This window comes from Pectinophora gossypiella, chromosome 3 (genome assembly GCF_024362695.1).
Source record: "Pectinophora gossypiella chromosome 3, ilPecGoss1.1, whole genome shotgun sequence".
Classification (NCBI taxonomy): domain Eukaryota; kingdom Metazoa; phylum Arthropoda; class Insecta; order Lepidoptera; family Gelechiidae; genus Pectinophora; species Pectinophora gossypiella.
Window position 1 is genome coordinate 10,255,967 of NC_065406.1, and position 117,372 is coordinate 10,373,338.

The 117,372-nt window shown below is 39.9% G+C and overlaps 11 protein-coding genes across 32 annotated transcripts; 6 read left to right on the forward strand and 5 right to left on the reverse strand.

Moving 5' to 3' along the window:
- The first annotated feature begins 1,554 nt into the window (after positions 1–1,554).
- LOC126381988 (methionine-R-sulfoxide reductase B1) lies at positions 1,555–5,548 on the forward strand. 5 transcript variants are annotated; one of them, XM_050031640.1, is made up of 4 exons: positions 1,555–1,771; positions 1,892–1,996; positions 2,195–2,356; positions 4,396–5,548. In XM_050031640.1, exons 1-4 carry the CDS (start codon positions 1,672–1,674, stop codon positions 4,575–4,577), a joined length of 549 nt encoding a protein of 182 aa, XP_049887597.1. In that variant the 5' UTR covers positions 1,555–1,671; the 3' UTR covers positions 4,578–5,548. The 5 variants fall into 5 exon arrangements, with proteins under 5 accessions (XP_049887597.1, XP_049887599.1, XP_049887598.1 ...); XM_050031642.1 differs by having other exon boundaries at positions 4,432–5,548; XM_050031641.1 differs by having other exon boundaries at positions 1,555–1,759.
- Positions 5,549–5,677: 129 nt separating this feature from the next.
- LOC126381987 (serine/threonine-protein kinase Pak) lies at positions 5,678–19,099 on the reverse strand. The gene is made up of 13 exons (XM_050031638.1): positions 18,926–19,099; positions 18,439–18,570; positions 18,101–18,261; positions 14,737–14,908; positions 14,355–14,470; positions 12,699–12,800; positions 12,069–12,238; positions 11,477–11,605; positions 11,146–11,323; positions 10,860–11,061; positions 10,374–10,489; positions 9,994–10,212; positions 5,678–9,768 (listed from the first exon to the last, which is right to left on the reverse strand). Exons 2-13 carry the CDS (start codon positions 18,548–18,550, stop codon positions 9,685–9,687), a joined length of 1,761 nt encoding a protein of 586 aa, XP_049887595.1. The 5' UTR covers positions 18,551–18,570; positions 18,926–19,099; the 3' UTR covers positions 5,678–9,684.
- A 2,791-nt stretch (positions 19,100–21,890) lies between these two features.
- LOC126381997 (GRIP and coiled-coil domain-containing protein 2) lies at positions 21,891–43,790 on the forward strand. The gene is made up of 15 exons (XM_050031670.1): positions 21,891–22,102; positions 22,393–22,507; positions 22,734–23,177; positions 23,621–25,399; positions 25,671–25,761; positions 25,969–26,270; positions 29,023–29,213; positions 29,325–29,741; positions 29,818–29,945; positions 30,676–30,841; positions 31,088–31,330; positions 39,652–39,851; positions 40,337–40,490; positions 41,202–41,310; positions 41,774–43,790. The coding sequence occupies exons 1-15, from the start codon at positions 22,079–22,081 to the stop codon at positions 41,845–41,847; spliced, it is 4,437 nt and encodes a 1,478-aa protein (XP_049887627.1). The 5' UTR covers positions 21,891–22,078; the 3' UTR covers positions 41,848–43,790.
- LOC126381998 (uncharacterized) lies at positions 31,867–38,316 on the reverse strand. Of its 6 annotated transcripts, none has more exons than XR_007569006.1 (5): positions 37,129–37,175; positions 36,645–36,887; positions 35,864–36,047; positions 32,523–32,608; positions 31,867–32,002 (listed from the first exon to the last, which is right to left on the reverse strand). XR_007569006.1 is itself a non-coding variant. In XM_050031672.1 (5 exons), the coding sequence occupies exons 1-5, from the start codon at positions 37,090–37,092 to the stop codon at positions 31,995–31,997; spliced, it is 633 nt and encodes a 210-aa protein (XP_049887629.1). In that variant the 5' UTR covers positions 37,093–37,120; the 3' UTR covers positions 31,867–31,994. The 6 variants fall into 6 exon arrangements, 3 of the variants coding, with proteins under 3 accessions (XP_049887629.1, XP_049887630.1, XP_049887628.1); XM_050031672.1 differs by lacking the exon at positions 37,129–37,175 and adding an exon at positions 37,010–37,120 and having other exon boundaries at positions 36,645–36,916; XM_050031673.1 differs by lacking the exon at positions 37,129–37,175 and adding an exon at positions 37,010–37,120 and having other exon boundaries at positions 31,898–32,002; positions 32,584–32,608; positions 36,645–36,916.
- A 756-nt stretch (positions 43,791–44,546) lies between the features above and the next one.
- On the forward strand, positions 44,547–53,434 carry LOC126382203 (elongation factor 1-alpha 2). Of its 2 annotated transcripts, none has more exons than XM_050031971.1 (11): positions 44,547–44,643; positions 46,879–47,102; positions 47,641–47,790; positions 48,404–48,623; positions 48,930–49,075; positions 49,496–49,628; positions 50,304–50,419; positions 50,829–50,918; positions 51,331–51,451; positions 51,797–51,963; positions 52,196–53,434. In XM_050031971.1, the coding sequence occupies exons 2-11, from the start codon at positions 46,929–46,931 to the stop codon at positions 52,265–52,267; spliced, it is 1,389 nt and encodes a 462-aa protein (XP_049887928.1). In that variant the 5' UTR covers positions 44,547–44,643; positions 46,879–46,928; the 3' UTR covers positions 52,268–53,434. The 2 variants fall into 2 exon arrangements, with proteins under 2 accessions (XP_049887928.1, XP_049887929.1); XM_050031972.1 differs by having other exon boundaries at positions 44,639–44,710.
- An 832-nt stretch (positions 53,435–54,266) lies between these two features.
- On the forward strand, positions 54,267–58,540 carry LOC126382025 (glutamine--fructose-6-phosphate aminotransferase [isomerizing] 1-like). Its single transcript, XM_050031711.1, has one exon. It carries the CDS (start codon positions 54,502–54,504, stop codon positions 56,524–56,526), a length of 2,025 nt encoding a protein of 674 aa, XP_049887668.1. The 5' UTR covers positions 54,267–54,501; the 3' UTR covers positions 56,527–58,540.
- An 11,629-nt stretch (positions 58,541–70,169) lies between these two features.
- On the forward strand, positions 70,170–73,046 carry LOC126382011 (TAR DNA-binding protein 43-like). 3 transcript variants are annotated; one of them, XR_007569011.1, is made up of 4 exons: positions 70,170–71,743; positions 72,457–72,547; positions 72,623–72,713; positions 72,925–73,046. XR_007569011.1 is itself a non-coding variant. In XM_050031694.1 (2 exons), the coding sequence occupies exon 1, from the start codon at positions 70,384–70,386 to the stop codon at positions 71,740–71,742; it is 1,359 nt and encodes a 452-aa protein (XP_049887651.1). In that variant the 5' UTR covers positions 70,170–70,383; the 3' UTR covers position 71,743; positions 72,457–72,614. The 3 variants fall into 3 exon arrangements, 1 of the variants encoding a protein (XP_049887651.1); XR_007569010.1 differs by lacking the exon at positions 72,457–72,547; XM_050031694.1 differs by lacking the exons at positions 72,623–72,713; positions 72,925–73,046 and having other exon boundaries at positions 72,457–72,614.
- Positions 73,007–79,497, reverse strand: LOC126382010 (E3 ubiquitin-protein ligase rnf168-like). 2 transcript variants are annotated; one of them, XM_050031693.1, is made up of 8 exons: positions 79,152–79,497; positions 78,946–79,075; positions 78,582–78,794; positions 78,115–78,345; positions 76,617–76,809; positions 76,159–76,385; positions 75,703–75,901; positions 73,007–75,607 (listed from the first exon to the last, which is right to left on the reverse strand). In XM_050031693.1, exons 1-8 carry the CDS (start codon positions 79,492–79,494, stop codon positions 75,032–75,034), a joined length of 2,112 nt encoding a protein of 703 aa, XP_049887650.1. In that variant the 5' UTR covers positions 79,495–79,497; the 3' UTR covers positions 73,007–75,031. The 2 variants fall into 2 exon arrangements, with proteins under 2 accessions (XP_049887650.1, XP_049887649.1); XM_050031692.1 differs by having other exon boundaries at positions 78,946–79,084; positions 79,152–79,495.
- Positions 79,498–79,719: 222 nt separating this feature from the next.
- LOC126381890 (E3 ubiquitin-protein ligase UBR5) lies at positions 79,720–111,013 on the forward strand. Of its 8 annotated transcripts, none has more exons than XM_050031445.1 (50): positions 79,720–80,015; positions 86,304–86,659; positions 86,816–86,970; positions 87,082–87,305; positions 87,616–87,788; positions 88,098–88,303; positions 88,579–88,723; positions 89,306–89,441; positions 89,811–89,971; positions 90,385–90,527; positions 91,003–91,165; positions 91,291–91,673; positions 91,932–92,105; positions 92,506–92,694; positions 93,070–93,181; positions 93,268–93,375; positions 93,619–93,766; positions 94,017–94,160; positions 94,433–94,658; positions 95,176–95,241; positions 95,583–95,755; positions 96,135–96,325; positions 96,623–96,771; positions 96,951–97,117; positions 97,265–97,510; positions 97,806–98,033; positions 98,225–98,403; positions 98,663–98,864; positions 99,375–99,553; positions 99,826–100,009; positions 100,271–100,425; positions 100,799–101,001; positions 101,355–101,520; positions 101,736–101,885; positions 102,429–102,547; positions 102,727–102,842; positions 103,292–103,425; positions 103,782–103,861; positions 104,644–104,765; positions 105,211–105,433; positions 105,649–105,837; positions 106,285–106,418; positions 106,708–106,837; positions 107,450–107,557; positions 107,688–107,850; positions 108,270–108,468; positions 108,841–109,047; positions 109,277–109,424; positions 109,731–109,961; positions 110,072–111,013. In XM_050031445.1, the coding sequence occupies exons 1-50, from the start codon at positions 79,954–79,956 to the stop codon at positions 110,282–110,284; spliced, it is 8,562 nt and encodes a 2,853-aa protein (XP_049887402.1). In that variant the 5' UTR covers positions 79,720–79,953; the 3' UTR covers positions 110,285–111,013. The 8 variants fall into 8 exon arrangements, with proteins under 8 accessions (XP_049887402.1, XP_049887405.1, XP_049887404.1 ...); XM_050031448.1 differs by having other exon boundaries at positions 108,285–108,468; XM_050031447.1 differs by having other exon boundaries at positions 103,782–103,852.
- Positions 111,014–111,640: 627 nt separating this feature from the next.
- On the reverse strand, positions 111,641–113,447 carry LOC126381894 (lethal(2)neighbour of tid protein 2). Its single transcript, XM_050031457.1, has one exon. It carries the CDS (start codon positions 113,257–113,259, stop codon positions 111,760–111,762), a length of 1,500 nt encoding a protein of 499 aa, XP_049887414.1. The 5' UTR covers positions 113,260–113,447; the 3' UTR covers positions 111,641–111,759.
- Positions 113,448–114,134: 687 nt separating this feature from the next.
- Positions 114,135–117,067, reverse strand: LOC126381900 (uncharacterized). Of its 2 annotated transcripts, none has more exons than XM_050031462.1 (6): positions 116,958–117,067; positions 116,615–116,831; positions 116,038–116,180; positions 115,346–115,406; positions 114,759–114,879; positions 114,135–114,510 (listed from the first exon to the last, which is right to left on the reverse strand). In XM_050031462.1, the coding sequence occupies exons 1-6, from the start codon at positions 117,007–117,009 to the stop codon at positions 114,271–114,273; spliced, it is 834 nt and encodes a 277-aa protein (XP_049887419.1). In that variant the 5' UTR covers positions 117,010–117,067; the 3' UTR covers positions 114,135–114,270. The 2 variants fall into 2 exon arrangements, with proteins under 2 accessions (XP_049887419.1, XP_049887420.1); XM_050031463.1 differs by having other exon boundaries at positions 116,615–116,853; positions 116,958–116,982.
- Positions 117,068–117,372: the final 305 nt, after the last annotated feature.

Genomic DNA, 117,372 nt, shown 5'->3' on the forward strand with positions numbered 1-117,372 from the left:
CATCAGGGAGACACCCTACAGTCTGGCGAAACTATCGCACCTGGAACGATTCTTTTTTCACAAAACCTATTTAATTCTTGGTCAAATTCAATCACCGTTGAAAAAAAATCAAAATGGCGGAAAAACAAGATGGCCGCCATACAAAATTTCTTTTTTCTAGAAAATGTCTCGGAGGTAAAAATGATGTATGGGAGGTGTGATCGAAACGTCAAGCTGAGTATGGAAAAACTGTTCGATCTTGAAAAACTGCTCCGCATCAGGGAGACACCCTACAGCCTGGCAAAACTATAAAACCTGGAGCAATTTTTTTTTCGCATAACATATTTAAATCTTGGTCGAATCCAATCGCCGGTGAAAAAAAATCAAAATGGCGGAAAAACAAGATGGCCACCATACAAAATTTTGTTTTTCCAGAAAAAAGCTTCAGAGGTAAAATTTATGTATAAGAATGTGATCAGAACGTCATGCCGAGTATGAAAATACGTCTGGGTTTTCGATAGCTGCTCCGCATCAGGGAGACACCCTACGGCCTGGCAAAACTATGGCACCTAGAACTTTTTTGTTTTCACGAGACCTATTTAAGTCTCGGTCAAATTCTATAGCCGATGAAAAAAATGGCGGAAAAACAAGATGGCCGCCATACAAATTTTTCGTTTTTCCTGAAAATGTCTCAGAGGTAAAATTGATGATCGGAACGTCATCTTGGAAAACTGCTCCGCATCAGGGAGACACCCTACGGCCTGGCAAAACTATTGCACCTAGAACTTTTTTGATTTCACGAGACCTATTTTAGTCTTGGTCAAATTCTATCGCGGTAAAAAAATGGCGGGAAAACAAGACACGCGAGCAGCTTGCTGCGAGCGAACCACGCGACATCTAGTTTTTATTAATATTTAAAAGACCCCGATTTTGACACTCACTGACATACATACTCACTAACGATCATCATAATTATAAGGTACTTCCAGATGTCTTAGAATTGCGTCTCACTCACTATAGAGCCAAACATAGAACAACACGGACCTCCGCCTTTAAAAGAAAGGAAGAATTGGCTCAAAAGACAAGCATCCAAGCCAAAAATTACAGCAATGACATTTCACGAAAAAAAAAAAAACACTTGACAGCTGGCCGAGTGGAATACTGGAGGGCTTTTTGGCGGGAGGCGGGAACGGGACAGTTGCTTTCTTCATTGAATAATCTAAATAATTAATACGAAGTGGTGTTTTGTGGTTAATGATCGCATTAAGTTAGTCGGAAGACATTCGCGAGTGTTATTATATTGGAGTATTCAATAAACAAAGTGTATCTGCCTATTTTCGCTTCGTGTCAGGAAGCCGCTTCATAACTCAAAAGTTTATGCGGACTTTTGAGTTAATTCGTTTGGGGTTCGGAGTAGGAGTCTACTCCGAGGGTGGGGGCTTAGGTTTCATCATCATCACCTTTCATCATTTCATTAATCATCAAGAAAAAAAATACGTCAGACATGGCTGTATGGGCATAGTTCCCTTTGCCTTACCCTTCGGGGAAAACCAAACCAAAAAAAAAAAATGGAATACTGGAGAATTTGATAGCGTCGACTTTTTTCCTGTTTCCTATCTTATCTTACGTCAGTATTATTAGAAACCCATCCAGTTGTGTAACCTCGTGTTTACAAATCGGGCAATGTGAGTTATGCGTGCTCTATTCAGGCCGCTCGTTGCGTTTCGGAAGGTACTGCAGCCGAACGCGACTGTTCAGTTTAGGCACCCGTTTACAACAGGTAGGACGCCTGGTTTGTACACGGAATTACATAAAAATAATACGGAAGAACCTTGCTCTAAGTATATATTGGCCGCTTGCCAATTTTAGATGCTTACAGAATTATTTAATATATATACCGTTTATTCTTTAGCACTAGTGTGGAGAGCAATGGAAGATAAAGAAGCTTTGAAGAAAAAGTTGACGCCGTTGCAATATCATGTTACTCAAGAAGCCGGTACTGAACGACCCTTTACAGGTAAAATATATATAGTGTGTATATTGTTTTTGTATTAGCTTTTTTGATAATTATCTGAAATAACCTAATAATTTAATTATAGAATATAAAACAATTACTTGTTTCCTCATAAACTTGATGGTAACTGAATTAGTGAGCTATACAGTTTTCAATTGTATTTTCTCATAACATGGGTAATATAGAATGTTTTTATTTCAGGATGTTATAATAAGTTTTATGAAGAAGGGCTGTATGTATGTGTTGTGTGTAGACAACCATTATTCAGTTCAAAAACAAAGTATGACTCGGGCTGTGGTTGGCCTGCATTCAATGATGTGCTAGCCAAGGAGAAGGTCACTCTACACCAGGATACTAGTGCAGGTATGTGCTAACATGTAACTCGTAATTTTCTGAGTGGTTTCCTCTTGTGACTTAAAATTGAATACCTAAAACTAACTTGTGGAAACAATGTTAAAATTTGTGATGAATATTGTATATTTTAATAGCATGGGTGATGAACTACGACTTATAAAAGTGTATATATTAACAAACCTGAATAGGATATAATATAATTTTCTACATTACAATTTGTAACACCATCAATACTTTTGTAAAACATTGCTATTCTAATCTTGCAGTTAGTCTATAGTTCTCAATACAGAACCAAACCATGCAGAACACATTTTCAATGCCATTGAATAATAGTCTATTCATAGAGAGACTGGGCATTAATGTACACAAGGTCTCAATTGATGGCCTCTCACCTGATTCCTTCTACTGTCAACATCCCTTGCCCCCATTCTGATAGTGACTATTGAAGTGTGGCTGAGAAATTTAAGTTGCAATATATTATTCATATACCTATCTGGATGTGGATAATACTTTTTATGATTGGATTGTATAACATTATGTCTTATCTGCATATTTATCTTTGGGGCTAAGTTCTCATCTCAACTGTATTTCAAAAGTCAATTCATTATCATTCAAGTGGGCTCTTACCATGCAAATCATGTACCTACTACTTACAACTGTGAGCCTCAAGTTAATGATAAGGTGAAACTAAACAGAATTATATCTTTTGCCATTAACATACTTTTTAAATCTTCATAAGATAGTAATTAAAAACACTTGTTGCTTGTGGCTCATAGTTATTCATTATTTCACCATGTGTTCATTATTCATTGCCCTTGATTTGTTACTTCATATGGAAGCACAATGCTACCCCCAAGTTGGCCATTATAAGCATTTTATTACACAGTAGTGACCTTCAACTTGATTCTTGAACATGAACCAGTTAGTGTTATACACAGTAATATTTTTATGTAGTGCATTGTAATAAGACACTGATTGCATGCTGCTTTGCTGATCGTAAAATTGTGGTTTTATATTGCATAGTTGTTAGACGACCATACCTAATGTAGTTTATATCTTTGTTATTATTCTACTTTAAAACTGAAACTACTTAATTTCTATAATTTCCTAATAGAAATACCTGTCACATTTGAAGTACACTAAATAATAGTACTTGAATACTATAAGCAGCTGCTTATTTGCGTATGTCTGCATGAGCTTGCCAGTTTGTGAATATTTAATTCATTTAATCATTTAAAGAAAAAGATTCGGATAAAAGTTATTATTTAGAGATTATTTTTATCCCATCTTACTACCCTTAAAAAGATTTATTTGTAAATTGTGATGTATATGTTATTTTGTAAAACCCTGTTTAACCAGTTCTGCATTACTTTTTATGCAGTAGATCCACTTTTAAAATCTTGGTGTCGGGATTTTGGTGCTAATGTATTTTTTTATCTTTTTCTGTCTGTCTTTCCTGTACCTTTGACCATCCTCCGATTCAATCCTGACTCTCCACGAAACGTAAGTCGGCCGTTGATTGGTAAAATTATATTTATTTATATGTTTAAATGCTGTTCTTTATGCTTTATTTATTCACTTTATGATGTGTCACTTGTTTTTGTGTGATGCTATTCACATGATATTCACCGCGCACTTTATGTTTATTACGCTATTTTACGAAATATTTATGATGTTCAATATTCTGGTTGGACGGTCACAAACAATACACTTTGTAACAAATAATGTTTTTTATCGTGTATCGTATCATTCGCTAACTCTACTTACACGCCTTTAACATGATGTCACTTTAACCATTGTGGAATGCGCATGAAAATAATTTGCATTTGTCCTCACTCCCTGATCTGCCCTGTCCGCCTTGACCTGTCCCGCTCCTTCTGGATGCTGCCGGCGGTGACGACGCCGCGGGTCTACGAAAACGGGTCTGCGCGGGTCTCATCCAACAATCTACGAAAATCATTTCGGAAAACGCTCACGGCATCACCCATTTTTATGTGATATATGTAAATAAATTGCTTATTTGGTGAATGGACATGGTGTGTCAAAAGTTGGAGCAAATATATTACTGGTTTTAACACGGCCAGGTTTGGTGCGAACTGAGGTGCGATGCTCCAAGTGCACGGCTCACCTCGGACATGTGTTCGATGACGGGCCGGCGCCCACCAAGAAACGTTTTTGCATTAATTCCGCGTCGATGGACTTCATACCGGCAGAAGAAAGGAATGACTAACGGGTCTCTGTAATAAACTTTGTTGTCGACTAGTTTAAGTGCAAAAATCTAATTAATTGAGGGGATTACATGAGAATTGGATGTGGTAGCTGCAAATGGAGTATTAAAGGAGTTGTGAATTCATAAATGAATAAATAGTAATTTGTCGGAGAGTCTAACAAAAATTTTGATTTTCTTGTATTTTTATCAGCTATATTATATTAACGACTAAGGCAGATGTGGCTGTGTATCCATAATCAGAAATTAAGTGTGTATCTGAATGGCGGGTGTAATGTTACGACTCAGTATGAAATAACAATGGGTCTAATCTTCACCTTAAAAATTGCTAGACAACGTGAGCCGCGAACCAGAGGTCTTGATGTTTTTGTTTCAAAATTACTCATTATCCATTTCTTAGATTAAAGTTCTGTTTGTGGAGCTAAGTATAATAACTACGGTAGTGTATCCAAATGTAAACAATTCGTACTTCGTTGTCTTAGTTCAGAAACAGAAATTCACCTGGGGTTCTTACGTCGTTGGCGGTTTATGCTGATTCATAATATTACATTCTCCATTCTGATCTAAATTAATCTTTGCTGATACAGCCTAGACTGTTTGCATACAATTAATTATAAATTTTGGCATAAGCAGTATTGTTTCAGAACTTTCAAGATACCTATAGAAAAGAAAAAATTAAATTAACTTAATCTCATAATTATGTGAGTAGTTCTTCTAATAATGTTACTGTTCATGTGGCCTTAATAACAAGATAGCTTGTGTAGAAGCGTTTGCATTTTTATGTATAATTAACTAGAGTAAATAACGCTAGCTAGACTTAACTTACAGTTACCAAACCGAGTCATTGTTGTTTATTTTTAATTTGTTTAATTTATTTAAATTGTAATATTTTTTGTAATAGTCAACACATGCAGTACAAACATTGTAAGTTTGAACATCTTGTAGCTTGATATTAAATATAAATATTTTGTGTACATATGTTTTAAATTTTCTGACCCTTTTTACATTACGGAAGGGTGGGTGATAACACCCTATCCGCCCGCACCCTGTCCGCGCTTTATAGTGCGGACTACAGATAAAAAATTCGCAATAAAACCATAAAATACTGATGGTGAGTCTTTTATTATAGTATGGTTGTAATTTACATGCACAAGTTGCTCATACATGGCACTGGTGGTTTACAACTGTCAAAAAATCATGAAAAAATGTTCTAACCGTTTTAAATGTCTTGTACAATAACCTATTACATTTATTAATACAGTTTCAACTTACACTACATACATAATTACAGTTACTTTCTCAACATATTCTAATGCATATTCAAATTCATGATCACATAGTTAATACACTTCTTACAATATTTTAGTTTGTAGATACTGAATAAGTTTGTTCAAGCTCTCTTGAAGATTTGGCTACTTTTTTACATATTTTCTACAATATTGCACGATTATTTTTGTAATGGTTGGTGCAGATTCGAATGTTAGTGCACTAATATTGTATAGGCCAGTGATTTTAGATAGGAAAACAAAATTATTAGGCCGTTTCTAGAATATATTTCTTTGTAAGAACGATGTATTTTATAAATTATAGATAACACATTCTTTCAAGTCTCGTCTTTGTTATCTCGACAGTTGCTGGTTATCCAAATACACGTTATCTACATACTTTGCGTATAAATCCAGGACTAAGGTGACATAGTTAATTATACTGTTTTGTCGATAGTCTATCGAGACTACAGCTTCATTACATCATCAATAGTTTCTTATAGTTGCTTGCAATAGTATTTCGATATAATAAACTGTTTCAAAGATGATGACACTCAAAATTCTGACTTCAATTGCAGTGGTAAATAAATCTTTATAAGTACAGCAAAATCGGAAACAGTTAACAGAGATATTTTACGAGGGGAGGTCAAAAAGTTCGCGGAATGGAGGGGTTGGAGGGGGTTGGTTTGCTCGTACAGGTAGCCGCTAGTTGCACACCTCATTAACAGTATATGTACCAAGTTTGAAGCAAATCGGGTCATTAACGTTTGAACTATCGACCAGCAAACAAGTGAATCGGGAAGAACTCAGCGAATATGGAGAAAATTGAACACCGCGCCGTCATTAAGTTCCTCACCAAGCAAGGAAAATCCGCTCAGACGATTTTTCAAGAGCTGTTAGCAGTTTACGCGGACTCTGCCCCTGGTAAAACCATGGTTTACAAGTGGCATAGTCTTTTCAAGCAAGGAAGAGAGTCGATTGAAGATGACCCCCGCTCCGGACGGCCCATTGAGGCCACCACACCGGAAATCATCGAAAAAGTAGAGAAACTTGTATTAGAAGATACCCGCTTGAAGAAGAAGCAGCTTGCAGCAATGGTCGGTGTATCCGAAACAAGTATTTTAAATATCCTACATCAACATCTTGGGATGACTAAGGTCAGCGCAAGATGGGTTCCAAGAATGCTCACGCCACTTCAAAAAAGCGAGCGTGTCGAGTGTTCTCGCCAGTTTTTAGAGCTCTGTGGAGAGAATAAGGAAGAAGTTATGGCCCGGATTGTTACTGGAGATGAAACCTGGGTTCACCACTATGAACCTGAGTCGAAGCAAGAGTCGATGCAGTGGCATAAAAAAGGCACACCTCCTCCAAAGAAGTTTAAGGTGTCACAATCGGCCGGAAAGATCATGGCCACTATTTTTTGGGATACAGAAGGCATTTTGCTGATTGATTATAAAGATCGTGGTGTGACTATAACGGGACATTACTACGCTTCTTTACTGGATAGATTGAAAGAGGCTGTCAAGGAAAAAAGAAGAGGAAAGCTGTCAAGAGGTGTGCTCCTTTTGCACGACAACGCACCCGTCCACACGTGCCATGTTGCGACGGCTGCCATTCACCGATGCGGGTTCGAAAAATTAAACCACCCGCCTTACAGTCCAGACTTGGCCCCCAGCGATTATTATTTGTTCCCAAAAATTAAAAAGGAACTGCGTGGACGAAAATTTGGCGATGATGAAGAAGTCAAGTCTGCAATTTCGGCCTATTTTGACAGCAAAGAGAAATCTTTTTTTTTATGATGGAATAAACAAATTATTTGATAGATCCGGAAAATGTGTTAAGGTTAAGGGAGAATATATTGAAAAGGAAAAATAGTTTCGTGTTTAATTTCGACCCCCTTCCCCCTCATTCCGCGAACTTTTTGACCTCCCCTCGTACACTGGTTTGCTGCCTCAACTAAATCATGTCCCAACATTATATTTGTATGAATAAATACATAACAAGACAACATTGCACCAACCTGGAACAACTGCACGGCGTACATAGCTTTAATTGGTCACTTCATATTGTCAAAGAGTAAACTACACGTTTCTAACTTGTGTCTGTACAATATATAGCAGGCGAGCCTCTACCATATCGTCACGTCGTCACCATGTCATATCACCCTCATATACCACTAAACATTCACTCCCGCACTCACGCGATAAAATAATAGTGAATACATGTCATCAAATACAAATAAACCATATTTAACAGCGTCTGTCGGCACAACCTACACATTAAAAGCAGAGAGACAATAAATCAAATCTTAAATATAAAATACTTTTGTATTTAATAAAAATAACCGAAGTAACACCAGTTAAAGTACTGAGCTCTAGCTACATTCTAATATTGTCGATATTGTAATGCGAGATGATTATTATCATATAACTATTGTTATTATAAAATAATGTAATTATTTAACACAAAAACTTATTTGTATTTTTGTGCTATATATTTTATGATAATTATTTTCTTCTATTTCGAAATATAATTAATCCAATAGACTTTGTAAACTTAATACTAAGTAAATGCTTCACTTTCATGACTAACAATAAAATAATGGTATAATTAAAATAAGTAATTTTCATAATGCATTATTGCTATCAACACAAGAAATATCGAAACAACAAAAATGAGTCAAAATACAATGAAATATAACTGAATAAAAATGACTAAATTCTGAAATAATGAACTCGATTAATAATAATAAATAATCTCATAATCAAAATACATAATCCAATCATAAGCATTAAGCGATTTTTTAATAAATTAACAGTTAAATACATAAAACTATCACTAACTACGTAGTAACTATCGTAAGCAAGTAAGCAGTAAAAGCCAACTGTCACAAATTAATACGTAATTTAAATTAATACACAATGACAATATCGACTGATCAACTATTCAGTCATTTTTGTAATCGTAATTCTTAATAAACTTGTTTCATGTAATCATGATTCAAATAATTAAAATCCTCAAGCACTCTTTCATCTGTCATAAACTGATCGTTCGCATCAACCGTTATTGCTAGACCCACGAGCACGCCGCCGCCCCGGCCAGCCAGCGCGCGGCTCGAGCCTCTCTATTGATGTGTTTCTGGCTACCTCCTGCCGGTCAGCTACCGTATCTACTACCATCACAGTCACAGTGAATAAGCTTGAACTGGTACTAACGTAACAGAACTACGGTATTCTACTATTTATACTTTACAAGATCTCCTAATTAACTGCCAGTCTTCGTTTGCAGCTAGATTATTTCGTAACTTCATTATTCGTACCTAAAGTCTACTATCTACATCCTATCCTCCTTAAGGCGCTACAGTAGAACGAAACACGTCAATAAGAGATTACGTTACTATTAAGAATAAATAACGCTATTACACGACACTACACGATTTACAATTACTGGACTGGACTGCACTTTAACCAATCTTTTGTAAAAATATGATCACATCTTTTGTTCCTTCGGCTGCCTTTCTCGTCAATATATATAATTATGTCAATATTATTCTGTGTAACTTTACACAAGTCATCTCTCATTAGTTGTTTCCTAAAGTATGTGCTCTTTACATGAGTGTACATATTTTAATAGCAGGTAAAGCACTTCAATCACACCAAGTCAGGAGCACTTGAACGTATAGGAGAACCGAGAGAGAACACGTAGCTTAAATTGGAAGTAGTCATGTCGTGGTAGTAATAGTAATGTAGTGTACGAGTAAAATGGAGTGTATGTACGTACTCGCGTACGTGTAGTAGGCACTGAGCACGCTAGTCGCGCGCGGGCGCCACCGGCGCCGGTGGCCTGCGCTAATGTCCTTTAGCCGCCTCTTTCGCTGCCATGATCAGGGGAGTCAGCGACGCTAATGGCCGCGCCATCTTGAGGAACGGATGCTGTAACAAAGACACGTCAAATCAAGTAACAGTTATGTCGTCGTAAATGTTAAGATGGTTGATCGCGCATTTCCTAAAAGTATCTCTAGTTATAATTGCGCTCTTTTACTTATTTTTAGTCCCGATTCATGGAGCCCCATGAGCTGACAAGTTGTTGTTCAAGTTGGTCGGGACTTGTTAGACCGGTTATTATTGTCATAGTGTTCGTAACCATAATAATAGTACCTTGAGGAGATCAAGCGCAGTGGCGCGTCTCTCGACGTCCACTTCGAGGCACTGGTCGAGGAAATCCTGGAAGACGGTGCTGAGCTTCTCCTTGTCCTTGATGTCGGGCTTGCCATTCGTTGCGATCAAGTACAGCGCTCTTAGGGGATTCTCGTTTAAGTACGGCGGCTCGCCTTCTATCATTTCTATCGCCATTATGCCTAGTGACCATACATCCACCTGCAAGAAAGACATTTATGAGAAATTCGAATGAAGACTTCCAACTTTCTTTTCTCGCTTACAATATAAAACAAATAGGTACCGACCGCCAGTCAGTCTTATAAGCCATTTCGTCTGATGAGTATTTTAGCCAAAAATATAATTATCTCTTGTTAGCTTACCTTTGGACCATATTGCTTTCTCGTAACTACTTCAGGTGCCATCCAATAAGGCGTGCCTACCATCGTCGTCCGTTTATTCTGCTCGGGAGATATTTGCGCACAGAAGCCAAAGTCAGCTGCAAATAAAAATAATTTGTTATATCCTTATTATAATTCAGAAAACGTTTTCTAAAGAAAAAATACAATAGCCTAAAAATTATTACTTCAAAGGCTCTAAAGCCATTTCAAGGATGTAATTCACTCTCCTAGTCTTGGCTAAGATGCAATTTGGTGGGTATTCCTGACGTAATTCTGATCCACTTAAATAAGATAGCAAGTGAAACTACTAGAGAAATACGCGATTTCGTTGCAGAATGTCGCTTTCGCAAAATGCAAAAGTACGTTTATGTAATTATGTATACAGATTGGAATATATATACCTACTTTTTATGTAAGGGTCATTAAATGAAAGAATAGTCTACGTACGCTAGAATGCAAAAAACTCACTAAGTTTGACTTGTCCGTCGAGTCCGAGCAAGATGTTGTCGGACTTGATGTCGCGGTGTATGACATGGTTGGTGTGCAGGAAGTGCAGCGCCTGCAGCACCTCGCGGCACACGGCGGCGATCTGCCCCTCGTCCATGCACGTCTCCGTCACCACGTCCGTCAGCGACCCGCCCGCTAGGTACTCCATCACCACCCATAGCTCCTGGACATTTAAGTTCATTTTTCATACACTAGCGAAGATCACTGATACTCTCGTGAGAAAGCTGCTAGTCGCATTTCGACTTACCTCATTGACAAGGTAGCTGTCGAGGTAATTGACGACGTTGTTGTGCTTGTTCTCCCGCATGACGAGGATCTCGTTAATGATCAACTCCTTCTTGGGCTGCTGGCTCAGGTTCATCTGCTTGATCGCCACCTCCATGCCCGTGGAGGTTTCGATCGCCGTATACACTGTTCCTGATGCACTGCACACACAAGTAATATATTAATATTGTTTTATAGAGCAATGCTCGGAGTACAGTGTATTAAATATAAACAAGAAACACACTTCACCATAGTTATGTAGCTAAAGATTTTGCTTTGATATATCTAAGTAATATTTAGTGGATGTGGCTTACCCTTGACCAATTTTCTCCATTTTAGTATATTTTCTATTAGGGTCACCAACGCTTACAATAGTCCTTAATTTTTCTAAGATTTCTTCGTCAGTCATCTTTTTCTTTCTTTGTTGTTGACCCGTTGCTCTCCTAAAAGAAACAAGTTTTAATGTAAATCTAACTTAAAACCATTTAAAAATGGTTGCAGATGGTATTTATTTGACTTTTAAAACGTCAGAACCAAATTTTGTAATGTAAGGTTGATTTGGTAATTCTGGTGGTTGCTACCAGATGTCAAGGTACAAGCCGTACAAGGCCTCTGACATGGGTCATGAAAAGATATAAGTTATATGTGGGATATATGAAAGTGTAGGTAAGAGAAAGTTGAACGCGTAAGACAGGTACGCGAGACAAAGATGCAGGATCCGTGTGTGAAAGAGAAAAGAAACGCGTGAAGACAGATACGATTGAACAGAGTAGAAGAGCGAGAGGTATGAGTGACGGAGACAGAAGATAAGGTAACGATGACGTATTTTTCTAATTAGAATATTTAAGTGATATTTCTGTGCTACTTATATAAAGACAATATAATAATTAAATGCTAGTTAGGTACCCGGTTTCGGTGTTGGTGTTTGCGCCGTTAGCCGGCGGCACGTGCGGCGCGTGCTGTACGTGCGGCGCGTGCGGCGCGAGGGGCGCGTGCGGCGGCGGCGTGTGCGGCGGCGCGGGGTTCTTGTTGCGGTCCAGCACGGCCGCGCCCGGCGCCTCCGCGCGGCTGCATATCTGGGACACTCATATTGGGTTAATCACATTTGTTACCAAACATAAGGTGTAATAAAAATATGTACGATGTCACATTCTAACTAATCTTGTTTATCAATTATGTTACAGTATTTGCTTTGAAAGGAGGCATCTTACACGTGTTTAAAATGCGATAGCTAGTCAATTATGTAGGTACACATAATAAGTAAATGTTACTTCTGTATCAATTTCTCAACACAAAGTGATATTATGACAATATCACACTTCTGTAACTGTAAAAATTCACACTTTCTAGTTACATTTTGTCCAATTATGTAAGCACAAGTATTGTGCTTACACAATGACCGATCAGCTTCGAGTGGTTAGAGTGGTTCAAACTGTATGTAGTTGAGGGCTAATTTGTTAATATTGTACAGTATGGTCTCCGTTCGGTGCAATTGATGAAATTAACCATTAAGAGCTTTGTAATAGTTTAATTTACCGAATGTGTGGTGAGCGCTGGGTGAGGCACATGTGGCGGGGACGCGGGCGCAGGCGCCGGCCGCGGCGGCGGCGCCTCTTCCTCTTCTATTGGTTTCGTATACTGCAATAAAGAAAGCTAATGAAACAATACACAAACAGTTTTCTCCTGCATGCAGTTTCGATTTTTTTTAATAATATTATTTCGTTTTAAGTTTACGCGGTTATTATCATAATTAAAGCACATAGTAACGGTTCTACCTACTCCACTCCAATCTCATCAGTCATCCCGTGATCATGGCACTTGCAACAGTGTCGAAATATCGGGAGTCTCATATCTCCATTTAAACGCGCTCCGTGGTCCAGTGGTTGAGCGTTGTGCTCACGATCTGGAGGTCCTGGGTTCGATTCCCAGTGGGGACATATCACAAAAATTACTTTGTGGTCCCTAGTTTGGTTAGGACATTACAGGCTGATCACCTGATTGTCCGAAAGTAAGACGATCCGTGCTTCGGAAGGCACGTTAAGCCGTTGGTCCCGGTTACTACTTACTGTGTAAGTACGTAGTCGTTATAAATGAGTCATGTCAGGGGCCTTTGGCGGCTCAATAGTAACCCTGACACCAGGGTTGATGAGGTTGGTAATTCGCCTCACAACCCACACGATAGAAGAAGAAGAATTTAAACGCGGTAAGAACCCGTTACTATGTGCTTTAATTATATTATTTCGTGTTTGACCGCAATCTCAGCTGATGGTAAGTGACGATGTGGTCTAGGGTGGATCCCGCTTACCTAACAAATGCTTATTCACTCTAGCCTTAAAGGCTCCCAGATTATAACGAGTTGGAAAAACGGACGACGGCAGAAAGTTAAAAGTCCTTCGCTGTTCGCATTGTTCGGACCACGAACAAAATATAAAAATATCTATGGTTTTGTTACTATTAAAAAGGTAGTGTCATAGACAAATAGTTGACTTCCTTCTTAGCATCAAAAATGGATGCATACATATTTCATATTTTCTTGTGTTAAATTAATTAATTCAACGAATATTAAAAACATGTTGATTTATAAAACATTAATAATAAAAGTGTAAAATGTGAATTAGTGAAAAACCAATAAACTTTAAAATATTTCTTTATGTGGTCGTTTAATTACCAGCACACCACTCAACCAACACATCTAGAACGCCACACGCATCAAAAAGGAAGAGGAGAAACATTTCGTGCGGATTGGTGGTATATCCACAACACAAGAATGAATGAATTAACTGAAGTTGTATAAAAGACCGACAGACAAGCTACCCTTCGTCTGCGGTGTAAACTATGCGATTATCCTAAAAAGCAGGATTTGTGAATATTCATATTTAATTGTCATATAAACACTAAATATCTCCCTAGCGTTATCCTGTTTTCACGGGATCCGCCTGAAAATATTCAGGTTAGGTAAACCTTGACAGGTCTGGTGTTTTACAGAAACGACTGCATGTGTGACCTTCCAACCAGCGACGGGAAATCGGCCCAACACAGTTGTTTAATTGAGGCCCGCACTAGATTCGAACGAGCATCCTCGCAGTGAGAGTCCAGCGTTCTTCCAACTGGGCTACCACAGATCTCACATTATATACTATACATTATAAATACTATATGACTTTTGTACGGACAATCAGATTTGTAACTTACAATACTCTTGGTACGGTCGGGACGTGACGGTGGCGGCGGAGGGGGCTCGGGGTGCTCTGTATCCGTGGGCGTCGATGATGAAGGACTACTGGAGGACACTCGTGACACGGATGACCCTGTTTCACAATACAGTTATTCTTATATTCATTACTCAATTAACACTAACAATGGGTTATAAAATTTGTAAAACAAAGTTTGAAAGACATAATAAGTAGACTTTTATCATGTAAGGAGATTTTTGAAGATCGCCACATTGAAGAAATTCCCCTAAAAAAGCAATATTGCTTTTCAGATATGTTGGTTTGATGTGGGTTTTCTAGATCCCAAGTAGACTTAAACATCAAGTTCATATTTTTGCAGACTTTATAAAAGAACAACTTACCTGAATGCGTAGTGTGCATCTGCGCGGAGGTCATATACTTAGAGGGCGGGGGCTGCGTGGCTGAAGCGTCGTACCACTTGAGCACGTCGAGCACGGCCTGCGGGTTGCTTTTCTGCTCCTGCTTGCTGATGTTGGACGCCATCAGCAGCCGCGCCCACGCCTCTGGCATGCCCTGCACGGACACAGCGCGTTAACAGCCACACAGTTCCCAAAGTTTGTATAGCGTAGTAAGTATAAGTGCGCGACGGCGTTATAATCTATTCAATGTTTATCGCTTTTAGAATATTATTATTTACCTCATTTATACAGAACTTGTTACGGTGGTTTTTTATATTGAGTAAAGAATATAATAATGAATAAACCTCAATGGTAATGTAGTCTGTACATGTTGAAATGAATATTTGGCAAGTATTTAATTTTATCTTAAATAAAGGAAAATCAGCCAGCATAAAAATAAACCAGCAGCAACACCTGATCAGTAATTAAATCAAGGATTATCAGCAATATTTGGTCAGCTTTATAAAATATGCATTAACAAAATAATGCAAAATTATTATTCATTCAGCAGGATTATACAATCAGTGAGCATAATAACAGAAATAGAGAAAGCTGTAATGGGAGACAGCAAGAGAGATAAGTAGTAAGATGGAAGGAGAAATACTAAAAGAGGAGAGACTAAAATGTCTGAAAAGATGAAATGGGGTGACATTAAATGACACTAAATTGACTAAAATGTCAGCCATATTATTCTCTCTTTTTCCTGGTAACTCTCTATCCATCTCTTTTTCTATCTAAGTGTGGGCCGACCTATATCATGTTCCTTGCTAATTTACTTATTTTAGAAACAGCTCATGTTGGGTGTTATTTAAACAGACATCGATTTTAATAGCGTTATTTTTGTCGTCTAAAAATCTACCTTGGACTTTAAATTAATAATTCAGTCAGCGTATCTATAAAAACACTATATTAGTCGCTATATATGTTCAATTACTGTAATTACATCTCAGCATGGCAGTTATTATTATTTCATATATAACTGGAGAATTCTTCTTACATATTTGTAACATAGATTCAAACAGTAACCCTCTAAAAATTTTATGTACAACACCTAAAACGTGATTGTTTACACATGTAATTTAATAACTCGGCATGTGTTTGTAGTGAAGGGAAAATAGAGATGTTGGTGAGTTGTAAAATTCGTAATTAAGTGGTGATGTGTTAATCAGTAAGAGAAGACTAGTTTAAATAATTCTTATGATTTACTTGATACTGTCTTTGGAACATTTAGGTGGAGTTTTAAAGAAGACAAATTAATATAATGGAAGCTTCCTCATTTTCCCATTGCGTAGTTATAAAATCAGAGGTTGGATTGGATTCCATGGCCGAAAAATGTATTATATCAATATTTATTTAATTTGCTCACAGAGTATTTTTTTGGATCTGTCCAAAGCATGTGTCTTGCTGACCAATTTAAATATTTTGCTCACCACTTGAGGCAGCTCAATTTACATATTGCAAAATACATTTTTATTTTGCTGACAGTTGAAATGATAATCCTTTGTACCCATACTACATATAAAAAAAATGTTTTCACTAATACTTAGGAGAAACTAAATTATGATAAATTCATGCAGGAAGCTATTACAATTGTTATTTTTTGTTTCTTAGTGTTCCTAATCAGTTTTTAAAGGAAAATTTGCAATGTCAAATTGTATTTATGTAACAGTAATTTTTTTCTGCCAATCACATTTCAGCCCATGAACTGCTAAAGCTTATAACATTAATTGCAAATTAGTATTATCAAACGGCCAACAAATATTATATAGTCTAAAATCAAAATGTTTCAATTCAATTCAATTTTTTGAAGTATGGATGTCATCTTTGACAAAAAATGTTTCAAAAGTTTAGGATATTATTATAACATGAAATTCTGCGCTCGCGCCATGAGTTCCGCGACGCGTATTATATTGAGCAATTCAACCAGCCATTCGACGTTTAGACACATAGATAGCATTCGTTAAGTACATTGATACCTATGCCGCCTGTGCTGTGACTTAAATTCAATACAGATACATAATATTTATAATACAACTAGGCATGCCAACGTGGATCAGTACTTTTATAGGAAATTTAAGTAATGAAACAAAATTTGTAAAAAAGTAAACAAATAGGGAAGCCACAAAGTTAAATAGGAGATATTATAGTATGTTTCCATATTATGAAAACGAGTTATCTTTTATAATATGAAAACATATGGAACAAATATTGTAAGCTATTACTTACTGTCATAGGCAGCTTGAAACAAAAGCGGTAATACATGGAACTCAATCACATGGTTAATAATTACAACTGTAATGACTAGTCATTGTCAAGTTAACAATTCATTAAACATGAACCACTACATCTAAACAATTTCGCCACAGTATCTTACATGACGATTCCTAAAGGATATGGAGCTATTTCCATCAACATTCCATAAATACCTTTCTCATTACCCGACTGTGTTTTATTCAGTAAAAGTATGAGTTATTATTATATCTAAATTTACATTCACTAAAAGTAAACATGCTTCCATTATACTCGTCATTTAGCTAAATATAGACGATGTAAGAATCTGTGTAAGTTATGAAGTTTATTCATTGCCATGTAGCCAAAAAATAGAAGTCTCATCTTCTACAGTTATGTTCAACTTTGCAATGAATTTATAAATTCAATAGGTACCACAACATGCTACACCATTACATATTTTTTTTTGTTTAAACTAAGTTATATAAGTTAAATAGTTTTAAAAATAAACATTAATTTAAAAAAAATGTCTCAAAACAGAATCAGTGATACTTGTGTTCTTCTCTGCTTAATATAAAGCAAACTATAAGCTGTAAGGCATTGTGTAGGCAGGAAGCTAGTGTAAATAAGCAGCTTAACAGATTTGACTGCTTCATGGTCACAACACATACAGCAATAAAAAAATATTTTTGTAGGTTGTTTGCCAGTGTTAAATAAAATTGATCCGCAAAGATATTATTATTGTAAACAACAAATTGAAATTCTGAGTTATAAAGTCATATAGGTGTAATCTAGGCTTTAATAAACATAGTAGTACCTACTAACACCTAACTAAATATACCTCCTTCAAAAATACAGTAGAGAACTGGTCTTGAGGTATTCCATTATTATCCAGAATATGCTCTACTATGGGTGTAGGTATACAAGGGTTGAAACAGTGATATTCAAGCAAGTGAAATGTGTCATGGGTTTTCCCAGTACAAAACATTGCTCTTTTTTAGTAATTCTACTGAAATTAATGGATTCACTGGTCAAACTGCCCAAAATACAAATTACTGTTTAAAATAATACAACTTACTGTAAATTCTCCTGTCACTGCATCAAATCCCACATGCACAGTATGTTCAAAATTTGTTGGATAGCTAATGTTGGGCTTGTTGTCATTATGTGCAGTACTTTTAGAACCTTTTATTTTAGCCTTTAAAGTCTTTTTCTTTCTGTCACCACCATCGTCAGGTTCTGTAAAATAATCATACTACATAAAAAAAGCATTCACCCATTGTTACAACTAATGAAAATATCAACACAACATTATTATGATTCTACTATTGTTCATAAGCTTATTAGAATATTCAGTTTTCAAATATGGGTACATGTCTATAAATGCTGTGAGTCTAAATATAAGCAGTATGTTACCTTTAGGTAGTGGCCTCATGTCCACCGACGCTACGGAGTCCCCGCGGTCAGTGGCACGGTTGCTGGTCAGGCGCACCGGCGGTGCAGGCGGTTTGTCCTCGTCGCTTGACATCCTGACGCTTTATATCCGTTCTAAATAAACACCAATATCCATTATTAACGAATATTCTACAACGCACACAAATACGTTTAAACAATGTAAACATAAAACTTGGAAAGCTAAAATTGGACATACTTCTCTAATAGCACTTCATATCCAAGTCCCATAGAGACGATTGTCAGTCGCTAATGAAAGGATTTCAGTTGGGTACTACTCGTTAGATCGAATAGCACGTATAGTAGTCCATTGTTACATGAAATGCCCTCATAGTAAGCCTATCAATGTTTGACAAAACGTAAAAGTAAACCACAATATTACTCATGGACGCGCCCCGCAAAGGTTTGCGTTTACGAGAAAGATACTCCTTAGAGGAACTTTTTCCCTTACCTGGATAGTTATAGATCTGGATGCTGTAAATAAGCAACAATAATGAAACTGATATCACATTTCAATTAATGTTAACACTTAAAATCAACAGAATTTTACAGAAATTATTAATTTAATCATTCACACACATGAAAGGAAAGCAGCGATGACTAGAGCCGCCATTACACTATGATTTAGTGATGTCTCCGTAAATTTTAAAAATCGATTACGAATTTAAGGTTAATTTATGACTGCTTTTCTGTTTTATCTAAAATAAAATCAAAAATATTATTTTAGATTCTATTCTATTCATAGTGAGAATACTACGAGAACAATGACAATACAGTCAATAGTTATATTTCTTCATATATTTTTTTCAGTATTTTCTCGATTGTAATGTGGACTTGTGGATCAATCGAAAGTACAACACTAATCTTTCTATCCGCAACTATTTCTATTGCAACCAGGCCAAAAATTAAAAAAAAGTAGTATCTTGTTTCTATCCACAGACCAAGTAGAGATGCTACGCATTAGACGGAAATGTTCCATAGTAAAAAAATTGCTCTGTGGAAACTGCTCTTATACAACATGACAGCTCTTTTTTTTTAAATTGAATTATTTGCCTTGGAATTTAATAGGTTTGGGTGGTAGAAATTTTAGCCTTTTTAAGCCTAAATTGCCTCCCCTTTTCACCCTCGTGATAAGATCTAATTATTTTCATTTGGAATGGGAATTTGAAATGAAATAGGTAGTGCTATTTATTAATTATTTTATTTTTTAATGGTTATGTTTTCTGGATCTCATGTACTCAGAGTAAATTCTTGCACAAATTTATGTCAGAGATTTTTTCGTAACAATCACATGCCTTCTTCGTCTAGGGCGTCGAGGAGTCGAGTAAATGGGTGCATCTGAAATAAGAAACACAAAATAAAAAAATAATAATAACCTCACAACAGCTCTAAATCGACAGAAACAAATAAACATCCTACTACGCCACACCCATACCTAGTCCATTCTGTCGATGGCATTTTTTATGGTGTGCTATCTGTAGATAAATATGAAAAGTAAAACAATATCAAAATAATTGCCCGTAACTGGATATTTGTGTATATCGTACATATTAATCATTGATTCAAGATGTGTAAAACTTACCACTTTCGACTCTTGTACGTTTCTCTGGAACTTCAACTTTGCTGTAGGAATGGTCTTCATGCAGTCTCCTCTTGCAAAAATTGTGCTCATGAGAGACATTTTTTGAAAAGTAATAAATGTTTCAGTGAGTTGCATTCTCAGACTTCTGCCACTGTTCTTTTCACTACCAACTGTCCCAAACAGACCAACTTATCTAAGCAGAACAACAAACAGAGCATCAATTGTCAATAGAATAGCCACTTAATAATAAATAATGTGATACATTATTTTAAATAACTCTGAGGATACTTACTGGTTCCATCGGCGTCGTGGTGTAAGCCTTGGGGCATATCAGTAGTGATCATCAGCACTAAATAATGTTGGATAGGCGTCGACGCGGAGGCAAGATCTCACGCGTAGCGATGAGAAAAACCTTTTCTGCTTTCGTAAGTTCAGGACACTTCGCAATCTTTCAGAATAGTGTTGCCGCTCGATAGTGCCCTATCGATAGTTTTCGATCGAACTATCGATAGTTTACCAAAAAACGATAGTATCGATAGTATCGATAGTATCGATAGTATCGATAGCTCTTTTTTGGCGATACTATTGATAAGCAACGATAGTATCGATACTATCGATAGTATCGATAGTTAAAAGATGAAAAACTATCGATAGTATCGATACTATCGATAGTATCGATAGTTGAAAAACAAAAAACTATCAATACTATCGATAGTATCGCTCTTCGATATTACGCAAGCTATCGATACTATCGATAGTATCGATACTATCGATAGTTTTGTATGATCGATAGTGACCTTAATTTCGATAGTATTGTAAAAAAAATCCTATCCACTCCACTTAACAGTGTTTTTTTAAGTTTAGAGAATTGCCTACTTCAAAACCAAATATCCACTGCAAAAACACCCACGAAATATAAAATATATTAAATACGAGCTTTAAATGGTGTGAATTGTTCCACACAATGCTACATTCAATACTATCGAAATTAAGGTCACTATCGATCGTACAAAACTATAGATAGTATCGATACTATCGATAGTATCGATAGCTTGCGCAATATCGAAGAGCGATACTATCGATAGTATCGATAGTATTGATAGTTTTTTGTTTTTCAACTATCGATACTATCGATAATATCGATACTATCGTTGCTTATCAATAGTATTGCCAAAAAAGAGCTATCGATACTATCGATACTATCGATAGGCCTATCGATTGGGTACATGATTTTGGCTGTTTACTATCGATAGTAAAACTATCGATTTTTCGGCAACACTATTTCAGAACCAATGCGCACTCTACCCATTTTTGGAGTTCTATCTCAGATTTCGGAAATCTATAAAAAAAATACGTCCTTTCGTCTACTATCACAACTCACAACACTACACTTATGGTACATGGTGAAAGTTAGATAATACAGCTACAAAAATTGAGAGGATAAGTTACGGAATTAAATGTTGTGGAGGAACTTTGAAAATGTCAAGTCGAACAATATGGCGACTGGTCTTTGCACTCTGGCATGGTAGGCGAAATAGGACAGAAGTATGAAGGAGGGGCGGGGTGGAACTGTCATCTTCAATATGAGCGCACCATAGACGTAATGCGAGAATGATATGTATGAAGATAACCGCCTTTGGTCTGTTTGGTTTTACCAATTTACCCATTGGTCTTTCTTTATTCAAACAGCATACGATCAAACAGCATATAAATAAGTTAGAATAAAAAGTCGAATGATTGGTGGATAGCAAGTGGATAGATGCATTATAGTTTCCCTAACTTTGATGATTGGCTAAATACGATGGCGAAACCATTACAAAAAAAAAAAAAAACTTATTGACACTGACATTTCGTAGACGGTATACCTACAACATCATACTGTGATCATACTTTTATTTGATATACGATGATGTGATCATCGTTCATTAGATAAATAAGTAATTTTACTACTTTTCCTTTCAAACCACTTGTTTGAATTATTACAACATGAAATAAGTTTCCTGGCATCTCGTGTCAATAAACATGGACAGCAACACGGATACTGCGGTATGTTTTACTACATGATACTTTTATTGCCACGATCGTATTTGTTAATATTGCAACAAAGTTCCATTTATTATAATTTAGTAAAAGTTCCATTTAGTTTTGTTATTGTTTCATTAATTTCATTTCTAACATTAAAAATCGTGAACAAGAAGAAGTTTATCAATCAAAACTTAAGTCCCCATTGAACTTAGACGTGATTGGTAAATTATTTTTTTTACATATACTTATCCATATAAGTTTTAAATAAAATTATTAATGTTGGATGTAGGTAATTTATGATATAATTTTAGGCCCCAGACGGTGGTGGTAAAAAATCGGTTTTGGAAGACCTCAATAAGGATGAACTTATCAGTAAATGCAAGGGCTTCCTGGCGATAGCACAGAAGGCCAAACAAGCGAAAATTGGTAATTATTTTTAATTGCATTAATTCTAAGTTTTGCTTACTGTCATTGTATTTCATAATTTATGATAACATAACAGATACTTTATTGCACACATAGGAAATACAAAATTATAAACAAAAGAGAAATAGAAGAGTGTAATAAGTGGTCTTATTGCTAAGTAGCAAACTCTTCCAGGAAACCTTAACTATATTCATTATCACTAAAATGTGTTTCAATGTTTTTATAGAACTACAAAATCAAGTTGAAAGCTACAAACTTCAACTGGAGAAATGTGAAACAGAGAAAAAAGTGTGTCTGGAAAATGTCCGGACATTGCAGGAACTTGTAGACTCACTCACAGAACAGAAGTTGAATTATATCACAGATTTAGATGCTGCACAAAATAAAATAAAAACTTATAAAACAAAGTGTGATAGTTATGAAGAGGAAATTAAAAAGTATGAAAGTAATTTAATTTTGAAAGAGAAGCAAAATATTGGAATTGCTCAGCAACTATCTGATTTGGATAGTGAGATTATCTCATTGAAAAGACAGAACAACCGTCTTGAGGATGAGAACGAGCAACTCATAAACCAACTGTCTGACCTGGAAACAAGAGTTGCTGAGTTCAATAACATAGGCCTAGAGCAACGAGAGCAACTTAAAATATTAGAAGAAAAGGTGCAATCAGGTAAAGTTAAATTTCTGTGGATATATGCAACCTACTTTTTCTTACACTCACTATAACATGTGATATGGAATTTGAGATTGAAACTATAAACAAAGATGTAGCCATCAGAAATAAAAACCTACCACATGGTAGTAACTGACTATTGTCAGCCAACATTATAAATAAATCTAAAAAATATACACATGTATTAGCTGGAAACAACAAAGCTTAAAAAATATTTATTGGTCATTTTGTTATCATTATGGATAAAAATTGATTCAATTAAACCGTTTTCATAATAGAAAATAATTTCTTCTATTGGTGTTTAGAAAAGGTTTTAAACATTTGGCTCTTTTAAATAAAAAATGGTGTAGTTGTGGCTTTTTATATTTGTTTATAGTTTTGATGTCCAATTCCATACATATATTAATAAATGATTTGAAATAAATTATATATTATTTCAGATGAAGCATATAAAATTAAAATTGATGAATTGTATAAAACAATTGAGAAATTAGAAAATGAATTGAAAACTGCTAAACCTGCAGACAATAAAGAGGCTGATGAATATGAAAATAAAATCAAGGAACTAACACACAAATGTGAATCAGAAAAAGTTAAAAATGAGAAAGCCAATATCAAACTTAGAAGTTACAAAGACAAAATATTAAAATGTGCTGCTTGTATAAATCAGTTGAAAAACTCCAGATTTATTCTCACTAAGACAGTGAAGGAATATTCAGAAAATATACCTAAATGGCGAAATGACATCATAAAAGCATCTAAAGTACTTGAAGATGAGATTAATACATTGAATAATGAGAATAAAGCCCTTAAAGAGAAACTTCAAAATTTAGAAAAGCAAGCTGACCAAAAAACTTCTGCAGAAGTATCTAATGCTCAAATCACAGAACTAACAAGTGAGAATTGCTCACTGAAAAAAGAGATTCTAACTTTAAAGAAAGAATTGCAAGAGGTTATTTCGAATAATGCCACTCTAAATAATGACAATGGCACATTGAGAAATGAACTATCAAATTCACAAAAACATCTTCAAGATAATGCAGAAATTATTACTGCACTTCACAGTGAATTGGCTGGTCTGAAATATAGCTTAAAGCAGTTGACAGACACTCAACTCACTGCACAAGTAGATGAAATAATATCATTGAAGACACAACTAAATGAATCGATTAAAAAGAACAATGATTTAACTTCAAGTAACTGTGAGCTTAATGCATTAATAACAGATTTGAAGTCCAAAAATAAAAAACTTAATCAATGTTTAGAAACTAAAAATCTAAGTAATACCAATATCGAGAGCCTTAACTTGCAAATCAAAGCTTTGGAGAGTGAAAAAGCTACACTAGTAAAAGAAAAACTAAATGCTAGAGATAACATTATCGAATTAGAAAATCAAAACAAAATACTTTCAGAACAGATAAAGACTGTTAGATCAGAAGTTCATACATTAAAAACAAAATTGGAAAATCTAACTCTAGAAAAATCAGCAATGGAAGGAAGTAATAAAAAAGAAAAAGAGGGAGAAATAAGTAATCTTAAAAGTAGAATAAAACTATTGCAAGAACAATTCGATTTATTAAAGAATGAGCATGACAATTTACAAGATTTGAATGGACTGCTGAAAGAAGAAGTTGAAACCCTTAAGTTATCATTAGAACAGCCGAGAGACGATGCGGGAAACTTATCTGATTTAAATGATTCTCTACAGGCTGACATAGTGAAACTAGAAACTAAATTATCAGCTTATAAACAAGAAAACGCTTCTTTACTTGCTGAAGTAAAGGAAACGCGTGTCAAAGTTAAAGAGTTTGATAATCTTGTATCAGAATATGAGGAAATGAAATCTAAAGTGACGGGATATAAAACAGAAAACGCAGAATTACTAAATGAGATGAAAGAAATTAATCAGGTACTTAAGGAGCGTGGAGAGGCTATATCCAAATTACAGAAAGCTGTTACTGAAATGGAGAGACTTATAGAAACGTTAGAAAAAGACAGAGATAATATAAATCAAGAGAAAGATGACTTAAACAAAAAGATTGGATCTCTAGAAAGTGAATTGAAGAATGCACAGCAACAAACTGACCAAAGTAGTGTGGTTACTAAGAAAATTGTTGAAGAAAGGGACAAAGCAGCTAAAGTGATAGCTGAAAAAGATGAACTTATTGCTAATCTTAAAGATGAAATAGACAAATATAAACAACAGCAAACTTCATCAGGTAAGATAAAACTTAGAAAATGGATCCATTTATCCTATTTTATCATAACAAAAATATATACATACATGTCTCGAGCCATCCTGTGTTGTAATGTTTAAAGGACTAGATCATAAAAATTTTGATCGGTTAAACAAAAAAAAATATGCAGACTGGAAGCTGGCATATTGAAAATAAATTTTAATTTCCTTTTGCTCATTTCTTTTTCTTTATTAAGGAAACAAACAGCTTGTACAATATTTAGGTATTTAAAAATAATTCATTTTTCCTTCAGAATTGCCAAATGAGGATATGTCCACATCAACAATATCTAAAGCAGATGAGCATTCTCGTATGAAAGATTTAGATGAAACATTTGAAGAAAAGTAAGTTTGTTTTTAATATATTACACTGTTTCTTGTTATGGTCGCTACGCTATTCTTTTAATATTACTGCCCACTATGTTACATTTAAATTGTTCTACCGTCGATTTCACGAAGATCTTGCGCAATGAAATATGGCCAGCTTTTTAATACATTTATAAATATATTTTTACTATAGACAGATATTTTATAGTTTGTAAACTATTTCAGATACACTAAATTAAGGATATTTGCTTTGAAATTGAAAAAGAAACTAAATGAAACCACAGCACAATTACAAAATGCTGAACAAGACAAAGCTAGGCTTGAGAAATTACTCAATGAGCAAGAACGAACAGATATCAAAGCAGCTGTTACTACTGGTACTGACCAAGTTGACAGTGCACCTAAAGTTGGCGACGGAGATGGTATAAAGAGCGACAAAGTCACAGAACTTGAACTGAAAGTGAAGACCTTGCAAGCTGCTGTAGATGCATCAGAAAAGATTGCCGTTGAATTAGGCAAAGTAAAATGTAAGTTATATAGTTATGTAATATTCACCAACTGAAATATTATTCATTGTAACTGTAGTGATGAATAACTTAATTATATATGTTAGAGTACGAATATTATACTCTGATCCCAAGGTAACAGTGACCTTTGTGGAGGACGCATAGCGCCAGTTAAACAATGGCTCACTGTCACGGATTACTTTTATTGGATGTTCTCTGTACGGAGTTCGACACAAGAATGGTACAACCGTCGGGTTTCTTCACGTCGCGGGCGAAGCCCGCGACGGGGAGACGTTCTCGGGGCGTGGCCCCTTTAACGTGGCGGCGCTCGCCGCCCGCAAAAACGGGCGTGGCTCGGGGGTGGGACACGGTGGGCGATGATCGCCCCTCCGTGAGCCCGATGGAGTGTCAGTCCGAGGTGCCGCTAGCGAGGTCGAGCCCACCGGGTGATTCCCCGTTGGGGGAGGCCCAGTGAGCGCCCGTCAGCTAGCGGTGGTGTCTGGTCCGGTGAAGCTGCTCCGTCGCCGGGGCAGCTGGTGTCGAGTCGGCTGGAGAGGGGGAGAGGACTGCTTCCACTGCCACTGGAAGCGTCGACTCATCCCCCGGGGGGGTGGCCACAATCCTAACTACTCGACGGGGAGTAGTGGATGTGGGCAGCCCCGGTCCAGTCCGGTGTTGGTAGTCAGTGCCCACCGGTGAGTTGGCCCAGCAACGATGCCAGGCCTCCCACGATGATGGGCACTGGGTCAGTCTGCGTGCGAATGGCTGCCAGGATGTTGTGCAGCAGCTGCATGGTCTCCTCCAGGACTTCCAGCTTCTCACTGGAGGGAGCTGGGGGAGCCTCCGCTCGGGGCCTCGCCTTCTTCCCCTTGGGAGGGGCGGCGGCTGCTGTCTCTGATGTAGAGGGCTGCTGGGGGACTGGTTCCACGGCGATGGGCTCGGCAGTGGTGGTAGCGTTGGGAGCAGGGTTCGCTCTCCTGCGGTGTCGTGGGCGTTTCGGCTTGGGCCCATCTGGGCCATTTGCCGCGGCCATAAGTGAGCCCTGCGCAGACGGCTCACTACCGGGGTCCACGATGGAGACTGCTGGTGGCATCGGTCTTCTCACGGTCGTGGGAGCGGTGCCCGCCCTGGTGTTGCGCAGCTCACGCATCTTCACCGGGCAGGAGGGGCTGTTTGCTGGGTGTGGTCCCCCGCAGTTGCAGCATGTTGCCGGGTCGTCCCGGGGGCGCGGACACTCTTTCGCCGTGTGGCTCTCGCCACAACGAACGCAGACAGCGGGACGGTGGCAATTGTGGCTGCTATGCCTGAATTGCTGGCAGCGGTGGCACTGAGCTGCACCTCTCCTTCCCCTCCACGCCTCGACTTTAACGCCGGGCATGCAGAGGAGCTCGGAGATTTCGTAGACTCGCTGGAATCCCAGCGTTCTACGAATCTCCGTGAAGAAGATGCAGCCCGGTCTCCCCTCTCGAGCCTGGATGGGCCGGATGAAGGTCGGCTCGTAGCCGCGGTTACGCAGCTCCTCTTCTAGGGCGGCTACGTCGGTGTCTACTGGCAGGCCCTTAATGGCCAGCTTCAAGGCGCGCTCCGCCGGGGGGGCATAGGCGAACCAAGAGAGTCCCGACGCTCTCTCCAGGCTGGCAAGGTAGCGCTGGTAGAGCCGGTACTCCTCTTCGGTCTTCGCCAGGAAGCGAATACCCTTCCCGTACGGGCGCGCGTTGGGGACGTGGCCCAGCATTTCCCGCAGTTGGCGGAGATGGTGCGGCCAATTGGGTAGCTGGTCTACCACTATCGGCGGCAGCTTCTTGCTCGCAGGGGCGAGCGGCGGCTGAGGGCGTGCAGGCTTCGGTGGGGTCGGCGTCGTCCTGAGGATCGAGCGCGGAGGCGCATGCGGAGGCGCATGCGGAGGCGCGTGCGGTGGCGAAGTTGGATTAGTGTTCAACACCGCCGCGTATGAACGCGGGGGTGTTGTCTCCATGTCCAGTGAGGGCATGGAGAGTGCGACGGGCGGCGAGGTCCTCACCGCGGGCTGCGGCGGGTGTCGTTGATGATGGTGTTCAGGCGGCGTGGTGGTCCTCCTTGCAGTAATTCCTGCTCCCGGTAACAGCGGGAAGGGGGACATTCGAGTGCCTAGGCCGGTGAGGCGCGGCGGAGGCGGCGGTAGGTAGGGGGCTGCTGGTGTGGTGGTGACGCGCGAGGGCAAGAAGGTGCGCGCCCTGCGCTTCGTCACTCCGGCGGTGGTTGGGGGAGCCATTCTTGCCCTGCTCACCCCGTTTGGGTATGGATGGATGCGAAGTGTGGCTATGTGGCTGTCCACTGGTGCGGAGCTTGGCGGTCCGCCTGGCAGAGCACACGTTGACACACCCTCCCCGGTGAGACCCGCTGGTGGGAGGCCGGGGGTGGTAGGTGCGACAACGGTGGTGCCGTTTGGAGCGCGGAAATCCGGAGGGTATTTTAAGATAAAAATACCCCCCCCTGCTTCTGTTTCGTCAACGGCTTCAGTGTGTGGGTAGACGAAGATTTGTGGCTCCCGAACACGGACGAGTGGACAGAGCGATCAGACGACGCTCAACGGGCGAATGGCAATGGTACAACTCGTGCGGCTCGCCTTCTTATAAGGGTTGTCCCCACTACCGTACCTTGCACGTGTGTCGTAAACAAGTGCAGGTGTTGTTTGTTTGCTAGCCGCACGTGTTGTTTACAGTTAACATAATATTTAGATTTTCAATATTTCGCTGTCGCGCTATCATATATGTATAATATTATGACATTACAGCTGAACTGCATACCAAAACTGAAGAACTAGCCAGTGAAGTAGAGGCTCATAAAGCAACTAAGGAAAGTTTGGAGAGAGCTCGTCGTGACGTAAAGAAAAAGAATGTTCTGAGTCTTGAAATGGAAGACTATGAAAGGTCCATGAAGGAACTGACAGCTAAGATGGAGGAGAGTAAGAAGAAAATGGTGCAGGTTAGTATAATTATACAAATAAATAGTGCTATAGATAAAGATTAAACATTTACACTGCACATACAAACATACATATTCTTTAGAAATATAGAGATCTAATGGATTTTTCAGATGGAATCCACCATTGACACACAAGAAGGAACAATCACAGCTATGAAAACGCAAATAAAACTTCTTGAAGAACAAATCAAAACAGAAGAAACTCAGAATAGACTCATAAAAGAAGAGCTACAACACGTAATAGAGGAAGGGCAAGAAAAAGATAATGTTATACAACTGAAAAACGGCATCATAGCAAAACTAGAACAGGACCTTGAGGATGAAAAACGGAAAAATGAGGAAGCAGATTTAGAAATGACATCAATATTAAGTGAAAAAGAGAAAATTATAATGAACATAGGGGAAGAGAAAACTGAATTGCATAATAAGCTAAAAAGGTTGGAGTTTAGGTGCGCGGAACTTAATGAAACCTTACGTATCACAAATATTGAGTTAGCTGATTTGAAAACTGAATATACAAGTTACAAGGTACCTTTAACAATTGGCATTAAAACATGGAATGATTTTGTAGAACTTTTCGTAATAACTTGATTCTTTGTATTAGGTAAGAGCTCAGGCAGTGTTGCGTCAAAACCAAACAGTGGATCATAGTCAGGAGGAACAGTTAAAAGAAGAAGCCGCTGCTCTGAGAACACAAATAGAAACTATAACTGCGAAACTTGCGACAGCACAGTAAGTGTATTTTTATTTATTTCCTTTTACAGGTCTAGGAATAGCCTGCAGTTTGGCGGCGAGGGTGTGCTGCCGCCAAAGAATTGTTTTTTTTTTGACGTGACTTATTGTAGATTTGCCGCAGATGGCATTAACTACATGGCCGGTCAAATGGTACAACGTTTAAGACAAGAGGCCTAAGGGTGCCTAGTTGGGCGCGAACCTCGGCTCATGACGTCGTTTGAGAGGAAAAATATTTGAAAGAATTAATCGACCCTAGTGGGTCGATAGCAATAAGCGCTGATAGAGGGAAATCGTCGACCATGCCGGTGGGGTCGGTATCGGGGTCCTGAAGTGTTTGATGTCGCGAGCTGATTGGCCGCCTCTATGGCTAAAGTAATCGGGTCGTCGGGATCGTATATTACGTCCTTCGGACGTCCATACATTTCAGTACCGTCCCTAAGCGGGATGTATTCTTAAGCCGCAACTACGAAAAAACATTTTGAAGCTAATTTGTGCCGCAGAGCCAAAGAATAGTGTGAATTGGAAAATTATATTAAAAATTACGTTACATTTGTTTATTACATTAATTCTGTCTATGTATTATAGCCTGTTTAGTTTACGTTAAGCCGGGCTACTAGCCCAAATAGATGAGCAGCGTGGACTATGCCCTATACCCTCTCTGGTGGATCGTATATAGGTTATTTATGATTGTGTATGTCAGTCTATATCTAAAATCCGTCATATTCAGGGAGCAGTTATCCGAACAATCATCGGAAATAGAGGCGAGTCGACGTCGCGAAACTGAGGCTTTGGGCGAAGCGGCCCGAGCGCAGCAACGAACTACGCGCTTGCAGGCAGACCTCACGCGACTCGGTCAGCAGCTCGAGTCAGAACGTGCGCAGCATAAGCTACAGGTATGATTTCAAAACTGGGATGGATTTCCTAGACCTAAGGCTGTTATGAACCGAAGCGCTGCAATTCTACGCTGTTTCTGGTATACATTTGGAAAAATTAAGAGGTTACTCATCAACAATTAAAGCGGCGATCAAAACTCGTAACTCGCTAAGGCTCAGTGTATTAAATGTCGTACTACTTACTGACTTGTTTTAAAATAGGGTCGATTTTCTTTCTGTGTAAACAAATACGTATTTGTCTTACAGGTTTCCACTCTAACCCAGTGCTACAAAACTCAAATCACGGAATTAGAAACTAAACTCCAGAAAGACACGGAAGCGCTGCGGAAGCAGTTGGTAGCGGCTCAGGAGAATGCGAAGAGTGTTAAAGTGGGATCTCTGGACGAAGAAAATCATAACCCGTACATGCTACCAGTTATTCCTAAGGAAGAGGGGAGCGATGGCGAGATGGATATCAATGTCTCTATGATACCAAGAGAAGAAGGAGAGGTAAGAATGTCTTAAGAATATATTTTTACATTTCATCCAATTTGCGATTGGCAATTACAGGAGATAACGTTATAATGCCGGACTTTTAATGGTTGTAAATTGCAATCATACTTTTATCGTTATGTGGCTGGGCGTTTTGTAGTGTTGTTATCATACAGCTGTAATGATTACTTCGCTGTATACCTACACACAAACGTATGTTGACTAGTGAACGCGCTGGTTGGCGGTTCATGTACTTCATGTATGAATTTTCAATAAAATATTTATTCACTTGGATATAAATCGTTTAATGCTTGAATATAATATTAATTACAAGGTCGTTGTTAGGTTAAAATCGCGTAATGGTTCGAGAGCGTCGTTGCGGTCGGGCGTGGCGCGGTGGAGAGAGCGTTGTAGCGCGGGGCGCGAACATCCGCTGGTCGGGGGGGGAGGGGCGGAAGCAGTGTTGCCTAGCGTATGGCGCTAACATCGTCGCCCCCGTTGGAAGCGTCCGCTTTCAACAAGCAGATCTTCGATAGAGCTCGTCGCACGATGCCCCTGGCGGTAGCCACGTCAGCGACGCGCGGAATGCCGTCTGCGCCCGGGAAGAGTTGTTGTACACGACCCAAGCGCCACTGGAGTGGTGACGTGTTGTCCTCCTTGATGAGCACCAAGTCACCAGGTCTCAGATCTCTGCAACGAATACGCCATTTAAGCCTTTGTTGCAGCTCGGAGATATATTCGGATTGCCACCGGCGCCAAAAATGTTCTCTAGCTTGCTCGATGCGCTGGTAGCGGTTCAGGCGGGATGCATTTTCGTCTTCTAGAGAAGGCGATAGCAGTGACATTAGTGGTCTGCCTATCAGAAAGTGTCCCGGAGTAAGGGGGGTATAGTCGTTAGGGGATGATGACAAGGGACACAGGGGTCTGCTATTAAGGATTGACTCGACTTGTGCAAAAAGAGTAGACATCTCTTCAAACGTTAAATGAGAATTGCCTAGTATGCGCTTTAAATGGAATTTAGCAGATTTTATTCCGGCCTCTGCAAGTCCATTAAAATTAGGTGCGTAAGCAGGGGAGAAGTGAAAATTTATGTTATGAGTGCTGGCGTCATGCGCAATGAGGTCAGAATTGTTAGATAAAAACGTACCTAGCTCCCTAGCAGTAGCAACAAAATTCCTCCCATTATCACAAAAAATATCATTCGGCTTACCCCTGCGAGCGATAAACCTACGCAGTGTTAACATGAATGCGTCTCTCGACAATTCACTCACCGCCTCGAGATGGACACACTTGGACCTGAAACATATAAATAGGCATAGATACGCCTTTGTTATCTTACAGCCTCGGCCCTTCCTGTCTGTAATCATAAAAGGACCCGCGAAATCAACGGCGACTGTACTAAAAGGGTAGTCAGGTGTGATTCGCTGCGCCGGTAAGTTACCCATAATGTTGTGTAGAGGTTGAGCGCTGATACGCCGACACTTGATACAGCTTCTCGCTGTGCGACGAGCCAACTCTCTACCACCTAGCGGCCAGATGCGTTCTCGTATGGACGCGAGCAACAATTGTGGTCCCGCGTGCAGCAGCCTGTGGTGTTCTTGTGTAAATAAGAGCTTAGTGAGGTGGTGTTTCGCGTGCAATAAAACTGGGTGCTTCTTCTCGTACTCGTACTGTGAATTGCACAGTCTTCCACCAACTCTGAGCAAGCCCTGGGAATCTAGAAATGGGTTTAATGATACGATACTAGACTTGAGCTTGAGATTGTCTTGTCTTTGTAAAGTCTGTAATTCGTGAGGGAAAGAGTCTTGTTGTGACATTCTAACTAGACATGTGAATGCACCCTCTAACTCATCGACAGTTAGCGAGCCAGTGTGCTTATCATGGGGGTTCTTGCAATTATGTATGAATCGATAAATGTAAGCAATGACTCGTTGTAAGAATTGCAATTTTGAATACCTAGATATATCGATACTAGCCTTGATAGAGTCCGTAACTAGAGTAGTGTGTACCTTTAACTCTGGAAGGTTGTCACACTTGTGGGAATAGAGAGTAGGCCACTCGGATTCAGGCCTAGACAAAAATGATGGACCTTGCCACCATAAGGTGGAGTCTTGAACTTGATGTGGGTCTACGCCGCGGGATGCTAGATCGGCTGGATTGTGAGCGGTAGGGACGTACCGCCACGATGAAGTACTTGTCATTTCTTGAACCTGCCTAACCCTATTGGAAACCCAGACTTTAAGTCTCGAGGGTTCGGTGGCGATCCACCCTAGCACGACGCTGGAGTCCGTCCATAGGTAAGACTTGCTTATCTGTCGGCGGAGGGCGCTCTTTACAGCGCACAGCAGGCGGGCCGCGAGTAGCGCGCCGCACAGCTCCAGGCGCGGGATGGTGAGAGCCGCCTTAGACGGTGCTACGCGTGCCTTAGCACAGTAGAGAAGAATGCTCGTGTTTCCTGCTTGATCGATAGACTTGACGTAGATGCAAGCACCGTAGGCAGCCTGGGAAGCGTCACTGAAGGCGTGAAGCTCGACTGAAACAGGTAAGTCTCTAATTACATTTCTTGGAACAGTAATGTGTGAAATAAATGATAGGTTATCAATGAATCGTTTCCATGACCTTTGTATGTCGGAAGGAACAACTGAATCCCATTCAATCTTGCTAGCCCAAAGTCTTTGCATTAAGATCTTTGGTTTTATAGTACATAGACTAACTAGACCTAGAGGATCAAAAATTTGAAATGTTTGAGACAATATAGAGCGTTTGGTTGTAACATTGGATTCTCGACCTTGTACAGACATTGGAAATTGTAGAGTGTCTGTATCAGGGTTCCAGTTAAGTCCCAAGGTGTCATATGTCTGGCTGAGAGTTAAATTGTCATGAGAACTAGCTAGCGTATTTTGCAACACACCCCTAGAATTCGATCTGAACTTGCGTAAGTTAAAACAACCCGATGACAGGGCTCGGACCACAGAATCTTGTATGTAGAGCAGTTCTTGTTCAGTTTGAGCCCCTGTAATCAGATCATCAACATAGAAATCATTTTGTAAAATAGTTTTAATTAATGGATCATAACTCTCTTCGCCCAACTGCCATATGCACCTTGTACTCAAGTAACTTGCACTAGCGAAGCCATAGGTTACTGTATTTAACCTATATGTTTTCAATGGACTAGAAGGGTCGCTTCTCCACAGTATCAACTGTAAGTCGCGATCACAATCATCTACTTGTACCTGTCTATACATTTTTTCAATGTCGCCCGTCATGACGTAATTGTATTCCCTGAATCGAACTAGAATATTAAAGAGGGAATCTTGAATATTAGGACCGATCATTTGAAGGTCATTGATGGAAAAGCCTGACGACGTACGACATGAGGCGTCATAGACAACTCGCAGCTTGGTGGACTCGGATTTCTCTCGCATCACAGCGTGATGAGGAATAAAATAAGAAACTGGTGGCTTGACTAGACTGGATTCGGACATGTGTCCTAAGTCTTCATATTCCTTCATAAAGTCGGAATACATAGACTTTAACTGGGCGTGGCGTTCAAAACGCTTTTCTAGATTGAGAAATCGCTTCTTAGCGACACTGTAAGAGTCTCCGAGACAGTCGGGAGTGGTTACTAGTGGTAATCGGACAGAGAACCTACCATCTTCTAAACGGGTGGTGTGTGTCATGAAATGTGTCTCGCATGGGTTCCCTGCATCGACTCCCGCCTCCGAAGCCTTCTGCGACGTCGGAAGCTCCTCTAGCTCCCAGAACCTGCTCAGTTTGGTGTGCAGACTCTCCAGTGCTGAAAAATTACATTGAATACTTGTGTTAGAATTGTCCACTTGTAAATTGCTTGTTTGTTTGTCACGTATATGACCTGCTAAGAACCAGCCTAACTTGGACTCTCGCAGAGTGGGTAAATTAGCACCCAACGACTGCTGTCGTGGGCCTATAAGATCCCAAAATAGATCCGCGCCTATAAGCATGTCCACCTTGCTTGGGACATTGAAACTGGGATCAGCTAAGCTGATGTTACTAGGGAAGCTAAATTGTTTCATGTTTATAGGGCGCCTAGGTAATGTGGCTGTGATCTCAGGCAATACGAGACATGACAATGTGACACTAAATGGATTGCATCTAGACTTGACAGTAACAGTGCCCCTCTCCGGAGCAAAGTTAAGAGAAGAGTTACCAATACCTACTATAGTAGTGGCATCTAGCACTTGTGTATCTAGTTGAAGCCGTTGCTTCAAATCACTTGTAATAAATGAAGACATGCTTCCGCAGTCTAACAGTGCCTTTACTGTTTCCACTTGATTATTATCTGGATTGACAATGTCCACTAGTGCTGTAGAAAGAACAACCTGGCTAGTGGAAGTGACAGACATAGAAATAGAACTTGTACTTGCATCACTTGTGACTGAATTGGGAGTACTTGTACTTGTGGTACTTGTAGGGATGACATTGTCAATACTAGGAGTGGCTGTGATGGTCTGTGTGTGTGGCTTATGAAGCATTGTGTTGTGACGTGCATTGCAAATACGACAGCTACTTAACCTGCAAGCGCCTGCAATATGGCCGCTCCGCAGACAGTTCAGACAGAGCTTCAGTGAACTAGCCTTTTGTATCCGCTCCTCGATGCTCATGGACAGGAACGCTGGACAGTCGTATATTCTATGCTTGCCCTTGCAGACGAAACAATGCAGACCTCGATTGACTTGTTCGAAATTTACTGGATTAGCTGAAATGACATTCACAGATTTGTTAGCTCTTTGATACTTGTTATGTGTATTATTGTTGCCACTCGAGACTTGTTTATCTTGTTTAGATCTTTGTACTGACTCTAGAACATCTGCTCGACCCTTGAGGAACTTGAAGAAATCATCAAGAGACGGCATTTCCTTACTAGAACTTGACCTATGCTCCTCCCATTTCAAACTTGTAACATTATCTAGTTTAGAGGACATAATATGGATGATTAATGTGTCCCACTGATCTGTGGGCTGTCCAAGGTTATTTAAAGCACGTAAATTTTTAGTTACGTGGTCCACTAGAAACCTGAGTGACTTGTCAGATTCGCGTGAGATAGGATCAATTTTAAACAAGGAATTTAAGTGATTAGTTGTCAATTGGCGTTTGTTGTTATATCGCTCGCAAAGTAAGTCCCATGCTTCACTATAATTCTTATCAGAAACTTCTAGATTTGAAATGACACGCGCAGCTTCCCCTTGCAGATACGAGCATAAGTAATGAAACTTGTTGATCGGTTTAATTCGCGTATTGTTATGAATTAACGACTCGAATGTGTCACGAAATTCAAGCCATTTGAAATACGTACCATCAAAGTTTGAGATTTGAATGACTGGAAGGCGGAAACCAAGATCTTGCTGACCTCCGCAGCTATGAGCGCATTGTGAATCATTGGGAGTGTATGTTGCACTCTCACGCTCTGCCTGTCCACTCGTTTCGGCAAGGGAAATTGTGCCTAACTTGACCTTAGCGAATGCTATGTTGCTATGAAAACTGTCCTCTATTTCCTCACGTTCTTGCAACTCGTCATCCAAATTATCCTCGTTATAGACTTCAATACGTGATTGTAAGTCGTCAAAACTATCAAACATCACAGTAAACTTCTCGAGCCTTGTGCATAACTGGCTGCGATCCTGAACTGATAGGTCTCCAGCCGGTAAAGAATTTAAATACTTGCTAAACTTCGTAATTCTGCCCTTTACAGAGCGACGCTTCACTGTTAACTCGTTTAACTCTTTGTTTACTTCGACACTCATGATTATAAAATTGTAATAACTAGCTACAAATATCACCTTTTAACTTCACTACACGTTATGCACAAAACTCTGTAGAAAATCACTGTAGTTTCAATAATATTTCACTCGAAAATACGAAACGAACTATCGTTTACTAGAACTAGAAGAAAAAATAAGGTAATGACAAAATGGCCGCCGGCGTGGACGCCGGTATATCTAGACTCGTCACACTCGTGGGGTTAACTATAGTTTCCTTTCACTCACTCTTACTATATCATTCGATTGTTCGTTCGTTCACTCGCTCGCTAGACTTGAAAATGGAAGTCAATTGAATTATTCAATTATAAAACCTCGATTGTTTTATGACACTTGTATAGCTTGAAAATAGTTATTTGGATTATTTGGAATCCCTACGTAGTTTAAACTCGTAAAAACTTACGTAAAACTTGAACTTGTATGACAATCCTTATCAGATAAGCGTATGTACGCACCTAATTTCACTAGACTTGCCTAGGATCACGTACTTAACTAGACTTGTAATAAGGATGCACTAGAACTAGACTTGTGATTAATTAATAATTACCTAGATAGGCATATAAGCACTTGTATTGCATACTCGACAATAACAAGAGAAACTAGACTTGAAAATTAGAAATATTTGGTCACTTGTATTGCATACTAGACAATAATAAGAGAACCTAACTAGAACTAGGAATACTAGCTTGTGCCTACTGCATAACTAGACAGTAGGCTTATACTTGATCTTGTTTATACTGTATAGCTTGACAGTAATAAACGAAACTTGGTCTAAAACACTGGATTGCCCTGCATGACTAGACAGTGGCAATTGAACCTGAGCTGCATACTAGACAGTAGGTATTCAATAGAAATAATTGGCCCTAATCAATGAGCGTGCGAAATCGAAACTAGACTTGCAATGATAAAATGATTACGCACAACTTTTGATAGGGAATACTAGACTTGACTTGTTAATAAAAAGAAAAGAAATAGAAAACTAGAGATATTAGTTTGAACGATAGGGACACTAGAAATGCCTATTCTGTTCGCACAAGTAAAGACGGAAACTAGGATAGAAAGATAGGAAATAAAAGGATGGGCTCACGTTCCTTGGCATTCCACTATGTACCACGGCGCCTCCTCCCGACGTTCTTCGCCTTCGCTCGCTCGCTCGCTGTTCCTTGTCTCGACGCCCGTGTAGGCCGCGACGTGCTGAGCCGAGCTGGATGTGATGAACTGCCACCGACGTGGCGCTCCGCTGCCGATGACCTGGGACCTGGTATCTTGTACTGGTTGATGCTAGACGTATGTAGACCGACTGGGAAGGCGTCTAGACACGTGGTTTTCTTCTTGAAGTGGAATCTAATTGTGCCTCTGGCGCAGCTGCATACAATTTCTTGCAGATGCGTGGCTCTCGCGTGGCGTCCTCTTCTTGTAACACGTGGCGCCGCTATGTGTGCGTCCACGTGGCTTCTGCTCTCCACCGCTTACTTGTGAAACTCGAATTGCTGGATATCTTGACTTGCCCGCGACCAACTGCTTGACGCTCGTGGCTTGTAATATGTAGCCTTCCGAAGATTGCCCTCTTGGCGTGACTCGTGCAGGTCTCGTCCTGTCACGGTCGCCAACATGAACGCGCTGGTTGGCGGTTCATGTACTTCATGTATGAATTTTCAATAAAATATTTATTCACTTGGATATAAATCGTTTAATGCTTGAATATAATATTAATTACAAGGTCGTTGTTAGGTTAAAATCGCGTAATGGTTCGAGAGCGTCGTTGCGGTCGGGCGTGGCGCGGTGGAGAGAGCGTTGTAGCGCGGGGCGCGAACATCCGCTGGTCGGGGGGGGAGGGGCGGAAGCAGTGTTGCCTAGCGTATGGCGCTAACATCCCCGCGACCAACTGCTTGACGCTCGTGGCTTGTAATATGTAGCCTTCCGAAGATTGCCCTCTTGGCGTGACTCGTGCAGGTCTCGTGCAGTTTACGGTCGCCAACATGAACGCGCTGGTTGGCGGTTCATGTACTTCATGTATGAATTTTCAATAAAATATTTATTCACTTGGATATAAATCGTTTAATGCTTGAATATAATATTAATTACAAGGTCGTTGTTAGGTTAAAATCGCGTAATGGTTCGAGAGCGTCGTTGCGGTCGGGCGTGGCGCGGTGGAGAGAGCGTTGTAGCGCGGGGCGCGAACATCCGCTGGTCGGGGGGGGAGGGGCGGAAGCAGTGTTGCCTAGCGTATGGCGCTAACAACTAGCATTATTATATCATTAGGTACTTACTTCTTGCATCTTTTAAATCGAGACCTGGTATGGGCTTCTTTCCAAATATTTTTTTAATGAATATAGTTTTTTTTTTTAACATAGAAACATAAACTTGGTTTATGTTGCAACAATTTCTGGGAAAATCGGTGACATGTTATACACTCGTAACATGATTTGCTGAAGTTTGCTATCTATTTACTAAATAGTTTCCCTTTGAAAGGAAAACAAATATTCGCTGCAAGATGCCTGCCGCGGAGGTAATAAAAATGATGACTCAAATCTATCGCTCCAGGGCTCGGAGTCAGCTCCATCGCCTCCGTTATCGAAGCCGTACCTCACGAGCGCCGGGAGCGGGAGATCGCCAGTACCTCTGGAGAGGCTACTTGAGGAGGGGGTGCCAGAAGACGAGGCCCTTGATGCCACGTCTCTCGGACTCACACCTGAGCAAGAAATCTGTGATCTTCGTCGAAAACTACAGGCTCAACAGCAAAGGTACCAAGAGTTGTTTACATCATAGTTTATACACCATAATGATGCGGTAGTTGTTGGAGCGCAAAGAGCGGAAAGTCACTGTCAAAAAGTACACATTTTTCTAGATAAAAGCTATTCGGATCATGTCTGAGATGTTATTCAGGGCTAATATGGGCAACGTGATAAAATTATCGATCGATACAATCAATTTTGTCGAAACCGATAAGCTTGTTATTGTCCCCAACATGCGTGCCACGTGATTTTGTTCGTATTTTGGCAGAACGACAAACACATATTAGCACCAATCGACAAAACGACAAAATGACCGTGACAAAATTTTATCACGTTGCGCATGTTAGCCCTACTGGTGCGTACGTGTATTTATCTCGTCCATACATACATAGCGGTCAAGCACAACCGTCCTTTCTGCTTTGCTGTAGTTGGATAAAAATGAGTGTTTTTTTATCATTCTAAATTTTGTCTTTAAAACGAGTTTTTTGATACAGGGTAAAGCACGTGACGGTGCTGCTCTCAGAGTCGGAACGCGAGTGCGCACGTATGGCGCAGTTGAGCGAGCTCCTCAAAGCGGAGCTGCGGCGCGTGCGCGGCACCACTGCCAACGCGCACAACACCGAGTACATGAAGAACGTCACGCTTAAAGTAACACATTTTTACGAATACTTTGACGGTTTAAACTCTAAATTTATGTATGGCAGTTTCTAATTCTTAGTTGCAGTAGAAATTATTTGAGAGCAATCGAACTGCTCTTTTGTACCCCAATATATTCTTTGTTTGTATACTATGATGGTGTACAAGTTCCCATTTGTGACACGTGTAAGTACAATGATCTATTATTGTGCATAAAGATATTTGATATGATGTATAGCAAATTGATAATTGTATATAGAAAACGTTCATCAAACATTCGAGCTGACGACACACGCAACTTGTAGTATTTAGGAAATATTCGTCGCCGCCCTGGTGTCAGGGTTATTAAAATATTCAATACTCGTAATAGTTACCGGGCCAACCTCCTCAGTCATTTCCTCCCGGACGAAAAGTAAGGTCGTTCGGATAGCTGGGAACGTCAGCGGCAGCCTCCAAAAGTACCAGAAAAAAAATAGTTCCCCATCTAAAAATGACATCAAATTATAGCTAAATATCTATAAATGAAATATCATCTAGCTGGAAAATACGTCAGCTGGTCACACGAAGGCAGTTTTTATTCTGTGACGAAGGTGGGAAATAAAAACGAATGTAGGTAGATCTCAATCATGGCACATTCTATAGTTGTTCTATTGCTTGTTTATAAAATTACAAAACACTAGTTTTATAGTATTTTTTATTTTATTCATTATTGTATGTGTGTAGTTCCTGACACTGCCGTCGGGTGACGAGCGCAGTCGACTGGTGCCAGTGCTGCAGAAAATCCTCACTTTGACTCCCGAGGAGACTCATAAAATACAGGCCATCGCTAAAGGTAACATTTTATATGTTTTAGATTGCTTCTATGTACTCATTGCTTCTTTAATTTTATGATTTGATAATATAATATTGCGAGTCAGATCTCAGTTTAGCATTTACGCGATGGTCGTGTAAAAAACTGAGTAATTCTATAGTAATGATCCAAATGATTACGCAATATAGTTCCGTACAGGTGCATATTTATGTTAGATATGCTATTATTCTATTATTTAATATTTATGTTAGATATCATTTAATTTGATGATCACGAAACTCTTTTGTATGAAATAACTTGAACGAGGGACTTTCCAGGCTGTGTTCCCCAAAAACAGTATAGATGGCGCTTTTTAAATTTAACGTGATGATTACCTATTTTCTCATTGCTCGAAGTTCATAATTATACAAAGGTTAAACAAAGGTTTTTTGGGGAACGTAGCCTGGAAAGACACACTTGACTTGAATGAATATTTTTTTTACAGGTTTAGATCCAAATCCAAGCAAAGGCTGGGGAAGTTACTTACCGTGGCCTGGAGGGAGTAAAACACAAAAGTAAACAATTCGTTACAAAGGGTCTGTGATTGAAATACATTTTTTTCCCACGAATCCTATAAAGCGATTTAATAGCGTTTAACTTGCTTTCTATTTAAATTGTATACATATTTTCCAGCATTTTTGATTCCTGTTTATGGTAATGGAAATATTTATCCAGCTTATATTTATAACATTCCATTACTTTATTTTATCGTGAAAGATAAGAAACTTATAAAGATTTTGAAAATGTGCAAAACGAAGAGTTTGGAGTAAGGAGAAAGGAGTTATTGCTAGTTTTATATTTAAATAGAATGTTTATGTTAAGAAAACCATGTATATTTACAACCATATTAAAAATAATGTTAAGTTTTCGTGAAATAAACTAATACTGATAATTGTATCGAAGTAATGAGGGACCTTCCAATCGACGTTCTCCAAACTCACGATAGATGGCGTTGTTCACTTTAACGTGATAATTATCTATTTTCTGATTGCTGGGGTACATGTGACATCGTAACGAAAACTGAGGGGTGATTGAGGCCATGATTCAGCGTTGATATCAAGTGGAATTTTCCGTCGCAAAAGTTATTATTATTATTAATAGCCCTCAATGTCCCACTGCAGGGCAAAGGCCTCTCTTCCCTTCTTCCACTCCTCCCTGTCCCCAGCTTGCTCGCGCCACCGTTTCGAGAAGCGGTCTAACTCGTCGCGCCATCTTTTCCGTGGCCTTCCCCGACGTCTAACAGCACTTGCAGGAACCCACTCTGTAGCTTTTTTGGCCCAGAGGTCATCGGGCATTCGGGCAACATGTCCAGCCCAGTCCCATTTCAAGTAGGCAGCCTTTCTCGCTACGTCTGCTATTTTTGTTTTGGAACGCAGCGTGGTGTTTCGGATCCGATCGATCAATTTAACACCAAGGATGCTGCGTTCCATACCTCTCTGGCAAACCTTGAGTTTGGACTTTTGGATGTCAGTCAAAGACCAAGTGTGAGCGCTGTAGGTGAGAATGGGAAGAGTGCACACGTCCATGAGTTTGCGCTTTAAGGATAGCGGAAGATCACAAGAGTATGGAACTGAAAATAATTTAACAAAAACAAAAAATATCATGAATATTCAGACTGAAAATTCCACTTGATATCAATTCAGAATCATGGTCAGAATCATCCCAGTATTCGTCACGGTGTCACTAACACCCATACCTACTTGTATGGCTACCGTATGTACCTGTGCAGGGTGTAAGTGACATCGTAACGAATACTGAGGGGGATGATTCAGCTGATAGTGAGTTAATATCAAGTGGAATTTTCCATCTCAAAAGTATAGAATTGAAAATAATTTAAAAAAACTAAAAAAGAATCATGAACTTTGCGACGAAAAATTCCACTTGATAATAACTCAGAATCATGGTCTGAATCATCTCCCTGGGTATTCGTTACGATGTCACTAACACCTTGTATAAAACTAATTGTTGTCTGATATTTGGATCACATTATGTATAGAATGATGTTGCTTCCTATATTGCTTCTCTTTATTTTGACCAGAATAATAATGGGTGGAAGTTGTAGTTGTACCTTGATGTAATAAAAAGGGTCATCATTTATACCCAAAAACAAGGATGAAAGATGCATATCCATGATAATAACAATTAGAAGTTTAAAGGAAGAAAAACTTAACAACGCCATCTATCGTGTTTTTAGGAAACGCCGATTGGAAAGTCTCTCATTTTATCAAAAAATATGCAGAACTCCTTTTCAATTAAACACTTTATTGCTTATTTCTTAGTCTACATTTTTACTATTATATAGTTGTACTATAACTGGAAATTAAAATATTTATAGTTAAATCAGTTAAGATATTTATGGGATATTTTACGTAGATGTAAATTTGAAATGATTATTAAGAAAATAGTTTGCAAATTGTAATACAGTGATATACTTTGATTTGAATAAATGTAACGAAATTTAAGTTTTATGATTCTTTTCCTATCGCTTTTGTACCAAGTACTTAGTATAATGTAATACATAAACTCTCGCCTATTTTCCACCGGAGTAAGCTATAATCTAATCTAACCTATAAGATCGCACTGTTGGACAAAGGTCTGTATTAACATGATTATATTATTATACATCAATGGGAAAAGCCTGCCTTTCTTTCCATTTTTGACTAAAGAGAAAGTCATCACTACGTTTATTTTTGACGGTCTTGTGCGTATTCTAGACAGTCCCTACGCTACGGAAAGCGTCGATAATAATAAAATTTAATATTCTCTTGGTAATAACGTATTACATAGAAAACTTATACAGTTTTGAAAATAGCTTATTGTAAGCAAACATAGAGCGACAAGAGCCTACGGCGGCAAGCGGGCTGCGGGAATGAAAGTTTGATCGAATGAAAGTAACGTAACAGAAATACGCAAATAAAAAAGAATTGCAAAATCTGTGTTATAATCAATTCAAACATCGATCCAAAGAGATTCATTATAAAATAGTTTCTTTTATTTCAATACTGGCTGTAGAGTGTGCTAATCGTTGATTGGAAAACGTTTTGACTGAAAAACATAAACGTATCCGGTTTTCCAAACCATTCCAAACTCCAAAATAAGACTTCGTAATAGAATAATAAACATTTTCAAAAAAATAATCCCCAAAAAAACTAGTATATATTGAAATATCAAAAATATTTTGTATGATGCGAGATATTCGTTAACTACATTTAAAAGGAGAACAATTTGATTTTATTGATTGCATTTCCCGGGCGAAGCGTCTACAGCGCATGCTCGAGAAAATCGCTCGGAAAATTCGTGTCTGCGGCTGCAAAGGTGAGGTTTCTATTAGATTTTATGTTTTCTCTGTTTTGCGTTCAAATAAAGTGTTATTGTTACAAAGGTGAGTACAATTTCCCGGATTACTTTAGAATCTCGTGGTAATTTATGGTGAAAAGGATATTATTTTGAAACGATTATCCACTTCCCATGTGCTTGAGTTTTGCCGGCACCTAACACATTTTCAAATTACGCAATTTTATTCATGATTTGCAGAAAAATATTGATATGATTTGACTACATAATCAAATTTTCTTATAATTTTTCCGGAATGTACTCTGCTATTTCAATATTTCTCCATTGATTCAAAGTAAGAACTAGCGAATCATTTTCATTTCAAAATTGGTCAGTTGCCATTTTTAATTTCTATTGTATTTTCTTGAGAAAAATCACATTTCCAAATTTAAATTTCGTTATTCGTTGACATAACACGTCAGTAAAGTTGATTGCATTTGTAAATACTACGTCATTTTGTCGTCATTGTGGCGCTGAAAATCGTTATTCACATGAAATGCACTTGAAATAAGTACTTAGTATCTTGTGCGTATCACTATTGGTCGAATCGCATCCGAATGCAAACCATGTGCACTGCAGATATGCACAAGATGGACGCGGCCACGGGAAACCCATGTGCGTCGCCGCGCCGGTTCCGTATGTCTCTATGTAGAGCGATATGCGATTATTCTAATTTAGAAACATGCCATTGCAAATACATCTGCTTACAAGTATAGATCTACGGCTACTAATTATAGTCGATGCACTCTCGCACTAAATTGTCATCATTGGCATGATCATGCACTTTCCCTTGGAGCGGTAGGTAGGTACCTATTGCAGGTAAATGTAGAACAAATTTTATAAGAGCGCGATTTTCGGATTTTCTGATTATAAAGTAATTTTAGATGAGCGAAAGTTTCTTCTGACGAAAAATGCCATAGTACTTTTTGAATTGATATTTTCGTGATTTATATATAACAGTGATTTATTTAATGACTAAAGTATCTATACCTAATGAAAAAGGCAGTAACAACTATGATATTACATACATCATCGTTCATTATTACTAGGCATGATACTTAATAACAATGAAAGTAATTTCCTCGTTTACGTCCATTTCGATACCAGTAGGTATATGGGCGTTGTTTTCATCAGACACTTTTGTCGATAATTTATTTGATAACAGTAGAGGAGGTGATGAACAGAGTGTGTTATGTTGTGAAGGCGAGCATTCACATTTATCTATATTTGGAAGCGTGGCTAGCTGTATCGATGCGCGCGGGGTGCGCACACTCGGAACCGAAGACTTCCCGATGTTGTGATTGCGACTTAATTGAATGTTGCCCTGATGTAGTACCTATACTCTCAAACGATTAAATACCTGTTGATACTTAATAAGCATTAATAAATACAGGCCATTACCTTTAGATTACAATCTGGTTCCGCAAGCGTACCTACCCAATGCGAAATTAATTTGTTTCTGCTACACTGTTGCACTTTTGACATTGCCCCAAATATTGATTTTGATGTCTACGTCGAAGAGCGTTCCCTTTGACCTTTTCATATTTCTGATCTCGATTAAACCGTATATTTTGTTGAAATATAAGTAGATGCAAATGAAGCGACCTAAACACGTATTCTTAATAAAGGTTTCGAATTATATCATGTAATGATAAACAACACACGTTACGTTAGCTATGTTAAGTATAAAAACGGTCTTTCGGCCTTAACGACCTCCGTGGTCCAGTCGTTGAGCGTAGGGCTCATGATACTGGAGGTCCTGGATCCGAATCCCGGTGGGGGAATACGTAACAAAACTTGTGAGCACTGGTTTAGGTAGGACATTACAGGCTGATCACCCGAATATCCGGAAGTAAGATGATCCCTGCTTCGGAAGGCACGTTAAGCCGTATTGGTCCCGCGGTTACTACTAAAGACGGTTACTCATGTAAAGTACGTACCTAGTCGTCACATGAGTCATGTCGGAACCGTTGGCAGCTCAGCAACCCTGACACCAGAGGGTTGCTGGGGTTAGTAATCTATCTCACAATTCACACGGTAGAAGAAGGTACCTACCTACTTTATTATAATTATATAGTACAATTTCTTGTTTTCCGCATACTAGGATCTATGTACTTCTCGTTTCTGGTCACAACAGAAGCGAGCTAAGTACTATTTCTTTATTTGAATAGCAATGAGTATGATGAACTGAAACGATTATTATTGTCCTTTGGCTAGGTTTGCACTGTTGAGATCGCGTTTTCTGTGAGTATCGACAACAAGTTACGATGGGTAAAGAAAAGACTCACATCAACATCGTGGTGATCGGCCACGTGGACTCAGGCAAGTCCACCACCACCGGTCATCTCATCTACAAATGTGGAGGCATCGACAAACGTACCATTGAGAAGTTTGAGAAGGAGGCCCAGGAAATGGGCAAGGGCTCCTTCAAATACGCATGGGTATGTCGCTGTTTATTATTTATACTTACTTATAGGTAATTTATAAAAATCATCAATCACCAATAAGTACTAAGTATGTTATGTTACCTAATACCATAAGAGTCGGGAGGAGTGCCTTCTCTTGTTATATGCGCTGTTAAGTACCTAAACGTCGGTCCATTACGGGGTTGATTTCAACCTTCATGACCATGAAAGTTTAAATTATACTTAACATAGTATTATAAGCTCTCGGCTATATCCCAATTGGGGAGCAGTAAGTACATATCGCAAGATGAACTAAGTACCCGCACCTCACCGAGCTTTCTATATGTACAGGTACTTAATTGGTTATTTTTCCAATACGTCTTAAACAACTTTGAGTTACATAAGAATTTAAAAAATACGTCTTTGGTTACGACGTTAGAGAAAATTTCTGAGAATTTGCCTAAAACTAGCTTTATTAGAACAAATAAAACAGTGAACTTCTTTGTTTGGAATGTCTTAAAGCTACAAGTAAATGTAGAATAGGTAAGCAACAAGTACTTCTTTGTTCTCTTAGGTACTTGACAAACTGAAAGCAGAACGCGAGCGCGGTATTACAATTGACATCGCCCTGTGGAAGTTCGAAACCGCCAAGTACTATGTTACCATCATCGACGCCCCCGGCCACAGGGACTTCATCAAGAACATGATCACTGGTACTTCTCAGGTAAAAAATGTTAATGCCTTTCTGTGGAGTCTTTTGTTTTAAGTATTTATTGGTCTTATAGAATCGCGAGGATTTCAACTTCGAAAAGTAAGTAGGTAAGGTTAAGATTAGAAGACAGAATATGAACATTAACACTGAAGATCATCGCAGTTTTGTTTATCGTCTTTAGGTATCACACCCGATTTTAGGAGTATTAATTTAGCTAAGTTGTAGACAAGAGAGGACATAAGTAGTTATTATGAAGGTGGGAAGACAATTAGGCAAACGGGCATTTCCACAGAAAACCTCCCTTTCACCTTTACTCCCACGCCAGGAATACCCCTACCTACGCGTTACGACATACTCAGTACTTAGAATATGTCAAAACCTTTACAAGGCTTTAATATTCAGCTGTAAGAATTTTATTTATGAAACGTCCAAATAAATTTATTGCGGATTCCGATTTCTCACTGATATAACTACGGAATCTTGTCCTGTACTTATATACCTCAGATAGAGATCAATGGCATAGGTCCTGCTCAATCGTGGATCAACCTATAGTAGATATATCTAGAACTTCAAATATCCAGCGGTAGATTTAAAGATTTCTGATGCTGAACATTCATATAAATAGGCCGACTGCGCTGTATTGATCGTGGCAGCGGGCACTGGAGAGTTCGAAGCGGGTATTTCGAAGAACGGGCAAACTCGCGAGCACGCCCTCCTCGCGTTCACTCTCGGCGTCAAGCAGCTGATCGTAGGCGTCAACAAAATGGATTCCACCGAGCCGCCCTACCACGAGGCACGCTATGAAGAAATCAAGAAGGAAGTGTCCTCTTACATCAAGAAAATTGGTAAGCGCAGTTGTCATTCCTTTATTTGCAACCATATTAAACGTAAGCCCTTGAACCCTAAAGAGACACGACAGAAAAAGGACAACCTGTACCCACTTTTTGCTGCTACTACACTATAAACTGTTTGAAAACTTTTAGAGTGGACATTATTAGTATTCCTTTAACATAAATGTAAACCATTAGAACATTTAGCATATGGTATTTAACAAATCCAGTTTGCAAATCTACATAATTTTCCGATCGACTAGTAATAAAGTAATAATTCGGATAATGCGGTATAATATTAAAATGGGCAACTGATGACAGGTTACAACCCGGCGACGGTGGCGTTCGTACCGATCTCGGGCTGGCACGGCGACAACATGTTGGAGCCGTCCGACAAAATGCCCTGGTTCAAGGGGTGGACCATCGACCGCAAGGAGGGCAAGGTCGAGGGCAAGACCCTTATTGAAGTAAGTCCTTTTGTGCCAACAGCATATTTCAAATACATACCTTCGTCTTCAGGATCCATGTAGGTAATGCAGTCTGGAGAGTCACAAGCCAGAAAACAACTTTCCATCACTCTTGGTTTCGAGTCCAAGTGTTACATTGATCTAATGGTTTCAAAACTTGTCAGACTGATCCAATAGTAGCGCAACGGCGATTCTTATCTTCGAATGCTTTTTTTTACAATTACTATAACCTATACCGATGTCAGAAAGGCTGTTTTACAAAAATCAACCTAGCTTCCAGCAGTGTTTGAGCTTACGTAGAATGAAAATATGTAGCTGAACGAAGAGAGAAATGGAAATAAAGTTCTAATGTCAAGTAGTGGGGTATACTTCTTACCGATTTGGCTAAAAGCTACAGCTAAAGTACTAAATTTTCTTTAGGCTTTGGACGCGATCCAGCCGCCGTCCCGGCCCACGGAGAAACCACTACGTCTGCCTCTACAGGACGTGTACAAGATAGGTGGCATCGGCACTGTGCCCGTGGGACGCGTCGAGACCGGCATTCTCAAGCCCGGTGAGTTTTGTTCTTCAAAATAACAGAGGAGCGTAGCATATTCAGCGTCAGGATGCAAGTATTATCGAGGCGCTCTTAGCTGGCCTGGAGCTAAGTAATATGGGAAACCAATGCTGGGAAGTCAGTTTTGTAGTTAGTTTTGGTGATACTGCTGAATTTTCCTTAGACTCGCTCTCTTAGGTTCTTATTTGAAAAAGTAAAATTCGGTAGATATCCAAATGGTGTCTGGAAGAGATTCTTAATTGTTATGACTTTGCTGTATGGATGGTTGTATGTCATGGATGGGTATGTCACTGTCTACCTGTCTTTTTGTGATGTTTTACTTTTGATATGTTTTCCCTTTCGCTACGGACCAAAGTCATCGTACTTAAAAATATTTGCTTACTTACGTACTGCATTCGATATTCGTCATTATTTTCTACTATGCATCAATTCATTGATTTGGATCGAATTCTGATTGGATGTAGTGTGAAAACGCCTTTAGGCAGAAAATTAATCACTTCGAACGACATATTTTTAATTTTTTTATGCCTACATAACTCCAGAAGGCGTCTCACGCAACAAATAATTGGTAAAATACCTACCTACTGGACAGTGGACTAATGTCAATACAAAGCATATTGTACTCCACCACGGGGTCTTCATGAATAGGCATAAATAAAGATAAATGTTTAGGTATGGTGGTGGTGTTCGCCCCCGTTGCCATTACCACAGAGGTGAAGTCTGTGGAGATGCACCACGAGGCTCTACAAGAGGCAATGCCTGGCGATAACGTCGGTTTCAACGTCAAGGTATTTATATATATACTTACACACACGTAACCCCTAACAGAGTGAGACATAAGGTACCTAATCAGAAGACAACTATTGCAGTCACTTTTGACATGAAGTCCTAAAAGGATATGACGAATGGTTACATGTAAATAAGTTCGTAGTAAGTAATCGTTAAATAAGTGGTTATAATCCCGTAGTTCTGGAAGCGCCAGGACACGTGTGCCTCGGTGCTTTTATCAGTAGGAGCACGAGACCGGAAGGAGTTTTAAGCCCACTTCTTGTTTTTGCGTTAGTGAAATAAATGTTTTAGGAGCGAACCTTTGTTAGGTACAATCTAAAGGTTTAATTTTGTTTCACGCATTATTTAAAGTGGATGTTGACTAACAGTGAAACAAACAAACTTAGGTCGTAATTTATGCGTTTACAGAACGTATCGGTGAAGGAGCTGCGTCGTGGCTATGTCGCTGGAGACTCCAAGAACGCTCCGCCTAAGGGAGCTGCCGACTTCACTGCTCAGGTACTTATTGTACACATATTATGAAGTTCCTCGTAGACCGTACTTCTTGGACACACTTCCTCTCAATCAAATGGAGATGGTATGCAGCATACTTCGTCACGCTATCCAATGCAAAGCAACTAATTGTAACATTGCGAAACGACGACAAATTATATCTCACATTATAATCAAGTATTAAGGCTAATACTTGCGAAACTCGTCCGTTAGCAATGCTATAACAAGGTCGTTAGTGAGCTATTCATATTTTAAACAAATATTATTGAACAAATTAACGCCTTAATTAGCCTACGAATTGAAACCCTGTTATGAATTGTTATTTTGTTAATCTATTATTTCCAGTTAGCAATTAATTATTTTTTATTATGGCTTTTGAACAATCAAGTAGCCTACTAAGATGCATTTTATTGTGTAGGTGATCGTACTAAACCACCCGGGCCAGATCAGCAATGGCTACACGCCCGTGTTGGATTGCCACACCGCTCACATCGCCTGCAAGTTCGCCGAGATAAAGGAGAAGTGCGACCGTCGTACTGGTGCGTTAGATTATATTTAGAACATTGTTGGTCGGCTATTAACTCCATTATTTCCTCAGTTAAGTTTCCAAAAAAAAAACTAAACTTGACGTAACAAAAATAAACAGAAAACTCCACTTCTTCTTCTTCTTCTAACTTTTGTAAAACTTGACTTGACGGCGCAATAATTTCGCTAAAGAGAAGAATGATATGATATTAACTATGATTTGATAAAATACCTACCTACTGGACCGTGGACTAATTTATTGATTTCTTAAGTCCTACTTGTAATTATTTTTTATCAAATGCTGCCCCAGTTTCATCCTCGTTCAGAATATTATAATAGTGTTTGTTTTGTTATAACAGGCAAGACAACTGAGCTAGAACCGAAGTCTATAAAATCTGGCGACGCGGCCATCGTGATGCTGGTGCCGACCAAGGCGCTGTGCGTGGAGTCGTTCCAGGAGTTCCCACCGCTCGGCCGCTTCGCCGTGCGCGACATGCGCCAGACCGTCGCCGTCGGTGTCATCAAGGTACAAAACATACAATACTAGATTTACCTAACACTAATTTATTCAACATTTCATAAACATAATTCATAAATACTTTATGCTAAACGTGTTTTTAACGAAATGGTAAGCGGACCCTGTGAAAAAGGAAGAACGCAAGTGAGGAGGTGGTGTTTTGAATAAAATAGATTCCTCTTAGTTACGTCACGTTTGCACAGGTGTATCACTTAATTAATTAACAAAAACTTTGTTCCAGAGCGTTACTTTCAAGGAGGTTACAACGGGCAAAATCACCAAGGCTGCCGAGAAGGCCCAGAAGAAGAAATAACTATCGGGCACCTTGAATAAAGAACAGCAGCCTGTAACCATCGTCTGTGGCGCTGAATCACCCACTCGTGCATGTTTCCCCGAATCTCATTCATTTCGGTCGTTGGCCTCGTCATCCTCCATCGTTAACACTTCAGTCCTGGCCCCGCCCCCGGCGTCAACGCGGCTATCAGACGATGGTTACGATGCGTCAAGCATTAGTAAACAGTACCCACTATCACTGTCAAATCCCCGTCGAGTGCGACCCTCCCTAGCGCCCCCTCAAGATCGGAGCTTCTTCACTGGTGACATCATGCTCGCCCCTAACAAATGCATTTATCATAGCTCGATATTTTTAAAGTTAGTTCGTTTTAGTTACGCTTATGTATTAAGTTTATGTCTTCGTGATTATGTTAGTCGTAAGTTACTTGCCAAGCTTGAGTTTCCGTATTTGAAAGCTCGTTACCTCTTATTTTTCCATCGCAAGGAGTTCAGGAGGAAAAGCAATGGAGACATGATTGAATTTTTAAATCATTTCACTGCACTATATTTTGTTATCTTTAAGTACAAACTTATTTAAATATGTTTAACTTTTTCATAAGCTCATTGTACTCTTTAATAGTTACTACTCATTCTAAATGGCAGTTAGGATACTTATCTAGAATCAGTATTTTTTCAACGTACTTAATTTTTATTTAACTTGACTACATTTTTTTTCGAAACATTTCTTTATTCAAAATATTTTTGTTCACTTTAATGAATATTAAACATTCAATAACGTTATGATTATGGAGTTAGGAATGTTAGCGGTTTAAAAGTTTGTAAGTATTGAAGCTTGTAAGCATCAGAGTGTAGAAATTGAGGGTGTTTGGTTGTAAACCAACACTCTATAGTTGAATTAGGCAGTATGAAAAAGCGTTTAAAACGTTGATAGAATTGAAGCTTTGTAAAGAGTAGGTAGTGATTTTGTTCCTAGTTAAAAACAGAGTAACGTGTTAAGATTTAAATATTCAATAACCAATCCATGCCATTTCCTTGAAAAATGACTGTTTTAAAGTTCTTATTACATACGGAATAACAAACTCAAGACAAGAACTCATTTTAAGCTAAATGTAACTTTGTAATTTTTTCAATAATTTTGTAAAGACCTTTGATCCTGATAAACCAATAAAGAAGCTACTGGTATGTATGTTTGCGTTTTAGTTTTATTGATTATGTAGATAGATCCGTAGAGAAGTTATTTTTACCCCAATTGTGCCCGGCCAAGTTACCGGGTGAGTGCCCTAAGCTCTCCGAAGGCTCCTCATTAGCTAATGCCATACGAGGCATCCGCTATTTCTGTGATCGTGGTACGGAGTTTTACGTCCAGTTGATACGGCGTGGTCTGACTGCTTTGTCCTACGTATAGGACAATGTGAACTTTTTTCCTCCTGGTTGCCCGATTATTCGGAGGAAACACTGGCCTGCTTCCAGGGGATGGAACGCGTGAAGCCATAGCGTTATTTCGCGGCGCAGTACGGAGTGTTTACGTATGAATTTACCACTAACACGTTTCTATAATCTAAGAAATTGATAGAGTATTTAATTTGAAAATAACATAGCCTAAATCAACCGGAGGGGGTATGGAGAGCATACCTTCACCACGCTGCTCCACTGCGAGTTAGTGAGGAAAATAAAAAATGATAGCGCCTGGCAAATAGATAGTAACAAAGTTATATGCCGCCGATTGCTATTAGGTACCTATTGGACCAACCCTTTTGTATTTATGGGAGGGTAGGGTGAAGTAGCTTGGCACCGGGGCAGGGGGTGGGGAGTGTCCGTTCTATTCTTAGTATTAATTTTTTATTCTATATCTCTATTCTCATACGATGCCCTTAATTTTTTCTAAACGAAAGTACACCATAGAGATAAGAAAAGTACACTACCGTTTCTGCAGACAAAATATTATTTATTTTGAACGCATCGATATTGAAAAAGAAAAACATCCACGTGAAATGTCATTTTGACAGTAATGACTGATAGCAAGTTTGTGTGGGTTGGACTGGTTCGCCGCTGTATATTTACGATACTAACAAGCCGTATCTGCGATAACGAAACACGATGACGTGTGCTTTGCCGTAAGTGAAAGTAACTTATTTAGTGGTATGAGCAATACGCGTAGGCCTTCAGTATCGTTTGTGTGTTGCGCCGGTCACAGTCTCTCGCGGGTTGTGGTGTCGTTCACTCAGGTCCACATTACGTTCTACTCCGCTTACGATGTGCGGAATTTTTGCATACATTAACCATTTGACGCCGAAAACCCGGCGAGAAATATTAGAGCTACTTGTAAATGGATTGAAACGGTTGGAGTACCGCGGTTACGACTCGGCGGGCGTCGCAGTTGATACCGCTGATCAGAAAGACATTGCTGTTGTGAAACGAAGCGGCAAGGTTGCTGCGCTCGAGGAGTTGCTGCAGGAGCGCAGTGTAGAGCTAGGTGTGGAGGAATGCGTGGACTCGCACTGCGGCATCGCTCACACCCGCTGGGCTACCCATGGCGAACCCAGCGCCGTCAACTCGCACCCTCAGAGGTCCGATGAGGACAATACCTTCGTCGTCATCCACAATGGCATTATCACCAACTACAAGGAAGTCAAGACTTTCCTGGAAAACAAGGGTTATGCCTTTGAATCCCAAACTGATACAGAGATCATTGCGAAGCTGGTTCATCACATTTACAATCAACATAAGGATTATAGTTTCCAGGAGTTAGTTGAACAGGTTATTCAACAACTTGAGGGTGCTTTTGCTTTGTGCTTCAAATCACGTCATTTCCCCAATGAATGTGTAGCAACTCGCCGTGGTAGCCCACTGCTAGTTGGTATCAAAACTCGTCGCCGGTTGTCAAGTGACCATGTCCCCATTATGTACACCAACAATAAAGCTACACGTGGAGTGGTTCCATCTGTGCCCAGAGTCAATAGCCACTCTCACTTCCAGCCAGAAGAAGAAAGGGATGTTGAATATTTCTTTGCATCTGATGCCTCAGCAGTTATTGAACACACAAACAGAGTTCTTTACTTTGAAGATGATGATGTTGCTCATATTAAGGATGGTATTCTCAGCATTCATCGTTTGTCAGGAAGTAACACTGACCCACATCAGCGTGAAATTTTTACCCTCAAACTGGAGATTCAGCAAATAATGAAGGGTAATTATGACTATTTTATGCAAAAAGAAATTTTTGAGCAACCTGAATCCATTGTCAACACAATGAGAGGTCGTCTGAATTTTGCTGATGGTACTGTAACCCTGGGAGGTATCAAGGACTATATTCCTGAGATTAAACGTTGCAGGAGGTTGATGTTAATTGGGTGTGGTACCAGCTACCATAGCGCCGTAGCTACTCGCCAATTGTTAGAGGAATTAACTGAACTACCAGTTATGGTAGAATTGGCTTCTGATTTCCTGGACCGAAACACGCCTGTTTTCCGTGATGATGTCTGCTTCTTTATTTCACAATCGGGGGAGACCGCAGATACGCTCATGGCTCTACGATATTGCAAACGTCACGGCGCCCTCATCATCGGTATCACCAACACAGTAGGCAGCTCCATCTGTCGCGAGTCTCACTGCGGTGTGCATATCAACGCGGGTCCTGAAATCGGTGTCGCCTCTACAAAGGCATATACTTCACAGTTCGTCTCTCTCGTCATGTTCGCCTTGGTAATCAGTGAGGATCGCATTTCTCTGCAAAAGCGACGTGCCGACATCATTGAAGGTCTCCACCATTTGGACTCCCAGATTAGACAAGTACTGGCATTAGATGCGCAAGTCAAAGCGCTCGCTGAAGATCTTTACCAACAGCGATCTCTACTCATTATGGGTCGCGGATACAATTTCGCAACTTGTCTAGAAGGAGCTCTTAAAGTTAAGGAGTTAACTTACATGCACAGCGAGGGAATTATGGCGGGAGAATTAAAGCACGGCCCGCTCGCGCTTATCGACGATTCTATGCCGGTAATGATGATTGTAATGCGTGACCCTGTTTATACGAAATGCATGAATGCACTGCAGCAGGTGACAGCTCGTCAAGGACGTCCTATCCTAATTTGCGAAGAAGGTGACACGGAGACTATGTCCCTAGCTTCGCGCTGTCTTCAGATGCCAAAAACAGTTGATTGTTTACAGGGCGTCCTGACTGTCATCCCCATGCAACTGCTTGCTTACCACATTGCCGTTCTTCGTGGTTGCAATGTCGATTGTCCGCGTAATCTCGCAAAATCTGTGACTGTAGAATAATCACCTTGTAAACGTAACTTTACGGCGATCTCATACCTATGTATGGCACAATAACGTTATATGCTTTATTTTGTACGTTTTAAATGTATACTTACCTATGTATCATCATAATATATATTACGGAGTTTGAGAATAGGGTATTGTAAAAAAAAATAGAATGAAAACCTAGGATAGGTATCCTCTAGATCTTCTAGCTTTGTTATAGGTACGTCAGTAGAAACTACTTTGCGGCAAAAGAATTACTTTTCACTACTTTCTACACCTCTTGCTTGCGTAATTTGATTCACGAATGAAGTAATAGGTACGTCGCACAGGATATTGGTATATAAATAAGCATTTCGAAGTTAAAGCATCAATACTTTACACATTCCATGGTTTTGTATTGAAAAATTACTGCTATGATTACATTCCTCGACTTTGTGTTGGTTTCCTATTTGCACTAGGTAAATATTTTTCTTATACTGTATCAAGGTCGCACCTCTCACTCGAATTCTTAATGAATGACATTTATTTTCAATTTATGTCCCTGTCACTAACTAAATGCTAAACTCTAAAATACTTATAAATACCTATTCTATTGGCATTTTAAACAGGTTAGACTGAAACAAGGATCTTAGGTACGAGTTCTAAAACAGATTATTCGCCAACTTGGGAAATATTAGTAGGTAATAGGCATAAAACGTATCAAAGCACAAAATAGTTTTGTTTTACGCTATACTTGAGTAACGAAAATGAATTTGTAAAAAAAGTATCAATACATTAAAACTATAAAGGTCGAATATATATTAAAATTCGATATATTGTAAATGAAATAGGTAGATCGATCACCTACCTAAATCCACATCACAGGTTCTAAGATTCTAAATATTTTTTTAAGCATAAATAATAATCGTAGTGGTTTAACAAACGATAGTGATACCTATGTACCTACCTATCTATATGTGGAGCTAAGTAAATATTTTGGATAAAACGTAATATATCACAGTAAAGTAATAGTGGATGAATACTTAGTGAATCATCTAGGTATGTTGCATTGAAAGATTGTATTATTTTGTAAAATATAAATGTTATATGTACTCGTAAAGCTAGGCTAGGACTTAATAGTATAGGAATATCACAAGACAGCAGCCTGAGACTACGGCAGTTTTTTTGCATTACCTACAGCGTAAATTATTAATAAAATTATTAATTATTAATCAGAATTAAGAGTAATTAGTAGATATCGCACACATGCTATTTCTAAGCTTACTTATGTCATTAAATCGTACTTATTCATCTCTGTATAATGACGAAATTATTATTAGTCTTATTTACTACTTTCGTAATAATGATGAGATTAATTCATAAAATTTTTGCTCGATAAGACGCATATGTAAGTCTTAGTCTTTTCGTGAAAGAACGACTTCAATATATTTTATTATCTACTACTTATACCCAAAACAAGGATATCCATGATAATATGTACCTTTTAGATAAAATTACATAGTAAAGTATCCGATTAAATAATCTAATTTCGTGTAAAATTCCTTTACGTCATTATTAAAACTGAAATCACAAAGTGGGGTTCTCCTGAAATCCCTATATATTCGTGAAAATATTTTGTTATCTGTTCTTCCTAAGCTAATCCCTAGTCAAAACATAAAATTTTTAGCTTGGGTCTAGTTTTTTGGGACAAACAACTAACTAAAATGGTACCTATAAATTCCTGTCTTAAATATGCATTTTCTGTTTTGTATAAATATTCTAGAATGTACGTGAATATCAATGTACTTATATAATTTTTTTCATAAATATGATTTTATTTATTCTAAAATCGCAGTTGTTATGTTTGTATTATATTTCTAATATATATTTGAATAGATACGTAAGATAATTGATGCAATGTAATGATAGATAACAATGAAATCTGTACAACAGATCGAAGAATGCAAAGCGAAATTTTTTTTTATATATGTTATGTAAAAATTTTATGAGAATTATTATTTACATAGAAATAAATCTATAAGTTTTATAATTATTTTTTTTATTCGTTACTTTAGGCACCTATCTATTAGTATGCTACCAAAATATCCAATCTTGTTGGTCGGTACCTACCTACTACCTACCTAATTACGTAATTTGTGTTTACGTAGTTTATTCTTTAACTATTTTCGTTTTAATTATACATATCGTCGCCTTACAGTAAAAACCACGGAAGTGTCGTATTAAAAAAAAATTGTGGTCCAATTTTTACCATGTGTCTACACTCAGCGGGATCCCCTGTCTGGGAGACATAAGAGTGATGCAGAGAATTAGATCTGAATTTGTTCTACTGAATTATCCTGAAAACAGAATTTGTTCCGTTAAAAAAACGGAAATACAAAGTTTTCTAACCGACCTCCAGCCAGCGGGATATTTCCCAAAGTTAAGTCTGATGAAGTATAAATTGGTATTAACTTTTAGATCTGTATTTATTCTGTTCAACAAAACAAAAAAAATACTTCTGACGTCCTTACTTCAGCTACAATCAAGCTGCAATGAAACCTCCAGTCAGCGGACTTTTTCTCTCAATGACATTCTTTTGTAACTTTTACACTAAAATAATAAAAAATAACCTATTTACGACTATAATTTCACTTAAATTACCTATTCGTACATCTAGTGCTTAAATTAAAAAGTATAGAATTTGAAAGATATTATGTGAGTAGAATATAAAAAAAAACTATGTATCAGGTACAAATTGAAGCTGTGAGAGAAAAAGTCCGCTGACTGGAGGTTTCATTGCAGCTTGATTGTAGCTGACGTAAGGACGTCAGAAGTAGTTTTTTTGTTTTGTTGAACAGAATAAATACAGATCTAAAAGTTAATACCAATTTATACTTCATCAGACTTAACTTTGGGAAATATCCCGCTGGCTGGAGGTTTCATTGCAGCTTGATTGTAGCTGAAGTAAGGACGTCAGAAGTATTTTTTTTGTTTTGTTGAACAGAATAAATACAGATCTAAAAGTTAATACCAATTTATACTTCATCAGACTTAACTTTGGGAAATATCCCGCTGGCTGGAGGTCGGTTAGAAAACTTTGTATTTCCGTTTTTTTAACGGAACAAATTCTGTTTTCAGGATAATTCAGTAGAACAAATTCAGATCTAATTCTCTGCATCACTCTTATGTCTCCCAGACAGGGGATCCCGCTGAGTGTAGACACATTCGCACACTGGTCCTTCACACATGGCCTTGCGGCAAATTTACTTACGTATAACCTATTCCTATTACACACTTTTGTTATTGTAGTGTATTCGTCTCAATATAATACTATATAAATAAATATCGGCTCGTTGCCACACCGTTGTTACCCACTTATACCTTAACAGTAAGGACTTACATAAACGAACGTTACAATACTTACCTACAACCTGTGGTTTGCAAGTTCGTCTTCTTGTTCGTCTTCTTACCCTCCCTAATTTCTAATATGTATTGTTTATAATCTGTATGTAGTTATTGTATTGTCCTCTGTAGTTGTATATCAAATCAAATCAAATATACTTTATTGCACAGAACTAAAATTTCAACAATAACTTGTATTTTTTGTATATCAATGTGTCCTCTATAAAAGTTAAGGGTCATGATATATAAAATGTCTTAAACTTTGACCAATTTGCATTTCAAGCTTCGTTTTTTTATAATAATATGTTTGTCGTACACGTTAGACGAATCTTATTGAATATTTAATGGACGCTTATTTAAATACACACCTGCCTTAAATTAACAATAACTTTGGTATATTCAACATATGGTTTTCATCATATAGCTAGAAGTCTGTTATGCATTTAAAGATTAGGGGATTTTAGGAAGTCCCTGTTATCGCTCTGCCCATCCTTAAACATTTAACTAAGATAGGTAGGTAGTTATTAGGTACGATATCTTACGTACTAAATAGTAGTGCTTGAAAACAGTTACATACAATACGTAGGTAAATCAGATATATCAATCAACTGATTGCAATATCTTCAAATCTGATACTTATTATTTAAATTCTAAGTACTTACCTAGATATCTTTTTTATGAGATGTTAAAACGTGATAGGCTTAAAGCATAATTTGAATGGAAACGTTCACACTACAATACTACAGCTCCACGGCTTGTTTTGTTTCCAGGTGATTACTTCCTACCCTAAAAACAAAAGGCCTGGCGGCGTGGCTTCTTCGAAATAGAAGTGAATGTCAGTATTGTGTTCGATAATATTGTGTTCTGATTGTAACACGCACTGTATAAAGGTTTGTCGTGCAGTATTGATAACACTAGCGAATGTTTTACCACATCATATATTTTTGTAACGACATGTCTAAAATGTATTATTGATTTTAAACCTGCTTATCGAAAGTTACATTTCGACTCGCGGGTAATCCCTGGATGGGAGTGTGTTACGTACAGCTTTAATATCATATATTGCAGGAAAATACTGCAAATAATCTGGTTTATCTGATAACTGCATAGATCAAAGCAATTCCTCGTACTCTTGATAATCGGTTGTCTATTGCCGATAAAGAACCTCGATCGAAAGATAACATAAATCGGAAACCTAGCCTTTGTTGTAGAAGATAAGATTATGAAACTTCGTAATTAGCATAAAAGATTATTAAAGTGTAAGTAAGTAAACAACAATTTGCATCAAGCTGTCATGTGAGGTTTTTCTTGCAGCTTCTTTTTCTTGGCTATACAGGTTGTGAGAAGCTGCATTCGTTTTAGGTGTATGAGACGGTCGTTTGTAAACAAATTGCCATTCAAAATGTTACTTACTGAATAAAGATATTTTAAAATATTGAAATTTTGTAACTGCGGATGCGTCGAAGCGTTCAATAAAAATCTGCGTGCGAGTTGTCACGGTCGCGACCGAGATTATTTACATCATAGCTTTTTACGATTTGAAGCGGACCATATTTTCTTATTAATACATTGTAGTAAATTCCAGTTGTATGCCATGACGAAAAAAGTAGTTTTTTTATGAATGAAATCGGAATTTGGAAGTCATAACGCAAAAATACAGTTCGAAGTGAACGTACTTACCTACTTAGGTAATATGTATTTATACTTAATTCAAAATTAATAAGATCTTTGGGTAAGATAAGGATTCATCATTACCAATTTAAGAGCTACGCTCTTGTCGGTGCAGCTTTTTCCATGCAACTTTTTTAGAGAAAAATAGAGCAGTGGTTTCCCACAAGATTAGGATTAGGTACTGCACTCAATACAGAGGTTGGTAGAGTGCGTCAATTGTAACTATCTGTTCTCACGGTTATTGCAAATAGAATGTCAAGTAAAAAGATTGCTTTTCCACTACTTACCTAATTTTGTACTTGGTTACATTAAGTATCGGATTTGTTTCAACCTGAGAAGAAACGACTTGTAGGTACCCTAGAATGAACAGAGATTAGGATCGTTTTTATTGGTACGAGTAGGTACTTATGATGTGGTACCTATGCGTTTTGGAGAATTGACATTGTATAAGACGTAATTTTTAATTAATATTATTTTTCATATTAAGTATAATAGGTTTTGTAGACGCATGTGTAGTACAACTACAACACAAATTTGCATGCTTACCTACATGTAAGCTGAAAACACTAACATAAATTATGTAATAAGATCTAGCAAATTATACGTACTGTTTTCTGGTAAATAAATTATTCTTATTCATTAAAAGTCGAATCCTGACGACCCGATTACTCCAGCCGTAGACGCGGTCACAGCTCGCGACAACTCAGGACCCCGATGCCAACCCCGCTGGCGTGGTCGACGATTTCCCTCATTCAGCGCTATATTGGCCTACTAGGGGCGATTAATTCCTTCAAATCCTTTCAGACGACGCCCTGAGCCGAGAGTAGCGCCCATCCGGGCACCCTCAGGCTCGTTGTATTAAATTTTGTCCCAATTTGATCGGCCAAGTACTTTAGTTAATGCTATATGCGGTAAATCTAGAATTATCATCAATTTAAGAGCTACGCTCTTGTCGGTGCAGCATTTTCCATGCTACTTTTTTAGGGAAAAATAGGGCAGTGGTTTCCCTCTTGCCTTCCGCCCCGCAGTACTCTGTCTGACGCAAGTGGGATGGCGCCCAGAGTAGTCTATTACAAAGCCATACTAGGACTCCTGTCCTCCGCCTCTGAATAGTACTGAAAGTTACTGCTGCCCTCTGTCAGGTTCCAGGTTACAGTACCTGTGACTTGCCCCTTCCGTCCTACATTATCATACCGATGGCTCCCATCTTCGCCTCTGCAACCGTTGAGATCTTCACCCATATCCCTGGGCAAGGGTTCTACGTTATACCCCGTAGGTTTGGGTCCCTATTCGAATTCAGCCACCATCTCACTCCGGCCTACTGAAGTAAGAGGCGCCCACCCCCGCGGCAAGGACGCGCCGAACAGGAATTGCCCCAGTGGAGAGCAGAGAAGATGACTCTGTCCCCCCTGGGGCCGGGTTAATGCGGTCTTGTATGGAACCAAGACCAAAGGCAAATCTAGAATAAGTAACGTTAATAAAAGCAGTAACATGAAGGTCGAAAAGCAATGCAAGCAAGCAAGATTCTGGTACTTAATAACTGTCAAGTATTAGGTAGGTACTTAAGTATATGAAACATTTATTTATCTCATAACTTCCTTGCAACAGCGATAACAATATATAAACAATTTATAAAATAGCCACCCACTTAATAACAAAGGACTTCAAATGAACGTCCATACAAATCAACATCAAGTTGTAAGATTGTCATTAGGTAGGTAGGTGCCTACATTAGATAGGTATTTTATTGCACCAGAAATCATACGAACTTGATATAACATAAACTCAGGTAGGTATATCCCGATTGGGCTAGTCAGAGGAACCTTCGTAAAATTAACAAGTTGGTACCCAACTCACACTTCACCGAGTTTTCTGTTAGACGCTTGATACCTACAAAATATTATTAATTATGGTAACAACATTGTGCAGTACTTATTCTATTTGCTACTTTAATTTGGTAACTTATTGACGTCTATTGAAAACTAATAGTCATATAGGTAGGTAATATTCCAATACGATTTTGTAAGTTGATCTCATTTGTTATTAATTTTGAAAGTGAAATTTCGCAAGGACTATGTCTGTCATATATTTGAAGGATTGTTGTAACGTGGTTGCTCAACTGAGTGAGCAAGGTACAGTGTGGTAGTGTCTAGTGTCAGCCTGGTGTCGGCGGGGCGGGGGTGGAGTGTGCCGGCGGCCTCCAAGTGGGTCGTGTTATGAAATGGAGAGAGGCGCGCGGCCGCTTGTCAGCCGCATAGACCACGCCACACCACGCCGCCTGCGCTTTTCTCGCTATTTACATGTTAGACACACTATACGGACCAACCGTTTCAAAATGACATTATTGTTTATTAGTTTCAATTATTGTATTTCGTTCCAAGTCGGTTTTAGTTAACTGTCCGTCTGTAAGTTGGCCATCATATTGTCAATTTAAGCAAGCCAATTTAAGCGTCTTCTGTTTATTAAAGCTATTACTTAGTTACTTATACGTTAAGAATTTTGCCTCATCGCTAGAATGAAATGAACCCCAGGTTTCAAAAACTTTGCCTAATTAAGTGCTTCGTTCGTTTAATAGAATTAAAACTTGATAATATTGTTACTGTGTATTGATACACATCATATACCTACACAATGCCGGGAAAGTGGGATAAGCGGTTCGGGTCACTGGCTTTTTTGCGTTTGCTTTTGCTTTTTCTACTTTCCCGGCTGTATGAAGCATGCATAAGACTTAGACAAGTATCTAAGTGCCTATATAAACCAGACTGCACCAGCGGTAAAAACCAGAATAGGTGTAATTACCTATACTTATCATGTTTTATTTAACTGCAAAATATTGCCGCTATGCTAGATTTGAAAATTTCGTGACCATTATAGTTAGGTATAGGTTATCTTAAGCTCAAGCTAGCTAGATGTATCTAATATAAATATTTCCATTTTAAAATGCATAATATTTTTAATGAAGCACGTCGTTTGCACGCCGGATATAAATGATTAAACTAGTTAAGTAGGCACCTAATGATAATGAGATAACATCATTAGGTACCATTAAGGCGAGTAACATAGTTATGCCTACCTATAATGCTACCTACTTTAGGTGTCGTAACATCCCTCACGGGTGAAGAAATGAACTTGATTTAAGTATCTCATATTATGCAATGTAATGATGCATAGCCTATGTGAAGGTGGGTGTGTCAGTGTTGAAGGGTCGTGGTAGCTGGCAGCTGGGCCGGCGCCGGCGCCGGTCGCAGACGGTCACTGCCCGACCCCACATGCACACTACACATACACACCTATACATCGCACATAATACACAAGGATCTCCAACGTCTTAGTATCGGAATCACCTTGTGCGAAAATGAGCACCAAGTTTACCGCATTCCAGCGGGTTTGCTTCCGTGACCCGCTGTTTGCTGGAGACTAAATAGCAATATCTTGTCTGACCGCTGAAGTTAATTTGCCCACTCACGACACTAGCGTAGGTACCTGTTTAGTTGCAACAACTCGCAAATGTTAATTGATCATGAAAGTAATAAAATAACTTGCGCCGGAGCCGTTGCATCAGGAAGATTGGTAGGTAGATGTTTTCATTGTTGCTTCACTCAGGTGTTTAGATGTATAGAATTGCAATAAAACGCTGTAATTTATTTACCTAAGTACTTAAGTAAATATTTTACTTGTTAGTAAAAAAACTACTTACACTTACTTACTTGTTAAAAGTAGCATGGAAATGCTGCACCGACAAGAGCGTGGCTCTTAAATTTATGATGATTTGTTAGTTACAAAATAGGAACCTAAAAAAATATTATAAATAACATTTTAAATACTTAACTAAGTACTTATATGTAAAACTAGGTTTTTTTGCAAAGGAACGTTTTTGTAATGTGATTCTTGTTCTTACTAGCAGTCCAAATGAAACCGTAACTGATAAATGCTAGAAGTTAAGATATGGTTCGCATAATGAGTGAGAATCTGTTTCACCTTACACCTTATAAAAACAGAGAGCGTGCGTTGAAAGCTATACCAGCAATATAAACAAAGTAAAAGTTGGGAACTGGTACAGTTCACGTATAATCTATCTATGTTGCACGGGTTTATTTTATTTAGATCTTGTTCTTCTAGAATATAGCTGTGGATAGACCGCTCGCCTACGTAAAAATAAAAAGATTGCGTTGAATGTTGAGCCTTAGATGAATATTTTATTTTTCAATAAGTACTGAAACATTACGGGTATTCAGTAAGTACATGTCTTCCAGATTTTTCCAAATATAGCGGAGCGTAATGTGCTGCATTATCACGAAGTTTTCTTTTGTTTTGTTAAGTATAGTTAAAGTTTTCGTTCTTAGTAATTTTATGTAGGTACGTACGTAAGCCGTGAAATGGATTAGGTAAGTAAGTAAATACAATAAAACTTTAGTTTCTTTGAAGAATCTAGTATTCCGTTAAAGGAGTAATGTCCTTTTAAAATTCAAACCCCATTGTTTATTATTAACTATTGTGTCTGGAAATCTATAAGTATATATACAGGTAGGTCTTATAAGTATCTATTGAGGTTTATTGCATGCAATCTCAGTCGTCATTTCTCATGTCCGGTCTTTAATCAACAAAATCTTGGAATCGATTAGCTTTTTATTTTTTAATGATAAGTAGGTACCTAATAGATTTTTGATAAGAGTACAATTAGGTACCTAATTACATAAGAAACATACTTAATACCCAACGAATTGAGAACCTCCTTTTTTAAAATCGGTTATAATGCATCGTAATGTGCGTATGTGTGTATGATATGGGTGTCAGTGGCCGGATGGCCCTAACGCCACAGAAGGCGCTGACCGTCGGCGTCGTCACAGCGAAATTCCACGGTTCGTGACGTATCCAGAATACTAAATAGAAAAGAAGTGCGTCCTAAGCATAATACAACAGAAAAAAATACCTTTTTAAACTTTGCACATAAAATATAGACAATTTGCCTTACATAAATTTGCCTTAGTGGGGATTAATGTCGTCTGATAAGATGATAACGAGATTATACCTAAGTATTTAGATTTTTACCTTACTAAAGAAATAGAAATCTATGAGCTAGTGTCCTAATATCTTATAAAAATATGATTTCATTTAGAGTACCTATTTAGAATGTCAACTAACCAAACATACGACTAAGTAGTTAGAGCCTCGGTAGCTACTATAATCTTTTTATAATTGTGACGGGAAAACGCAGTGTGACTTGCAGGTTGGCACGCTCGCCTTGGAGCACGCTTCCTGTAAGTGTCAGGCGGGCTGCATTGTGGCCCATACCCGCGCGGTGAAGGGGCCTGCAAGCCTTCGAGCCTTCCTTTGTTCCACACTACACAAGTTGCGAAACTGGTCTTTGACCTTTACTTACGTTCCAAATATAGAACCTACTTACTATTGATTCCGCAACCAGAAATTGAAAGTCTCCGAATGTAATCAGATCAAAATAGTTCCTAATTTCCTACTTACTATAATATCAAATAGTTCGTGTAAGTTCCTACTGCAGAATTCGAGATTTTGAAACCATTTTAATAAGAATATTACGTTTGCTAACGTCCTCCGATGTTATTCGAGTGAGGTAACCGCAGCTAAGTGGTTTGACAAGAAACCGGTCCTTGCGGATTGCTGTTGAGATTGAAAGTTTATCTTGTGACATTTTTGGTTTCATCGATAAACATATTATGTCTAGTAGTTGACGTCATGAACAAACTTTATTGTAAGTATTCATGTGAATTTAGGATGTTTGGCGCAAAGTTTAGGATATATTTACAACTAAGTACTTTATTATCTATTTATTTAACCAGCTTCAATATAAAGAATATGAAGCAAGTTATTAAGTATTTCATATATTAATTTTCAATGTAACGGTTACAATATACTTAGTACATGTACTGAATAAATAAGTGTACAAGATTACAATGTGAAAACTAGTTTCAGTCAACAAAATAATTGTTTTATAAAGTACCTACAGTAATAGCTACTTACTTCATCTCCAACAGAACCCGAAGAGAATAATATGAGGATAAGTTTACACCTCCTTGTGGCACACCGCTTGATATTTAATATTTCGGATCCATAATTTTCCTTGCTGATGAGAGTGAAAATTTACGATTTTCATGTCAATTGTACATTTTCGCCATTCCGTCTTAATTTGTACGCTGCATTCAATGACATTACACGTCCGTGGCTGCATCGAATATGTTTCGGAACTTATAATACACGAGGTGATTGTGTAATAGGTATGTGGACGTTGCTTGATGCATGCAGTATATTTCAAAAATTAGTAAATAAGCAAGTATAAAAAGTTTTTATAAATAATTGATAGGTACCTAGTATTTTTAGGGCTCGTAAGTAACTTTGTGGATTTACAGCATTCTAAAGTAAGTAATAGTAAGCATCTGCGAAATAGGGAGAGCTGAGAGTTATCCCTTAATTTTTACGTCTATTATGCATTCGTCATTTTATGTTTTACAAAAATGTTATTTTTAGAAAATGCACTTATTTATAGGCAAATAATAATACAAATATGTATGTAGGTAGACTCTTGTAGTGGTATGCCCTTGGGCTAGATGGAGTGAGGGAGTGACGACATCCATAACGTGGCTGGCAGCGGCCGGAGAAGTAAAGCACAGGATCGAGCTTAGTGGCGTGCTAGCAGTGGATGAGAGTAGGCTGATGATGATAATGTACGTTGATATTTCTGTAATACACTAAGAATAAAAATATATACAAAATACCTTCAGCTGGTTGTCATCCCGGTCGTAAAAGTTGGTCACAGTGATCACCAGTCACGATTTAACACGTCTATCGTAGGAGTCTGTATCAAAATTGGTAAGTAATAAAACTTAGGACGAAAAGTAATCTTCACAGAAACGCTAACTTTGGCATTAAAGACGCATGAAGAGTCAAGATAAAACAAGCAAAATGGTAAAAGCCAAATATCAAGGTGAACAAGTCAGTTATAGAGACGGGATGTGTCCGGCTGGTTATTTATATATTTTATGGATATTCAATTGTAAAAACACCTTGATAATCTTGATATTCAAAACAAGGTTTTATCTAATGAAATCTGTCATTTTAATCTGATATATTTTCAAAATCTGTATGCGCTCGTAATTTCAGATAGATAGAGGTACTTACTTAGAAGATAACTTCCACCCGCTTTGATATTTGTCTCGGATGATACTTATACTATTTTTTTAAGTACAATAGCATGGAAGGTATCCATTATACTTATACCTACCTACCTACCCGTCTTAGGACTTTGTAACAAAAGTGGTTGCATGCAAGTTATTTTCTGATTACTTGTGACTCTGCTTACCCTATTAGGGATTTCGGGCGTAACTTTATGTATGCATGTAATAAATTATGTATCCTATATAATATTCTTACCAAGTAAATTAACCCTATGACATGAGTCTAAGGTACCTGATGACTGTCGTCCAACTAGTATCCAGTAGCGGCGACTCCTGTAATCCGTAGTCACCCAAGGCCTTTTGGGTACAGTACATATAAGCTTCATCATCTCCCTAGCGATTTTTTACAGGGTTCCCTTACTTACGATTAAGACTTAACTACTCCTGTTTTACAGAAGCGGCTACCAGTCTGGTCTTCCAACTATCGAAAAGAAAACCTGCCCGATACAGTCACATACGTCCGAAATGCGTTTCTTGGGAATGTGGATTGCCTCACGGTGTTTTTCTTCACCGCTGAGCACGTGATACTTAATCATTTATGATCAAAACATGTCGCTGTCGAGGAGTTCGGTGGCGCAGCGGTTAACGCGCTTCGCAAAGGCCGGTCATAGGTTGGGTGACCACAGAAAAAAAAAAATCATCTCGAACTCCTCCGTGCTTTGGAAGGCACGTTAAGTCGTTGGTCCCGGTTGCATTAGTAGTCGTTAATAACCACCAATCCGCACTGGGCCCGCGTGGTGGTTTAAGGCCCGATCTCCCTATCCATCCGTAGGGAAGGCCCGTGCCCCAGCAGTGGGGACGTTAATGGGCTGGTGATGATGATGATCCAAACATGAATTCGAAAACAATTTCGGTTTTTTTTTGTTTGGGGCCGTGCTGGTTTCGATCCTGCCATTGTTAAGCCATAGAGCAACACGGGCCTCTGGTAGACCTGGAATTAAGCGTTCTTCCAAATGGGCTGCCATGACTCTAAGAATACAAACTTGCAACTAGAAAAAATAACAACATTTTATATCAATTCTTTCTAATGGTTATTTTTTATATCCATTCAAAATCACGCGCGCCGGCGAGACAGGAGCAATAGGCTACTTGACAAATGACAACCTAGTCAAATGAGATACTTTTTACAAAACGTCAAAACGAAAGTTTTGTATGGAAATACGGATTCTGTGACGTCATCAATAAAATCGGTCAAACATCGTACTCATTGTTATTTAATTCATAAATAAAATTCGAAAATAAGTTGAAAAGTAAAATGAGATTGCTTTTTGGTCATCTTAGACTGGCTTCTATTTCTAGATTGGCATTTTATAATTTATCTTTGTCCCAGTCAAATACCTAATTAGTTGTATTTATGAAGAAAGCTTCAAATCGAATTTAAAAAAAATACACGCGCTGTAAAATGTGGTGTAGGTTAGTTATGTAATTTTATAGGCTTTTTTATTGTATGTATCCGAACGCAAATTCCGGACGAACCGATAATTTGTCACTGTCAAATGCCTGCGTGTTGCGTCGTGACTCTTGCCTTGCTTGAGCCATTTTGTTTTTGGGGAAACCAAAAGAAGATCAAGTTGTGAAGTTGATAGTAATAAAATAATATCGTGAAGTTTCCGTAATGAACAACAAAGATTTCGTAATGAAAAACAATGAGAAAAATGATAACATGGATTTATTTGAATATATAAGAGTTAGCGAAGACGAAGATGAATCTAATGCCGTCGAAATACCATGCGAGTTGGATGGCACTCTCCTATTGTCGACACTTGTGGCTCAGTTCCCAGGGGCTTGCGGTCTCAAATATCGTCACCCCGAGACTAAATCTATTCGCGGCATTCGTCTTAGCGATGGCAGGCTGCATTCACCCGGTGAAGTCGGTTGGGGAAAATACCTCTATATTTGCGTTTTTCCTAAAGAAAACAAGCGCAAGATGGAAGATGTATCACCTGAAAATTCAGCTGCAAAAACGAAGCGCTTAGAGAAGAAGCTTGCATGTTCAGATCTCATCTGCCTAGGACTACCGTGGAAGTCAACAGAGGAGTCTATCAGGCAGTACTTTGAACAATTTGGAGAAGTTGTTATGGTTCAGCTAAAGAGAGATAAAAATGGGTCATTCAAGGGATTTGGTTTCATCCGTTTTGCTACATATGCTTCACAAATGAGAGCACTAGCACAGAGGCACAACATTGACGGTCGCTGGGTTGATGTACGCATCCCTAATTCAAAAGAAGGTGTAGTACCACAGATGCCATGCAAAGTGTTTGTTGGAAGGTGTACTGAAGATATGACTGCTGATGACCTCAGGGAGTATTTTTCTAAGTTTGGGGAAGTAACAGATGTCTTTGTCCCTCGTCCATTTAGGGCATTTGGATTTGTTACTTTTCTGGATCCTGAAGTAGCTCAGAGCTTGTGTGGAGAAGATCATGTAATTAAAGGAGCTTCTGTATCAGTTTCTAGTGCTGCACCAAAAATAAAAAGTAAACCAAATCACAACTGGAAAGAAGATTCTTATGGACCTAACTGGGAAGCAAATAGATCGGGCCCTTCTAGCGGTTCAGGAAACAGTGGTGGAAGCAGTAACATTGACTCTCTGAACATGCAGAATTTGGGAATCAATCCAAATGGTGGACCACCAGCTAATTTTAATTTGCCTATAAGTCTTGTAGCTGCTGCTCTGAATCAGGCCGGATGGGGAGGATTTCTAGGAGGACCTAACAACTCTGGCCCTAATTGGCAAGGAGGCCCTCCACAAGGTAACTCTGGTAAAAATTGGAACAGTAATCAAAACTGGAGCCAAAATGGCCCACCTCCATCATGGAATCAGGGGGGAGGCAGTAACCAGGGCTGGAGCAGTAAAGGTGGTGGCAACTGGAATCAAGGGAATTGGTCAAATGGACAACAAGGGCAAGGCAGCTGGGGCGGGAATGGTTCTGGGCCAGCTGGCTCTGGCGGATGGAACAACAAGTCACAGACTTGAGGTGAGCACTTCTGTCCACAATCAACAACATCTTAGTGCAGTAACTTTAGTTCTATATTCAGTTTTATCCCACAATGTGAGTCAAAGTTCATGTCACGAATTTTCTATAGTATACAGGTTTAGTTTTATTGAAATGAGTTATTGTTGAGGATGAGTTTCTTATTCTTTGACTTACATTGTTTTATTTGTATAGATATAAGTGGTTACATTATCAAGCAGAGTATACTTGAATGTATTAGGACCTATTGAAGTTTGTACTAGATGTAAGCTGACTAGAGCAATGAGTGTAATTTTGTGATGTGGAGTGATGAGGAATTCTAAAATAAACAAGTATGTATTCTGAGATGGATGTTTTAATTTTGTCAAGTTTGGGTAGGTGATACTTGAAATCAGAAAGTATGACAGTTAAGTGATTGGGATTTTATAATAAGCTCAAAATATTTTGAGCATTCATGGGGTATTAGGAGAGAATGAAAATTTCTGCGTGCGGGTGAGGCATACTGTTTAGAAGAGAAACAACAGGTTGAATTGTGGTTGTGTGAGACATGCAAGATTTTTGGCTGCTGCATTCCAACTTCATGGCTGGGTTGCACTCTGAAGATGCCTGTGGATAGCTACTTCAAGTGGTGAGTGTATTGGCAACCAGTGACTCCAGTGAGGTGTGTATTGTTACTATTAATGTAAGCTTACATTCTAATTGTTCTTTTTGTGCAGTAGCTTTAAAAGTGGATAAAAGGGCTAATCAAGAGTGCTGAATGCTGGATGACACGGTGATCGAGTGACTTGGCCAAGTTTGTGGCTTAAGGTTCTGGATTTGTTTCATTTGAATTTATATTTTTGTGTGTCTGTGTGATTCTTCGTTAATCACTTTATTTTACAGCTGGAAAGGGGCTTCAGGACATCTAACGTTATGTGATGCTATTAGCGCCGGCTGGTTGTTGCAAATAAGTTTACGCGCTATTAAAGCAAAGGTAACTAAAATAATGTACAAATATACCTATGTCTTCTCAATATCTGCGGGATCCTGATTATCAATGTTAATCATATTGCTGTGACAGTAGTGTTGATCTAAATGAGCTACTATAGATGATTTTCAATGAGTATTGATGGTATTTTCGTCACATGATATTGTCTTATCAATAGGCAACTTCTTCAACCCTTACTCAATATTTTTATTTCTAGAAAGAAGAGTTTGCTGACCAAATCTGCTGGAACTGAAGAACATCCAAAAGTGAGAACAACAATATAAGATGAAAAACTTAAGTAATTGAAACATAAATCAATAAACATCTTTTATTGTAGAATAGTAGTTTTATTTACACACCTTACAAATGGAGTACCACTACCGGAATTATCACAACAAAAATGTATTTGCCAGTTAAAGTAAATTATAGCTACTATTAACAAAGTCTTTGTATTTGTGGCTTATCACAGGAATTTTTTACTTGCATAATATTTGAGTATAGTTCCAATAATCAGCATTTTGTATAAATGCACCTAATGAGAGCCCAGATGTAATTTCTTATGGCTGTAATAATAGGTAATATCAGCTATGCAGATATAGTAAATACTCGATTTACTGATCTCACATAAATAAAAGGCATTCTAATGAATGTTTATAATATTCCTGAATACCACCCACCAAACTTCTTTACATATCTTTAACACCAGCAGAGCTATTTTGGTAACTTTGACAGTCATTTTGGTAGACAAATGACGTAATTAATAATGTTGAATTGTCCATCAAAGCCGTCTCTATCTTTATTTAAGAGCTGCGCTCTTGTCGGTGGAGAAATCGCCATCCCTCTCTTCCCGCCAAATCCTTCACCTCCTGATACGACACGACCTGCACCTTCTCTTATTTGTTTCATAAATGTTTTCCTAGGTCTACCCCTTCCTCTCTTCTCTTAAATTTTTCCTTCTATGATGCATCAAAGCTGTAAAAGTTACAAAATAGGCCTGCAGGGATAACGCGCCAGACGGAGCCAGAGGCATAACTAATAGAATCCCGTGACTGAGCTGATAAAAATAATATTGTAATATTAAAATGTTGCAAGTTGTAAAGTTTTGATAATTTGTATGTTTTACCTGCTTGCTACCAATCATATAAATTACCACGAATGATTTAAAATACGCAGATGAAGTACAATCAATATAGATTTGTATAAATGTCAATTTATTGGATCAATGTATATTAAAATAAATATTTGCATTCTCTTAGCGCAATGTTACTGATGATTGGTAACAGAGAAATGAAACGGTTTTAAATAATGTACGTCCTTACGAAACAGGCTACTTATCGGCGATGGGTTGATCACTAAGCAATTTTACTAAGAAAACTTGTAATCCACGACTTGTGGGTTCGCCCACCCCAATGGCGATAGCGGGCGCGGATTTTTTGAATGTATGTAATTCGTTATCGTTACCAATGACGGTTTTATATTAGTATATGCACATTCTGTACAAAGTTGTAACAAAACAGAGTAGATATTCTTAGAAACGAATGCCTATGTCCAAATGCGAATGTTCCGTTATAGTGGTATACGCGCAGCCACTAGATAGCCGCAAGTTTAACTTTAGTTGACAGCACTAAAGCAATTCAATTCGGCTTTTTTTTTTAATCGGGCACATACGCAAATAAAATGTATATGCACATACGACGGACATAATTTACTAAATGAAATGATTATCTAAACCCTGATGAAAGCAAATCACAATTGGCAAAATAGTTGTACTGCTGTTTTCATGTGCGATAGAGTTTTTGTATTGTATTGTCAAACATAAACACTCATTTTACTTTTATGTATAACCTCAGAGCAAAGCATAACTCATGAGTGTGTGTTTAGTCAATGTTTCAGTCGGACATAGACCAAGCCACGTTAGAAACTCCAAAATATATAATGGGGCTACATCCTGCCAGAGGCCCGTGTTTCTCTATGGCTACATCAAATACAGACAGTTGTTTGTAAAAGTAATAAATCAAATCGTAACAAATTATACATCATAGTTTATACAAAGTAACAATCGTAAACCTCGAGTTTAATTGGCAAAGCCTATTTTGTCATTGAATTGTCAGTTTTAATAAGAGATCGCTATCCTGTCTACACACAGTCAAAATCTTTACAGTTACTATATGAGAATACTGTACCTAGGCAGCGCAAATGCGCAATCTTATATTCATATAACATAATATGACGTATTCATGTAATGGTTGGTTTAGAATATGTAACTGAAATTTCTTACATTTCTATTTAACAAAAATTCTATCACGGGAGGTTGATTTCAACCACTAGGCTTTCATCTTTTTGGCAGGTCTAAGAGCATAATTGAGTGTAACCTGTCGCTTGCCGGGGGCCCGTCGCAGCCTGCGTCCGTTCAGTTCCGCGTCCATCTGACGAGCCAGCTCGAGATCCTTCTTCTCTTGTTCTATTATTTTCTCAATCCTAAGTTGCTCCTGTACAATTTCAGTTACATCACAATTTTTCAATGGACTAGATAAATTCTTTACAGCTAAATTGACTTTATTGTTATTTATTGTTTTTGAAATCAGAGGTGAAGTTTCCAGTTCTTTTTTAGCACTCAATTTTTTGGTACTGCTTCTCAGTAGCGGCTTGCGCTCCGAATTTACCTTCCGTTCTTGGATGTTTGCTTTTTTAGGAGTAGTTTCATTCTCATCTTTAGCTATGCTTCCCATTGACCTGGTGCGTCTCAAGTTTACGTCGGAGTTTCTGGCAGTATTATTAGGAACACGATTTACTGGTTTCTTATTAGGAGCTATTCTCTTAATAGGTAATGTTGAGGTATTATTAGACACTGTTCTTTTGACCCCTTGTCTAGTATTTCTATCAGATTGCATGGCATTTTCCTGAAATGAAAACATACCAATAAGTATTATGGTTTAGGCTACCTATTAAATTTTGTAACAGTTAATACTGTTAGTACCATGATTTAGACAAATACCTTTTTAATTTTGAGTATATTTAGAGCTACTACGAAAGCGGAAGGCATGTTGTGCGCTAGCGACAGCCGACGAAGTCTGCAGAGCCCCTCGATGTACTGAGCGCGGCTGGGTACATTTTCGCGCGGCGGTGGCGGGCATGGCTCCAATTCAGCGCGTACGCACGGCACACGCACTGGTAGGTTTTTATTGATTTTCAATCTAAAAATTATAACGAGAAACAACATTTATTAACATAATTGGTTAAACCTATCCAAAAAAAAAAAAAAAATAACTATAGTCCAAAATAGGTACAATGCAATAACAGTAATGCAGTTGAAAACTAATGTTTGTTCAAGATTACTTTATTTTTTATTCATCTTTATGACATAAAACCTTCAATACTAGCACAGCATGTGAAAGAACTAAAGCTTATTTATAATTGTACAGTATGGAGTAGCCATAGAATAGATATTCACCTAGTTGGCGATGTCTTCTCAATGGGTTTGAAGAAACATAACTCTTGATGCATTGAGTCCACACTATCAGTTTCCAAATTCCGATTATAAGGCACGTTTGTTTTGTGCTGTAGAATACCAGAGTTTGGTAAAGGCAGTGATACAAGTAACGATTTTATCACAGTTTTCTTTTGCTTTATGTCCTCTGCAGCAACATCCAATTTAGGACTGTCTTGTTGGTCCTCTTTCTGTAAATTATCAATACCTACTAAATACTTATAGGCTATAGTAACATAATGCGTGCGAGAGTTGAGTGAATAAGTTGCACTGAGGCTGTGTGAAGGTTTTGCCTGTTTTATAAGGAATTTAAAAAGCTTTCTTGCAGATGTAGTAATGGAGTTGGATGTTGTGAACTGCTATGAATTCTAAGTATTTACATTAAACCTGAATGGAATGGAATGTTAGAGGACACAACTCACCATTTCTTTGTCTCCATTCTCTTTATTCCATAGACTAGTACCACTTTTAATTTTTTTGTCAATGAAGTTTTTAATCATTTTCCCATAGCTTGGCACTACTTCTGGAGAGTGTTTACTAGATGGGCTGCAGCTGACTGCTGACCTTGAGGAGTTCCCACCTTTGCTTGTCTGGTCATCCGTCAGTATTGAACTTCTGAAATTGTAAAATTATTTACAACTTCATTTTATTTGCTTATATGTCCTATTTGCTTAGTAAAAGAAATAATTGACTTTTTTGTGACGGCTATTTTCATCATCACTAATTTAAGAGCCACACTCTTGTCGGTGTAGCGTTGACCATGTTCCTTTTTTAGGGAAAAATAGAGCAGTGGTTTTCCTCTAGCCTTCTGTCCAAACTACAAAGTATACTCTGTATACGGAGTGTGCCCGTGTCTGGGTGTATACGGAGGGTGCCCCAAGCGAAGGAGGGTGACCAGCATGGGGGCGCACGCCACAGTTTTTCAGGCCGAGATGTATGCCATCATTGATTGTGTGCACCAAAATTTGGGGAACACAAACAGTAACATTCTCATACTGTCGGACAGCCAGGCTGCCCTTAAGGCGGTGGCGGCGTCTGAAGTAGACTCATTACTCACTCTAGAGTGTATTGATAGTCTGAACAAGTTGGGGGCCTCAAACTCGGTAACACTAGGCTGGGTCCCAGGGCACTCTAACATTAAGGGCAATGAAATTGCTGACGAACTCGCAAGAGAGGGATCGGGTACAAGTTTAACCGGACCCGAACCCTTCTGCGGGATCTCGAAAAGCACCTCTAGATATCATCTGGGGGTGCGACTAGGAAATGAATCCAAGAAATTTTGGTACAACTCAGTTGGCCTAAAACATTCAAAGCAGCTGATTAGACCTTTTTCTAAGAAATTATCATCAAAAATCCTTACTCTCACTAGGGGGCAGGTTAGGTTGTTGATACGGGCCCTCACGGGGCATTGTAGACTCAATAAGCACCTACACAGAATGGAGCTGACCGAGTCTCCTCTATGCAGATTCTGCTTAGGGGAAGATGAGACGCCACTACATCTGCTATGCAGCTGCGAGGCTCTCATACATAGTAGAAGCCGTACACTTGGGGGCCACATAATGGACCCCCAGGAAGTCATGGAGCTTTCTCCCAAAAAGACGTTGGATCTATTCGAACGGATCGGTCTAGAGGAGGATATTTAAATGTAGGGACTTAGGGTCACAATAGATCTGTCAAGGTCGCAGTGACCCCGCGGGCTGCATTCGGTCCGGCCCTCACAACTTTCAAATAATAATAATAATAAATACTCTGTATAAAAAGAAAACAAATAAGGCAAAAACATTTTAACTTCTAGTTTAAATAGGTCCAATTCTATTTATTTAAATTCCAAGTTAGAAGTAAGTATAAGAAAACTATGCAAAACATAAGGTTATATTATTAGTGGAAACTCTTATAACAGCTTTAATATAGTGTACTTACTCAGTGTCTTCAGTAATGGAAGACCCTGGAGTTTTAGTCAAGAAGTCTTCAATTGTGGGTGCTTTCAGTCTTGGCTTTATGGGGTTGACTGGCTTAACACTTTGCCTTCTTTGAGATCTTTGCTCTGACAGCTTACTCTCCTGTTTTGGGTTCTTCTTTGTTAGCTGCTCTTCCTGCTTTGACTTTTCCATATATCCCACACGAGCATCCCCCTCTCCGTGGTTGATTTTACTAAGATATAATAAATAATTATTTTTTGAAGTCTATAAAACTTCCTCCAATAAAATCTTTTCAAATATTAATAACCAAAAATAGTAAAGGTATTATTCTACTACTGGGTTGATTTTAATTTGTAACAAAATAATATCCCAAAATGAAACTATTGTAAATGTATCAAGTACAAAAATTATAATACAATTATAACAAGTACAAAGCATAAAATAAATGGTCATAGATATTCTACTCACTCCTGTATTTCTGGCACAGGTGCTTGTATTTTTGCCAAGTATCCATCCATTGTAGCTCTCTTTGCATTCACTGTTTTCACAATATGTCTTCTTCTAGTCTTCTGTGTTGGATGCTTACTGTCCTGGTTTTGTATCTGCTTAGCTAGAAATTCATCTTGTTTTAATCTTTCTATGTACTTTTTCTGCGCTTCTCTCTCCTCTTCCTGAATTTTCCTAAAATAGTTTAAGCATAATTTTAAGTAACTTAGTAATGCAAAAAGTAACTTAGTAAGTCACATACATAATCTCTAAGGGAATGGGACTACTGCATATCAAATAAAATAAATAATAATGACTAGAATAACAGAACATGAATAAATCTTACTTGATGAGGAGTTCAGTCTCTTCAAAATGTTTCTTTTCTTGCTGCAGACGCTCAGTTCTTAACCTTTCCAGTTCAGCTTCATATTCAGATCTTATCTCCCCGGGTGCACTCAGCCGATGTATAGGTATTTCTGTAAACTCTAAAGTTGGTTTGAAAACAAGTCTTTGTTTATATATTTCAAAACCTACCTAGCCTTGCTAACATACCTTCTGGTAAGTCTATATCATCTCCTTTTAGTTTAATATCGACCTCATTTGAAAATTTCGACTTGATAACGTTCCATAGTTCAATATTAACCAAATTATTCTGTTTAGTTGCTGTCCTAAGCCAGGATCCAATTCGCAAGCGACACAGAGGACAACACAAAGCATTATTTTCTATGCTACCATTAAAACAACGTTGACAAAAATAGTGAAAACACGGCAGTGTGACTGGTTCTATAAGAATTGACTGACAAATAGAACAAACAACATCTTTTAGCTCTAATTTTTCTAATTTTAGTAATTTATTTTCCAATTTACACAGCCGCTTCTTTGATTTGGCCGACATTTTTGACAAATTTGACAGTTATTTTTTCTGGAAGTTGTCAGTCTTGATTTTATTGTCAATGGTCGTAGGGTGCACCAACTTCTCATACTCAGGTCAAGTTTATAAGTGAGTGAATCACATGAATCAGTTAAGTTATTTCGTCGTATTACGATTGAAAGTGTATATTGGCCCTGACCAGTGTTGCTATTATAGTTGATAAAAATGCAGTAGTGCCAACATTTCTGTTTGGAAGCCATGTTGATTATTTTCTTTCTTTTTTCGTCATGTACCGACTCACATGTATTTGATGAGAACGAAAACGATCACGCAAGAGCAAGAACCACGAGAAACATGGTGGTTAGAAGAGGAATTTAGATGGTGGTGTTCTTTTGTTCCTGCGATAAATTGTGCTGGGAAAATAACAAATGTTGAAGTGATTGCTTTGAAATTTGTTGTGAATACTGGAGAAGAGTAGCGAAAATGTCTACAATGCATTTTGTGGTTCATCCTTTGCCTGGCACTGAGGATCAATTGATAGACAGGTAAACATATTTATCGATATACGCGACTCCATTACGTTCATCTTGTGAAATTCGACATTTCACGGTAAAACAATGGTAGATGATAAAGAGGTATCTTCTGTAACATGTTGTCTAGCATCCCTGATGGCCACGTTTCCGTATGCTGGAAGATTATTCCCGTGACGTTATCTGCAATGCATCATCTGCTATTATCATCGTCATGTTACAATAATGCCATATAAATGGCGTAATTATACAACTTCTTTATCTGCATGCGAACCCCGCTTACGAAAATGTCGGAAGGTTGACGAATTCGCCGATCTGACGACAACAAATCAATTTGGTTTACGCCAGCATCACGCAAGTTTTTCGTGAACACTATTTATGTAATGTTCCTATTGTGGCTTATAGAAAATCATAATCTCTCCCAATTAATTATAACATTTACAGTTATGCAAAATGAATTAGGTACTATATTTTTCCTGTGTGACTAAAATAGGGAATGGGTGATTATGGCACTAGCTGAAAAATGAGGAGAAAGAACTTATTAGGTAGATTAGTCAAACAAAGCAGTAAACATTGTTGATATAAATCTGATTTGTTTTTTAGACCATCTATAGCATGTTGTGCTTGTGGTATGACTGCATTTGCCTCATCAGTCATCATGTTATTTATTTATTTTTGATTATTTATATTACTACTATGGGTACTGGCCTAAACACCTCCATTAACCTTCAGTGGAGCAGTGTGGTGAACTGCTCTCCATATCCCCTCCGGATCATTTAGGGGAGGTCTGTGCACAGCAGTCGGACTTATATAAGCTATTTATAATTATTGATTATTTAAAGCACAAGGTTTATATTATCTCCAAGAATAGGTATACCTATTTCCTTGACTGGAATAAATAAAATTTAATAAATATAGTAACTATTTTTGATACTAATTTAAAAAGGTTCCAAATGTTCTTCTTCTCTAATGTACCTTCTTTATATAAATTTCAAAGGGGGTCCGACAGTTTGGCCTATGTGACCAATAAAGTTATGCGATATATCGTTAGAAAGGTTTTTTTATTTTCTACAACTTCCATTATGGCGGTAAGTTTCGAATCGCTGTGAGAAAAAAGTTATCCCAGCGTAAACACCACGAGTTTCGTAGATAAGCGGCGCGGGAGCAACGGGAGCGGGGAGGGGAGGGGGACGATAGGAATCTCCGTGCGAGACACTGGCTGTCGTCCGCAATCGTTATTTGATGTTATGGATATCATTATGGACAATCATCATCATCAGCCGTATGACGCCCACTGCTGGGCATAGTGTGTGTGCGGAGAGTTTCTGTGTTTTGATACGGCGGGTTCTAAAGTGTTTAGAATCTACCGTACGGACAGCATCCACCATCAGGTCGTTTATATCGTCCACGTCTGCGCAGTTCTCAAGGTACTCGAAGCTGTTTTGAAGCTCGAGCTGAAAGCGCTCGGGGTTTTGGATCTGGGCTGGCGACGGTCGGAGCGTGGATTTTATCAGTCGCGATCTTTCTAGCTTGATATTGATATTCAATGTGCCTCTTACCATGCGGTGATCGCTTCCCGTCTTAACGGCATTGATCATAGAGACATCATTGAATATGTGCTTTTTCGTCGACATGATAAAATCGATCTCGTTTTTATACTTGCCATTGGGACTTATCCAGGTCCATTTGCGGGTCGCGGGCTTCCTGAACAAGGAGTCCATCATATAGAGGTTCTCCTTCTCCATAAAGTCCGCAAGCGTCCGGCCTCTGGTGTTCCGGACCCCAAATCCAAATTGCCCCACTCTCAGCTCGTTACCGCAGCGCTTCCCCAACTGTGCATTAAAGTCCCCCATCACAATCGTGTAGTGGCTTTTATGGCTATGCATGGCTTTAGAAATCTCCTCATACATAGTCTCCACTTCGTCATCATGGTGTCCCGAGGTCGGAGCGTATACCTGGATGACAGTCAGCGAATATCGTGATGATATTCTGAGTACCAGGTACGCTACCCTGCTCGAAACACTACCGATGGTCAACACGTTGTTGACTAGGGACTTGTGGACGATAAACCCGACACCACCCATGGACAGTTGCTCGCCCTCCCGGAAGTACAGCAAGTTACCGGAGTCCAGAGTTATCGTGTCCTCGCCCTTTCTTCGGACTTCAGACAACCCTATGACATCCCAGTGTAACTTGCTGATAGCTTCTTACAACTCGGTAAGCTTCTCGTCGGTCCTCAGTGTGCACGTGTTATATGTTGCCAGGTACAGTCGTCGTTGGTGGTAGCCCAATCCAGCCCGGAGATTCTTCGCACCCCCTGCCCCGCCGTTACCGTAGCCGCTACCGTAGCCACGGACAGCGGGGCTGCCGGGGACTGGGGGCCGTTTTACATGTGTTGAGGTCATGTTGGGGGGGTTTGGACTATAAGCCCACCGCGCTGGTCCAGTGCGTGTTGGTGGGTCGCCAGAGCCTCTTTCGTTGACCAGCAGGATATACTGCGTGCAGGCGAGGTTGGCTTGGGCTCCGAAAGGTGTCATTTGGAGCCCCTTACACCCCCACTAATTGAATACTATGAATTATGGACAATACTATGCATTAATATATAAATAACACGTTTAAAATCCTTTATAACAACTTATTATAATCAATAAAAGCTGTAAAGATATTGAGATGAAGTTTCATTTTATTTGCTCATAACGTTTTTCCCACAGAGATTCGAGACTTGCCGCCATAGTAAAAGTTGTAGAAAATAAAAAAACCTTTCCAACAACATATCGCTTAACGTTATTGGTCCATAGGCCAAGGTCCATGTAATTTTGCCGGTCCTCCTTTTAGTATATGTATGAGTTTAATAACTTTGACTAGAGAATGATTAGGCTCCATTACAAAAACATAATTATATAGATGCTCTATATATCGCACTGCAGAGCACAGGCCTCCTCCTGAGTTGACTGAAGTTTCAGATTTAATTAATAATTAAATAGTGATTCAATCATAGCTGAGAATCATAATCACTTAGATGATGTACTAAGCATAGTAATTACAAATATGGTTTTATATAAGTAAATTGACGTGATTCATCCATGGCACGTACAAATTATTACTTACAACCTGTAAAATATTTCAATGTTTAATATATGAGTAATCCATTTCATCTACGGACAACTAGACATCGCAGGAATTTCATTCTTATGTTGTGGATTTACCACCAATCAGCACAAAAAGTTTTGCCTCTTCCTTTTTGATGCAAACAGTAAAGGACTGGAACTGTCTGCTGTAGTCTGTTTTGTCCAATTCATTATAATCTGGGAGTCTTCAAGGCTAAAGTGAATAGGCATTTGCTAGGTAAGTGTGGTCCACCCAAAACCAGATTGTCACTTACAATTAGGTGATATTGTGGTCAAATGCAAGCCTATATTATTTAAAGAAAAAACTGCTTTAGAACATTCTAAAGCTCTCTAATCATTAAAATTTCTGTTGTTCTAATAACAATTGTTTAGAGAAGTACTACGAAAACGATAGGTTATAATTATTAATGGTTCACTAAGGTTAGGTCTTTAGAACTCATATTTACCAGAAGTAGATGTATGTTATTAAGCATGGCGAATTGTCCTCTAAAATATATCCCGCTAGCAGGGTTATAGGGTTATATTACTGGCAACAAAAGAAAAGAACAAAGCTATATCAGATATCAGCAAGGAAATAAGAACAAACATCAGAAAAGACCGTACAAAGCATAGAATTCAGACAATAGAGAAACATATCTTAGCAACAGGAGGAACAAAAAAGGCCTTAAAAGAACTACGAGAAGTCGAAAAGGAATGGATACCGAAAATAAAGAAAGGACAAATAGAGGCAACAAAAAGAAGTGACATCAAGGCCATAGCTACCAACTACTTCCGAAACCTATACAAAGCAGACAGCAACAATAATTTATCAGACTCTCCAACTATCCTCCAAATAAAGCCAGAAGAAGTCCCTGTTTTTCTCGAAACTGAAATCGAAAGAGCTATAAAAAGCCAAAAACTGGAGAAGGCATCAGGACCTGACAAAATATGCAACGAACTGATAAGAGGTACAATGGAAGAGTTAACTCCAATTCTAACAGATATTTTCAATGGAGTCCTCATGACAGAAACGACGCCTTTGCAGTGGGGTAAATCGCATATCATACTACTGTTCAAAAAAGGCGACAAGGCAGATATTGGAAATTATAGGCCGATAAGTCTCATGTCGAATGTGTATAAAGTATTCGGAAAAGTTATTCTAGAAAGAATTTCAGGCACGCTGGATGAGAATCAGCCGAAGGAACAAGCCGGATTCAGGAAAAATTTTTCAACAATTGACCATATTCACACAGTCAAACAGGTGATAGAGAAGTACAACGAATACAACAAGACATTGTATATGGCATTCATAGACTACTCGAAAGCCTTTGACAGCTTAAAACACGAAGCTATATGGTGTAGCTTGGAGCAGCAAGGTGTGTACCCAACTTACATCAAACTAATTAAAAACATATACGAAAGCAGTAGAGCCAGGATTCAACTGGAAACACTTGCGGATGAATTCCCCATAAAGAAAGGCGTAAGGCAAGGCGATCCAATGTCACCAAAACTGTTCTCAGCAGTACTGGAAAGTATATTCAGAAGACTGAAATGGGATGATTACGGACTAAAGATAAATGGAGCCACACTTAACCATCTCAGGTTTGCGGACGATCTAGTCTTGTTTGAAGAAAACCCATCCAAGCTCGAAGAAATGTGTCAAACACTAGCAAACGAGAGCAGGAAGATGGGCCTATCTATGAACGCCTCCAAAACGAAGTTGATGACTAACAATCTCAAAACCGAAGTCAAAGTAGATGGCAGAACCCTGGAATTCGTAGACGAGTACATCTACTTGGGACAAATTATATCCTTCGAGGACCAGACCAGCAAAGAAATAGACAAAAGAATTGCCAATGGGTGGAAGAAGTACTGGTCTTTGAAGGAGGTAATGAAAAGTCCAAAGTTATGGCTAGGAGTAAAAAGAAAGGTCTTCAACTCTTGTATACTACCATGTCTGACATATGGATGCGAAACTTGGGCCCTAAACAAACAGCATAGGGAAAAACTAGCAAAGTGTCAAAGACGGATGGAAAGAAGCATGCTTGGTCTAAAACTCAAAGACAAGATACAAAGTGAAAAAATTAGGACAAAAACTAAACTAACTGACGTTCTAACTAGAATAGACCAGCAGAAATGGAGATGGACCGGACATATGCTAAGATCCAAAGTGGAGAAGTGGAGCCAGACAATTACCCAGTGGTATCCACGAGACGGTGCCAGAAAAAGGGGTAGACCGAAAAGGAGATGGGACGATGAGATCAAGATGACTGCGGGCCCTTTCTGGACAAGAGCGGCGCGTGATCGCCATCATTGGAAAGGATTGGAGGAGGCCTTTGCCATGAGGCACTCCGAAATAAGAGACTTAATATAAAGTGTACTATAAATAATCGGACAATGTTTCGGAAGCAAGGCTTTCAAATTCAAAAAGCAGGGTTATAGTTAACTTGCATAATATTATTTCCTGTTTTGTAATATAATTATATCTTTTATTTAAATAGGCAGTTTTATTGCTGAAAGCAATTACTTCCAGCCAACCAAGATCATAATGAATGTAAATCATTACAATACTCCATTAGACTCTAAACCGGTAAAATCTCTTTCCAGAATGTTCCACAATTGGTTTCTGCTTCCCGGCTATTCTAAGTCTATAAATTTTTGGCTTCCCCATTAAAAACCTTTTTCACTCACTACTCATTTAGGCATCAGCTATTTCGTACACATGTTTTTTTTTTTTAAAGTAAATAGGCTCACCTTTGACCACAATCTCACCTGATGGTAAGTGACAATGTGGTCTAGGGTGGACCACACTTACCTAACAAATGCCTGTTCACTCTAGCTTTGAAGATACATGTCTTTTTATTTATTATTTAGAATGTATTTATGTATTTTATTTTATAACCCAATTAACTATATGATTTCGCAAGGTGACGCAAACCCTTAGGATTATGTATGGTTGGTTATCCTTGTGATTTTTAGTTTCTACATTTTTATCTTATATCAGGAGGCGAAATAATACCTACTATGAGCATTCATCTTTCATTAGTTTCCAATAGTGTGTACAGGTGGTGCATTTTTATTCGTATTGTTGTGTGTTATGTGTTGTGTTTTTATTTGTATTGTTATATACAATAAACCGCATTCACTCATGTAGATGTTCTTTACTGGATATTTACATAAATGTACTTGATTGCAGACTCAAAGAAGTCGCTGAACGTTGGAATAGATATGGAACTGGCGCCGGGTCATCTGCGCTCAGTTCGCTCCGCGGAGTGCGTGCTGTGGCCGCGGGGCCGGCCCACATCGCGTGCTTGCTGGAAGACGGCACCATCTGCCGCGCCGCCTTCTCCATCATCCCCGACAGATTAGACTTGAGCAAAACTGACGCGAGTAAAAACGGGGGCAATGGCGGAGGTGGCAGCGGCGGTGGCGGCACGAGTGGTGGCAAGCAGGGCGGAGGCGGCGGCGGCGGCGGCTGCGGCTCCCGGCAGCAACCCCGCACTAGAGCCCGTATCACTAGAAATTCAATCAGAGCTGCACCTAGCTCGCAAGGTATGTTGTTTACTTTAAATAAAAATTGTAATTGCTCATTACAATAATGTATATTATGGCTAAATGTATTTCCAGTAAAGATGTTAAGAGATTTCTAAATAATTTGTGCTATCTTTTTACCATCGCATTTCTAGAACTCTAATTAAATTGGTCCAGGTTCAACAAGCCGTGCAACAGGCGTTATAATAGGCGCCTCGGGTTCAGGACGAGTGGTGTCGGTGCCGGCGCCGTTTGTACCTGAAGACCTGGTCACGCAGGCTCAAGTTGTCTTGCAGGGCAAAAGCAGAAGTCTCATTATCAGAGAATTACAGGTACGCTATACATGGATGCCAATTTCTGCAAATTTATTCTCATTCATTTTATCTTTTTACAACAACAGTAACTTCTTTTTCCTTTAATGTTTGTCAATATATTGAATATAGCGTACAAACCTGGACGTGAACCTGGCGGTGAACAACCTGCTGTCGCGCGACGACGAGGAGGGCGAAGAGCCGGAGGGTGGCGAGGGCGGCGACGGGTACGTGCCCGAGGACCTCATCTCGCTGCTGGACGGCGGCTTCCACGCCGCGCAGCAGGACCACTCCGTCATCATCGACGCCGATGCGATGTTCTCCGAGGACATCTTCGGGTACGCGGCTATCAGAAGGTACACCTATCAAGCTACGCTCCTCCGCCTCTCCCGCCTGTAGTATAAACCCCCACCCGATCTAGCACGCTGACAAGCTTACGCAGTTTCCTTTGTTGTTGTTACTGGGTGTTTTTTGTTCATAGTCACCAATTAGTTTTTCTTTACGTGTATATTTTTAGATGCTTTATTTAGACTTCGAAAGTAGGTCGACGCCAAGTGATAGTTTTATTTTATCTGGACGTTCAATTGTTGTTGTTGACATGGAGTCGACCTGCTTGGATACGTTTTGACCGAGGAATTAATAGGGATGGTGTGATGTGTGGTATAGTCGTAGCGGCGGCGGCGGTGGCAGCAGCGGGCGCGGGGGTGCTAGTCGCGAGAGTAGCAGCTCCACTCAAGAGCGCCCCTCTGAGTTCAGCCGCTGGCGTGAACGACAATATTTCGGACCGCGCCGATGGCTGGAATCGGCGCTTCGTGACACTTCTTGGGATAAAGAAGGAGGTATGTTATTCTTATTATCATGTTACTTAGTTTTATGCTATTTTATGATACTAACGATTTAATCCGGCCATCCATGGAAAAAAATGTTTGCCCTTTTTAGTTTTTTAACACTACCAATTTAAAAATTCATCAATTGATTTCCGAATCACCCCAATTGATTGATGTTTATCGTACCTGTTATATTTTAAAGCGCATTTGTGTTTTAATCTTTCTAAGTATCCATAATGTGCTTATATGTCTATAAAGACATAGGCCTCCCATGAAGTGTAAGAGTGTGCAGCATACCTCAACATTTACTTACTTTGCTAGATGAAAACATTACAGGCGAGAGTAAAAAGAAGGATTCAGCTATGGCCGCCTCTCCGCTCTGGGTATCAGAGGAGCTAGAGTATTGGGACAGCAGCATTCGCTTCACCCACATCGCGGCCACGTACAGCGAGCTGGTAGCAATCTCTACCACCGGACAACTGCACCAGTGGCGCTGGGCCGACGCACACCCTTATCAGCGTGGCGATGTAAGTGCTTCTTGACTTTTCAATAAAAAACACTTTAAGCCATATAAACGTTTATAGAAAATATAATAAATGGCACAAAAAGCGTCTTAAGGTTTTTTCTACTAGGCAACCTTAAACTCAATATGCATTTTTTGTTTTTTAACTCAAGCTTTTTCCAACTCTGGATAACTTTTGGACTCTTAAACTTCACGCGGAACTTATACTGACTCCCGTAACTTTTGTAAAGTTTACGTTCATTTTCTGCGAACCACGCAACTATGTATTGCAATACCCAGGGCTCCAACAACACGTACCATCCGCGCGCCAACTGGCTCTGTATGGCGGCGGGCGAGCGCATTGTCAACATCAGCGCCGCCGGCATCCGCGTCTCCGTGCTCTCCGACGCCGGACGTATTGCTACTTACCTTGATGAATCTATTGGTGAGCACTTTCATTATACATTGTTTGAGGTTTACGCGGCTATTATCACAATTTAAACACATAATACCGCATTAAAATCAGGGATATGAGACTCCTGATATTTCAACACTGTTGCAAGTGCCATGGTCATGGGATGACTAATGAAATTGGAATGGAGTAGATAATATTGTAAAGGCAAACATATGCCTGATTTTAACGCGGTTAGAACCCGGTATTATGTGTTTAAATTACTTTCATTATTATATATATTATTTTTGTTGTGTATATAAAGCGTATTTTGCAGGAGTTTTAGCTCTGCTTATATAAAAGCAGCAGGTTGAGCTTGAAGTTGTCATACCAGAACTTAAAGCTAATATGTCAGGGTGTTATTATTTTGCTTTCGTGGTTATTCTTCAGGACTGATATCCACTACAATCAATGATCATTACGTTTAGAGATATTATACTTTATCATACACAATCTTAGACAAATATTACGTAATCGAAGATGTGTAACAAAGTTTGGTATACTTTGTGTAGTATATATAGCACCGAGTTAGTGTCGCTGTATAAAGTTAAAGTAAACGAGTTTTCTTGTGTACAGCGCACGCTCCGGGCGCGTCTCGTTTAGAGCATCCTCTGCAGACATTCACGGAGTTTGGAACCGACAAGGCAGTGTCTCTCCACGTCTGCTCGCTGTACACTGTCGCGAGACTCGATTCTGGAGCGCTCTATTGGTGGTGAGTACACTTCTATGTTTGACGAGAAACATAAATTCAAAGCAACACGAAAAAGGTTGATGAGGTCGATCACTGACCTCATACTCCATACACGAGAAAAGAAGCTGTTTTTAAAGGTACTGTTTCAGGCACTCTACATATACTTACGCTCGTATTTATATGCCATCAGAAAAAATAACCTACAGCCACTTTTGTTGGTGACAGGTCATCAGCCAGTCACCCATATAATGTTTCATCATATCAGGAAAGATACAACCTCTGTAGCTTTTTACGTCATGCCCCGAAAGACAAACAGATGAACGCTTTTTGTTTTTTTAATCACTCCTAGTGTAGCTTAGTATATCTTCATGAATAATAATTCTACTTTAGGGGTGTACTCCCGCTGGGCCAACGCGCCCGCCTGTGGGAGAAGCACCGCGCCCGCTCCCGCAAGCAGCAGCGCGGGCACTCGTCCACCGCGCCCCAGGACTTGCAGGCTGGACAGAGCGTCACCATGAAGAACGCGCCCATGTACCAACCTGGCGCCGTCGGTAAGTATTTGCCTACGATATAGGTATATATAGATTGTGTTCCTAGTAGATTACGTTTGAAATCCTTCTTTCGCTAATGTAATATAATATCATTGACAAAAGGCAAGTTGCCAACTAATCAAATACGTTTCTTTTTCTAAACGTCAAAACACGAAATTACTAAGGAAATTGTATGAAAAAGTACATTGTGACGTCATAGAAAAACGTGATAAAATGTCGGACTTATTATTGCGGTTTACTTGATTAAAATTCTTAAATAAGTTAAATGGAAAAAAGAAAATGAATATCGTTTGTTTTAGATCTGTCTTCATTTAGTAATCAGAATTTCATTATTTATCTTGAACCTTGTACACGACCCAATTGTTTGTAACGGGGCCACTTACTCCAACCGCTAAATATTTGTCCGTATGTAGGTTTCAACATGTCTACGGGCGTACCGAAAGTGGGTGTGCTGCAAAACGCGGCTTGGAACCTGTCTGACGTGTGCCGCTTCAAGCTGCTGCCGCCGCCGCAGCCCGACCGCTCCGTCTCCGATAAGGACAAGAGAGAGATACAGGTATGATGGAGTGATTTTACTTCATCTACTTAGATTATGTTACCTACCTATCTATTATGGTACCTTTTCATATAACGGCTATGTATATAATCATCCTCCTGCCTTTCCCACTCTAGACTAGATCGGCACAACATGTATTCCTCTTCCATTAATTTCTGTCAGTCGTCATCTCGGTACTCACATCTTTCACAAGCATATCCTTTTTTACACAATCCATCCACATTCATACTCTTAACTTTTCCGTGTTATATGCCTTCATCCTTCCACGTTACATACCGTGCTAATCTGTTGCACCTCAATTTCTCAGTGACCGGCGCTACTTTCAGACTTCCTCTTATATATTAATTCCTAATCTTGTCCATTCTGGTCACACCATACAACATCTTAACATTCGCATCTCTGCCGCATGTACTCTTCTTTCATCCGCCTCCTTTGTCGCCCATGCGGGTATGCATATCTACATATTTAATTTCAGAATCAATCTCCTCTGACGGTGTCGTCGGTGAAGGCGTCGTCGTCTAGCAGCGGCAGTAAGGACAGCGGCAAAGACAGCAATAAGGACATGGCCGACCGGCTCGACATGCCGCCGCCGCCGAGCCCCGCCTCGTCCACGTGCAGTGACACCAGCACGTCGCATAGTAAGTTGCTCTTTAGCCTACTACAACTTCTAACATAGAGTGCATTGCGCTTTTATATAATACATTCCCTAGAACAATCCTTCTGTTTTACAGGTTTAATTTACTAACGTGTTTCTTTTCAACAGAACGAGCGAAACGCGTCACTGTCCGTGGGGAAGAAGGTTCTTCGAACGACGGCTCAAAGCGCGACGAGGAGGAGTGGCCGCTCAAAGAAGTCGTTTTCCTCGAAGACGTTAAGAGCGTGCCGCTAGGACGCGTATTGAAAGTGGACGGCGCTTATGCTGCAGTTAGATTCCCGACAGTGGGCAAAGATGGAAAGGAAGTGGTGCCATCGACGGCTGATGATTGGACGGCGTTGCTGCAAGACTGCCGGTTGGTGCGCAAGGATGACTTGGTTGCGGTGAAGTGGGGCGCTGGGGGCGCAGCCGGGCCTCGCGGGCCGGATTGTCTCCAGCGTTCGCCAAGGAAGATCGCTCTGCCGCCAGAAGTTCAAGTCATTACTATTGCTGTAAGTTTGACATCGAATTGTGTATACTGTACAAAAGACAGACTGAAAATGTGTTTTGCTTTAGCCGATACATCCACCAACGAAGACCCTACAATTACCGCCAACAATGTACGATCTACATTTTCCGCTGTGCAAGTTACACACGCCACGCTATCGTAGATTGTTTTTGAAGTTATATGTCAGCTGTCTCTATCGAAATTTGAATGGAGCAAGCGCAAAGAAATGGACAGTCAAGTTAACTATTGTATTTTTTCTCAGGTGGACAGTCGCGGCGTCCATGCCGTAGTGCGCCGTCCTGGCGGTACTCTAGCGTACGCGGTGTACGCGGTGGGAACCACCCGCGCGCTCACCGACAGCACGTTCCCGACCGACAACACCGCTCTACTCGGACACTCCAACGGACAGGCCATACAACTCGCCACCGCGGCTGAAGTGAGCATTTGTCATAATCATTTCATAGCTTTTCTAAAGGTAGTCGATACAAACGTAAACTTATTGTAATTTGATAGCTATAAAACTAACCTTATCTTCTTCAAAAAAAAGTTTAATGCAAATATGCATTTAAAGATTTAATGCAAATATTCATTCAATCTTTTTTTCTGCCAGTATTGACATTATTGATTTTAAAAAGGTTCAATTCTCATATCATTTATCGCCCTTTTTTGTTTGATTTTTTTGTTTTTGTGACAAATACGTTCTTTCCTTTTGTAACAGCAATTAGCTGTAGCTTATTTTGCATAAAGACAATTGTCATGGGTCGTAAGCGACGATCAAATACAGAAGTTTAGGCAAGTGCGAGGTGGTGTACGTAACCCCGTAGGTTTCCGCCCAGGGTAGCGAGGCAGTGGTGATGATGGTGGACGGCAACAGCGCGCTGTACCCGGTGTCGCGCGACTGCGTGGGCATGGTGCGCGAGCCGCCGCCGCTCAACCTGCCGCCGGCGCGCGCGCTGGCCGCGCACGCGCTGCCGCTGCAGCCGCACGGCGCCGCGCACACGCACCACGCCGCGCTCAAGTCGCAGGTATCTTACTCAATCTACTCTTTGGTTCAAATTAAACTTATGTGTGGCCTTGCGCGGGTTGCGCTATCGCGTTCGGCGCGGTGATTACCATGTATTTCAGCCAATAGGCAACAAATGCTGTGGCCGTAGACAAACGTCGTATGGCTGTTGTCGAAGTCCACGATAGCGTAATCGAGCGCGATATCGTAACCGTGCAGGTTGTAGATACATTGGTGAAATGTATTTGCACGCTTACTCAGCCGTTACTTAGAGATTCTTACTTTCAAGTAGAGACTCGTTGAGTTAGAAAATGTTACTGAAATACTAGTTACTATTGCCTATTATTACATTTCATACATATTTCATGTGCTGTAAACCGTACACCATTATATGCAGGTGGCACTTATAATCATCGTTCCTGAGCCGCAGCTGATGATGCCACGCGTTTTGCGGTGTGATCTAGACGGAGTCCGTCAGCTACTCCACCAATTGGAAGCCGATACTAATAGTAAGTCGTCCTACTTATAAAAACCTTCAATTGAGATATATTCCGTATGTTTCCATACTATTTGGTATAACAACACTTCGTTTCAGAGCAACAAATACTGTCGATACTCCAGGAACGTTGCGACGGCAACAGGAATATACTACACGCCTGCGTGCACATGTGCGCGCCTACGTCCAACAAGGAACCTGATATAGGTAAGATTCACTAAAGGTTTTCTCTTTTCTCATCCATATTATTCTCCTGATTTTGTAACGAGCCGAAATATCATAACATAAACAGCCTATATACGTACTGCTGGGCACAGGCCACCCCTCAATCAACCGGAGGGGGTATAGAGCGTACTCCACCACGCTGCTCCACTACGGGTTGGTGGAGGTGTTTTTACGTCTAATAACCGGGACCAACGGCTAAAATACCAAAAAATTTTTTTTGTGTAGTGGAAAATTCTTCAATGCCAAACCTGGCTGGAAATACCGGAGGTAGCGGCGCAAGCGCCGAAGAAGCGATGCCGGCGCTGTCATGGCCGCCGGAGACCTTCGAGGCGTCTGGTGATGAAGACAGCTTGATGGGATTGACTAACAACGGGTAAGTTGATTTACAGATCTATAAAGTGGATATTCATGGAGTCGCCGTGAAGCTTCATTGTATCTTAGTATCTACGTAGTTCACGTTTTCTATTCGTCCTAATCCTATTCAATGCACATGTGACCGTCAAGAAAGAGAGGTCAATAAATCGTTCTAAGTTCAAATATGAATTGATGTGAATACCGTACTAAAGTGGAATAGCTTACAGTGACTTGTCGTGTATACTTTACTAGAGCTGTATAATTTTCAGTAAAATGTCGAGCGGCGGCAACAGCGGCGGCGCCACCGTGAGCGCTGACCCGGCGGAGCGCCGCGGCAACGCACTCGCCGCCCTGCGCGCGCTCGCAGAGAGCGCCGTCTTGCAGCCCTATCTCATGCAGCTGCTCACTGCTAAGTAAGTATTATACTGTTTGATATAGCTGATGTCTTATACGTGTTGCAATACACTGGGGATTTCCATTTGTTCCTATACAAAATGAATAACTGTACTTTGTTATTAATCTATTAGAACTCGGTGGCGCTTACTGTTGAAGATTTTTCTCCTCGTGGGAAAGCACGAGCCCTGGCTGATTGAGATGTTTTTATGTTAAGGCAACTCCACCTTGCATTCAACTTGTTTTTGTTCACAATAAGTCTTTAAACAGCACGATATCCTTGTCTTACCAGGGACGGAATGGGCCAGACACCTCTAATGGCCGCGGTAGCCGAGCGGGCGTACCGCGCGGCCCTGGTGCTGCTGGACGCGATCCGCGCGGTGCCCGACGCGGACGAGACGCAGCGCTCGGCCGCCATCTTCCCACCCAACGCGCACCCCGACCACTCGCCGCTCCTCGTGCTCTGCTGCAACGATACTTGTAGCTTCACCTGGACTGGCCAGGAGCACATTAACCAGGTAATTCTTCTATTCTATCGTGTGGGTTGTGCGGTGGAGTACCAACTTCATCCACCCTGGTGTCAGGGTAACTATTGAGCCGCCAAAGGCCCCTGACATGCCATATGATCAGTAAATAGTAACCGAGAGGAATGGCTTAACGTGCCTTCCGAAGCACGGATCATCTTACTTTCGGACAATCAAGTGGTCAGCCTATAATGTCCTAACCAAACTAGGGATCACAAAGTAATTTTTGTGGTATGTCCCCACCGGGAATCGAACCCGGGACCTCCGGATCGTGAGCCCAACGCTCTGGACCACGGAGGTCGTTAACTTGGACTTATGTACTGTTATAAATAGCTTGATTATAAATAGCTGTCATAACACTGCAATTTGCTGATATATTTTAACGGTACATTTTTAACGGGGCATAAGTAATCGGTAATTTCCCAAAGATTAGATATGCAGATACTGAATATGCAATTGTTTAGTTTGTCTACCAAAAAAGCGCGTGTAAATATAACATTTCGTTTTACAGGACATATTCGAATGCAAGACATGTGGACTCACCGGGTCGCTTTGCTGCTGCACTGAATGCGCTAAGGTATTTAGCACTTTAAACACTGATATTTCATTGATATAAAAGTGGGAAGTAGTGGTGTTACAAGAGTATGTATGTGAATTTGCCTACCTTACACTATTTGCGTTTTACTATAATAATAATAATAATAAAACACTTTATTGCACACAAATTCACAAAACATTTACAGGGTAAACTATACTGCGTAGGACAACTGTCAAAATAAACCATTTTCTTGTTTGTGTCTTTCGCACTAAGGTGTACTCTTTTATCTTTCTGTCCTGCTCTTATACGCATCATGCTAGAGCTCGAGAATGTCCTGTAAGCGATTGTGCAGTTTATTCAATTCATTAATTACGTGTCAGGTATGCCACAAGGGCCACGACTGCAAGTTGAAGCGTACGTCCCCGACGGCGTACTGTGACTGCTGGGAGAAGTGCCGCTGCAAGGCGCTGGTGGGCGGCAACTGGGCCGCACGCTGCGACTTGCTGGCCCGCCTGGCGCGGGATACGCAGCTAGCCACGCATTTCAATTCCAGGTATCTTATATAGCCATAGCCATACTCTCTCTCTCTCTCTCTCTCTTGCATTATTCCCACGTGTTGATGGGGTCTGCTTTCCGAGTCTTTTCCTTCCACTTCGCTTCTATTTCTCTGTGTTCTTATATAGCCATATTAAGGAACGAAAATAAATGTCAGAATGTTTTCGTCTATATGCTTTCTACCTGTTATCATTTACTAGTGTTGTTTGCGTTATACGGTTTATAAAGAAGTTCGAATCGAGTGTTTAAATGAGAATCATACATAAATAAACAAATACAGAAACTCGTATTTTTTAAGTTCTTTTGAAATCACACAAATCATGCTTGTTTGTAAAAAAAAAACTTCCATGCTTTAACACTATGTTTTTATTCAACAGAGGTGAATCGATCCTGCTCTTCCTGGTGCAGACGGTGGGTCGCCAGGCCGTAGAACAGCGTCAGTTCCGCGCGGGCGGCGGACGCGGCCGCGGCCCTCGCAAGCAGCCGGGCTCCGACGCCGAGGTGGATGCGCCTGATCATGATCTTGAGCCGCCGAGGTTCGCCCGACGCGCTCTCTTGCATTTGCTCGGTAAGTTGACACCTACAGGACGTAACTATGCTCGGCGGCTACTAATGGCGCCCTCTTCCACAGCAGGAGCATGATAGGCCAGATGGCGCGTGACGCGATTGAATAACGCTTTTCGAATACTAGATGCATAAAGAAAAGAAGGCGAAAGGTCGGTCGCGCGTCGTGTCTCGGGTTTATGTCTAGCATCACTTGTGACGCCTATGATGTTTCAGTTTCATCACTTATAGAAACACTGTGTAAGGCGGCGACATACGCCGGGCGACATTAGCGGGTACTAATGTATACTTTCTCGTACAGCGGACTGGCCGGCAGTGGAGGCGGCGGTGATGTGCGGCGCGAGCGCGACCGAGTCGGAGCCGCGGGCCGCTAGTCCCGCGCCGCACCAGTCCGGGACCACGCTGCTCGATAAGTTCACGCATGCGCTCATCGTCAAGTGCACTAACGAGGTAAGAGTTTGCTTTCATATCATCACTTTTTATATTCTGTCTCCTTACATTAATCATTAGTTTACTTTTTCGATGGTGATAGAAATAAAATGGCTGGCGTTTTTAATTCTAGGTTGGCATATACCAGATGTTTTATTATTTTATACGGTATTTGATCATATATTTCTTGCTTTCGGCAGATGTTGGACACTCTGCTGCACACACTGATCAGAGAGCAACAAAACGAGACGATCCCTGGTCGCGCGGAGCGGGCTCGTGAGGTGGCACGCCGGTTCGTGCGCTCTGTCGCGAGGATCTTCGTCATATTTAGCGTCGAAATGGCTCCTGGCGCCGCTAAGAAAAAGGGGTAAGTTTGACAACAGGTTTTTGAACTAATTCTATTCCAAATCTAAGGTTATTATTATTATAATTACTTTGACTAGTGTTGTATGTTGAATAAAAAGTTGGTGTGTTCTTTTTCCAGTGTATATAAATTTGGTATGTTTCCGCACAGGCCTCTATCAATAACATCATCGCTGGTCCGCTGCCGCCGAGTGTTCGCGGCGCTGGTCGCTTTAGCTGTAGAAGAGCTGGTAGAAGCAGCGGACGCTCTACTCGCGCCAGTGCGGCTCGGTGTAGTGCGACCCACCGCGCCCTTCCCGCTCGCCACCACTTATGTAGACCTCGTTAATGGCAGTGAAGACTTGTTCGGAGTTGAACCACTTTCTACTGGACATTCACGACTTACTCATGCACGAAGGTAAGCTTTATTAGTCAAGTCGTAAAACTAACCTTAGTAATTGTGAACATTTGGCTCTTAAATATATGTATATATGATAAGTAACTTGTAAGAATCCTATATGATATAAAAATTCATAGAACCTTTGTGCCTCAGTAAAATTGTCATTGATTGGGGCCCAGTTCACACATCACGTAGCGTTTTTTATTTCGCTACGTTTCATGTTTATGTAGTCATGGTTTCAAAGCGAAGTACTTTACCTTTTATTCATCGTTGCCGATATCAACACAACTAACCCTGAAACTGTATTTCCCAGAGAGTCGAACGCAGGGGGCGGTCGCGGCGCGGCGGCCGGTGGCACTTCCATGGGTAGTTCAACCCTCGTACCAGATCGTTCGTCTACCCCAGTAGCCACGGAGTACGCTGACGACGTCGCCGGCGAAGCGCTTGGCGGCGACGACGACGCCTCCGAGACTGACGAACCGAACGCGCCTGCGCCGGTCGCGCAAGCTGACGCGCAACATGACGATGCTATGGGTGATAGGTGAGAATGATGCTATGAAATAAGTTAGGCTGCACATTTTACATGAGATAAACATGTCCAGAGTGAATCACTTTTAAATTATGTGTATGTAGGAAAGACTCAAGGTTTATTTACCATGTTTTTTTATTATTATTATTATTATTATTTGAGTAGTTTTTAGTCAGGGAAAGTGATGTAATCGCTATTTTCAGGGGACAAGAACAACACGTTGTAGTAGAAAACGGCACGGAGCGCGCGGAAGGCGGGGAGAGTGAAAGCGAACTAGACCTGCTCGCCGAGGTGGAGACTGAGAGCGACTCCGACGACCAGGATAATGCTGAGTCCGCCCAGCGTAGCGTGCAGACTGGCGCCACGCAGGGTTCCGATGCCGGTATGTCGCTGAATGAAGTTTTTTTTATAGTAGTAAAATTTAAAACAAAACTCGTTTTGTTGGTCTGCCAAAATCCTTTCAGCATAATTGATAAACAATAGAAGAAATGATTTAACTATTTCGATAACAGATTTTAAAAAGTAAATTTTTCATTGTATTACATGGTCGTCTGTTTGTTGAGAATTAATAGACACGAGTTTAGTTATCGGCTGCGCGCCGTGTTATTTATATATTCGAATTACGTGTTGCACCGCGACAGGCATAGCGTCGCTGCTGCTGTACCCCGAGGACGAGAGTGGGGACTCGACGCAGCCGGAGGACGAGGACTCGGAGGCGGGCGAGACGGACGAGCAGGACGCGGACGCCGAGCCGCCGCTACCCGACGGCGAGCCGCTGGAGCGCCGCGCCGCGCCGCCTGCCAGGCCCAACCTCGCGCCGCATTCCATGCAGTGGGCTATCAGGTATCTTATATAGCTGTAGCGGTACTGGCCAACCTTCGGCTCTAAACGCGGAGAATACTATACCAGTTCACTACTATACGGCAGCGGGCTCTGGCGAGTCAGCACATTTTAGAGACCTTGAGCCGAATTTCAACCTCAGTTAAATGAGAGCTCTCGGCTCTTCTCGTTCGTCCGGCCAAGTAGTGAATATTATTTGAGGCGAAATTTCAATAAGTCGAGAGCCGATGGAGATGACGTCTGTGTTACAACGGTTTAGCATCTCGAATAGGATTCGCGGTAGGGTTTGGAAAGTACTAAATAGCACATGGTATGGTAAAAGGGCTTATTACACCTACACGATCTGATCGGGATACGGGAGTTGATGGGGAGTAACCATGGTAACCACCCGTGACATTGACGCATCTAGCCTCTCGGACAGGTAGGTGTAATAAGCAATTATGCTTGTAATGCTCTTACATATCTAACATAATAAGTTTTAGAGATCATATCTAAATGATTGTTCCCTTGCAGATCTCGCGACACGTCGCGCGGTACAGGCGGCAGTACGAGCGGGGTGCGGTTGACGGGCGGGTCGTCGCTGGTGTTCATCGACCCCGCGTCGCTGCGCCGCTCGGCCGCCGCCGCCGCCGCCGGCGCGCACGACCCGCACTCTACTTCCACCACCGCCTCCTGTTTGGCGAGAGCTTTCGGTAAGCGCTGACTACTCAACACTTCGTAATACTAGATTTGCTCAGAATTTTGTAAAGTGGAAAAACTAAACAAGATGTGAAGGACTAGGCAGCAGCCTCATATATTCATTTTACAGTAACAATCTTCTAAAATGTCTGTAATGTTCGATTCCAGATTCCTATAAAGGATTGTCTATGGGGTTAGATTTTTGATTTTCAGAATTAAAAACTTAAAAACAACGAAAATTAAAGACAGTCACAAACAGTTTACTAACGCGTTCCCTCGTCCACAGGTATAGTAATCAGGCAGATAGCAGACCTGCTTTGGGAATACGAGCGTATAACCCTGCCACTGCCGCGTATGCTGCCGCTAGCGTACCGCGAAGCGCTGCGACTCCAGTGTTACTTGGAACGGCAGCTGAAAAACACTTGGGACTGGCTTGTCACCGTCATGGATGCTACTGAGGCCCAACTCAGGTAAATACATGGTGTTTTGTCCAAAATAATCGTAATTAAGATCCTTGCAATGTTGTTTCTGTTGGCTTTCCTGGTGATGTGGAAGACATTTGTAGAGCTGTTGATCCAACAGTACATGTAAAAGAGTGTTTTAGTTTTTTCCGGCGATGACTCGATTCGTTGCTTTGCTTAACTTTGATTATAATTCTTTGTAAATTGATATGGACATTAATGTTGATACATCACGTTTGCATGATATTTATTGTATATTTGTACGTAAAGGTTCGGCGCGTCTTTGACTTCAAACAACGCGAGCACATCGACGAGCGAGAGCAGCCGCGCCGCGCCCGCCGCCCGTCGCACTACTTCCTTCACTTCGCCCGCCACTCGCATCATCGGCTTCTCCGAAGGGCCCCGCGCTAGAGACCGTGAACAAGGTATGTTAGATTAGACGACAGAGGACCAGCTTTTTTTTCTCTTGTATTACTAACCTTGGTGACAGTGTTATTATTGACCCGCCAGAACCTGCAATGGCTTATCGTATAATGACTACGTATTCACATAAGTAAATTTTAGCCGGGACCCACGGCTTAACGTGCCTTCCGAACCGCGAAATAGGACGTTTGTCGTAGGTAAAGAAGGAAGCAAAAGAAATACAGAGTGTAACTTTGTTGTGCTATCAAGCGGTGATAAAATGCGTAGTACTTATTAGGCTGCATCTAACGGTAGTCTGTGATACATCGCGATATTTATCTTATTTATTCAGTCTGTCTACGTGATGTTCAATTGTTATTTACGTGTGTTCCACAGGCGTAGAGGCAGGCAGCGCGCGGCGCGAGTTCCTAGCTTACTGCCTGTCGTTGTTGCGAGCTCACAGCGCGGAACACGCGGAGCAGCTTCCCGTGTTGGACGTGGCGGCGCTCAAACATGTGGCCTACGTGCTGGACGCGCTCGTTTACTACATGCGAGCTGCGCAGCCGCAGCCGCACCATCATCACCACGTCTGGACACCGGTACGTTACTTGTTCATTAAACCTTTACCTAACATTTCCCCTAAGCCGAAGTGTAGACGAGCAGATGCTGCCGAAATTGACCAATCACATCTCCACTTGTCCCCTATCCTTTACGCTTTAATAGAGACACAATTTGTTATTAATTTTCCTGCTGTCTGGAGATTCGATTTATCTGTCTTACGGTAAATTCTGTAACACTACATTATGGACCGATATTGGTCTATTGGTACATGACTAAGGCAGGTTCCAATCTAGACTAAAGCAATGAGACAGTTACATATCTAAAATGCTGCTTGACACATTTTGTTTTACCTCAGTTTAATAACTGACTCATGACTGATCACTTTATATAGGATGAGAATGAAAACGAAGAAGGCGACGAGGAGATGGTAGTGGGCGGCGGCGCGGCCGCCGAGTCTGACGGCGAGGGCGAGGGCGCCCGCGGCCGCGCGCACGCCTTCTTCCAGCGGTCCGACTCTACGCTGTGTCTCGGATGTCCGCCGCCAGATCCTTTCAATAGTAAGTATCTAAAACTGTTTAGAAATGTTTATACTAATGTTTATTGTTAATGTTTGTTGGTCTAACAAAGCTCGGTGAGATGCGGGTAATTAGTTCATCTTGCGTTGGATGTACCTCTACTACCCTATTGGGATCGTGAGTTTATGTTATGTGTTTATTGGTAAAAGTGCTATTTGCTGGGGATTCGCGAGAGCTAATGTAACTTCATTTTGTAGTGACGATGCAAGACGCTCTACCACTAGCGGACCAGCCGCAGCTGCTGCAGCCGAACGCCCGCCGCGAGGAGCTGTTCGGCATGCCGCGCCAGCCCGTCACCGTGCCCGCCTCGGGCGACGGCCCGCCCGGGGTCAACAACCCGCTCGAAGGTAAAACTTTGAGTAGACATTTATTACATAAACTGTTTGCCACCCACCGGATTTATTGATATATTACCGGATGAGATTGTGCTCAAACTCTGAAGAAAAGAGCAGAAGGGTTAGTGTCAATGTTAAAGTTAGTGAGCCAACCTTTGTATAAGATTTTGATGTTTTAGGTGTCTGTCTATTTTTATTTATTTATTTATTTATTTATTTAGATATCCAACAGCATTAACAATAGTCGTTTTCTTATATAATACATGTACAAAATTTCTTCGCCAATAACAGGATATCATAACATGCAAATTTAAATGAACCGTGTTCGCGTGTGTCTGTGTGTGTGTGTATGTGTGTAAATTAACGGGGAATTAAGCAAGGAAAACCTATTAGACGAAAACTAGAAGCATTCCAATACAGCTTCACCTTTTGGGTAAGCTTGTTACACCGTCGGCACTTTCTCAACCTTTTTTAGAGAATAGTGTCATGAGCAAGCAAACCCGTTTGATTAAAAAATATAAATAAGTTTTAATTCCATCATTGTTTTTGATGCAGTGGTACCCCGGCGCCTGGGCCTCTCCACCCGCGGCACAGAGCGCGGCTGGTCGCCGCCGCCGCGCCCCGCCTCCGCGCCGCCCACACATTCACACACCCTCACTAGAGATGAGCCACAGGTAGACCTTACTTTTTTGACGTCTGGTTGTCTTTAGGTGACCATTGCCGAAGTAATTAAAGCTGTTTTAGAAAGTAAAATTCATGATTTCTTCTGACGTTATGTACGGGTTTTTATGTCTGAAACTGTATAGCGTCTAAAACATTATCGACTATATTTAAATATATATAAACTTTGCAGGACTTATCATGTGCTAAAGACACTGCGACAAAAATGGATATTGACACAGATGGTGAATACTTATCGGACTCTGACTCTAATGAAGCAAGACAAATAACTAGGAAAAAACTACACAGGTAAGCCTTATATTGCCTATTGTTTCTTACTTTAATATATTCGAATTGTATTTGTTTAGGATTTGCTATGAGAACACTGTTCATTTCTATACTCTTCCAAACTTTATAACACTAATTTGCGAACGGAATTGGAGCAAGATATAGCGACAGGATTGCTTTTTATTCATTCCTTCTATAGGGAAAACTACAATTGGCAAAAGATGACTTTCAGGACTTTGCGCACGAACGTCCGCTCCTATTTTGCTTAAGTGGATACAGCTTTAGGCTTATATTATATAGGTGGAAACCTGTTATTGGCTTAGTTTTTAAGTATGATTTTCTTTTTGCTATAGTTGTTAAGAGCTGTTGGTCTACCAAATATAAAATAAATAAATAAATATGTACCATCAGAATACGATTTAGTTAGTCCTATTGCGTACAAAAAATAATAATCAAATAAAACGACGCAGACACCCGCACACGATGTCCGCGGGCAGCAGTTCTCACGACACGAGCGCGCCGCCCTCGGAGTTCCACACGCTGGTCGACACCGCGTGCTCCATCATCGAGGCGCCACACCAACAGACCGCCTCGTCTTCACCTGGTAACTAGCACATGATTATACTTCTGGTTAGCGAGCTTCCTTACAGCGCGATTCCATATAGCATTGATGTGCAGTATTAGTGTAGGGTTGCCAGTATTGAACTGCATGTAACAAAGAGTTCGGTGTATGTAATTTTTTTGACGACGTTATTTTATACAAATTCCATTGACACGTTTTAACGTTTCGTAAAAAGCATGTAATTTACCCTTGTTTTGATTGTGCACGACAGACGTCGTGCCGTGGCAAAAGTCGTCTACATGTAAACTTCTTATCTCCGTATGAGCTTGGCAATTTCTTCTAGATATAAAATTTGATAATTTATTATACCATTAATTATATGATTGTTGTCCTTTTAGCAGCCAGCGGTTCAAGCTCGTCGGCGGAGCCGCGCGCAACCTCCTCGCGCAGTCCCGGCAAGACTGTCATTGTACGTGCTGTAAGTCGCTCCACTTATTTGGGGGACTTTTTCTTATCAAAATTATGCCCTACCCTTCAATTGGCAGTAACTTTTATAAATTCTGATCTGATATTCATATGTTCGACCTGGAAATCAGAGTGTGCCTGTACTTTTCATTAATAAATTCTGATTCTTGATCTTAAAATTATGCTTCAAAGGTATTAACTGTGTTACTGGGTCTTTATGAGTGGTTCTAATTTTCATCTATTTCGCATGGGCTAAGCTTGAAGTAAAGTGTGTATTGGGCGGATATTAGTTGCTAATCCTGGTATAGTCTGCGCGCACGTTTTTGCCACCGCCTGAGGTATATTGTGAGAAAGAATGGGAGAGGTAGACCGACACTGATTGGGGGATTACGTTAGCGTGACATTCAGTCCGCCAATCGGTCAACCGCGCCTTCCCCCGTCTCCGTCTCACCGCTCACATACTTGACATAAGGGCTTATTACACCTACGTGTCCGACGGGCTACAAGGTCACGGGTTACCATGGTTACACGATCTGATCGGCAAACGGAAGTTGGTGGGGAGTAACCATGGTAACCTCCGTGACATTAACGCATCTAGCCTGTCGGATAGATAATGTAATAAGCCTTACACTGTGACAAGAACTTGCGCGCTAAATATATTGTAATTTGAGATACAAATAGTCCTTATATGAGTATAGGATACCGAAACAGTTTTTTATTATTATTGAATCTCTAATGGGACTGAAAGTAAAATATCGTCATTGTCTTAGATTTCTAACAACAACATGTTTTTAGGGTGAACTCTTGAGTGCAGCAGACCCACTGGAGTCGCAAGAGATATCGGCGCATGTGACTGTAGAGACGACTGGATTACCGCCGCCGCCGCTCCTGCCGCCGCTAAGCACGCCAGCACAACCGTAAGTTTGCTTCACATGTAATCCTCTTTTCTAATGTGAACGGTCAAGGATGTCAATAATCACATTCTGTGTTTCAAACAATATAATCTCACAGTTATCAAAAATAGACAAATAGTCATTGGCTAGCTCAGCCTCAACACCTCTGGCGGAAAGCGAACCTATTTAGAGTAAAAATATCGGATGTTTGAAAAAAGAAATCGATACTCACATCATCTTTTTTTCTCTTAGTTTATTTATCGTATCACTTTTGTACATAACGATTGGCACGTTAAGCTGTTGGTCCCGGTTACTACTTACTGATGTAAGTAAGTAGTCGTTACATGTGCCATGTCAGCGGCCTTTGGCGGCTCAATAGTAACCCTGACACCAAGGTTGATGGGGTTGCTAATTCACCTCACAACCCACACGATAGAAGAATCAAAAAATCTAAATTGTATGATCTCAGTCGCGCGTGCCCATCACTCGGCGCATCAGTGTCGCACGACCTACTGCTGGGTCGCTGGCGGCTGTCGCTGGACCTGTTCGGCCGCGTGTTCACGGAGGACGTGGGCTTGGAGCCCGGCTCTGTGGTCGCTGAACTAGGCGGCTTCCCCGTCAAGGAGGTCAAGTTCCGACGCGACATGGAGAAACTCAGGAATTCGCAGCAGAGAGATCTCACTTTGCATAAGGTATGTAATTTTGTCTTCAAGTATCATTAGCGAAACATTCTTTACTATAAAGCTGTATATTGTTGGTATCCTTTTGCTTGAGTTGTTTGCAAGTGTACAAAACTATTTTCCATTTTACTAAAACACTACGATCTAAATCGCGAATGATAATACGACTGCTTTAATAAAAATCAGTGTTTAATATTTTTATACATTACTAATATTATTTTCTCCAGATGGAACGGGACAGGGCCAAGCTTTTGCAACAGACCTTCGCAGAGCTGAACAGCGCGTTCGCGGGACAGAATCGTCGAGCTCACAGCGCTCAGCCGCCGCTCGCTGTCAACCGCGTGAAGGTCACCTTCAGAGACGAGCCCGGCGAAGGTAGCGGTGTCGCGCGCTCCTTCTACACTAGTGTCGCTGAGGTAAGCAATATTAAAGACTTAGTTAAAAGCTTAACGTAAGAAAAAAAAATTGGGCCAAAATACTTGATCAGATGTTGGCTCCCAAAGTGTGTTAGTTAGTTGGTGTTAGATATGTGTTTTCCTGTACCCAAAGGTTGCCTGGAAGAAATTGCTGCATGAGCAATAAGGCCGCCTGTTGTGCTTTTCTGTATATGCTGTCCTTATATCTGTATTTTGTGTCCATTGTGCTCAATAAAGTATTTTATCTATCTATCTATCTACATGTAAGTGGTAAAATACTAAATTGTTAAGTCATCCAGATGGAGTATTTTTTATAATCAATCTGCAGATAAGATGAGGTCACTTGAGAGAATCGTAGCTATCATTAATTAGCCTATTATAATAATCGATCAAGATAATATAATTTTCTGGACTAAGTGTAACGGTGTATGTTACGTATTATTGCAGGCTCTGCTAGCCAACGAGAAACTGCCCCCTCTGGAGCCGACCACCGGCAGCGGCGGCAACAGCAATACCACGAACGGCACGGCGGGGGCCGCCGGGCCTGCCGCCGGCGGCACTAGCAGCAATAGTGGCGCACGGTAAGTTCATATACCTAGTATTTGACTCCAATACAATACAAATATACTTCATTGCGTGTTCGTATGTTACTAAAATTAATGATACATAAGCCATGCCGGCTCAGTAATAACCCTGACACCAGGTTTGATGAGGTTGGTCATCCAACTCGCAACCCACACGATAGAAGAAGACTAAGATTAATGGACACATATTTCGTAGCATAAGTACATTAAATAAAAAACTTATTAAATAACTAAATAAGTTTCAGAAACCATTTCCATAGCTTTGACCAAAACATTTTGTTTGTAGAAGCGGGGCGGGACGTGCTCGTTCCAAAGACGCCACTCGCCGCACTCCAGGCAGACCGGCGCCGCGCCCGCCAGCCGCGCGCGAGCCGCGACGCGTGCTCAGCGTCGATGCCAGACCTTACTCGCCACAGGTAAGTGACACTTTCCGCTAGACAACATCATGTGATAACATTACGCTCTACCATTGACGCCTACTACCACGACTAAAAAAAATCTTTTTATTTTTATGTTTCATATATATTCTTTTATGTTTTATAGTCTGTCAGTTAACGTATTTAATCTTTTTTAGGGTATGTTGTGTTTCATATTGTCACTGTAGCGACTTACATAATAACCATATCTTTCTTAGTGATCATTGTTTTCACCAAGAGAAGCGAATATTTATTTCACTTATTTTCTTAACATAGAGAGAGATAAATTGGGAGAGAGCGACAGGGCGACTTTTCTCGCCCTTTCGGTGGCTGTTCTTTCTGGCGGTCCGTCGATCTCACACGTTTCCGCCGGTAGACTTTTCTAGGTTATAAAATACACTACTGAAACTTAATTTGAGTTAAAGCATATGAGTTATGCGTTGGTCCCAGTTACTACTTACTGACATAAGTAAGTAGTCGTTACATGAGCCATGTCAGGGGCCTTTGGCGGCTCAATAGTAACCCTGACACCAGGGTTGATGAGGTTGGTACTCCACCTCACAACCCACACGATAGGAGGGGGGATATGAGTTATGGTAATTGTTATTGCAGGCCGCCCCTGGCACGGAAGGCGCCGGCTACAGCGGTGAGCGCCCCGGAGGACATAACGAACATCTCACGCTGCATCAAGCACAACTAGGCGAACGACTGTATCCTAAAGTAAGTCACTTTAAAAGTTTTCTTAAGCTAATGTAGAACTCAATTCCAATTGGCGCTTCCTATTAGACTACTGGGTACTGGGTATTTACTGTAGTACTGGTATAAAAAGGAATTCTTCATTGACGTACAGGTTCACTCTCTTCACCCGACGTTCGCGGGCAAAATCACGGGCATGCTGTTAGAGCTAACGCCGGCGCAGCTGCTCGTGCTGCTGGCCAGCGAGGACGCGCTGCGGCAGAAAGTTCGCGAGGCCATGGACCTCATAGTCATGCACCCCTCCGAGGCAATATTAGGTATGTACAGCTCTTAACTGATTAATATGTTACTCTAGCATTATTCTTAGTCTGTGTTTCCAATGAATAAGTGCCAATATAGTTATTTTAAGCGAGGTGTATGACGTTATGGTATATGATATGATCGTGACTAATTGCCTTGTGTAAGAGTCGTAAAGGTACTTATATTCTTAATGATAACATTATATTCATAATGAATATTTTATATATTATGAAAATAAAAAGCCTCTGCATATTATATCTGGAATTCTAGACATTTGCGCTATTTTACCTAATAAACCCACATTGTTGTTTATGTACTATGAAAAAGATATTTACTTGTCATATATTGATTGCCTTCCTGTGCTTGTCTTATATTTTATAATACTTGTTGTAATGAATGTGTGTTGTATGTATCTGTGAAATGAACGTGAATGAAGGCGACAACCCGGCAGATCTGGACGTGTTCTCGTTGTCGGAGCGCGGCGCGGCGGCGGGCGCGGCCGGCGCGGCGGGCGGCTCCGCGGCACAGGACGACGCCGCGCCGCTGTTCTACTCGCCCGGCAAGCGCGGTTATTACTCCCCGCGCCAGGGCCGCGCCACGCCCGAGAGAATCAACGCATTTAGGAATGTTGGCAGGTATGTTACACTTACAGTAACAATAAAATTAATACTAAATTGTTCAGGAAAAAATGTGAGTAACCGACGAGTTTCCTGAGTCGTTTTATTCTCTATAATAAGTTAGAACGCCTTGCGTTGTCGTAGTATTATTGAAAAATACAGCAATACATTTATGAAAGATTAATGTGTTATGAGCTTGTGCGCTCATTATTCTCTAATGCCGGGTCGGTCAAACGTAATATGTATTTCTCATACTAAATTATAAGTAGTTGTATTTCACCAGTTTGTCTGTACCGGGCATAAATAAACTAAGGCAGTCTCCAGATCCACTTAAAAAAAAACGATCACTACTTTTATTTCTTGTTGCTCACGTGATTTATTTACTTATAGGATCGTCGGTCTCTGCCTGCTACAAAACGACTTGTGCCCGATGTTCCTGAACCGCCACGTGCTGAAATACTTGCTAGGACGACCAATCCGGTTCCACGACTTGGCGTTCTTCGACCCCGTTGTGTACGAGAGCCTGCGACAACTGGTCGTCGACGCCGAAACCGGAGACTCGCATTCTCTATTTGCGGCCCTCGATCTCAACTTTAGGTGAGGCAATAGAGTTTGTATAATTTATGGGCAACCTAACCTAAAAGTAGAACACGTAATTTTCTGTTCTTGATAAGTAATAAAACTATTTCAACGTTAAAACGAAGAAAGACAGCACCACAACCACACATGATTTTCCAGAATATTTTCAGAGGAAAGGCATTTACTCCATTAGTTTCACACACCTTATGTTTAATTGCATTATTATTAATCACTTGCGATATTGCAGTTTGGAAATGTGCGAGGAGGAGGGTGGCGGGTGCGTGGAGCTGATCCAAGGCGGGCGCGACGTGGAGGTGACGGCGCTCAACGTGTACGACTACGTGCGAAAGTACGCGCAACACCGCATGCTGCTCTCACAGGAAAAGGCGCTTGAGGTACGATTTCTAAGTCTATGAGTATTATTTGTAAAGACACTGGTAAAAACCTGACTCTCTTTATATTTGACGTGTATTTTTATTCATGCATAAAATCGCGCCTGTAAACCCTAATGCGGTGGACAGCGCCACAAGTAATCAGAAAACATTTTGCAGTCGTAAGAAGTCTTAAGATATAATATGATGAACAGTATGGTGATAGATGATCAGCCTATCAAGTTAGAACGGACATTGATTAGAAAGAAATCGGTTGTACATAAAGCTAAACCTTAAAGATGTTTATGTAATAATTAAATGTCGTTACAGGCGATGCGTATGGGCGTGCTAGACGTCCTTCCGGAATCCGCTTTGGAGGGTTTGACGGCTGAAGATCTTCGGTTACTGCTGAACGGCGTTGGCGACATCAACGTGGCCGCTCTCGTGTCCTACACTAGCTTCAACAACGAGAGTGGCGAGCCGCCCGAACGCCTCGCCCGCTTCAAACGCTGGCTCTGGGCCATCGTAGACAAAATGACTCATCTTGAACGACAGGATTTGGTAAGATCTCTATTTGATTGGTAAAAGTTATTTACTGTTACTATATGAAAAGACGAGTCAAGTACGCGAAATCTTTCTTGGTAATGACTTAGTAATTTTGTTGTGTTCAGGTTTACTTCTGGACGGGATCTCCTGCCCTGCCCGCGTCGGAGGAAGGCTTCCAGCCCATGCCGTCGGTGACGATCCGGCCGGCGGACGACGCGCACCTGCCCACCGCCAACACATGCATCTCGCGGCTCTACATCCCACTCTACTCCTCGCGCCACGTGCTCAAACACAAGCTGCTACTCGCCATCAAGACTAAAAACTTTGGCTTCGTTTAGACAGTAACTGCTAGCTGCCATGTCTCATTGTATCTCTTTTAGTTTTAAGCCCAGTTATGTGAGACTGCCGCTGTAATATTACATTTTTGTGACAACCACTAATGGAATAGCAGTAAACTTAGACACTTACTCATACTTAGTATGTTATATTTATTTATGAAACTTAATTGAGCATGACTGGGCACTTTGACTGAATAGTAATATTCAATACACAGTAATTTTTTTGCTAAAGAGAACGGCCATGATGAGGGTTCGCACAAGTACATTTGTATTTTTTACACTGTAAGATCTTTACCTGATAAGTATTTAATTACTAGAAATTACAATCGAGAAAAGTTGAGTTAAAAATCAAGATAACCTCCTTTCTAAAGCAAAAAATTGTTTGTATCTTTTACTAAAATTACTTTGACGTTATGGCCTACAGGAGTGCATTTGTACGCTTTCATTATTTATGTCGTTCGTGATGGTAAACAGGCAGCGTGAATCTAAAATATCGAGCTGTTAATATAGCTTTGTTATATATAGTAAACAAATATTAACGATAGAGTATGATGGGTAAAACTGCTATGATTTGGGTAAGCTTGGGCAGAGGCGTCGGATCCCGGCTACGGTGGTTTTTGTGATATCAGAGGAAGTATTTATGCGCCTCTTCTAAATCTAAGAATATAATTAGATTTTCCCTTTGATTAGTTGTATTATGGTTCATAATAAACAATCTCAAAATGCTTATATGACATTTCTTTTCATTATTATTCCTAGTTGTTTCTTTCGTAAAAGAGCAATTATTTCTGGGGCTTTAGCCAAATTACATACGATGATTATGACAGCCTCGGTGACGTGTGGGTACTTAGTTCATCTTGCGATGGATGTACCTCTGACTACCCCAATTGGGATAAAATCGTGAGCTTATGTTTTGTGAAAACCTGAGTGTGATCAAATGAAATAATTATATTGGATTGAAATGTCACATTGTTCCTAAACATTTTATTCAATTAGTGTTGAACCACATTGTTGATTGATGAATGTGGAGGAAGCAAGAGAAATGTGTCAGGATCTAGTGGGAAATAGGCGTGAGTTTATGTTTGTATGTTGAACCACATGTGTCAACACTTCGTCACACTTTCCTATGTGTATATCCTTTTCTGTTACTCGGAACCGTTGTCATTTGCTAGAGCGAGAGAAAGCGATCGCACGCGGCAGAATCAACGAGGCGATAACGTGCGTCAGCGCGCGTAACAGTCAAACTACTTTTATTACTACTGTATGTAATTATACATATTGTGTCTCACAGCACGCGTACGAGCTCTTACTTGGTGATTAGGGATGTTACTTGACTGATAATTAAAAAAAAACAAGTTTTTTATTAATTACATCACATTTAATTAAAAATATTTAACACATACTCATATTTACAAAAAACAATATGCACACTAAAACATAAATCTAAAAACAACAATAACAAATATATCTTAATATTACTGTACTTTGGATGCTGTTTTCAGCTCTAATGTTATCTTTTTATACACTCCATAAAGAACAGCAACATGACAAACATGAAGTAATACACTTGAAAAATTTGTACTTGGGTAAGTATTCCATGAAAGTTCAATAAGAGCTAGAATTAAAAACCTGACTATATTTGAATAATTGCAGGACCACAATAGGTATGGCAAGCTGTGGAAATACCAAGCATAAAATTGGTAATGAAGGCTTCGGGAACAAACAACCCCTATAAAGTTCACTACAAACATAGGTAGTATAAACAGTTGTGATAAAATATCAAAATCAATGCTGTAGTGGGTATTCCTTATATCTTCTTCCAACTCTGTCTTTGAAACTTTTTTCCCACCCTTGTTAGACTTCTGAAGCGCTTCTTCAAATGATTTTATGAAGTCTTCTTGATCTTTGGTTAGCTTTTCAGGTTCTTCTTTCTTTCCAAGTTTCTTTTTTGATTCCTTGCCTTTTCCTTTTAATCTTAGTCTCTTGTTTTCAAGATTTTTGGCATCTATCTGGGGTTGTACATGATTTTGTAGATATTTAAGGGCACAGTAACTCCTAAAATATCTTACACACATAGGGAGGAATATGTAAAGTAAGGTAATGTGTATACCCAACAATGTCAAATGGAAACATCTGCTTTCAAAAGTTGGCACATCAAGGAATCTATAGTTGACTGTCCAAGTGTGGTTAAATACACGACCCACATCAAAGCTTCCTTTTAAATATGCCACAGGATTGCCAAGTAAGAATGGTAAACCTAATACTAGTTGTACCAGACCACAAACAAATAATTGTTTGATAGTATTCTTCACACCTAAATTAATTAAATAGAAATACAACAAAGCAGGAGCGTAAAGGAGAATATTCATCTTCACTGAAACACCTAAACTATAGAATATACTGGCTAAGTACCATTTTGAATCAATAAACAGATTTAAAGCAATATACAAGAACAGGACAGCTATGGGATCATTGAACAACCTGAGTACATGTATTGAATGTATTCTGTAAGATGTTAAAATTGTAATAACAAGAACATATGGTGGAACTTTTCTCGTTTTAACATAAATTCGAAGTATACAAAATAATTCTACCAAATAAATACCTATGAATATATACTGAGCAAGTCTGATATTCTCTCCATGATTTGTTAGATAATATAAAAGAGAATATATGTAAACGAATCCTGCAGGGTATACTAGTGGCCCGGTGTCTCCGCGCAGCTTGCTGTAATCGAGGCTGCCATTCAGGAATCCTTCACATTCTTGCATGTAAGCCTTCCAGTCTATTTCGGTGTATGGTACTCGTTCCACTATAAATATATTAAGCACCAACTCTGAGACGAGTATTAGAAACGCAACAAACCGTAGCTGAGCTGGATTTATAATCAGACCCTTTAGATAAGTCCACGTTAATAACTTTTTGAAATCTCTAAACATTTCTTGCAATTTGTTCGATATTGCGTATATATCCATATTGCGTTTGTTCGGTGAACGTTGGTATGTTTCAAATGGTCGCTTATTGTTATAGTTACAGGTAAACGTGATATATAGTATCAACTTTAGCCTGTATTATTTCTATTTTAAGATTAGGTCACCTCACAATTCCCAGTCGGCAAAGCGAGAAGCGATTCCATTACCAACATATGGCAGCTGTCACTGTGACACTTTCTTTTTTTTTTAAGTTACTTTTTTTTGTTTTGGTTTTCCCCGAAGGGTAAGGCAAAGGGAACTATGCCCATACAGCCATGTCTTACGTATTTTTTTCTTGATGATTAATGAAATGATGAAAGGTGATGATGATGAACCCTAAGCCCTCACCCTCGGAGTAGATTCCTACTCCGAACCCCAAACGAATTAACTCAAAAGTCCGCATAAACTTTCGAGTCATGAAGCGGCTTCCTGGCACGAAGCGAAAATAGGCAGATACACTTTGTTTATTGAATACTCTGATATAATAACACTCGCGAATGTCTTCCGACTAACTTAATGCGATCATTAACCACAAAACACCACTTCGTATTAATTATTTAGATTATTCAATGAAGAAAGCAACTGTCCCGTTCCCGTTTCCCGCCAAAAAGCTCTTTTTTTAGTTACTTCACTTTTTATTATTGACTTAGCTTAGACAGATTCCCATTTCAAGCCACTAGTTACTTACATATTTATTTTACAAAACTAAATTTGTTAAAATAGGTATTTATTAAAAATGAAACGATTGTGCAGTATTATAATAGTTATAAATAATGAAAAGTATTTATGCTTTATTATTTCTTATAGGTAATAGGTACCCGAAAAGATGTGGGTTGAAAGTGGGAATGTTCCCGATGTAAAACTCTTTAATAGTAAAGACACTAGCTGCTTTTGTTTTTCAAATTGTTATTTCTTGTATCTGGTCTTATCTGCCTAGAGGTTAAGTAATAAAGACCTTCTTACATAAAGTTTTGCGCCTTTTTACTGCCGTGAACATTCCTAAGGTGGGAACATTCACATCTCTGGTGGGTTGGGTCCAAGGGTCACCTTAACCATATCTACAACAGTTGCGTAATTCGTTTTACCAGCCGCTACGTCTAGTATCTCCTTTTTGCTGAACCTAGCTATACGCTTGTTGATCTGTTCGACGACAATCTTTGTAATCGTCTTCCCAAGATCCTTCTTGTACTTCTTAAGTACCAGTATCAAATGCTTCTCTATTATATTTGGTAAACCTTTAATATTCAATTGTAGCTGAAATAAACATTAGTGTTTAATTAGTTAACATGCTGCACGTAATAATAAGACATAACTTTATAAGTAAGTAGGTGTAGTTACTTGATAGGGGTAGTAAAGTCATGAAAAATTTTCCGGATTCGAATTTCGAACTTTTGTGTCGAACATGGTGCGGTGCGCACAAGGCCGAGGCGCGGGATTTTGTTTGTAATTTCAAAATTCGGCTGTGCAGCAAGCTCTCTTTTCTCCGAAACGCATGTACCTACCTCAACGTTGTCAATCGTGGTCACGATGTCGACAGCGTCATACTGGTAAGATTCATAGTTGCCGATCATAACTGGCTTCGATTGTAATATTACGTTGAATTTCAAATTATGTAGAACTAATCTGCACAAAATGGTATGGTGGTTAGTTTCTATATAGGTACCCAATGGCCCGGATTCCTGCTGACACCTCCTAATTTTATTTTAAGTTATAAGTAAGTACCCGACGGATGATAGTCAACAAGTTAAATTTAAAACGAATGAATAACCCGGGCGAATAAAATATGCATCTCGCTGGTATGCAATCCTGACGGGTTATGACGGGCCGATATAAAATTTTTAGGCAACCGCCTAAAAACCGCCGTTTTAGATTTCTGCTTAAAATTGACGTGTTCCATAAATTTTATGCCTGTCGATTACACGTCTCTTTCTTTTTCAACGGATGAGAAAATGACAGGTATAAAATAAAATTACATGGCGTCTGCAGGAATTAGCACCAATAGCTATATGATAGTCAAATCCGATCACATCAGTCTTAAACCGATTTTGAAAGCAGTTAAGTACTTCGAAGATAATAATAAAATACTAACTTTATAGTTCCATTGATAGGAACTCTGATAAATAGAAAGTTCGATGCAGAGTTCACTTCACCTGTAATAATTGAAAGCGGTAAAGTTAAAATTCAATAACAGACCTACCTACAATTTACTTACCTATGTTATAAAATATTGCCAGAATTGAGTAATAATCTCTGACTACATTAATTAAATAGGCTTTAAATAAAGGGGGTCCTGTCTAACGCGGCGTAGCGTCGCTAATAAAATGTATGCAGTTCTATAAAGGAGGGATTTTGTTGACGGCAACCGAATCCCATTCATGCTGGGGGCGCAGATATGTTGTCCTAGTGAGAAAGGGCCCTTAGGGTTAGGCTTACCATCTCAGGTATGCAGTCATGTCGTAAATTATTATAATGAAGAAGTAGGTCCCCGATTACTTAAATCAGTTAGGTACATACAAGACTATCATCATCATTATTCGGTTATCTATCAAACCAACTATAAACCCATAGGTTTACTTATTAACGTGTCGTGTTTGATTGCGCCTGCTCCGTGCTGGTCATCACTAGCTCAGTAGCCGTAGAAGGCATGCTGCCAGCATAACTATCGCGCGAGAAGCGACAGATGAAGATGAACAAACTCTATTTGATATGCTTAGGCAAATTTTTATCGCATTGCGCGCGCGTGATGCGATTGCTATGCAACGGCTGGATATTAATACTAACCTGAAGCGTCAATACGTGGTATAGATATGGCAACATCTGATCTATAAGAGTCAGTGGTGCCCTGGTTCATCCGGATCTGCAAATTGTCGATATGCATTCTACTGATGCCTTTGATATATATGTTCTTCATGTTGATGGGCTCACTAAAAATAATAAGATAGAAATGGGAAGCGTTGAGGGCGCTCATCCGGTAAAAGACGTAAATGCGCGCACACTTAGCTTAGGCGTTGTTTGACAGGATTATCCTCCCAGAAAGTTTGAGAAAAGGTGCCGGATCCATGTTGCTGTCTTATGCTTATTACTTATCAAATCTATTTTGAAAGGTGAGCATTAACCACTACGGAACAGAAAAACAGAAGGAAGAATTACTTCTCTAAGTAGATACACAAATAAACAGATACAGAGGTAGCTTTTTTGGGCCCACCCGCAATTAACGGGGGATCGTACGAGCGTCTCTAAATTGCATTGAACTTTTCCTTTGATGGAGCCAAAGCTGAGTAAGTGCTCAGTTTGAACATTATATTGTCAAATGTTCGCGATAACGTTGCGTTACATGTAAACGCTCGAAGATATTTACCTTAAGAGAATAGACTTGATATGGATCGGCGGAAATCTGTCCAGCATGAAAGGTTCGATGAGTGGCTCAATATCGGGGTCTTTTAAGATGTTCTTCGCTATTTTCAGAGAATTGTCACTGTAAGTCAAGTCCGTGGCATCTAGTGGCTCATACTTCTGGGTGAAGGAGTCGCCGAGCCGAACACGCGCTTCGAAATACCCCAAATCCAGGAATGGGTCTTTTTCATGCAACAGTATTAACTGATTAATGAATTATATGTTAATAAGTGAAATCATAGTAAAAATAATATTACTTACGTACTTATAACTGTTCAACTAATTCGCAAAAAAAAAACAATACTCACTGTCAGCGTTTGTTATAAATACAAAAACAAAAATGATAAAATAGTTTTTCATAATTTTGTTGTGTGGCTGCTAAAGGCAACTGCAACTGTGCGCACACAGTATTATACTCTTCAACGTCAACTTGTGATTTAAATACCTACATGCTTATAGGTACCTATATTTACTAGAACATTGAACAGGTTTGTTTCATTTATAGTTACATAGGAAAAATATTGTTTCTTAAATTGCTTAGGTAGGTAACCTATTGCTTGTACAAATTATACTATAGGTATATGCAATACATACGTACTGATAAAGAAAAAAAATTAAGGATAGGTTATTTCCTATTCAATGTAGGAAATAATTTCGCCCAATCCCGTCAATCTCGAATGGGATCTCGTCATATTATGCTTCGGGATGGATCCCGAAAAATTA

What these genes read in the sequence shown, in the direction of transcription:
- LOC126381988 (XM_050031640.1), top strand. Translation starts at nt 1,672, where the DNA reads ATGCGTGCTCTATTCAGGCCGCTCGTTGCGTTTCGGAAGGTACTGCAG. An exon ending in TACAACAGGTAGGACGCCTG is followed by an intron (nt 1,772 to 1,891) that starts GTTTGTACACGG and finishes TTTATTCTTTAG; the next exon opens with CACTAGTGTGGAGAGCAATG. An exon ending in ACACCAGGATACTAGTGCAG is followed by an intron (nt 2,357 to 4,395) that starts GTATGTGCTAAC and finishes GTGTGTCAAAAG; the next exon opens with TTGGAGCAAATATATTACTG.
- LOC126381894 (XM_050031457.1), bottom strand. Translation starts at nt 113,259, where the DNA reads ATGGATATATACGCAATATCGAACAAATTGCAAGAAATGTTTAGAGAT.
- LOC126382010 (XM_050031692.1), bottom strand. Translation starts at nt 79,494, where the DNA reads ATGTCGGCCAAATCAAAGAAGCGGCTGTGTAAATTGGAAAATAAATTA. An exon ending in TGATATAGACTTACCAGAAG is followed by an intron (nt 79,085 to 79,151) that starts GTATGTTAGCAA and finishes AACCAACTTTAG; the next exon opens with AGTTTACAGAAATACCTATA. An exon ending in ATATACTCAAAATTAAAAAG is followed by an intron (nt 75,608 to 75,702) that starts GTATTTGTCTAA and finishes TTTTCATTTCAG; the next exon opens with GAAAATGCCATGCAATCTGA.
- LOC126381998 (XM_050031671.1), bottom strand. Translation starts at nt 37,092, where the DNA reads ATGAGTGTCGAAGTAAACAAAGAGTTAAACGAGTTAACAGTGAAGCGT. An exon ending in AGAATTACGAAGTTTAGCAA is followed by an intron (nt 36,917 to 37,009) that starts GTATTTAAATTC and finishes GATGTTTGATAG; the next exon opens with TTTTGACGACTTACAATCAC. An exon ending in CATATTGCAGGCGCTTGCAG is followed by an intron (nt 35,109 to 35,863) that starts GTTAAGTAGCTG and finishes GTAATTTTTCAG; the next exon opens with CACTGGAGAGTCTGCACACC.
- LOC126382203 (XM_050031971.1), top strand. Translation starts at nt 46,929, where the DNA reads ATGGGTAAAGAAAAGACTCACATCAACATCGTGGTGATCGGCCACGTG. An exon ending in GACCGGCATTCTCAAGCCCG is followed by an intron (nt 49,629 to 50,303) that starts GTGAGTTTTGTT and finishes ATAAATGTTTAG; the next exon opens with GTATGGTGGTGGTGTTCGCC. An exon ending in CTGCCGACTTCACTGCTCAG is followed by an intron (nt 50,919 to 51,330) that starts GTACTTATTGTA and finishes TTTATTGTGTAG; the next exon opens with GTGATCGTACTAAACCACCC.
- LOC126382025 (XM_050031711.1), top strand. Translation starts at nt 54,502, where the DNA reads ATGTGCGGAATTTTTGCATACATTAACCATTTGACGCCGAAAACCCGG.
- LOC126381900 (XM_050031462.1), bottom strand. Translation starts at nt 117,009, where the DNA reads ATGAAAAACTATTTTATCATTTTTGTTTTTGTATTTATAACAAACGCT. An exon ending in ATTTATAACAAACGCTGACA is followed by an intron (nt 116,832 to 116,957) that starts GTGAGTATTGTT and finishes TGCATGAAAAAG; the next exon opens with ACCCATTCCTGGATTTGGGG. An exon ending in ATCAAGTCTATTCTCTTAAG is followed by an intron (nt 116,181 to 116,614) that starts GTAAATATCTTC and finishes TATTATTTTTAG; the next exon opens with TGAGCCCATCAACATGAAGA.
- LOC126381997 (XM_050031670.1), top strand. Translation starts at nt 22,079, where the DNA reads ATGGACAGCAACACGGATACTGCG. An exon ending in CTGAATATACAAGTTACAAG is followed by an intron (nt 29,742 to 29,817) that starts GTACCTTTAACA and finishes TCTTTGTATTAG; the next exon opens with GTAAGAGCTCAGGCAGTGTT. An exon ending in GCGAAACTTGCGACAGCACA is followed by an intron (nt 29,946 to 30,675) that starts GTAAGTGTATTT and finishes CGTCATATTCAG; the next exon opens with GGAGCAGTTATCCGAACAAT.
- LOC126382011 (XM_050031694.1), top strand. Translation starts at nt 70,384, where the DNA reads ATGAACAACAAAGATTTCGTAATGAAAAACAATGAGAAAAATGATAAC.
- LOC126381890 (XM_050031445.1), top strand. Translation starts at nt 79,954, where the DNA reads ATGTCTACAATGCATTTTGTGGTTCATCCTTTGCCTGGCACTGAGGAT. An exon ending in CAACAAGGAACCTGATATAG is followed by an intron (nt 93,376 to 93,618) that starts GTAAGATTCACT and finishes TTTTTTGTGTAG; the next exon opens with TGGAAAATTCTTCAATGCCA. An exon ending in TCGTCAAGTGCACTAACGAG is followed by an intron (nt 96,772 to 96,950) that starts GTAAGAGTTTGC and finishes TGCTTTCGGCAG; the next exon opens with ATGTTGGACACTCTGCTGCA.
- LOC126381987 (XM_050031638.1), bottom strand. Translation starts at nt 18,550, where the DNA reads ATGTCAAGCGACGAGGACAAACCGCCTGCACCGCCGGTGCGCCTGACC. An exon ending in CATGAGGCCACTACCTAAAG is followed by an intron (nt 18,262 to 18,438) that starts GTAACATACTGC and finishes ATTATTTTACAG; the next exon opens with AACCTGACGATGGTGGTGAC. An exon ending in GAAAGCAATATGGTCCAAAG is followed by an intron (nt 10,213 to 10,373) that starts GTAAGCTAACAA and finishes TCTTTCTTGCAG; the next exon opens with GTGGATGTATGGTCACTAGG.